This window comes from Canis lupus, chromosome 10 (assembly GCF_003254725.2).
Source record: "Canis lupus dingo isolate Sandy chromosome 10, ASM325472v2, whole genome shotgun sequence".
NCBI lineage: Eukaryota > Metazoa > Chordata > Mammalia > Carnivora > Canidae > Canis > Canis lupus.
The window spans coordinates 13,618,105-13,723,731 of NC_064252.1; the positions used below are offsets into that span (position 1 = coordinate 13,618,105).

General features: G+C 39.0%; 1 protein-coding gene, 1 long non-coding RNA gene and 1 other non-coding gene across 4 annotated transcripts; 2 read left to right on the forward strand and 1 right to left on the reverse strand.

The window, feature by feature from the left end:
- Positions 1 to 9,563: 9,563 nt before the first annotated feature.
- LOC112677845 (uncharacterized) lies at positions 9,564 to 12,918 on the forward strand. Its single transcript, XR_004803410.2, has 3 exons — positions 9,564 to 10,006; positions 11,859 to 11,911; positions 12,634 to 12,918. It is a non-coding gene; the product is annotated as an uncharacterized LOC112677845 (long non-coding RNA).
- Positions 12,919 to 26,995: 14,077 nt separating this feature from the next.
- TBC1D15 (TBC1 domain family member 15) lies at positions 26,996 to 95,444 on the forward strand. 2 transcript variants are annotated; one of them, XM_025476584.3, is made up of 18 exons: positions 26,996 to 27,141; positions 51,716 to 51,814; positions 52,420 to 52,494; positions 58,243 to 58,381; positions 63,324 to 63,534; positions 71,052 to 71,154; positions 72,118 to 72,168; positions 72,463 to 72,660; positions 73,720 to 73,848; positions 74,396 to 74,499; positions 75,601 to 75,695; positions 79,758 to 79,874; positions 84,926 to 85,026; positions 89,310 to 89,409; positions 89,843 to 89,940; positions 92,464 to 92,580; positions 93,110 to 93,196; positions 94,101 to 95,444. In XM_025476584.3, the coding sequence occupies exons 1-18, from the start codon at positions 27,112 to 27,114 to the stop codon at positions 94,320 to 94,322; spliced, it is 2,076 nt and encodes a 691-aa protein (XP_025332369.1). In that variant the 5' UTR covers positions 26,996 to 27,111; the 3' UTR covers positions 94,323 to 95,444. The 2 variants fall into 2 exon arrangements, with proteins under 2 accessions (XP_025332369.1, XP_025332370.1); XM_025476585.3 differs by lacking the exon at positions 72,118 to 72,168 and having other exon boundaries at positions 26,997 to 27,141.
- On the reverse strand, positions 62,460 to 62,565 carry LOC112678068 (U6 spliceosomal RNA). Its single transcript, XR_003147359.1, has one exon. It is a non-coding gene; the product is annotated as a U6 spliceosomal RNA (small nuclear RNA).
- Positions 95,445 to 105,627: the final 10,183 nt, after the last annotated feature.

Genomic DNA, 105,627 nt, shown 5'->3' on the forward strand with positions numbered 1-105,627 from the left:
GGGAGAAGCAGGCTCCCTGCCGAGCAGGAAGCCCCACATAGGACTCAATCCCAGGACCCTGGGATCATGACCTGAGCTGAAGGCAGATGCTTCATCGACTGAGCCACCCCTGTGCCCCTGGTCTGTGCCTTTAATGAAAAAATAAAAAGTCCTTTTTCAGATTTCCCTTGCTCCCACATCCCAGATCCCTATCCCTCTTAAGGGATAACCGTTGTTAACATTCAGTGTGTGTCTATCTCTCATATATAAATGTTTTTATTTATACTTGGCCTTTATGAGTTTTCAGTTCCCTGAAATCAACTTCTACGTCAAATTCCATCCTCAATCAACTGACCAATTTACAAAGAACCAGAATCATTCTTCTTTTAAAAAAAAATTTAAATCAGCGGTTACAGTTCTTGAACTAGAAGTTAACCACTTGATTCTTAATATGTTTTATTTTAGCATAAATTAAGCTTAAAGAGCACCTAGCATTCTGGGAAAGTCCAATTATTGGTTTCTATACCTTGTGGAAATAGGGTTGGGGAAGAGGAGTGTGCTAGTAATTCTGAGTGAGGCTCATTCTCTTGGCTTAGTCTTCCTTGAACATTGTGGTTGCCCCCCACAATTACTTTATAGGTATTTCTCCGTCACCGTTAAGGCTATAGCTTGGCATGTGAGTGCCCCAGAGCAAATCTATTCTTATCTGCTTTTAATGAAAATATTTCGTGGGGGGCACATCTGGGGGGCTCAGCAGTTGAGCATCTGCCTTGGGCTCAGGGCGTGACCCTGGGGTCCTGGAAATGGGCCCTGCATCGGGCTCCCCGCAAGGAGCCTGCTTCTCCCTCTGCCTGCGTCTCTGCCTCTCTGTCTCTGATGAATAAATAAATCTTGAAAAAAAATTCACAGGGGAAATTGATTTTGCTAATTGTTTCTGGATGGTCTTTTAAAAAATTTATTTTTTAAATTTAAAACACATTATGCTCATCATAACTATCATTTCCCCTCCTTTATTGAGTACCTGGTCTGTGCCCAGAGCACATACAGCAGGGGAACCAGCCTGTGTAGTTAGAGCTTAGAGATGGGGAACAGACGACCATTGCCTGCAGCCCAGGATGTAAGTAGTTTGTCTGCATATATGAGGTTGACTAAGTGCACGTATTCACATTCTGTATTTGAACAGATACGTACACGTCAAATTTTTGAGGTAACTAGAATGACAGTTGGAGCTGATTGTGAATTGGAGGTAAAGCGGGACAGAATGATTTTCAGTCTTGCAAATAATACATTCTCAAGCCTAATTAAAATAGAATAAGTTGTTTTCTAGCTTCAAGGGGACAATTAAGTGATCCTTAAACCCAAGTTGGTTTTGTAAGTTTTGTAGTAGCAGTGAAGAAACAGATGCTTTTTGCTTAGACAGCTGCTTTTTTTTTTAACCTAGAAAAAAATGGATTTTAAAAAGCAATGGTATTATTTTCTTGTTTTTGATAGATGTTGTCTTGCCACAGATAATAACCCAGGACACAATCCATTCCTAAATCATAGTAGGCCCATTTGGAGAATGATTCATAGTATAATTTGTGTATTTCTTTTCTTTTCTTTTCTTTTCTTTTCTTTTCTTTTCTTTTCTTTTCTTTTCTTTCTTTCTTTCTTTTTTTTTTTTTTTTTTTTTTTTAATGCAGGCTCCACATGGGACTTGAACTCAATTCTAAGATCGACTAAGCCAGCCAGGGACCCCTAATTTGTATTTTTCTAAATGTGCTTTTCAAATAGGGATTATGGGTCCCCTTTTTCTTTTTTTAAAGATTTTATTTATTCATGAGAGACACACAGAGAGAGGCAGAGACAACAGGCAGAGCAGGCTCCATGCAGGGAGCCCGATGTGGAGCCCGATGTGGAACTCGATCCCGGGACCCTGGGGTCACGCCCTGAGCCAAACAGACTCTCAACCGCTGAGCCACCCAGGCGTCCTTGGTCCCTTTTTTCTTAACTGAAATTGAAGACCTAGACCAAAGAGGTTAAGCCAGAGAGCTTAATGAATATTTGAATTTTCTGATAATCCTTCCAGTGCCTTTTAAGGATATTTTTGATAGTACAGTATATTATTAAAGTTAATTCAAATTATCAGTCCTTTCTTGGCTCTTTTTGGGAGAAAATAGAGTGAAATCATCAGTTTTTAAATAACTATTTCATAAGCCGGTTATCAAGAAGTAACATTTATCTGTGCTAATTCACAAAAGGTGAAAATCTTTTAATCTGGTGACAGTTCTTTAAAATGTAAAGCCCCATGAAAGAAAAACCATATAGCAAGGACAAGATACTTTGAGGACTTTTTGCTGTTTCCTGGGTGACAAAACTACCCATCTTGTCCAAAAGCTATTGAATATAAGCTCCCACACCACAACTGAATCCGATATTCGTATTTTAAAGCCTAAAAATGTTTCAATTGAAGAAGTGGTATAGGTGGTTTCTCCTCTTCAAAGACTAAGGCCCATGGTAGTGGCACAGGGAATTTAGGAAGGGTGTAATTTTGGATGGGCCTTTCTGAAGATGGTCAGATGGCGCCTGTTCGCTGACTGATGGTCTTTGGTGTGTCCCTTTGAGGCTGACCTGGCGGTCCCAAGTCCCCAGCAATTAGTCCACCGCTCTGCTGGAACTAACGCTGTGCTGCTGCCCCTTCCAGTCAGACATTTAAAAGATCACCAACTGGATAAAGAGTGATTTGCAAAATAGTCATCACGTAAAAGAAATTCTTCTCTGCGGAATGTCTGACAAGGATATGATTCTAAAAAATTAGGGATTTCCTTAAATGCAGAATGAAGAGCTAAAGCTTAAGAGGGGTATTGGTTGAGAGGTTCATTCAATATGGGAAGTGGCTTACTTGTCCCTCTTCACTGACGGCGAGTCTTAGGAAATGGGCGGCTTTAGTTAGACGAAACATGGGCAGGGTTTGTGATTCAGATTATTAAAAGTGAAGAATCCAAAAATTGGCTTTTAAAAATATATTGTCAGGGGGCCAGGTGGCTCAGTCGGTCCGACCCTTGAGTTTTGCTCAGGTCATGATCTCCAGAGTATGGTATTGAGGCCCGCTCCGCACTCCCGAGGAGCCTGCTGAGATTTTTTCTCTCCCTTCCCTGTGCACCTCCCCCATCTCGCAAATAAATCTTTTATTTATTTTTGTAAAGACTTCGTTTATTCAGGAGAGACAGAGAAAGGCAGAGACACAGGCAGAGGGAGAAGCAGGCTCCATGCAGGGAGCCCGAGGTCAGACTTGATCCCTGGACCCTGGGACCCCAGGAGGGAGTCAAAGGCAGACACTCAACCACTGTACCACCCAGGCGCTTCACTTTCCTGAATTTTCATCTTATTTCACTATTCCACAATTGTTTCTAGCTTTACTGTATCTTATTGAACTTTAATTTAGGACCTAGAATTTTTACCGCACTTGAAAATGGCCTGGGGAAGAAACATTTGTTTTATCAAGTGGAACTAATGTTCTTTTTTTAAAAAAGATTTTATTTATTCGAGTCAGAGACAATGCAGGGAGGAGCAGAGGGAGACGGACAAGTAGGCTTGGTGCTGAGTGCAGAGCCCAACACGGGGCTCAATGGCAGGACCCCAAGATCGTGACCTGAGCCTAAGTCAGGAGTCTGCTGCTTAACCGACTGGGCCACCCAGGCACCTGAAGACTGATTTTCTTGTATAGCATATAGGATTCAGTCTTCTGTTTCATGCATTTGATTTTAAACTCTAATGGCCATTCTACAACCCACCCCCCATATTTCACCTTCTATATGTAGGTGTGTTGGTTTTTTTTTTTTTTTAAGATTTTATTTGTTTATTTGAGAGAGAGTTGGAGCAGAAGGGAGGGAGAGAAAGATGGAGAGATTTTCACTGAGTGTGGAGTTCGTTGTGGTACTTGATCCCACCACACTGAGATGACAACCTGAGTTGAGACCAAGACTGAGATGCTTAACCAACTGAGCCACCCGAACACCCCTAATATATGTAGTTTTTTTTTTTTAATATGTAGTTTTTAAGTGAAATTATACATGGGTTTAGAAGAACTATAGACAATGTATGAATTTCACCAAGAATGTGTAAGCAAACCTGGGAATAAACATTTTAGGTTTTGCCTGCAATTTCATATGTAAACCCAAGAAAAAAACTTGTAGCTTAAAAGACCTACTTTGTTGCAAAATATATATGTGACACTTCAAAAGATTTTCAGTTTTGGATTCATTTGTGAGTGGGGACCTAACAAAAAAAATGAATAATAAGCAGATTCAGGATTTAGGAGGCGATTTGTGTTTCTGTTTTCCTAAACATTCTATGTGGAGCATTGTACTGGTGCTCTGAAAGATATACAAAATGTACCATATAATTCACTTCTTTGAGGAACTTAAAAACCTAGGGGAGAATTATCTAAGAGATAGAAGAGAATTCAGAGACATTAAAGATGGAGGAGGTAAAATTAGTACTTGTAGAAAGTAGTGCAAAGCTTAAGCGTCAACCAAAAGTATCTCAAAACTAATAAAGCCACGGGGTGTAAAATTAATCTCAGAAATTAAAAGCTTTCATTCATATAAACAACAGCCAATGAGAAGACATACTGGAAGAAAAAGCTTCTTTTAAAGTAAAGACAGAGGGGGGGCCTCTGGATGACTCAGGTGGTTAAGCGTCCCGCTCTTGGTTTTGGCTCAGGTCCTGATCTCAGGGTCATGGGATCAGCACCCCATCAGGCCCTGGGCTCAGCACAGAGTCTACTTAAGATTCTCTCTCCTTCTGCCCCTCCCCCTTCTCTCTCCTCTCAAAGTGAATAAATAAAATCTTTTACAAAAAAATAAGAACAAAGGAGAGAACACCTAGGAATAAATCATAGGCAAGACCCCGAAAAGAAAACTTTCTTTTTCCTGAAAAAGAAAGCACAAACACATGGAGAGGCATGCCATACTTCTGGATAGGAAGACTTAACCAACATAAACATGCCAATTATTTGTAAGTTAATCTATAAATGTAATGCCATCTCAATAAAAATATTAGGATTTTCCAAAACCAGAAAGCTGATTCCAAAGTTCCTATGAAGAAGCTCAGTAAGACTAGCCAGGACAGCTCTGAAAACAGTAGTGAGGACAGACTAGCCTTACAAAATACTGAAAACAGAAAACTGCAGTAATGAAAGCAGTCTGGTACTGACATGTGACCAGACAGATCATTAGGATAAAACAGACGCAGATAGTGGAATTTAGCACAAGATAAAGGTGACATTTCAATTCAGTGAGGAAAGTATGGTTTATCCATTAAGTGTCAGGACACCTGCATAGCTATTTGCAGGAATAAACAAAAGCTGGAATCATACCTCATACCAAAATAAAATCCAATGTTAAATGTGAAAACTGAAATGTTTAAAGTACTTGAAGAAATCATAGAATCTTAAAACATTCAGTGTAGTGAAAGCTTTTCTAAGTTTGGTATAAAATCCAGAAACAATAAAAAAGATATTAACTGTTAAGTTCATAATAATGTATAATATACATATAATAATGGTAATGTCATGATATATATAAAATAAATTACCCCTCTCAGGAGTGCCTGGGTGGCACAGTCCGTTGAGCATCTACCTTTGGCTCAGGTCATGATCCCAGGGTCCTGGGACTGGGCCCCAAATCAGCCTCCCTGCTCCCCGTTGAAGTTGGACCAGGAGGAAGTAGTCCCAAATCTTGTCTCTGATAAAGAACCTGTATCCAAAATGTATAAGGAAATCTCAAAAATAAATTTAAAAATAGATTATTTGAACAGACATGGCACTAAGAAGATAAACAGAAGTCAAGCCCGTGAAAGAGTGTTCGACATCACTTTCTCTCTCTGCCTCTCTCTCCCCCTCTCCCTGCAGCTCTCCCTGCTTCTGCTCTCTCTGTCAAAGGAGTAAATAAAATCTTTAAAAAAAATATTCCTCATCTCAAAAATCACCTTAAGCAAAGAGAAATTACAGATTTGGAAAAAAGAATTGCAAATCATACCATGCATTGCTTAATATATAAAGAACTCCTAGAATTCAATAAGGAAAAAAAATTCAATAGTCCAAAAGGAAAAAAAAAATCCAAAACTGTAAACAGAGTTTTCATAGAAAAGGATATAAATGACACAAACTGAAAATAAAAGCTCAATCTTCCTGTTAAGAGAATTACAAAATAGGAGCACCTGGGTGGCTCAGTCAGTTAGGCGTCTGCCTTCAGCTCAGGTCATGATCCCAGGGTCCTGGGATCGAGCCCCACCTCAAGCTCCCTGCTCAGTGGGGCGTCTGTTTGTCCCTCTGCCCCTCTCCCTGTGTGTGCTCTTTCACTTTCTCAAATAAATAAAATATTAAAAAAAAAAAAGAGGGAGAGAAGTATAAAAAGCTATGCTGAGATACTAGTTTTTCATCTATTCAATAATTTTTTTCTCTAAAACACTGTGTTACATTCCGTATATTATTAAGAATCGGGGAACAAGGGTTTTTGCCAGTAGAGATGTAAATTAGAACAACCACTGAGAATGCTGTGCTGTATATGCCAGATTGACTCTTTCAACTGCCAGTCTTCCTTCCTAGTCAGCGAGGTTGCAAAATACGTGCACTTCCCGTATTTGTGCAGCTCGTATCCGGAAGCTAATTAGACTTTCACAATTATTTGTTCTCTGCACGATCTGAAAAGAGACACGAGGCCGAGGCCATCTTTTTGAGGCTCTTGAGTGTTGTAAGGTTGTGGGACACCTGTTTGCACGCAGCAGTCAGGGGTGGAAAGTCTGTCCTCGCGCTTTCTGGACACGGAGAAGTAGCGCTGGTGGCCGCAGCTCCTTACGATGACCTGTCAATCCCTAGATTGTGGGACGACACCGTGCTTGTCCAGGTTGCCAGGAGGGAGCGCGGTGGCGGTGCTGGCCTCCGGCTTCTGGCGGGGTTCCACCGGGGCAGGAGAGTCCCCGGCCCCTGCCAGCACCTGACATGGGCGTTTGTAAAAGTCATAACCCTTCTAATAGGCGTATATATCATTGTGGCTTGAACTTGTATTTCCTTTTTTTTTTCTTCTAGTAGAATTTTACTTTCATATAGAGTGGGAAAAAAAAAAAAAACCTAAAAGGTTAAAGCAAGTCCAACAACCACCTCTACGCAATAAAGCCTTTGCGAATGTCAACTGAAGTGATCCAGAGCTAAAACTGAATTATGCAGATTTTCAGTGAAGTCACCCAGTCATGTAATGCAAACAAAAGTCAACTATTTACACGTTAGGCGAGCCTCTCAAAAATGCACCCCAAGAAGCATTCATCTTTGTTTTTTGCTTTTTGTTTTTGTTTTGTTTTGTTTTGTTTTCGTATGCCATCCAAAGACTTGCACGTTTTTTCAGATTATTTAATCTTTTCAATAGAACGTGGCCTGTCCCGTGTGGTAATGCTCTGGTACTATTCGTTTAGGATGGCTCCTCCTGCAACCAGACGTGTCCCCAGAGGGGCTTTGGTTCTGCTTTAGAAGTTCCAATAGAGATTAAAATCTTTTTTGAATCAAATATCAGTATGGAGGGAGGGGACGCGGGGTGCAACATAGACCAGCAGGTTACCTCTCTGTATGTTAGAGATCACTCCTTTGAGGTATTTGCGCCACAGCCTGGTCCGTCCTGCTTCATATTAGGTAGTACAGGTTTGAATCATCAGAACCTTGGCAAGACCTGATTTTTTTTTCAAAATTACAATTACCTCTAGGAGCAAGTCCATGTTACTGAGTCATGGGAAATTTAATATCGTGAAGGAAAACAAGTATAGCCAGGCATCTTTAAAAATATGCCCCAACCACTGCTTCTCAATATTGAAAAACTAAAACTACATACGTTTATTGTACAACAAATCCCATCTGGGTCCCCTGAAATTCCCCTAGTTTCATTCATTAGAAAGGGATTAGGAAAAAAAAAAGAGACTTAGCACTTTATTATTATTTTTTTAAAGATTTTATTTATTCATGAGAGACACAGAGAGAGAGGCAGAGACACAGGCAGAGGGAGATGCAGGCTCCATGCAGGGAGCCCGATGCAGAACTCGATCCCAGGACCCTTGGGTCACGTTCTGAGTCCAAGGCAGGTGCTCAACCCCTGAGCCACCCGGGGGTCCCTACAAATCGCTTTCATAGAAACTAACAAGCTGATTCTAAAATTCATGTAGAAGTGAGCCTAAAATGGTCAAAGACAATTTTGGAAGAAAACAAAGGTGAAGGCCCAGGACGACTTGATGTCAAGACCAACCTTGAAACTGCACTAACCGGGGTCGTGTGGTCTGGGCATCAAGAGAGACAAATCAGTGGAATAGAATGGTGTTCGGAAATAGAACCGCCCATCTGTGGACAACTGATTTTCAACAAAGGTGCAATAAAGGACAGTCTTTTCAACAAATGGTGCTGCAGCAGAAATGAAACAAAACATTAACTTCCATGTCTACCTTGTATCATATATATAAAAAACCCAACAATCTCCAAATGAATCCTGGACCTGAAACTATAAAACTTTTCAAATACATAGAAAATCTTTGGGACCGGGAGCTAAGCAGAGAGTTCTTAGAAACAACACCAAAACACAACCCATAAAGGAAAAGTTGTCAGATTTCATCAGAATTAATTAATTAATTTTTATTTATTTTTAGATTTCATCAGAATTTAAAATTTCTCTTTGAAAGGCATTAGAGAATGAAAAGAGAAGTTGGACTGGGAGGAAATAGCTCCAAATCTTATCTCTGATAAAGAACCTGTATCCAAAATGTATAAGGAAATCTCAAAAATAAATGTAAAAATAGATTATTTGAACAGACATGGCACTAAGAAGATAAACAGAAGTCAAGCGCGTGGAAGAGTGTTCGACAGGAACAGAAGCAGGCTCCATGCAGGGAGCCCGATGCGGACTCGATCCCGGGACCCCGGGGTCACGCCCTGGGCCAAAGGCAGATGCGTGCAACCTCCACGTTCCCTTTGTTTCACAATTCTGGCTACATATTTAGGCGCACACTCTCTGAACACCCTTGACCCTTTGTCCATCCTTAGATAGCTCCATTTCTGAAAAAGAGTCAAGTCATAACTCAAACTGCTTGACCCTCGCTCCTCCTTTCTTTTCACACTCATCAGTATAGGAGAGGGATGGAGACTGGACACAGGCCAGACGCCCAGCTCTGAAATTTTACATTGTGTCTCCCAGTGAGACTTGAGCAATTTACTTAACTTTCTTTGCCCAGCTTCTTCATTTATAAAATAGAGATAATAATAGTATTTACCTCATAGGGTGGCTGAGAATATTAAATGAGTCATTAGATATAAAGTGCATAGAATACACCAGGATGGTAAATTCTTAATATTAGCAATTATGACTATTAGCAGAAGATTTTGCTTGTGTCATTTTGCCGGAGGCGAACACCTCCCACCAGCTCTATCCCACCTCCTCCCACCTCGTGGTCTTTTAATAGATGATCTCATTTTTCCCACAGCATGTTGAACAACATTCTTTACTGGTCCTTCTTCTAGAATTATAAACACGATCAAGAACCTCCCACTTAAAAATCTATCCTTAATGGTGAGCATTTCTTCTTCTCTCTTGTTCTATAATCAAATTTATTAAAAGTCCACACTGAGACCTCCACTTTCTTCTGTTTCCCTTCATTCCTCACATTACTGCGATCTACTGGACCCCATCATACCACGAAATTGCTTTGACTGAGGCCAAGTATGACTATTTTCAAGATGCCTCTCCTGTGTTTTTCCACTGTATCCTGAGGCCGGGTTACCTTAAAATTATGACTTTTTCAACACTTCATATACCCTCTGACGTATGATTTTTTTTTAATTTTTATTTATTTATGATAGTCACAGAGAGAGAGAGAGAGAGGCAGAGACACAGGCAGAAGGAGAAGCAGGCTCCATGCACCGGGAGCCCGACGTGGGATTCGATCCTGGGACTCCAGGATCGCGCCCTGGGCCAAAGGCAGGCGCTAAACCGCTGTGCCACCCAGGGATCCCCCTGACGTATGATTTTTACTTACTTATTTTGTTTATATTTGTTTTCCCTGAGTAGAATGTAAAATCAAGGAGAACAGGGATTTTTGTGTCCTCTGTTTATTGCTACATCCCTATCACCTAACATAATGCAAGGAACGTCACAGGCGCTTACTAAATGTGCCTTGAATGAGGGAACACTGAATTGTGATGATCTGTTTTTCTGTCTCCTATGTTAGGAGCTACTCTGAGGACTGGAACTGTCCCTCCGATCTCTTTATTAGCCCTGCTAGCTCAGAGCCTGACCCAAATGGGAGTGTGAACATTGATGGGTTCATGCGGAGTCGCTATGGTTCCAGTATTTTTGGTAAATGCTTCTGGAAGATACTCCAAGGCCTGAGAAAGTGGTTTTTAAATTCTATTCTGAAATCCTAGAGTTCCAATGAGCTGCTATGAAGATTTTGCAAACAGTGGAGATTTAAGTTACGTAAAGAAACTGTATTAGTCAGTGGTCTCCAGAAAATAGGACCAATAGGAGATTATCTACCTATCTGTTGATCTAGCTATCTAGCTATCTAGCTATCATCTATCTATTTAATCTATCATCTATCTGGAGATTTATTAAGAGGAATTGGCTTCTGTGATTATAGAGGCTGAGAAGGCTCACAATCTGGAGGAGACAAACCAAAAACCAGACACAACTACAGAGAACAAACAGATGGTTACCCGAGGAGAGGTGGGTGGGAGGAATGGGTGACATAGGTGAAGGGGATTAAGAGTGCACTCATGATGACAAGAACTGTGTATTATATGGAACTGCTGAATCACTATATGGTACACCTGAGACTAATACAACATTGTGTATTAGCTATACTGGAATTAAAAAATTTTTTTAAAAAAAGATTTTATTTATTTATCCATGAGAGACACAGAGAGAGAGGCAGAGACACAGGCAGAGGGAGAAGCAGGCTCCCTGCGGGGAGCCCGATGTGGGACTCGATCCCAGGACCCAGGGGTCATGCCCTGGCCAAAGGCAGATGCTTAACCGCTGAGCCATCCAGGTGCCCTAAAATAAAAATCTTAATAAAAAAATAGTTCTCCTGCTAAAATAAGTTTGAAAATGATGTTTAAACCAAAGACAGGAAGGAGGGGTGCCTGGGTGGCTCAGTCAGTTGGGCTTCTGACTCAATTTCCACTTGAGTCACGATCTCAGGGTTGTAAGATGGAGCCCCGCGTCGGGCTCCAGGCTGACGGTGGAATCTGCTTAAGATTCTCTCTCTCCCTTTCCCTCTGCCCCTGCCCCCACACTTTCTCTCTCCCTCCCTCTCTAAACAAACAAACAGAAAAATAGAGGAAGAAGAAAATACAAAGAAAGAACAGAGAACATTGAGTGCACGTTTGGATCACGTGGGGAATTTCCACACTGATACCTGGGCCCCATTCCCAGAGATGTTAGTAGGGGTTAAGGATTGAGCATAGACAGTTCTTAAATTCTTCAGGTAATTCTAAGTAACAGCCAGGGCTGAGAGCCACTGCAATAGGCAGTCCTTGAGAAACGGGGCGAGACTAAAAGGGAAAATGAAGGTTAGTGTGTTGAGAGAGGCAAAATGACCCCAATGGTTGCTTAAAGTCCTTGTTAGTAATACTGGGCCACTGGGGACACCTGGGTGGCTCAGTGGTTGAGCGTCTGCCTTTGGCTCAGGTCCTGGGATCGAGTCCCACACATAGGGCTCACCTGTAGGGAGCCTGCTTCTCCCTCTGCCTGTGTCTCTGCCTCTCTCTGCGTGTCTCTCATGAATAAAGTCTTTTTTTTTTTAAACAATACTGGGCCATAAATAGTCCATGTTACTGGTTTTTTTTTTTTTTCTGTTTTTTTTTATAGGCATGACTAGTAATTGGATCCAGACACTCGAAGGGACATAAGAGCAAAAGCAAGTAAGTAGTTAATGGTTACTTTATGGGGCACTAATAAGAACTAAAAAATAAAAAAAACCCATCCTTCTTCCTTGAAGCTTTCTAAAAGGTTAATTATCAACCAGTTCTTTCAACCCTTAAATTACTTTCTGAGAGTGAATTAGAAAGAGGAGCATGAATTCTATTAGGAGATTGTGGTACTACCACAGATTAATTCTTCTTATTAAATGGTGCTGTTGTTCATTTGTCACCATGAAGAGGCTAACTTAATCCTTGTTTTGAGCTTGCATATTGAGCAATTCTGGATAATTGCATGTAGAAGGATAACCTTTATAACAGGCACAATCCAATACAGAGAAGAACTCATTCTTGGAATGCAATTTCAAATTCATAGAGTGGAATCTAGCATCGAGGATGCATGAGTTTAACGGTGCATGAGCATGAGTTTAACGGTGTTATCATTCCTAACGGAAATTTCCAGTAATCTGTGGTTGAGTATAGACTTGGGAACATGGCATCGTGGCCACCACATTGGATTTATCAGCGGATGAGTGTCATTAACCAGAGGTTGCATGATGTTGGTCACAGGTGCCTTGTTTGGGTTATTGTCCTCTTTATGAAAATACATTTCATATAATAGACGGACTCTCCATGTAGAGAAGGAGATATCGTAATCCAACTCTTTGTAAAGAGTATTTCCATAAAAATATATTGGACTTTTTTTTTCCCTTTCAAATGAACAGGTTCTTGCGAGTAAATCTGATGAAGTGGTTTGCCACGAGAATCGCCTGACACTCCAAAGCAAAAGCACTGAACAAAAGTCGACTTTCACAGAAGTGGCTATCGCATGATTTCTCCTGCAAGGACCAGTACTTTCTATTCCGTGATGATCTGCGTCCTCTGCTATGCTTCATCTCATGCTTGACTGATTCCAAGTGTGAAGGGGGTTAACTGTATTCGCTATTGGCAATTTAGCATTAATTGTAATACGCTGTAATCCAAATTACAATCTGTCATTGCCAGTCAAATTGTGAAGCGTTGTAATTGCGTTTTAGAGTTCCGCTGCCGTTGATGATTGCTACCTCATTTGTGTTTTAATATCCCGTGACGAATTTGCAAATGGAAATACAATCCTGTAACAAGCCAGGAAACAAGCATTGTTCGTCCTATTATAACAGCTAGAAAATTATTTCTTAACAAATGAAAAGGGAAAGAGATGGTAAGACAGTGAAGAGAAATCATTTAAGGACGAAAAAGATGCAAAAAGACTTCAGTTTTCTAGCGGCTCATAAAAGTAAGTGAGCCGTAGAGTTTTTTGGGAACACGTTTTTAAACAAGACGTTACAGAATAATCTTTAAAATTATTTGTGAAAGCTACCCGTACTAATACAAATTGCTCTAGTTTATTGATTTGAATTGGTGTAGAGAATTCCCCAGCATACTCAACATTCTTTCCTTGGTGATCCTTCCTGTTGTTTTTACTGTTAAAAATCATGCTACTGTGAGTGTTCTTTTTTTTTTTAAATTAATTAAATAATTTTTTTTTTTTTTTTTTTTTTTTTTTTTTTTTTTTTTACCGTGAGTGTTCCTATGTATGAGTCTTCATCACCTGGGGAAGACAGGTTCACGGGGAGTATCCTTAGCAGGGATCTCTGGTTTACAGAGTATGCCTATCTTCTATTTCACTCGAAAAAAAAAAAAGAATTATATATTTGAGAGAGAGTGAGCATTTTGGGAGCGGCAGAGAGAGAGAGATTGTCCCCCCCCCCTTTTAAAAAATGTTTAATTCAATTTATGCAACATGCAGTGTGTCACATGTTCAGGGGCAGGCTTTCGTGGGTCAGCAGTTGCATGTAACACCTGGAGAGGGAGAGAGAATCTTAGGCACGCTGGGCCTCGATCTCACCACCCTGAGATCACCACCTGAGCCAGAACCAAGAGTCGGGCCCTAACTGCCTGCGCCACCCAGGTGCCCCTTGACACCTTGTTGGGAACACATTGTTGACTGTAAGTGCGACGTTGCGCCGCCAGGTCTCTAGAGCTCATTCACCTTGTTGGGCTGAAACTTTCTGTCGATTAGGCCTCCCCATGCCCCCCACACCCCCCTCATGCTCTCTGGCAACCAGTTTCACTGCAAATCACGCAGTATTTGTTTTTCTGTGACTGGCTTATTCCACTCGGCCTCGCTTCAGTTATCTCACCGTTCTCAAAGGTTCACTCATGTTGTCACCTATTTCGTATTTTGTCTTTTTTAAGGCTGAATAGTATTCTTCTTTTTCTTTTTTTTTTTTTTTAAGATTTATTTATTAGAGAGAGAGCGCGCACAAGCAGGGGGAGCTGCAGCAGAGGGGGGAGCAGCAGACTCCCCCGACCCTGAGCAGGGAGCCCGACGTGGGGCTCGATCCCAGGACCCCGGGGTCATGACCCGAGCCGAGGGCAGACGCCTAGCCGACGGCCCCGGGTGCTCCAACGCTCGGTAGCATGGTTGCATGCACATGGCACTGCTCTTCATTCCTCTATCGGTCACCGTACACGCAGCTGGCTTCCACATCTTGCTGTGTGCGACGGATGCTGCAATGAACCTGCGAGTGCTGGTGTCTACCAAACCTTCTGATGGGGATGTTCTTTGGGTAAATGCCCAGGGGAGGGCGGCTGGATCATAGGATTTTTACAGTTTTAATTTTTTGAGGGATCTCCACACAGTTTGCCACGGCAGCTGCATAGTTGGGCGTTCCCGCCAACACTGTGCCAGAGTTCCAGTCCCTCCACATCCTTGCCAGCAGGTGTTGTGCTTGGTCTTTTCGAGGATGGCCATCCTGACAGGTACGAGGTGATAGTTCGGTGCAGTTTTATTTGCATGTCCTTGATGATTAGTAACAGTGAGCATTTATTTCATATGCCTGTTGGCTTTTTGTATGCTTTCCTTGAAGAAATGTCTATTCAAGTCCTTAGCCCATTTTTTTGGCTTTTTAAAGTTTTTTACTTTTATTCCAATTAACATATAGCGTTCTGCTAATGTCAGGTATACAATATAGTGATCCAACAATTCTATATGTCACCTCGTGTTCTTCATGGTCATGGCAAGTGCACTCTTTAATCCCCATCATCTATTTAACCCATCCCCCATCCTGTGACCATCAATTTGTTCTCTATAAGGGTCTTATTTCTTGATTTCTCTCTTTTCCCTCTGCTCTTTTGTTTCTTAAATTCCACATATTAGTGAAATCATATAGTATTTGTCTTTCTCTGACTGACTTATTTCACTTAGCATTATCTTTCCTCCATCCAGGTTGTTGCAAATGGCAAGGTTTTGTTCTTTTTTTTAGGCCAGTAATATTCCATTACACACACACACACACATACACACCACATCTCCTTTTCCATTCATCAGTCAATGGACACTTGGGCTCCTTCTATATCTTGGCTGTTGTAAATAATGCTGCAATAAACACACGGATGCATGTATCCTTTTGAATTAGTGCTTTTGTATTCTTTGGGTAAATACCCAGTACTGAGATTGCTGGTTCATAGGCTGGTTCTTTTTATTTTAATTTTTTAATTTTTTTTTGAGATTTTATTTATTTATTCATGAGAGACTCAGAGAGAGGCAGAGACACAGGCAGAGGGAGAAGCAAGCTCCCTGCAGGGACCCTGATGTAGGACTCGATCCCAGGGCCCCAGGGTTACACCCTGAGCCGAGGGCAGATGCTCAACCGCTGAGGCCCCCACGTGTCCCTACATAGAATTGTTTAGCCATGAGAAAGAAGGAAATGTTGCCTTTTGTGATAACATGGATGGAACTTGAGAACATTCTGCTAAGTGAAATAAGCCAGACAGAGAAAGACAAATACTGTATGATTTTGCTTATATGTGTAATCTAAAATAGCTGAACTCTTAGAAATAGACACTAGAATGGTGGTTGCGAGGGGCTGGATATTGGGGGAAATGGGGAGATGTTGGTCAAAGGTTAGAAACTTCTAATTATAATGTAATGAATAGGTTCTGTGAATCTAATGTATGACTGGGTACTTGATAATACAATGTTAAATACTTAAAGGTTGCTAAGAGGGTAGATCTTGAATGTTCTTATCACAAATAGATATGGTAATCAGTGAGGTGATGGAGGTGTTATCTAATGCTACTGTGATAACCAGTTTGCAATATATATTGAATCAATATGCTGTATGTCTTACACAATGTTATATGTCAATTATATGTCACTAATGCTAGAAGTAAGTAAAAATAGAAATAAATAAAACCTCCAATAATATAAAACACTTCAAAACACATGTAAAATAATTTATGGGTCAACGAAGAAATCATATTGAAAACTAAAAAATACTTAGAACTGAAAACATGAAAATGCTACATACCCAAACCTGCAGGATGCAGAAGGGAACCTTTTGGCAATTTATAGATTTAAAGTTTGTATTAGAAAAAAAGTAAAACTAAATAGTAAGATAAAGATTTAACTTAAGAAATTAGGAAAGGGGGATGCCTGGTTGAATGTCAGTGGTTGAGCCTCTGCTTTTGGCCCAGGGCGTGACCCCAGGGTCCTGGGATTGAGTCCCACATCAGGTTCCCCGCAGGGAGCCTGCTTCTCCCTCTCCCTGTGTCTCTGTCTCTGTGTGTCTCATGAATAAATAAATAAAATCTTTAAAAAAAATTCAGACAACACAGATAGCCTAGAGAATAGAATTCTTCATATAGTCCTAAGACTTTGGTGTAGAATCTATAGTTTAGATCTTTAGGGCTTTTTGTTTTTTCTCTTGTATTCCTTAATGTCCTTAACAAACAAGGAAATCAAATAGTTCACTTAAAACATTGAGTCCAAAACACCCTTAAATTTTAGTAACAGGATTAGAGGGTATGATTCCTTGATCTATTAGCTAATTGAATTAGGTCCCGTGTATATCATACAGTTTAATATTTAATATTGACTCAAGGTTGGGGGCATGAGGTAGGGGAAAGCACGCTTGCTACGCATGCATATACTGTTATGTAGGAAACGTTCACAGATGATGCTTAAATAGCTGCTATAGAGAAACATACCCTCAATTTTGGATGGAATACTCAGATGGCAACAACTGTTATTTTCAAGTGTTAAACTTGTGCAAATATTTGGATTTGTTAGTTTCATCAGAGTGCCAAAGAGAAATGTTGTGGATTCATGCCAATATAATCTTAAATGATGGTGACATGGATAATCCCTTTTCTTCCCAAGTAGCTTATCAATTTTCTGTCTTCTTTCTTCATTTTATGAGTAGTATATTAAAAAAAGCATGTAACGTAATGCTTCACGGCATATTAAAGGGAAGAAAAATGTGAGTGGGTAAGCAATAAAAGCTGAGAAGGAAATATTTGATATTGGGTAGTATGTGCTTTGAGAAAACAAGAATACCTCCTCAGGCTTGGACAATAACTGTATTTCTCGATAGTTGGCTCTGTTATGATTCAGAGATAAATGGAAACATTCCATGAATGCTCAGCAGTTTGGGATGCTATTTGTTATTATTTGCCTGATAGGACTTTAATTTCCAAAGCATCATAGCCCTGGAGGAGAAACATGGTTATACACAGGCTGTCGCTGAGATACAAACTGACAATTATTCAGAAACTCTGTACATATAACCATGCCTCAGATATGGGGTTTTTGCTGTTGTTCAGTAGCTCTTTGCTTTTCCAGCTCACCCCTACAATTTTATTCATAGAGGCTCTTGACTATCACTACTACGATGAAGAATTGAGGAGAAGTCTCCCAGAAGATCCGATGTCCTGGCTGATTCTTCAAAGGACCAGGAGCTATTTCCTGGTCGAAATGATCAGGTTTGGGAATGGAAAGCAAGGGTAGGCCAGGCTGAAAGGAATTCATAAGCAAAGGAAGAAATAGCATAAAAGTTCAGAGAACCATACACAGGGTGGGGGCCTTAGAGTATAAATTTCCGTGGGGAATGGTGGAAAATAGGCCAAGGCGTTAAGTCAAGGAGGGGGCCTGGCTTTCACCTCATCCATGTTGATGAAAAGTCAGTGAATGATTTTAAGGTGCTAATGACACTGTTATTTGGAAAAGAAAAAGATAGGTTCACGGTGCTTTACTGTGGGGAAAGGATTAGAAGAGAACGAGACTTTAGGCCTGGAGAACCTAGAAGCCGGTGTAGCCTTCACGGGTGAGATGATGGTGGCCTCAGATACAATGACAACCCAAGCTATTTCTTTTCAGTGCATTAAGGATGAAACAAACTTCAATTCAAATTCTACAAGGGTGTTGCAGACATCGAGGATGTCTACCCAATGAGCATCTATCCCTTCTTATTTGCTAACTGCTCTCTGGTATTGAGCAAATATACCCCAGGGCCCTACAACATTCCCAGAGCGATACTAATTTAGGAATGAGAATGAGATGCAATTCTGGCCAATAAGATGTGAGAAACAGAATCCTGAGGCCTTTCCACTAGTTTTACGAAAGGAACCCAGAAAAGGAAATTTCTCTCTCCCGGCCTTTGCATGTTTTGTAGAAGGATGTGATTAACAGGGCTGCAGCAGCCATCCTGAGACCGAGCTAACAATTTTTTTTTTCAAGATTTATTTATTTATTAATGAGAGACACACACAGAGAGGCAGGGACACAGGCAGAGGGAAAAGCAGGTTCCCTGCGGGGAGCCCAGTGTGGGACTCGATCCCCAGAACTCCGGGATCACACCCTGAGCCGAAGGCAGACGCTCAACCACTGAGCCAGCCAGGCGTCCCCTGAGTGAACAAGTTTAAGACAAAAGACAACATTCTGCAAATGAAAGAGCAGAAATATGGCAAGAAGCTTGCTCTTTGATGGGCATGTTGAAGTGGCGAATGAATCAGTCCTGAAACTGCTCTATCTCTTGAATTTTTATGTAAGACAAATATCTACTTATTTAATACAGTTTTACTGGGATGGTCTGCTACTTGCAGCCAAAGGTGTTCTAACTGATATGCATGTAAAAATATGTAACTGAATTTAAAAAGGCCGCATAAACAAACTTTGGAAATTTGCAAAAGAGAAAATATGGGTACGTCCATAAACTTTTTCACTCACTTTTCCCCATTCCTCGGTTAATGTCTAATACCAGGAAACTGATATCGGTACAATCCACAGAATTTACCCAGACCTCATCGGTGCTCTTATCTGTAATTGTATGTGCACGGTGTACATCGTACGCAGTTTTATCACATGTGTACATTCCTGTAGCCATCACTGTGACCAAGATACAAAACTGTTTTGTCACTATCAGTGCCTCCATACTCACCCCTTTCTCCTTCCTCCCCAATCCCAAACTCCTGGAATCACTCCTCTGTTCTCTGTTTCCATAATTTTGCTATCTTGAAAATGTTATGCAAGTGGAATCATACAGCATGTAGCCATGTGAGGTGGTTTTCACTCAGCACCGGTCTCTTGAGATCCATCCAAGGTGTCGCATGTATCAGTAGTTAATTCCTTTTTATCGGTGTGGAATATTCCATGGTACGGATGTACCACGGTTTAATCCTTCATCTGTTAAAGGACACTTGGGTTGTTTCCAGCTTTGACTACTAAAAATAATGCTTCTATGAATATTCACGTCTAAGTTTTTGTGTGTACATAGTTTTCATTGCCCTGGGTAGATACCCACATATGCAATTAATTGTGAGGTCACACGGTGAGTATATGTGTAGTTTGAAGAAATCGCCAAGCTGTTTTCCACAGTGGCTGCACCATTTTATATTCTCACCAGCAATATATTAGTGATTCTGTTTTTTTTTTTAAAGATTTTATTTATATATTCATGAGAGAGAAAGGCAGAGACACAGGCAGAGAGAGGAGAAGCAGGCTCCATTCAGGGAACCTGATGCGGGACTCGATCCCAGGACTCCAGGATCATGCCCTGAGCCAAAGGCAGACGCTCAACCACTGAGCCACCCAGGTGTCCCAGTGATTCTGTTTCTCCACATGCTTACAAAGATTTGGTGTCACCACTATTTTTATTTTAGCCACCCTAATAAGCATCTAGTGATATCTCATTGTAGATTTGATTTGCATTTTCCCAGTGACTCATGAAGTTGAACGTCTTTTATGTGCTTATTTTGCCAACTTTATATCCTCTTCATGAAATGTCTACTTATGTCTGTGATAGGCAAAACGGCAAAACAATGGCCTACCAAGGATATCGGGCCATAATCCTGAGAACCTTAGACTATTTTACCTTACACAGCTAAGGTGCTTCGCTGATGTGATTAAGGGTAGGGGACCTTAAGATGAGGAGACTGTGGTAAATTATCCAGGTGGGACCAAGCTAATCTAACCCTGGGTCCTTAAGAGGAGCGAATCAATAATCAGTGCTGTAGTTGGACTGATCCTTGCGGTTCCTATTATGATTGCAAGATGCCCCTTAGCAATAACCACCAGGAATCTTTGAAAAAATAAAGATTTATTGCTTTCAAGATCTTGGTATTACATAGCACACCTGGTGCCACACGGCATGGAGGTAGGCAGAGAGGGAGGGACAGAGCAAGTGTGTGCACGCATGCTAGCAAGAGAGAGCCCATGAGCCACAGGGTGCACCCCTGGGATCAAGGGGGAGGGTCTAGGGTTTCCCAGGCTCACTCTTTAGTGGTAAATTTAAACTATAACATGGGATCCCCGGGTGGCGCAGCGGTTTGGCGCCTGCCTTTGGCCCAGGGCGCGATCCTGGAGACCCGGGGTCGAGTCCCATGTCGGGCTCCCTGCGTGGAGCCTGCTTCTCCCTCTGCCTGTGTCTCTGCCTCTCTCTCTCTCTGTGACTATCATGAATAAATAATAAAATAAAATCTTTAAAAAAAATAAAAAAAATAAACTATAACAGTAGGAATTTAAAGTGCAGGAAGAAAAACAAAAACAAAAACAAGTGGCCCCAACGGTCAGTTATTAAAATCAAGCAAGATCCCTCAAACAAAGGAAGCCCCGTGCAGGCAGGTCACCTGGATCTTCATCTAGTCCTGTGGCTGGCAATGCGTTTATTTGAAGTAGCCATCGTGGCAGTGGATGCCTCTGCAGCCAAGCTTAAGCCAGCACCTGCGTTACAAAAAGAGAAAAGAATAAACCAACCCAATTGTCAGGGTTTACGCCATAGAAATAGAATCTCCTCTAAAGCCTCTAGAAAGGAACACCGTCCTGCTGACACCTTGCTCTCAGGCCAATGAAACCCGTGCTTGACGTCTGGGAGGTTTTTTTGTAGCAACTAAATTTGTGGTGATTTGTTAACAGCAGCAATGGAAAATTAATGCAATTTCTTTTACCCATTTTCTAATTGGATTTTTTTTTTAATGTTGAGCTTTGAGAGTTCCTTATAAAGGTTAGGTATTTGTTAAGTTTGTCATTTGCAAATGTTTTACTGTAGTCTACAGCTTTTTTTTCTCCATCCTTTTCAGTCTGGAGAGCAAAAGTTCTTAATTTTGATAAAATCCGACTTATTGATTTTTCCTTTATGGATCATGGTTTTCATGGCAAGTCTAAGAATTAATTCTGCTTTACCCTACATTCTGAATATTTTCCTCTCTTTTTCTCAATTATTTAAAAATTGTGATAAAATATACATAAAATTGACCATTTCAGCCACTGATTAAATGTATGATTCAGTGGTATTTATTGTAATGAAAAGGTTTCCTTTTGTTCTCTGCACTGTTTGTATTGAATTGCTTTTTTTTTTGTTGGTTTGTTCATTTTGATCTCTTGTCTTTCAGCTTAAAGATTTTCTTCAAATGGGGAGTGATCCATGGTTGTCTGCCCATAGTTAAGGAACTAAAATCGAAAGCTGATTGGAGGTTCTAAGTACCCAGGTGGGGTTTGTTGATTCTTGGCCTTCACTGTAGGATGATGTGGTTAGTTATTTCTATGAAGATCCCTAACTGTGAATACCTATAGGTCTGATTTCTTCAGCTGCTCAATTTTCCCAGGGAGAAGTCCTACAATCTTTTAGCTGTCAGGTGCTACCTTGTATAGTTAAGCACAAACCCAAAGTTCTCAGCTTGACTGCACTAAGAGTTCAGGAAAGGTAGAGGTCAACGAGTAGTGGCAAAGTTGGGAAGTCTTACTAGATGACATGGGACGTGGGATAAGCCCTCGAAGACAAACAGGGTTGGTCAGGAACGGAGGCGAGAGGGAATCCAACTGATTGGATAATTAGCTGCTGTGGTTTACAGCTGATAGTGTGGCGCTGTGGCCACGGCGTGTATCAGTAAGGAAATCTGGCTCAGCTGTAAAGCGGCTTATGACTCTGGCAAATCATTAATTTCTTTTTTTTTTAAGATTTTATTTATTTATTCATGAGAGACACACACAGAGAGAGGCAGAGACACAGGCAGAGGGAGAAGCAGGTTCCATGCAGGGAGCCTGATGGGAGCGGGGGGGACTCGATCCCGGGTCTCCAGAATCATGCACTGGGCCGAAGGCAGGTACCAAACCGCTGGACCACCCAGGGATCCCCCAAATCATTAATTTCTTAAGAGACTCGATTTCTTCAACTGAAAAACATGGGGAGACTACTGCTAAAGTTCTGCTCAGGTCTAAGGTTGCTTTAAGACACTTATCAAGATTCTTTTACATCAGGTGACTTTTTGAGTGATAAGTTATAATTAGCGAAGATGACGCTATAGTTCACGGGAGTGAATTTAGGAATTATAAAATTACTCCCACGAAAGCAGTAATTATTTTAAGTTATAGGGAGCCCTTAACTTTATTTACAGTAAATTCACATGCATGCTGCTTTTAAAAACCTGTCCATTGGTTTCATGTGAAGCACTGTACTGTGGTTTTTTTTTCTCTTAATGTAGTGAAAAACTCAAACATGAAACAAACTACACTGAAATCCTGACCTGGTTTCTTCCCTTTGCATGTAGAGGATATCACTGCAAAAGGAAAATGGTCTCTTTCCTCTTTTAAGATTTTATTTATTTATTTATTTATGAGAGACACACAATGAGAGAGAGGGGCACAGATGCTGGCAGAGGGAGAAGTCCTCTTTTTTTTTTTTTTTAAAGATTTTATTTATTCATGAGAGACAGAGAGAGAGGCAGAAGCAGGCTCCCTGCAGGGACCCGATGCGGGACTCAATCCCAGGACCCCAGGATCGCTCTCTGGGCTGAGGGCGGGTGCTAAACCGCTGAGCCACCCAGGGATCCCGGTCTCTTTCCTCTTGAACGTAAAGCAGAACTGCACCATTTGGAAGTAGAGAATTCCTTTAATTTGTTAAACAAACGCTTATTTAGTACCCGCTATGGGTCTGGTATCTACGCCAGCCGTCGCAGTCAGCACTGCACAGTATGGTCTCTACCTTCCATTAGTCCGTAGCCCAGCAGGGAGCAGAAGGCAGGTCAGTAAACCGAGTCCTTTGCAGTGTGATAACACATACCGCAAAGGTGGATCCTCTGCAGCTACTGTCTGCGTTGGCCTGCCCAGCAACAACTCTCCTTTTTTCTAGAATGATTCCTGAATTTTTCTCTGGGAATTCCCTTTCCTGTCATTCTCTGTACTTTGCGGGGCTCTTGGCACAGAGGTCACAGCATGATATATTCAGGGTACTGCAGATATTTGGCTATGGTTGGCAACTTGGGTCTGAGGTGTGTAAATTTGGGAGAGAAAGCTAAAATAGTAGGCAGGCGCAGTTTATGAAGGGTCTTGTATGTAATGCTGGAGAATCTGGACTTTTCCATGAAGAGATGGAAGGCCATTAAGGGGTTTTAAGCAGGGAGTTCACATATCACATTTATGCTTTGGGAAGATAAATGTGGTGGTGTTAGGAATTGTTAGGGGAAGCTGAAAGCAAGGGAATGAATCAAGATGTCACAGGATCGTCCAAACCAGGGGTAATCAGAGAGCTCGACCATAAGAGAGGCAGTGGGGACAGGAAGGAAAGACACGGTGGGTGTGTCCGCCATGAGTTCTCCCTCCCAATGACTCATGACATGAGGTACCCAGAACCGGGTGAAGCATGATAGCAACACTTAGCTGGAGAAATTGTCCCCTAGCCGCGTCTCTAACTCAGCAAATGGTAATAAATTTCAGAGAACCAAAGCAAAATCTAAGTTTCGTTCAAGACTGCTTCTCAAAGTTTAACGAGCTCCAAAGTCAGCGGTAGATCTTGTCAAAATGCAGATTTTGATTCAGTACAGGTTCTGGGGTGGGGCCTGAGATTCTGTATTTCTAGCAGGCTTCCGGGTGCTGCTGGTCTCCAGACTACATTTTGAGGAGCAAAGATTTAGGTATTTTGAGGTGTGATGAGTCATTCAATTAAAAGGTCCAGCAGGCAACAGGTGTAGGCCGTAGACTTCAGGCAAGAGAGAGACACGTGGGCTGGAGATATTTCAGAGTCATCAGCACATAGGACGTGGTGATGTCAGAATGTAAAGATCATGGTTGGGATCCCTGCATGGTTCAGCGGTTTGATACCTGCCTTGCGCCCAGGGCGTGATCTTAGAGTCCCGGGATCAAGTCCCGCATTGGGCTCCCAGCATGGAGCCTGCTTCTTCCTCTGCCTGTGTCTCTGCCCCTCTCTCTGTGTCTCTCATGAATAAAAAAATAAAGATCATGGTCTAGGAATAGTGCTTGGAAATAAAGTGAAAGCAGCCCAAGGATAGCCCAGGGGTAGTTAGTGCCAGCATTTAAGGGGCGTATGGGGAATGAGGCTTTGAAACATGGAGAATGAGTGGCAGATGGAACTAGGATGCCAACTTTTCAGTGAGAAAGTGTTAATTCCCAAACTTATTATACAAATAGCTGCCATTTATTTATTTTTAAGATTTTATTTATTTATTCATGAGACACACAGAGAGAAGGCAGAGACACAGAGAGAGATTCCAGGCTACACATCCTCAAGGGGAATGCCCCAGGAGTGGTGTTCTGTCCTTCTCAGTGCCTCACGTCAGGAGGCACACGGCTCGGGGCCTGCTGAAGCAGTCAGGAGAGTTCTCATCTAAACAGAAGCTCCTCTTGTCCTGGCTCTTTCCTGGTGTTTTAGGCTATGAGCCCCAACTCTCTGCTTCACTGGGATCATCTTGGAGCACAGCTTCCTCAATCTTGGGCATCTTGCTGTTACCTGCTGCCAGTCCTTGACCCGCTGCCCCGCTGCATCTCAATAGCTGCCATTTATTGAGTATTCGTTTCCAGGCAGTGTTCTAATGGTTTTAACTTTTCCCCAAAACACAGAGCTTAAGAAATGTCTATTAAAAAGAAAATCCCTCTGACCACACCCAATTACTTTGAGCTGGTGGAAGGTTTACCGTGGGTCCCGGACAAGGATCTACACAGCACGCCTAGGACTGCATGAAGGTTCTAGGGCTCTGACTCAAGCCAGTACTTTTGGGAAAGACCTTAAGTCTTCACCCAGTGCGGGTTACTAATAGGCTCACTTCCCCAGCTCACGGTGCCTTGATGGTGCCCTGCTTTGCTGACCCAATGCCAAGTGTGGCCGTGGGGTGTTGGCCCCGGTGGGAATCGCTGATGCCTAGTGTGCAGCCTCCCTAACGGACACTACACATCCTTGCAAGGTCTTGCCGCTTGCCTTACCTTAGGTTCCCGATGTTCACGGGACTTTCCACCCTCCATTCCTGTTACTCCCCTAGGGTTGCCCCTTGAGCGGCCTCAAAGGTCTCTAACGCGGCTCCCTGGGTTGCCCCTTGAGCAGCCTCAGAGGTCTCTAGCGCTCCCCCGGGTGGCCCTCGAGCGGCCTCAGAGGTCCCTAACGCGGCTCCCCGGGTGGCCCTCGAGCGGCCTCAGAGGTCCCTAACGCGGCTCCCCTGGTGGCCCTCGAGCGGCCTCAGAGGTCCCTAACGCGGCTCCCCGGGTGACCCCTCGAGCGGCCTCAGAGGTCCCTAACGCGGCTCCCCGGGTGGCCCTCGAGCGGCCTCAGAGGTCCCTAACGCGGCTCCCCGGGTGACCCCTCGAGCGGCCTCAGAGGTCCCTAACGCGGCTCCCCGGGTGGCCCTCGAGCGGCCTCAGAGGTCCCTAACGCGGCTCCCCTGGTGGCCCTCGAGCGGCCTCAGAGGTCCCTAACGCGGCTCCCCGGGTGACCCCTCGAGCGGCCTCAGAGGTCCCTAACGCGGCTCCCCGGGTGGCCCTCGAGCGGCCTCAGAGGTCCCTAACGCGGCTCCCCGGGTGACCCCTCGAGCGGCCTCAGAGGTCCCTAACGCGGCTCCCCGGGTGGCCCTCGAGCGGCCTCAGAGGTCCCTAACGCGGCTCCCCGGGTGGCCCTCGAGCGGCCTCAGAGGTCCCTAACGCGGCTCCCCTGGTGGCCCTCGAGCGGCCTCAGAGGTCCCTAACGCGGCTCCCCGGGTGGCCCTCGAGCGGCCTCAGAGGTCCCTAACGCGGCTCCCCTGGTGGCCCTCGAGCGGCCTCAGAGGTCCCTAACGCGGCTCCCGGGGGTGACCCCTCGAGCGGCCTCAGAGGTCCCTAACGCGGCTCCCCGGGTGGCCCTCGAGCGGCCTCAGAGGTCCCTAACGCGGCTCCCCGGGTGGCCCTCGAGCGGCCTCAGAGGTCCCTAACGCGGCTCGCCGGGTGGCCCTCCAGCGGCCTCGGAGGTCTCTAACGTCCGTCAGCGGGGTCAGGTGTTCTGATCCCCGGGGCCGCGTATTCCGCCCGAGGCCGGGCCAGCTGGGAAGCAGCGGGGAGCAGCCTCCACCCGTCGCCGGTGCCCGCGCCCCGCGCCCCCGAGCGCCCTGGGCTCCCCGGCGGCTCCGCGGGTTTAGCGGCCCCGACACGTCACACACACGCAAGGGGAGGCCTGTGCGCGCGGACCCAGCGGGCTCCCCCGCCCCCCGCACGTCGGGGGCCCCGCTGCACCTGCGACCTGCGGGGCCACGAACCCCGCCCTCGCCTGCCGCCTCCCCTTCTTCCCATCACACCAAACACAGGCGGCCTGTGAATGTCCCCAAGTCTCGCCCCGCAGGGAAACATAAACCACAGACTCGCTTCAGGTCAGATTCCCTCTTTGCGGGGGAAATAAAAAAAAAAAGAAAAATAAAAAAAGGGGAAAAAAACAGTTTGCGCATGCGCCGTGTGCACCAGCGCCCCCGCCCCGCCCCCTTCCCAGCGCTCAGCACGCATGCGCCGGGTTCCCCGCCTCGCCCGCGCCGCGCCCCGCGCTTCCCGCCCGGAAGTGGGCCCGGTCCGGCCGGATGTTGTTGTGAATCCCGGAGACACGTGAGGCGCCGCGACGTCATCACAGGCACGCGAAGGAAACATGGCGGCGGCGGGGGTCGGGAGCGGGAGGGTGAGTAACGGCGCCGGCGAGCGGCCCCGGGCTTCTCCCGGACGCGGCCGCTTGCGCTGCCCGGGGGCGGGGGGCCGGGGCGGAGGCCCGGGGAGGCCGAGCTCGGTGGGGGACGGAGGAGGGCGGCCGTGTGGGCCGCTGGGTCGGGCCTGCGGGCTGGGGCCGGGCCTCGGCGCGGGCCGGGAGCCGCGGGGCTTCCTCGGCGTTGCCTGTCCGAAGCCGCGGCAGCTGTGCCTGCCTCCTGGCTCGCTGCGCCTCGCTTCGTGCTGACCCTCGGTTCTGTGCGGACGCCCCTTCTGGCGGCGACGGCTTTCCCTCTCCCTCCCCTCCCCTTCGAGGCTGTCTCTGCCTCCCTGTGCCGAGGGCATCTTGTCCTCCGGGCGACGAGCTGAACACAGCTGTCGTGCGCCTGGCTCGGAACGAAAGAGCGCATTTGGGTTCATTCTCCCCGGACTGCCGGCTGGGCGGCTGCCGGCCCGCGAGCGGCGGGGCGTTTGCGGCCTCGGGGCGCGGGGGTGGTGGTGGGGACGCGTCCGTGCAGGTGTGGACCGCTCCTCGGGGGCCCGGGCTGTACTCGCGGGGGGGGAGGCTGTGCTCACGGGGACCCCCGGGATGTGCTCCTGGAAGTCCCCGGGATGTGTTCGCGGGGGCCCCCGGGAAGTGCTCCTGGGGGCCTCCGGGATGTGCTCGCGGGCCCCTGTAATGTGCTCCTGGGGGCCTCCGGGAAGTGCTCCTGGGGGCCTCCGGGATGTGCTCCTGCGGGCCCCCGGGATGTGCTCCTGCGGGCCCCCAGGATGTGCTCGTGGGGCCCCCGGAATGTGCTCCCGGGGACCCCCGGGAAGTGTTTCTGGGGGCCTCCGGGATGTGCTCCTGGGGACCCCCGGGAAGTGCTCCCGGGGGACTCCGGAATGTGCTCCCGGGGGCCCCCCGGGAAGTGTTCCTGGATGCCCCCGGGATGTACTCGCGGGACCCCCGGGAAGTGCTCCTGGAAGCCCCTGGGATGTGCTCCTGGGGACCCCCGGGAAGTGCTCCTGGAAGCCTCTGGGATGTGCTTGCGGGGCCTCCGGAATGTGCTCCTGGGGGCCCCCGGGCTCTGCTTGCAGGGCCTTCGGAATGTGCTCGCGGGGACCCCTGGGCTGTGCTCCTGGAAGCCCCTGGGCTGTGCTCGCGGGGGCCCCCGGGATGTGCTTGCGGGGCCTCCGGAAGGTGCTCCTGGGAACCCCGGGGATGTGCTCGCGGGGGGCCCCTGGGCTGTGTTCTTGGGGGCCCCCGGGCTGTGCTCCTGGAAGCCCCCGGGATGTGCTCCTGGGAGCCCCTGGGCTGTGCTCGCGGGGGCCCCTGGGCTGCCACTGACCCGCAGGTCATTAGGAACCAGGATCAGCGCGGGCGGGGGGGGGGGGGGCGGTGCCTCGTAGGCAGCCGGGATGGGCTCGGAGTGCACAACTTGATGTACTGAGGACCGTCAGGACCAGCCGTCGGCGGTTGCCGCTGCGGGAGCAGTTTGTCAACAGTTGGGTCTGGCGGTGACTCATCGAACAGCGGTGACCACGTACTCGCTTGTCGTACTCGCTTGTCGCAGGTCACCCCGCGGTTCCTGCGGTCTCCCTCCTCTTCCCTGCGGCTGCTCTCTTTCCCCCATGTTGGGGGATCTGACAACGTTTGTGGTTTGGAGTGTGGACCACTCCACTCGGCGGCGAGAATAACACGCGTGGTCTCGGTTTTGCTGTTGCTTGGAAGTGTGACCTTGGGAAACTGAGCAAGCATGACTTCTCTATCCTTAGTGTTTTTTTTTTTTTAAGATTTTATTTATTTATTCATGAGACAGACAGAGAGAGGCAGAGACACAGGCAGAGGGAGAAGTAGGCTCCCTGCGGGGAGTTCGATGTGGGACCCCAGGATCAGGCCCTGAGCCAAAGGCAGGTGCTCCACCACTGAGGTCCCCCTCATCCCCCACCCCCGCGCCCCATGGTGTGGATTGTTTTTGAGAGAATCCCTGAGATAAGCCCAGTTGTGAAATGTAAGACCTTTTCTTACCCTTTTCTTCCAGTCACTGTCTTTCGTAATCTGACTTTTTTTTTTTTTTTTTTTTTTTTTTTTTTTTAGGATTTTATTTTAGACAGAATGTGAGAGGGGAGAGGGGCAGAGGGAGAGCGAGAATCGTATGCAGACACCCTGTGGAGCATGGAGCGCCGCACAGGGCTTGATTCCCTCACTCAGATAGTACCTGAGCCAGAATCAAGAGTCGGGCGTCAGCCGACTGAGCCACCCAGGGGCCCCCTTAATCTAACTTCTTAAAATTGGTCTTTTGCTTCATAACTCCATGTCATCACCTCATTTATCCTCACTCATTGTAAGTGGACACCCATAGCCATCATACCACCTAAGCTGTTTCTCTATGCCAAAAGCTCCCCCTCTCCCAAGTAATACCATCATGACCAGCAAAACCCACTTACTCTGCCCTGAGTTCAGATCTAGGTTAATGTCATTCAGGGGTTGCATGTCTTACAAACGCGGAGGCATTCATTTCAAAAACAATCAGGAACCAAATCCTACCAGTTTACCTTAAAGAAGTTTGTTAAATTCCTGCATCCTCTTCATTCTCTGTGTTTAGTTCCTTTAGTCTGCCTCTGCTCTTGAGTTCTTGGCTGATTTTTCTCCGTGTTTGCAGTTTCTTTGTCCACAGTCCCTTCTCTGTACCACCACTGGAGGTTTTTGGTTTTTTTGTTTGTAACCTACAAATCTGATTGTCTCTAGCTTTATTATTTTTAAAGATTATATTTATTTGAGACAGTGAGAGCACAAGCAGGGAGGAGGGTCAGAGGGAGAAGAAGAGGGAGAAGCAGACTCAGACCCTTGGCTGAGCAGGGAGCCCAATGGAAGGCTTGATCCCAGGACCTTGAGATCATAACCTGAGCCAAAGGCAGACACTTCACTGACTGAGCCACCCAGGCGCCCCTGTCTCTCGCATTCAAAACAAACAAAATCTGGGGCACCTGGATAGCTTGGTCAGTTAAGCGTCTGCCTCTTGATTTTGGCTCGGGTGGTGATATCATGGTGATGACATCAAGCCCCACGTGGGCCCTCTCAACAGTCTGCTTGAGGTTCTTTCTTGCCATCTGGCCCTCCCCCCACTTGTGCGTGCACAGGCTCTCTCAAAATAAAATCTTAAAAAAAAAAAACCTTTATTTTGTTATTGTCACCATTACAATATTACTAGAGGCTGCTTAACATAGCATAAAAAGTCGTGTTCCCTTCCTGGCTTTATGCTATGCTTCCCTACTTTCCAGTCTTGTTCCTTTGGGAAAGGGGAGTAGGGGATAATCGATAGATGTGAGAGAGTGAGTGTGTTTATGTGTCTATATTTTCTATATTTCTATATGTATTTTCTTTACCCCCCCCGCCCCCCCCGAAAGGTTCAGCAAAGACCTGTCTAGCTTAGAAATCTAGGGCAGTGACTGTTAACCAAGCCTCACAAAGAACCACATGTGGTACTTTTAAAGAAAATACACATGCTGGTGGATAGAATCAGTGTTGAGATCTAGGATGTAGAGTAATTTTTTTGAAATAATTCTGTTTTGCTTGCTTTGAACTTTGAGTGTAGGAAGTCATCAAAGAAGTAACCTTTGTCATATGGGGAAGCAGTGTAAGATAACAGTTAAGAGTTTGGATTCTGGATCCAAAACAGTTTTGAAAATTAACTTCACACTTACTAAAGTGACTTCAGTCAAATTACTTAACCTTTCTGTGCTTCAGTCTCCTCATTTGTAATATGGGGATGTTATAGGACCTACTTTATGGGATAGTAAGGAGGATCAATAAGTAAATATATTAGAACAAAGCCTGGCACATACTGGATGCTGTGTAGATGTTATTCATAATCTCAGTTTCTCTGCAAATCATTGTTTAGGTGTAGCAGAATTTAAATATTTACAGTACGGTTTTTGGTATGGGTATAAATTTCATTTTTGAAATTAACTCTAGTTCTATTTCTCATTGTTATTTTAGGATTTGAAAAATACCTTGTTTTAGAAATTATGTAGTTTTGATGAATGAAAAATCATCACAATCAGGCAGTGGTTAAGGAAATGGAGCTTGATTGTCTGGCTGTATACTTTGGGCAAATTTCTTAACTTCCTTGTGCCCAGTTTTCTCATTTGTAAATGAGGGATAATTATATTTCCACTTATAAAGAGGATTAAATGAGTCATTCTTTGCAAAGCTTTCAGAATAGCGCTTGGTGCCAAGTAAGTGCTCAATAAATGTTAGCTGCTGCTATTGGCAATGAAAAATTTTCAGACTCAAACATTATAAGGCTATTATTGGTTAGTAAATAGTTGAATTTTTTTTTAAAGACTTATATGCTTATTCATGAGAGACACAGAGAGGGGCAGAGACACAGTCAGAGGGAGGAGCAGGCTCCATGCAGGGAGCCCAATGTGGGACTCAATCCAGGACCCTGGGATCACGACCTGAGCCAAAGGCAGATGCTCAACCACTGAGCCACCCAGGCACCCCAATAGTTGAATATTTTTCCTGGATTTTCCACTGAGAGTTAAGCTGCTCACAAATATAAAAGCAATATAGTTAAGTAAAATAAATTAGAAAAAGAAGGTAAAAGGAAAGTAAGGAGAAAAGGTAAATGGTACTGAAAGTACATTTATTAGATAACCTGTATGCTTTAGGGGGTCATAGTTTAGTTCTAAGTTTTTTAGCAGCCAAAGTAAAGAGGGGAACTTGATTGTTACAAAGATGATAGGATCCACAGCAAAATAAAACCAAAAGCAAAACCAGAAAACTAGTTTCTGAATGGTAGATGGGAGAATAAACTCTCCCATAGGTTCTTTGTACTATGTAATATAATGCACGTACTTATATGGAGTATTGCATCTTTTTTTTTTTTTTAAGAGATTATTTGAGAGAGGAAGAAAGTGCAAGAGTGCATAGAGGGAGGGACAGAGGGAGAGAGAAACTCAAGCAGACTCTGCACTGAGCGCAGAGGCTGTTGTGGGGCTCCATCCCACAACCCCGAGATCATGAGCCAAAAAAACCAAGAGTTGGACACTCAACCTACCGTACCACCCAGACACCCCTGTATCTTTTTGGTAAGGAAAAAGGACTCTGTAATGCTTCTAGTAGGCTGATGGTTTTATGCCAGTGGGTAGTTCACTAGTTTAGTAAATACAGGGTACCAATTTGACGTCTTCAGGTCTCTGATTGGCTAAAACAGATAGGTTTTTGTCTTACGTGAATTCAATTTTGCATAAATATCTTTCTTAGCTGGCTTTGGAAAGTAGGTCTGAGTTTGATCATAAACCCTGATTAATTCTTGGAGTTCAGGTTTTTATTTATTTATTTATTTTATTTTTGTATTGTGTGTGGAGCAATGTATTTTAACAGTTAACCAAATAGAGGAGTGACTTTTTTTTTTTTTTTTTTTCTGAATATTGAGAGGAGAAATAGGGACACTGCCTTACAGTGAAGACCACGTTGTGTCTTCTATAGCTGGTGGACAGAATTGAGTTAATGGAATGAGTTGAATTTACCTATCACAGCGAAGGCGGGAGAAAGGAGGTTGAAATAGGTTTTCACTTTAGACCCAGTGCCCTGGTTGTTAGTTTACTTTCGTTCATTTATTCAACAATTATTTATTAAGCATCTGATTTGATCAAGGCACTATATTAGGCATTGGTCCCTTACCTTCTATCTTACAGACTTAAGTTCTTTAGAAGGAAAATACTCGGTAGCACTCATCTCTTTGTCTTTTCTAAATAAGAAATGCAAAGTGAATTTCAAGTCCTTGAAGTAGGTGCTGTTTTTAGTGAATGTTTATGTTTTGAAGACCAGTAAACTGACTGATCATGAGGACAGGGCCTGAAATGTTTGGCTTGCATCCAGCCTAGATTCTGGCACAGAGCAGATATTCAGTGACCAGGAATAAGCAAGAAGATAGAGAAAATGAGTGGGGACTAGAGTGGGAGAGACAGAATCACTAGATTACTCTTGTTTTGGAGTTAAAAAGTCGGGTTTTAGTACACTTGGGTTTTACCCTGTTTTTACTGCGATTGTTTTAGAAATTCTGAAAGAAAAAAAAAAGTGAATGCTTGGGAAATGAGCCGTTATTTTTTTTTAGTTTGTTTTGATGGCATTCTTATAGGAATTTATTTTGTACCTTAAATTTGACCGCTTCTAATTCCCTTTAGACAAGCTTATAGTCCCCTGAAACCCTTGTGCTTTAGAAATGTAAATAATATTCTAATATCTAGATTTTCCTGGAGAACTTTTCTTTTCCTGGACTAGATCTTACAACATGGTAATACCTTACTGGTGTCGAATACAATAGGAGTATGTCTTCTTTTTTTTTTCTGGCATTCTTTAGCAAACGTTTGAGTGCCTTCTGTGTTTTGAGTTCTTTGGATACAGAGTGGTTAAACATAGACTTTATTCTTGACGCAGTACAGTAGTTTGCAAATTTAACAAGTTATTTCATTTTATGAATTAATAAAAACATGGCTTTTTTTGGGAGAAGGATTAAATATTAGGTTTTTGATGGAAAATAGCCGCTGGGACTAAACGAAAAATTGTAACCTTAGTTTTTTATTTTTGGTTTTTGGTGGAAGGAAATCCTCGTGAAATCTGTTTACTGTCTCTTAGCGTGCAATACTATAATGTGTATGTCATCCTTGGCAAAAGACAAGTCATTCATTTAGTCCTCACTGTGCCTCCCCAGTCTGCTAAGTTATTCCTGTCCTCCTGTGTGCCATTGTTCGTTGTTCAGCACACTGTTGCCCTTCAGAAGCAGTAATAGTTCTGCTGCCTACCCCTTGAGAATTGTAACATCCTTAATATCCCAACATCTTTATATCTTCACTCAGAATTTCTGGGACTTGTTCTTCTTAAAACCACTTATATTCTACATTTCTGTAGTTTCCCAGTCATTACTGATTAACTTGTCCCAAATAAAACTATTTACTTTTTTCCTTTTGTATTCCCTGTCTCAGTGAAGAACCTCATCCACTCAGTTTTGTCCTTGATTTCTCTTCTCTTCATCTCCCACATCTAATCAGTCATGAAGTCCTATCATTGTGACCTTCTGAATACTTTTCTGAGCCATCTGCCTTTCTTCGTCCCGTCTGCCACTGCTGTACTTCAAGCCACCATGAATCTCTCCCTCCACCTGTTTATTACTGGAGGTATTACTGCAGCTCTTTATTCTTGGCTCTGCAGCCAGTGTGTTGGCTTAGAAAAGCCAAGTCTGACCATGGCATTCCCCTCCTAGAACTTTTTAATGGCTTTCTAGTAGCAAAGAGTTGTCTTGAGGACAAATTCCGAACTCTCAAATTCTTGAGCATGGTTTATAAAACTCTTTGTAATCTGATACAGTCTCTAGTCTTGTCTCTAAACTCTTTTACATCTACTATCTGATCTGGATTGTGGCCATACACCGAACTACTGCCCTCTCTGTAGAACATACATTCTCTGCCAAGAGCATAAACCCTTTTCTAGTTATAATTGTCATTCTCCAGGTCTCAGTTTATGTGTCCCTCCAGGTAAATCTTTCTGATTTCTCATCCTGCCTAGGTCCTTAAGTCTAGATTAGATATCATTTATAAGGTTCTACTGTGGTAGCCTCTTCATGCATGTATGATACAGGGTAATTATCTGTTTTCTTATCCTAATCCCCTCTTAGGTTGTAAGTGTAAGTCACGGAGGAAGTGACTGGATCTTATGTACTTATACCTAGGAACATGCTCCGTGCCTGACTCATTTTGTGCATTTGTTTTGTATTTATTGAAGAAATAACTGAAAATGACATTCAGGACCCTGTGCATACTTCTGTCACACTTTACCAGGACCGTTTATTTACTGATTTACATGACGGTACTAGTTTAGGCAGACACTTTTTTAGGGTGTGTTTTTTTCCACCAAAACCTTTTATTCCCAACATTTAGTTGAAGCTCAATGAATAAGTCTATGAGTAAAGAAACTTCTAAATCAGATTAGATGGAGTGAGGGTAGTGGGAAGAATTTGGACGGGCTGTTGCTTGCTCTTTTGAAGGATTTAGTAGAAGTTATTTGCAGAATGTGTAATGAAGGGAGAGAGTGCGCACGCAAAAAGGCACAACAAGGCTTTGAGGTGAGTTCAGAGTAGCCCAAGGCAGGAAATTTGTATGTACTGGGGAGTGTCAGGTGTTGATTAGCTGCAGAGGTAAAGTATAGAGAGTGGAGTCAGAAGGCTTTTAAGCTCAGGTATGGCACCATCAGGTATGCATTTTATAAAGATCAATTTTGGCAGTGTTTACACATTAAGCACTCTACACGGATTATTGAACGGTGACTAGATTGGGAGAAGAGGGACCAGAAAATGTTGTTTTAGCAACTCAGGATAGAAATGATGAGGGGTCCATGTCAGAGGTTAAGATTTGAGGGATTTAGGAGATAGGATTGGGGATGATGAAAAAAAGTTAGGATAACTCGAGTCGATGAGACATCTTTGACAGAACTGGGAATGTCAGAAGAGAGCAGATTTGGGGTAGAATATATCGAGTTTAAGATGCCTGTGGGTTACTCAAATGAAAATATCAAATAGTGCTTAGATCCTTGGGTGTGGAGCTCATTAGAATTCCTGGGTTTAACTCTGGTATTTTGTGGGGATACTTTTTCTAACCAAAGCTTAAATTTTCAATGTGCTTAATAGTTTTAAAGAAACTGAATTTTTAAAGCTTTATTATTGTTAAATTTAGCTTATAAAATACACATAGCTTCTACAGTTCAAGAATGTATGTTTATAATGTATAGTAGATGTTGCATTTACATGTTTGAACAGATATTTAGGGTAAGAATTTTATTCCTAAGCTTAAGTAAATCTAAAATATCTGGGTTGAGGGGCGCCTGAGTGGCTCAGTTAAGCGTCTGCCTTTGGCTCCGGTCACTATCCTGGAGTCCTAGGATCAAGCCCCTAGTCTGGCTCCCTGCTCAGTAGGGAGTCTGCTTCTCCTTCCCCCTCTGCTCCTCCCCCCTGCTTGTGCACTCTTTTTCTGTCTCTCAGATAAATAAATAAAATATATTTTTAAAAAATCTGCATTGAATTGGAGAATTTTGAAAATAAAGATTATGATAATCACAATAATACAAATAAAAATCCAGTCCCACTTAAGTGTAAGTAACAATATAAAAAATCACTTACTGATATATTGTGCAACCTTTTTTTTTTTTTTTTTTTTTTTATCTTTTTCAGCTCTTGTCAGAAAGTAGCAAGGTCTTGGGTTGGATTGTCCCAAGTACGTTTCTTTTTATCTAGAAAGTTGAATTTATCTGTCTGTCTGCCTCATTTTTGCCTTTTACTTCTAACTTTTGCTAAATTAGAGGTCAGAAAGTTTATTCTAAAACATTTGCTATAGTCTGGAAGTTACATCTGGCAGAGTTCATTTGCTAAAGGAAAAAAAATTTACAGTTTATGTTTCCATCAACAGGTCATTCATTATCCTTCAGAGTTTTGTAAATATACTTACCTGCTTAGGCATCTTAGCAAATATTTAAAAATAGATAATAGCCTGGAGGGCATGAGGCAGTTTTATTCCAAATGGACTACTTTTCTCCTTTTTAAAGTACTTTTAATACGTTGTTCTTCTATTTTCCCCCCTCCCAGGAGGGTGGGTAGCACTTAGAATATTCTAGTTTGTGTAAAGAGTTTTACCTTTTTTATAACACTGCCAGGTACATATAGGCAAGGAACTTTATCTTGTTTATTTTTCTGTTCTTCATGATGTCTGACATATAAGCACCTACTAAAAGTTTCAGTTTGAATCAATTTTATATAATTAGCTTAATGCCACTAAGTGACAAGTCTTTGTTGATAGTAATTTGCTCCCAATGGACACCTAATCTGCACTGAAAAACAGTGTGTGATGTAAAATTTTCTTTTGAGGCAGGACCAACTTCCTTTTTCTTTCTTTTTTAAGAGAACTATCTCTACTGACATATTTATGTATATAGGTGTTACAGTTTAAAAGAAGAGGCCTTTCATGTAACTTTTTTTTCATATGAGGTACAATTGACAATAAGTTGTACACGTGCAGTGTGTAATTTGGTAAGTTATGTATGTGTACACCAAGCCCATCAATACAAGATGATGATATTTCTACCAAAGTTTCCTTAAGACTCACAGGAATTTGTCACTACCTTTACCCTGTCCACAGACAACGATTGAGCTGCTTTTTGTCACTATAGATTAGTTTACATTTTCTAGAATTTTATATAATTGGAATTATATAGTTTGTACTCTGTTTTTGATCTTCATTTAGCATAATTATTTTGAGATTTGTTAAAGTTGCATGTATCATTAGTTTATTCATTTTTATCGCCAAATAGTATCCCATTGTATGGGTATACCAGGATTTGTTCATCCATTAACTTGTTGATAGACATTTGGATTTTTTCTACTTTTGGCTGTTACAAATAGAGCTGCTACGAAAATTATAGTCTTTGTATGAACAGATGCTTTCTGTTTTCTTGGGCAAATACCAAAGAGTAAAATGGCTGGATCATAATGTTAGCTGCATGCATAGCATTTTAAGAAACTGCCAAGCTATTTTCCCACGTAGATGTACCATTTTATATTTTCACTGTAGTGTATGAAAGTTCCAACTGTTCCACATCTCTGTCAACATTTGGCATGTTAATCTTTTTAATGACAGCCATTCTAATAGATGTGTAATATTTCATTATGGTTTCAGTTTGCATTTCCCTAATGATTAATGATGTTGAGTATCTTTTCATGTGGATATATGTCATCCCTGTATCTTCCTTGGTGAAGTGTCTGTTCAAATCTTTTGCCCGTTTTATTTTAAACTGTGTTATTCATTTTCTTGTTACTGAGTTTTGAGAGTTATGTTCTGAATGTAGGTCCTTTATTAGATATGTGATGTGATTTGCAAATGTATTTTCTCTGCTTGAGCCTTGGCTTTTCATTTGCTTGATACTGTCTTTTAAAGAGCAGAAGTATTCAATTCTGTTGATGTGTTGGTTCTTTTCTTTCATTCATTTCTAAAAAAATTTTTGCCAAACCCAAGGCCATAAGATTTTCTCCTATATTTTCTTCCTGAGTTTTGTAGTTTTAGTTTTTTTTTTAAATTTTTTTAAAGATTTATTTATTTATTTGAAAGAGAGAGGGAGAGCGCCTTCACACAAGCATGGGGGAAGGAGGCGAGGGAGAGGGAGAGAGAGAATCTCAAGCAGACTCCATACTCTTGGATTCTGATTGTGGACTCAATCCCATGACCCTGAGATCAGGACCTGAGCTAAAACCAAGAGTCAGACACTTAACTGACTGTGCCACCCAGGTGCCCTTGTAGTTTTAGTTTTTACATTTAAATTTGTGATCCCTTTCAATTTAATTTTTGTATATGTGGTGCAGTGTATGGATTGAAGTTGATTTTTTTACACAGTGATACCGAGTCATTTAGGACTATATGTTGAAAAGACTATTCTTTATTTGCTGAATTGCTTTTGTACTTTTGTCAGAAGCAAATTTATGTTGACTTTGGAACTCTTTATTCTGTATAGTCTGTTTCTCTTTACATCAATATTACTTTTCCTTGGTTATTAGAGATTTATACTGAATCTTAGAGTGAGATATGTTAGTGCTCCACCATTCTGTTTCAAGGCTGATTGGATTATTCTAGGTCATTTGAATTTCCACCACATTTTAGAATCAGCTTGTTCATATCTTCAGAAGAGCCTGCTCGGATTTTGATTAGCATTGCAATTAATCTATAGGTCAGTTTGGGAGAGAATGGGCATCATAACAATATTGATTCTCCTGAGCCATGAACATGGTGTATTTTGTATTTAATTTAGATTTTCTTTTATTTCTTTGAAATACTTTCATAATCTTCAGTTTAGAAGTCTTGCATATCTTCTATTAGATTTATACCTGAGTATTTGAGACTTTGATGTTATTGTAAATGTTGTATTTAATATGTATATAAATTGATTTTTTGTATATTGATCTTGAATCCTGGGTCCTTGCTAAATAAATTCACTTAGTTTACTAAAACTAACTAGATTTTACGTAGATTCTACTGGATTTTCTACATAGACAATCATGTCACCTGCAAATAAGTTGTTTGACTTCATCCTATCCTATCTAGATGCCTTTTATTTTTTGTTTATTGTAATGTCTAAAACTTAAGTATGGTCCTGAATAGTTAAGATTGGACTTGGTAAATGTTTTGTGTATACTTGAAAAAGAATGTGTATTCTGTTGTTGGGCAGAGTGCCAATTAGGTCAAGTTGTTTGATAGTGTTACTCAAGTCTTACATTGTGACTGATTTTCTGTCAACTGTTGCAGAAGTTATTGAGAGGGGTATTGAAATCTGACTATAATTGTGGATTTGTTTATTCATGCAATTCTATCAGTTGATGTAGCATAGTTTGGTCTTATTTTCTATCCAATCTGACAACCTCTTTTTGGTTGGAGTCTTTAGATGATTTACATTAATGTGATTACTAATGTGGTTCAATTTAAATCTGTCTTTTTGCTATTTGTTTTCTATTTGTCCCATCTTTTCTTTGTTCCATTTTCTATTTCTGCCTTTAACATTTTTTGTAATGTAGGTCTGATGGTGAGGATTTTTTTTTCCTTTTTTTTAGCTTTTATATGTTTGAAAAAGTATTTTACCTTCTTTTTTGAAAGATGTTTTCTCTGGGTATAGAATTATAGGTTAGCAATGTTTCACTTTCAGTATTTTTTTTTTAAGATTTTATTTATTTATTCAAGAGAGAAACAGAGAGAGGCAGAGACACAGGCAGAGGGAGAAGCAGGCATCATACAGAGAGCCTGATGTGGGACTCGATCCAGGGTCTCCAGGATCATGCCCTGGGCTGCAGGCGGCGCTAAACCGCTGCGCCACCGGGGCTGCCCTCACTTTCAGTATTTTAAAGATGTTGCTCCAAAGAGATAGGAAGAAGCATTGAGAAATGATGGATATGTTTATGGGTTGATGATGATGATGATTTCATTTCATACTTATCCCCAGACTTATCTAGTTGTACACATTAAAGGGATGCCTGGGTGGCTCAGTCAGTTTAAATATCTGCCTTTGGCTTGGGTCATGAACTCGGTCCTGGAACTGAGCCCCGAGCCCCGAGTTATGACTCACTGCTCAGCAGGGAGTCTGCTTCTATCTCTACTCCCCCTGACTCCCACCCCCAGCTCATGCTTTCACTCTCTCTCAAATAAATCTTAAAAACAATCGTATACATTAAATACATGTCAATCCTGCCTTAGTAATGTGGTTAAAAAGAAAAAAGGTGTTGCTTCATTATCTTCTAGTCTTGTTTCTAAAAAGAGATCTGCTGTATTCATTACATTTAATGTTTTTTTCATCTGGGTGACTTTAAGATTTTTCTGTGTTATTACTGATTTTGTATGATTTGTACCTATATATAGTTTTCTTTGTGATTCTTGCACTTTGGAGTTCATTTGGGTGTTTAGATCTGTGGGTTTATTGTCTTCATCAGATTTGGAAAAATACCTGCAATTATTTTTTCAAAAGTGATCTTTTTCTGTTTCTCCCCCATCATCATCTCCTTCAGGTACTTCAATTATATGTATATTAGACCACTGGAGGTTTTCCTGCAGCTCATTGATGCTGTTCACCTTTTCTCATTCTTTTTAGCCTTCTGTGTGTGTGTGTGTGTGTGTGTGTGTGTGTGTCTGTTTGTTTGTATGGTTTCTGTAGCTGTAACTTCAGGTTCTTTATTCTTCTGCTGTGTCTAATCTGCCATTATCCCATTTAGTGTATTTTTCAAACTATATTGTAGTTTTCATCGCTAGAAGTTTACAGCGTGTTTTTTGTATTTTTGATGTCTTCTCAATGATTTCTAACTTTTCTCTAGAGTCTTGACTATATGGAGTTCAGTTATAATAATGCTTTAATATCCTTCTCTACTAATTCTATTATTTGTATCATTTTGGTCATATTTAATTGGTTGATTTTCCTCCTCAGTAGGGTCAAATTTTTCTGACAGTGTGCCTGATTTTTTTTTCCAACTAGATATTAGCTGTTGTGGATTTTATCTTGTTGGTTATGGGTATTTGTATATTCCTATAAAATATTTTTGGCTTTACTCTGTGATGCGGAACCAATGTTTTTGGGTCTTGCTTTTAAACTTTCGTAGATAGGTACGGTATAGCATTTAATATGGAACTAATTTGCAGCATTGCTGAGTGTAGGCTGTTCTGAGTACTCTATCCAGTGCCCTGTAAATTATGAGGTTTCCCAGCCTGGTGGGAACAATTCCATGTGAGGCTGCATATTGTTTCTTGTAATAATTTCATGTGGCTTTCCCCCCAGCAGTAGGTAATTTAATGTAAATTACTGATACATGCACTAGAACTCTGCTGACTACTCAGGGGGGGGACCTCTGTGGATCTCTTTGGAGCTCTCTGTGCACTTCTCTCTTCCGTGGTACTCTGTCCTGTGAACTATGTCTTGGCCTCCCCCAGTTCCCAGTTCTGTGTTGCTCAACTCCAGGAGACCACTAGACATCAACTGGGGTTTCTTTTCCTTTGCCAACTAGAAACTCTCTCAAGACGGTAAGCTCCAGCAGTTGTATGGCTCACTTCATTTGTTTCCTTTGAAAGCAGTCACTGTCCTTCATTACCTGATAAAAAACAAAAAAGAAAACATTGTTTAATAGGTTTGGCCGGTTTGCTTGCTTGCTTGCATTTTTGTTTTTAGTTTTGTTTTCTGGTGAGAGGATAAAGCCAGTCTCTTTTACTCCATTGTGGCTACATACATAAGATATTACAGAGATTTTTTCCCCCCTCTGTTTTTGGTGGAAATAATACTTCTGTGTATCTTTTTTCCTCACGCTCAGGCTGAATATTTGACTGTGTTCCAAGTTTGTTTCTTTGGTTGTTAGGAACTCTGAGATGGTCTTTTTCTTCCAGAGGGTGTTTTCTTTTTTTTTTTTTTAAGATTTATTTACTTACTTATTCAAGAGCATGTGCAGGAACACAGGCAGAGAGGCTTACCGGACTGAGCCACCCAGGTGTGCCTCTCCCAGAGTTTTTGTAATAACCATTTCATTCTTGTTAGGATTTTTTTTTTTTTCCTGCTCTGTGTTTTCTGAGAGGTGACGTTGTCAACAAGACATTCAAGAATTTTATCAGATGCTGAAGTATTTAGAAAAAGATATCTGGCTAGGTAAAGGTCCTCATCACCTCTGTAGAGTGAGTTTATGCCAATTTGTAATTTATGTTAATGTATCTGTTTCCCCATTTCATTGTAGTCTGTATAATCTCTGTAACCATAACGTTCTTTCCCCTCCTTCCCTTCCATTTTGCCAATCCGCTTAGTAATAGGTGGTGCTATTCTCTCAAATCTGCTTGATGTATAGTTTTCTCAGTGTATGTCCTTTCATTGTTGGATTCATGTCATGATTTCCATTTGACAATATATCCTCTACTACCTTTGAGATTTGGTTTAAATTGTTTTAAAACTGCATATTTTGCTTTTATTACCAGTAATTTTCAGCATTTGGGTTGTAAAACAAAACTTATATACAGAAAAATGGCACGTCTATAACTTAAGGCGAACATCCTTGTAGCCAGCACTTCAGTCAAGAAATAGATCTTTGAAGTCACTCTAGAAGACCTTCCATGTACCCTTTCCCTCCACGTAACCACTGCCCTAACCTTTGTAGTACTTACTTTCTTACCTTTCTTTATTGGTACTGGCATTTTTAATTTGTTTTTTAAAATTATTATTATTATTTTTATTAAAGAATTTTACTTATTCATTTGACAGAGAGTGCTTGTGCTTGTGCTCAAAAATGGGTTGGGGAGGTAAGGGAGGGAAGCAGACTCCCTGGTGAGCTGGGAGCCTGATGTGGGGCTCCATCCCAGGACCTGGAGATCATGACCTGAGCCCAAGGCAGATAGATGCTTAACCCTGTACTGGCATTTTTAAAACGTGGCTGTCCTGTCTTTTTGTGTGTGTATTTAAATTCTTCTTTTTTGTGTTCTACTGTAGTGTTACTTGGTACTTCTTCCAGTTCTGTTTTTCTCAGTTTTGCATCTTTTGTCTTTTGTAGTATTATTCATTTTTCTTTAGGTAGTTTGTTTATTCTCAAATTTAAATTTAAATTCCTCAGCAAATTGGGATGCCTGGTGGCTCAGTGGTTGAACCTCTGCCTCTGGCTCAGGGCGTGATCCTGTAGTCCTGGGATCGAGTCCCATGTTGGGCTCCCCGCAGGGAGCCTGCTTCTCCCTCTGCCTGTGTCTCTGCCTCTCTCTCTGTGTGTCTCTCATGAATAAATAAATAAAAGCTTAAAAAAGTAAATAAATTCCTCAGCAAGTAACGTATTTCTTGATTTTGAGAGGTTGAACCATACACAGAAATCATGGTCCAAAAACCTAGACCCATCCACCCCAAACCACCCAAATTCTGATTTTGACAACTATATATCTTATTGTGTACAGTTTTCATACTTTGTTTTCCCTCCCAAATAAACTGGAAGATGAAGTGGAAACATGATTCGTATCTTCATTAGAGATGTATCCCAGATGTAATTTTGGTATATAATTTGTTCCATTGTAGAATATCATAAATTAGTAGATTATTAGGCTTTGAGAATCTGACATAGGCTTTGAATAATATCTCAGGTATGTGTGCTAGAGAAATGATTAGGCCCTTATATTTCACATTCAGTGCCTCTGTGTCCCTAGGGTAGCAATCATGGGGATGTCTTTACTGCCTGTACTTTGTGTCTGTTTTTGGGATGCCTGGTGTGGATAACTCAGAGTGATTCCTCTGTGAAAGGAGTCTCAAACATGTGCATCTCTAGTAGTCCAGACTTCTGTCTCAGTCTTTTTCCTCTCCTAACTTTCTGTCTGCCAACTTCCTGACCTTAGTTTTCAATGCCTTTTACCTCATTGGAATATGATTTTTTTCTAACTTTAATTTTTTTCCTTTTATGTGTATGAACTCTTCATCTTCTCTCAAATCCTGGGTAGTAGAGGTGGTATCTTTTCTTTGCTTCCTGTTGCACAGAGGACCTACTCGGGTTCACAGTACTGGTAATTGCTGACTACTTCAGATTGGAATATGATTATATAATATATTGGGACAATTTTGTCGGTGTCTGTATATACTGAGCCTTAAGTTGATTGGCTTTTTCACTGTATACACTTTGGACAAATAAAACTTGTTTGAGCAGATCTCTGCAGCTCAACTCTGGACTAGTGGAAGAACCTTGATCATATTGCTTAACTTCCTTGTGTTTTTTTTCTCAGTTACAAAGTGGGAATGATAACACATATCTAATTGTGTTATGAGGATAAAATGTGATAACATAGAAATGCTGTGTAAAGTAATGCGTAATAGGAATATTATGGGATAAAATCATTTTAACCTTTCTTTTTATTTTGCATTAGAGATTATGAACAAAACCAGAGTAAAAAAAATTGGAAACCTGTTTTATTAGATGTATTGCCTCAGATGAAATTCCTGATATCATAATTATTCCTGGTAGCAAAATAATTTTTTGTGTCAAATAAGTTTGGAGATAACTTTTTAAATTCTAATTATTACCATTGTTGAAGATAGGAAGCAGAATGTTATATGACAGAACAATACTCCTCAGGAATCAGTTCACTTATAGAGCCTAATGAAGAAGAAATACCATTTTTTATGATATTGTGTAAGATCACAATTTTAGTTGGACTTTTGTTTTTTGTGTTTTGAGCTGTTAAAGGTAGTTGATACCTGTAGAGTTGTATTTTATTAGGCACATGTACCCAGAAGCTGGAGTGATAAACAGACATATGCTATAAATAAAAAAAATAAGTAAAATCATTCTCACAAGAGAGTGGGGACGCCTGGGTGGCTCAGTGGTTGAGCGTCTGCCTTTGGCTCATGTCATGGTCCTGGGGTCTCCGGATTGAGTCCCACGTCGGGCTCCCTGCATGGAGCCTGCTTCTCCCTCTGCCTGTGTCTCTGCCTTTCTCTGTGTGTCTCTCATGAGTAAATAAATCTTTAAAGAAAGAAGAGAGTGAAGGGCTATAATATTAAAGTGAATGATTCAAACCAAGATAATATAGAAGGGAATACTAAGTTTTTTGTGTATAATATTTAGAAGTACAAATGGGAGAGAAACCAAAGTTTTTGTTTAAAGGCCAAATTATTAAATAGTTGTTAATGGCTGCATTGATTTATAAATTAAAGACATTTAAAAATTATTTTTTAGTCGTAAGCAGCATGAGTTTCTACATCTCAGCAATTTCAGAAACTCCTTTCCTCTAGGGAAGCCATGTGGAATTTTTCTGGTAGTTTCTTTAGGCAATAACAGTTGAGATTTAATGGATGAAATCCTTAAATTGGGAAATCTGAAATCTCCTTTTTTGGTATGCATGTGGTCTTGGGTAAAGTCACTGAAGAGCTTTGTGTCTATTTATTCTTCTGTGAGATGGAGATGGAAATAAGGTCTATTTCTGACACATTCAGTTTGGCTATGAGAATTAACTGAGATTGGAATGCTTTGAAGACAAGATGAATAGTTAGAACTGTTACCTTAAAGTTGTTTGCTCTTTGAAGTAAATTACGTATTTAAATTACGTATTGATGCAAATAGTATGAGGTTTTTGTTTTTGTTTTTTTGTTCCTGTTAAGTCTCCTCAGGTTTAAGAGCTCAGGAGGGTAAGTTTATTAATTTCATTCTATTTCTGGCAGAATTAGTAATTTGTATTGGTTAACATCATACCCTTCAAATTAGAAAGCTGAACATGACTGCTTTCTAAAAACAATACAAGTCTGGGTTTGGAGTTGTGGATTTTTGGACATGTAATTTGTCCCTCAAAGAATGATGGAGGGTTAAGGAACACAGAACCCAGAATGAGTGCAGCTTGGACATTTTGTAAGATGCCTGGTACTTTAATGCTTTTTAAATATTTCCCAGCTAAATTACTTAGGAAACTCAACTTTTTCTTAAATGAAAAAGAGAAGAGACAACGCTTGGCCAACATAATGTATGGGAAAGAAAGAATTGCTTAATGTGCTTCAGTTGGGTAATGTGTTTTATTTGATTATTTAGGATTCACTTACTTTATTAAGGTTTCAGAATCTATTGTTAATAGTATAACCAAATCTTAGATTGCATTATTAATGAAGCTAAGCTTTTCTGGGCAAATGAGTGTCCCTTTATCTACTATGAAAACTATGAAGCTCTTTTTTTTTTTTTTAAGATTTTATTTATTTATTTGACATAGAGAGAGAGCACAAGCAGGGGTAGCAGCAGAGGGAGAGCAGGGAACCTGACTGGGGGCTTACTCCCAGGACCATGACTGGAGCCGAAGGCAGACACTCAACTGACTGAGCCACCCAGGCTCTTCAAGATATTTTTTTATCTAGCGGGGAGGGGTGGAGGTAGAGAATTTCAAGCAGATTCCCCACTGAGTTGGGGAGCCTGATGCAGGGCTTGATCCCAGGACCCATGAGATCATGAGCTTAGCTATAAAAGGAAGAGAACTGGAGGCTTAACCAACTGAGCCACCCAGGCAACCTGAAAACTATGAAGCTCTTGATTATTGTTTTAGCTGAGGCTTAGGTAAAAGTATGCTAATGTGTAGTTTCCAGATATGTCACTGATCATTTGTCACTAAAGCTTGAAATTTGGGATCCCTGGGTGGCGCAGCGGTTTAGCGCCTGCCTTTGGCCCAGGGCGCGATCCTGGAGACCCGGGATCGAATCCCACGTCAGGCTCCCGGTGCATGGAGCCTGCTTCTCCCTCTGCCTGTGTCTCTGCCTCTCTCTCTCTCTCTCTGTGACTATCATAAATAAATAAAAATTAAAAAAAAAAATAAAGCTTGAAATTTTAACGGAATTTTTTCCCTTACTCTTTCTATATTTCCATATTGTGGCCCCAGATATAATTATCTAGTTTAATCCCTTGCTTTAAAAATTGATAAACTGAAGTCTGGAAAAGTTATAGTTTATACGTTTTTACTTTATTCCTTAAAATTATTTTTTATTACTGAAGCAATGTGTAACTATATTGTAACTTTGAAATATTCAAGGAAGTTAGAGACATTAACATAAAGTTCTCAGCTTTTCCATATCTCATTCTCTTTCACAAGTAATCTCTGTTAAAGAGTGTCCTTCTGGAACTTGTTCTGGGTATTTTACAGAGATTTAGAGAAGCTTTTAAAAAAATATAAATGTTATCGTACTGTATATAATTGGCAGTTTTTTTCATGTCTGTCTGTTCATTTCATCTATCATATCCTTTTTAAACTCCTGAATAGTATTCCTCATAGAATGATTATCCCAGGATATATTTGATCATTTCCCTCTGTGTGGATATGTAGATTCATACCGTCCCTTTCCTTCTTTCCTCCCTCCCTCCCTCACCCCATCTGATATTATAAGTAGTAGTACTGTGAATAGTCTTAAGCATATCTTTATACGCATATGTGAATAAATCAGTGTACTTTAAAAGTTTTTATAGAAACTATATAGAATTGTCTCTCACCGCTCCCCAACTCATATTGTCCCCATTCTGCCTTCTGCTTAATGCTGGTCTGGTGCTTAACTACAATTTCATTGAAGGCTGTCTTGGGTTTTTTGAGATCAGAATTTCTCGGTGATCTTGATTACTTAGAAGGACTCTTTTCTTGACACATAACTTAATACCACAAGTGACTAACATAACACAGGAATAATAGTAAAAATAATGTGGTGCTTCATAACATAGTGGCTAAGAGTATAGTTTTCTGGTATCAGATTGCCTGGATTTTATTTTTTTAATTTATTTTTTTAAAGATTTTTATTTATTCATTCATGAGAGGGAGAGAGGCAGAGACACAGGCAGTGGGAGAAGCAGGCTCCATGCAGGGAGCCCCATGTGGGACTTGATCCCAGGACCACGGGATCACACCCTGAACCAAAGGCAGAAAGACGCCCAACCACTGAGCCACCGATGTCCCAGATTGTCTGGATTTTAATCTGCACTCTGCTTCTTAACCATTCCTTACTGTTTGGGTCAATGATTTTAGGCAAGTTATTTCATCTCTTTCAGTTTTCTCACTAACTCAAATGGGGTTTCCATTCTAATGGTGTAGAACCTTTGGTTCTACATTCCTAGGGTTGTAGGAATTCAGTTATCACATGCGGAGTTCCTGGTGCATAAGTATTCCATAAATGTTAGCTAAAAACAGGAAGATGCATACTCATTGACATTCATAACCAGGGCTTGATGGTGATGAGTTGTGATGGTGCTTGTCTTGCATTGTTGGTCCCCATGCTTTTCTGAATAGTGATGTGTTTGTATTAATAAAAGATCATGTATGTATGAAATATCCAGGGGCACTTGGGTAGCTCTCAATGAAGTATCTGCTTAGGTCATGATCCTGGGGTCCTGGGATTGAGCCCTGCACCAGGCGCCCTGCTCAGTGAGGAGTCTGCTTGTCCCTCTTCGTCTGCCTCATCTCTCTGTTTGCATTCTCTCTCTTTCTCTCTCTCAAAATAAATCTTAAGAAAAAAAAAATCCATACTACCCAAAACAGTCTACAGAACAGTGAAATCCCTATCAAAATACCAACATCATTTTTCACAGAACTAGAATAAATAATCCTAAAATTTTTATGGAACCACAAAAGATCTCAAATAGCCAAAGCAGCCTTAAAAAAGAAAAAAAGATTGGAGATATCACAATTCCAGATTTCAAGATATACTGCAAAGCTGTTGTAATCAAAACAGTATGATACTGGCACAAAATAGACCCACAGATTGGAAGAACAGAACAGAAAGCCCAGAAATAAACCCATGTCAATTAATCTTCAACAGAGGAGGCAAGAGTATGCATTGGGACAAAGACAATCTCTTCAACAAGTGGTGTTGGGAAAACTGGACAGCTGCATGTAAAGGAATGAAATGGGACTATTTTCTTATACCATACCAAAAATAAATTCAAAATGGACGAAAGAAAAAAAAACAAAACAAAAAAAAAACAAAAAAAACCAAAATGGACGAAAGACCTATATATGATATCTAAAACCATAAAAATCTTAGAAGAGAACACAGTAATTTCTTTGACTTTGTAGCAACATTTTTCTAGATATGCCTCCTCAGGCAAACAAAACAAAAGCAAAAATACACTATTGGGACTACATCAAAATAAAAAGCTTATGTACAACGAAGGAAACAATCAACAAAGGCAACCTATAGAGGGGAGAAGATATTTGCAAAAGACATATCTGATAAAGGATTAGTATCTAACATATATAAAGAACTTATACAACTTACCACCAAAAAAATGAGATAAAATGGACAGAAGACATGAACAGACATTTCTCCAAAGAAGACATCCAGATGGCCAACGGACACATGAAAAGATGCTCATCATCACTTAGCATCAGGGGAATGCAAATCAACACTACAATGAGGTATCACCTCACACCTGTCAGAATGGCTAAAATCAGCAACACAGAAACAACAAATGTTGGCTAGGATGTGTAAAAAAAGGAACTCTTGTGTACTGTTGGTGGGAATGCAACCTTGCGCAGTCATCGTGGAAAACAGTGGAGGTTCCTTAAAAAGTTAAAAAGATCTACCCTATGATCCAGCAATTGCAATATTGGGTATTTACCCAAAGAATACAGAAACACTAATTCAAAGGGATACATGCATCCCTGTTTTATAGCAGCATTATTTACAACAGCCAAAATATGGAAGCATCCAAGTACCCACTGATAGATGAATGGATAAAGAAGATGTGATATACACCCCCTCACACACACAATGGAATAGCACTCAACTATAAAAAGATGAAGTCTTGCCATTTGCAGCAACATGGATGGATCTTGAGGGTGTAATGCTAAGTGAAATAAGTCTAAGAAAGATAAATACTATATGATTTCACTCATAAGTGGAATTTAAGAAACTAAACCAAGAAGAGAACTGGTGGCTGCCAGAGAGCAGGTGGGTGGGGGATGGGTGAAATAGGTAAAGGAGATTAAGAGTATACTTATCATCATGAGCACTGAGTAATGTATAGAATTGCTGACTTATGTTTTACACCTAAAACTAATATAACTGTATGTTAATTATACTGGAATTAAAAGAAAAAGGGTCTACATAAATAGAAACTATGCTCTAGGGGCACCTGGGTGGCTCAGTTGGTTAAGCGTCTGCCTTTGGGTCAGGTCATGATCCCAAGATCCTGGGATTGAGCCCCGTATCAAGCTCTCTATTTGGTGGGGAGTCTGCTTTTCCCTGTCTTCTGCAGGTCCCTCTGCTTCTCTTCCTGCTTATGTTCTCTCTCTCTGTCAAATAAGTAAAATCTTAAAAAAAAAAAAAAGTATACTCTCTTCCAAACTTATGTATGTCAAAAGTACTTGGTCTCAAAGTGATTATTTTATTTCTCTTATACTTATTTTTCATAATGAAAAAAATATTTTAATGGTTTGAAATGGGTCCCAGGAATGGAACATTAGTTTATAATATTATGCTTATAGAAAATAAGACTTGATTTTACATGGTTCAGTTTACTCAGGAATTAACTTCAGTCTTCCTTATATTCCTTTAAGACATTGTTCAGGATCATGTCTTAATCATATTTGTATAACTACAGTCTTTTGCATGCTTTTACATATAGAAACACTCAGTAAATATTTGTGTACATGAACAACTTTAATCATTCCCAGAAGTCCTTATATTGGGTCTTTAAAATTCCCATATTATTCCCTGAATTTCTATGCTCCTGTGCTCCAAAAACATACCAAGATGATTTTATAGTAAAACAGATATAGTTCTAAGAATAGTTAGAAAGCATTGATTCCTTATTGTATTTCATCTGTTCTTATTCTTGAATATCTTCAGGTCCTTTTTCAGTTTGAACCCAAAATCTTGCTTTAACATTTGTTAATAATGTATTTTAAGTGGAATTTGCTTGAGACACATAGCAAGCAATTAGTGTGACATCTTTGTTTATGGAGAAGATTAAGATTGTGATCATCACTAAACCAACAAACTTCCATACAGCGAACTTCCTTCAGTTTATCTTAGTTTGAGGTGATCTTAGTCCTGAGTGGTATTTTTAAAAATTTATTTTGAATTTTTATTGATTTTATTCATGAGAGGCATGAGAGGGAGGCGGGACATCATCCCAGGGATCCCAGGGAGATGCTCAACCACTGAGCCACCCAGGTGTGCCCCCTTGAGTGGTATTTTTAAAATAATATGTTTATATATGGAATTATCAGAAATGTGGTTCAGGCATTATACAAAAACATCTAATTTTTTTTAAAGAAATGTTGAAAATAGGGATCCCTGGGTGGCGCAGCGGTTTAGCGCCTGCCTTTGGCCCAGGGCGCGATCCTGGAGACCCGGGATCGAATCCCACGTCGGGCTCCTGGTGCATGGAGCCTGCTTCTCCCTCTGCCTATGTCTTTGCCACTCTCTCTCTCTCTCTCTCTGTGTGTGACTATCATAAATAAATAAAAATTAAAAAAAATGTTGAAAATAGTACTAAATAATAATGGTTTGGTTAATTCTTTTCTTGTTGTTTCAGATTATATATGAACAGGAAGGGGTCTATATTCACTCATCTTGTGGAAAGACCAATGACCAAGACAGCTTGATTTCAGGAATATTACGTGTGTTAGAAAAGGTATGTTTTTAGTGAATAATTTTATTTGATAATTGCTTATGGCAATAGTTTATCTTTGGGGCATCATCAGTAAGTTTGAATTTCATGTGTAAAGTGAAATTATGTAATTGAACAGTGGTTGTAAATTTAATATTAAAATGATGTTAAAAATACTTTATTTGAAATAATTAACTTAATAAATAATAATAAAATAAAATTTTTTATTTTTTTATAAATAATAAAGAAATTTTATTTTTAAGTAATCTTTACACCCAGTTTGATGCTTGAACTCATGACCCCAAGATCAAGAGTCCCATACTCCACCAACTGAGCCAGGCAGGCACCCCAGGGGAAAAAAAAATACTTTAGATGGGCCATAAAATGGCATGGAATATTACAAAACTTACATAAAACTTGTTATAATAAACATTTCTTGTAATGAAAAATAATCAGAATTTAAAAATCTATGTAACGTCAAATAGTGGTTTGCTTCTGATATTGCATGTTTAAAATTCTAGTATTTAAGAGTTTAAAATTTCATTTTGGGGTCAGGGAATTAAAAATAGGTAACTAAAAATGTAAGATATTGCTGAATAGTAAATATAGTCCATATTTTCTTTCTCTAGGATGCTGAAATAATAGTGGACTGGAGACCACTGGATGATGCTTTAGATTCTTCTAGTATTCTTTATGCTGGAAAGGTATTTAAGAAAGAAAGGGTGTGGCTAGAGGGATGCCATTTTTATGTTTATTTTTTTGTTTTTATTGTTCAATCCTGTATTCATTTATTCATTCCAGTATAAGGAATACCATTTTTATTTTTTTATTTTTAAAAAATATTTATTTATTTATTTATGATAGACACACACACACACACACACACACACAGAGAGAGAGAGAGAGAGAGGGAGAGGGACAGAGACACAGGCAGAGGGAGAAGCAGGCTCCATGCCAGGAGCTCGACATGGGACTCGATCCCGGGACTCCAGGATCACGCCCTGGGCCAAAGGTGGGCGCCGCACCACTGAGCCACCCAGGGATCCCCAAGGAATACCATTTTTAAAATAGCTTTTTTGAAGTATATTCATATCATATTTACTCTTTTAAAGTGTACAATTCAGTGGTGTTACTGTATTTACAGAGTTGTGTAACCATCAACAATATCTAACTTTAGAACGTATTCATCCCTCCTCAGAAAGAAACTGTACTAGTGTACACCCCTCATTCCCCCTTAATCCACCCTCTTGCTACCACTAATCTACTTTTTATCTCTGAGAGTTTGTCTATTGTGGACATTTCATCCAAATGGAATCATACAATATGTCGTTTTTTGTGACTGACTTCTTTTTCTTAGCCTAATGTTTTCTAGGTTTATCCATGTTATAGCACCTCTCAGTTCATTCATTTGTTTGTTCATTCGTTCCTCCTTTCCTTGCTTCTTTCTTCCTCTGCTGAACAACATTGCCTTTATGGATATATAGTAGTCTCCCCTTTTCCGTTGGGGATACATTCTAAGACCCCCAGTGGGTGCCTGAAACCACAGATAGTAGTGAACTGTATCCATACTTTGTTTTTTCCTCCTATACATACCTATGATAAAGTTTAATTTATCAGTTAGGCAGGTGAATGACATAGGTATTGTAAAGTAGTGTTAGACTATTAATTGTATGTACATATTGTCAGAAAGTGGATCAGCTCCTGGACCATTGTTGACTGTAGGTAACACACGGTGGAAAAGAGAAACCTCGGTTACAGAGTAGTGGGGACTACTATACCACATTTTATTCTTCAGTTGATGGCTATTTGGGTTGTTTTCATTTTAGGTTAATATAAATAATGCTGATATGAAAGTATCACAAATATCTGTGTGGATATACACTTTTCTCTTAAAAACCTAAGAGTGGAACTATTAGGTTATATGATAGCTATGTGTTTGCCATTTGTTGTGTGTTGACTCACTATGGAAGGTAGAGATTTCTATTTTATTTCTAATTCACCCTGAAACTCAGGCTCAGTTCTCCACATATCTTCTCAAAATATTTAAACATAGAGATGGTCTTCAGATTTCATCCTTTTTTCTCTTAAAGATTTATTTATTTAATAGAGAGTGTGCGGGGGCAAGGAGTGGCCAGAGGGGGAGAGAGAATCCAAAGCTGACTTCCTGCTGAGTTCTGAGCCTGACCAGGGGCCCTGAGATCATGACCTGAGCTGAGTCACCCAGGTGCCTCCAGATTTCTCTCAGAGGCTTCTTACAAGCTCTTTGTGAACTGGTTGTTGCCCTTTTGGTTTGCTGTGTAGCAATGTCTTCATTCTTTTTACCTCTTCCCCGTATTTTTATCTCCCATTTTGTATATTCTGTGCTGTCTTTTTTTTTATTAATAATAAATTTATTTTTTATTGGTGTTCAATTCGCCAGCATACAGAATAACACTCAGTGCTCATCCCGTCAAGTGCCCCCCCTCAGTGCCCGTCACCCATTCACTCCCACCCCCCGCCCTCCTCCCCTTCCACCACCCCTACCCCTAGTTCGTTTCCCAGAGTTAGGAGTCTTTATGTTCTGTCTCCCTTTCTGATATTTCCTACCCATTTCTTCTCCCTTCCCTTCTATTCCCTTTCACTATTATTTATATTCCCCAAATGAATGAGAACATATAATGTTTGTCCTTCTCCGATTGACTCATTTCACTCTCTATGCTGTCTTCTCTTTTGGTTTGCTCCACTGTTTTTGTGCAACTTTCGTGCTTCTGAGAAAAAGGGTGCATGGGAGCAAAAAAATTTCTTTTTTTTTAGACTTTTCTATCCTAATTCTGAATTGATAGCTTGGCTTGCATAGAATTATAGTTGAAAATATCCCACATATTTTTAAACATTATTGTCCTACGTTTGTCTGGTTTCCCATGTTGATGTTAAGTTTAATACATTCTAACTCCTGATCTGTTGTATGGTTTTTTTTTTTTTTTTTCCGCTTTAGAAGCTTGTATGATTGCCTCTTTGTTTCTAGTGTTCTAGATGTCCTTGTAGTAGCCTTTGTGGTTCTTTTTATCCATTGTTTTAGATACTTGGTGGGCTCTTTTAATATGGAAACTTGTATCTTTTAGTTATTAGGAAATGTTGAATTATTTCAGTGATGATTTTTTTTTTTCTGCTCCATTTTCTGTTTTCTTTTTTTCTGGAACTCTTTAGACCTGGACTGGTCCTCTAGGTTTTTAATCTTTTCTTTCCTGTTTTATAATTCTGTATTATTTTCTAGGAAATTTCTTCATTTTAATCTTTCAGTTCTTCTATTGCCTTTTTTCATTTTTGCTATATTTTAATTTCTAAGACATCTTGTTCTAAGTATCTTTCAATCCTTTTAAAAGTAGCATCCTGTTCTTTGTGGATAGATCTTTCCTTATTTCTACGAAGTTTATAGGTAGTTTTTAAGATGTTTTTATCTCTTTATAATATAGTTCCTTTAATTGACTTTTTTCCCCTTGTTTCAATTGGGACTTTGTCTTTTGTATAGACACTTACTTTGATGTTTGGTGGTTTTTGTGGTGGGGTGCTTATATTTAACAGCAGACAGAAAAAAGTAATCGACTACTCTGTAGGTATCCCTGATGTTAAAACTAGATCCTTTCTCTTGGGCTAGTCATTTGAGATTCCTGAGATTCCTGCAGATTCCTGCCTGGAGAGGGTATGCCTGGATTCTAGTGTTCTGGGAACTGAGTGGAGCAAGAGAGCTTGGAATCTCACAAGTTCATTATATAGATGGACTTTTTTTTTTTTTTTTTTAAGATTTTATTTATTTATTCATGAGAGAGGCAGAGACACAGAGGGAGAAGCAGGCTCCCTGCAGGGAGCCTGATGTGGGACTCGATCCTGGAACCCCAGGATCACGCTCTGGGCCCAAGGGAGGCGCTCAACCACTGAGCCACCCAGGCATCCCTCTATAGATGGACTTTTAATCAATTCTTGTTTAAGGTTTTACCCTTTGCTCAGTGTACTTGGTTTCTACTAATCCTGAGATAATCTGTTTTATTTTCTCCAATGAATACATCTCCAGCCTTCTAAACTTTTGTTAGTACTCTTCTTTTTAGCTTGACCTCTATCCTAATTTTCAGAAACACTTGATCTACTAATTCCAAACTTTTGTGCTGGTAGGGCTCTGTAGATGTTTTTGGCTTTCCTCATTGATTTTATTCATTTAATTTTCCTCTCCATTTTTCAGTCTGTTTCTATTTCTTAATTTTTTTGTACCTTTATATTTCTGTTCCTACAAATTTTCCTTTTTCCCTTTTTAAGAAGAACTAAGTAACAAAACATTTTTGTAAAAGTACTCAAGTAATAGAAACAAACAACAGAAATTGAAGTTTTACTTCACTTGAATTCTGTCCCTTATCTGCCTCTGTTTAGTGTATATCTTTCTAGACTTTTATCTGTACACATTACATTGTTGATCTATCTAGACCTAGTTTACTTTCTGTGTTTCTAATTGTATATACTGCATATCGTTATACTACATTGTTTTATAACTTCTCTTTTTAATTTATTATTAAGAGTAAATAAATATTAACATTTTTCAGTTTTTAAACTATAACTGCCTGGGTGGCTCAGTCAGTTAGACTGCCTTTGGCTCAAATCCCAGGATCGAGCCCCACATTGGGTATCCTGCTCAGTGGAGAGCCTGCTTCTCCCTCTGCCCCTCACCCTGCTCATGCTCTCTCTCAAATACAAACCTTAAAAAACAAACAAACAATGGCTTAGTATTTCTTTGGGTACCCCCTAGTTTGTTTATTCATTCCTTTACTGATGGGTATTGAGATATTTTCAGTTTTTCATTTTTACAATGTTCAGTGAAAATTCTGGCATGTAGCTCTTTGTGTACATGTGTATTTCTCTAGAGTGGATGATATAAAAAGAATTATTGTAGTGACACATATGCATAGTTTGAATTTTAATAAGTAATGGCTATATTGCCTTTTTGGAGTCAGTACTAATTAATTAGCACTGTCATCAGCAGTGTGAGATACTATGTCTTTATACTGTCTTTCATATTTTAATTTTTTACCTGAATGGGGCCAAAAATTGAAATTCATTTTAACTTGTATTTCTTTTTTTAAAGATTTAATTAACTTATTTGGGAGAGAGCATGTGCATGTGTAGAGGGAGTGGCAGAGGGGGAAGGAGAGGGAGAAGGAGAGAATCTTAAGCAGACTCCATGTAGAGTGTGAGCCCAATGTGGGGCTTGATCTCACAACCTTGAAATCCTAACCTGAGCTGAAACCAAGAGTCAGACACTTAACCAACTAAGCCTGTCAGGTGCCCCTTAACTTGCTTTTCTCTGATTGTTTCTGAAGTAGAACATCTTCCTGTATGTTTGTTGCTTCGTATTTCTCCTTTGACTTGCTTGTTCACACCATTTGCTTGTTTTTTTTTTTTTTTTTTTTTTCTCTTTTGATAATTTGCCAGTTTCTAAATAGTTTGGTTGGTGCTGTTTTTGTATTCTGGATGTTTTTGTCTGCCATGTGTTTTGGAAACATTTCACCCAGTCTTCTTATCTTTAACTTCTGTGTACTTTTATTGTACAGAAATTAAATATTTTGATTTAGTCAAATTATTAATATTGAATTTTAGACTTTTGGTTTTATTTATTTATTTTTTTTAATTTTAAGTTCTGGGGGCTCCTGGGTGGCTCAGTCGGTTAAATTTGCCTGCGACTCAGGTCATGGTCCCAGGGTCCTGGGATTGGGCCTGTGTCAGGCTTCCTGCTCAGTGGGGAGTCTGCTTCTCCCTCTTCCCCCCTCCCTGCTTGTGCTCTCTCTCTCTCATTCTGTCTCTCAGATAAATAGAATCTTAAAAAAAAAAAAAAGTAAAATGTTAAGTTCTGTGGAACTGTACATGTAGATATGTGTAGCTCTCTTAGCTAATTTTGACTGAGAAATATGCAACCAATGGTGACTATTTTATTTAAGCCACCTTTAGTTATTTTCCTCAGATAACTACAAATCTACAGGTTTGGAGTGATTCTCCTGTTTATTCTCTTACAGTGATAACATGCCTGCCATATATTTAGGCATCATAGCTATATTCAAAGCAGGAGAAGGGGGAAAAGGGATGAGGCTTTTATTGGGAAAGCAAAAGCATTTCCAAAAGCCCTGCAGTTGACTTCTGCTTTTATTTCATTGGCAACCCGAACTGCAAGGAACTTTTTTCTTTCTTTTTTTCTTTTTCTTTTTCTTTTTTTTTTTCCTGCGGGGGTGGGAGTGGGAAAGTGGTGGGGGATGGGGTAAGGGGCAGGTAAAGATAGGCAAGAAAGAAAAGGATAGGACATAGTGGTTGGTTTTCCCATCAGTGATGTCTGTCACAATCTACAAACTTAATTTATGTAGACATTGAGGATATATAGTTAATTGAAATTAAATTCTGGTTGTAGTCCCTAAATATTTTATATGTTGTACATTTTTTAGGACTCTAGTTCAGTTGTAGAGTGGACACAGGCCCCAAAGGAAAGAGGTCATCGAGGATCAGAACATCTGAACAGTTATGAAGCAGAGTGGGACATGGTCAATACAGTTTCATCTAAAAAGAAGCCACATACCAATGGAGGTATGAATTAAATCTTTTGAAATCTTAAAGTGATTTTCTACAATATAATAAAAATAAAACTGCAAAGAAAATTCTTTACGGATGATTTGATTCTTTAATACATATAACTCATATTTTAGTTATATTCCCTCTTCATCTCCTTGTTTTGTTGATTGTGACTTTATAACAAAAAAAAGGCTTTAAAACCATGTGTTCTGTTTTGTAGTTATTCATGACAGAAAATAGAAACACTTCAAAAAATTGCTTTAGAGGTCTCACACATTTTTCTACAATTAAAAACAACATGTTATTTCATCCAAAAGCACCAGGGGGAGATGGAGTATACCAGTTAACCATACTGTTCTAATTTCAGTGATTATTGAGATCTACACAGTTCATTATAGTTTCCCATTTATATATATGTTTAGTGACTATTCTCTTTTATATGTTACATGTATATATTTAAATTTGTGTTGCTACTTGATTATCTGCACGTAAATAACAAAAAAGAGCAAAGCTAACAACCTGATAGATCACATATACTACACTAAATATGACTCAGGTAGGCCATCTGTGATATAGTCCTATGTATTTGTGATTTTATTTATTTATTTATTTATTTATTTATTTATTTATTTATTTATTTATTTTTGATTTTTATTTATTTATGATAGTCACACAGAGAGAGAGAGAGAGAGGCGCAGAGACATAGGCAGAGGGAGAAGCAGGCTCCATGCACCAGGAGCCCGATATGGGATTCAATCCTGGGTCTCCAGGATCGCTCCCTGGGCCAAAGGCAGGCGCTAAACCGCTGCGCCACCCAGGGATCCCTGTGATTTCTTTTAGAAATAGTAAATACTTGTACAGAATTAAAATGCTTTTTTTCCCGTATTGATTAACTTGTGTTTTATAACTAGAAGGACATTTACTCTCTTACTGATTTTGGTCTGAGTTTTTTTTTTTTTTTTAAGATTTTATTTATTTATTCATGAGAGACAGAGAGGCAGAGGGAGAAGCAGGCACCATACAGGGAGCCCAGTGTGGGACTTGATCCCTGGACTCCAGGATCACGCCCTGAGCCAAAGGGAGGCACTCAACTGCTGAGCCACCCAGGCGTCCCTTGGTCTGAGTTTATAATTTATCCACATTGCCCGGATTCAGAAAAGCCTGGCCAAAATTGGTTAGAATATGTAAAGCTACATTTATATAGCTTTGTGACTCAGTAAATCTGATTTTTTTTTCTTCTTCTTCTATTTTTTTTTGGAAATCTGATTTGCATGTATGGTCTGGGAAATCATTCTCTTCTGCAATAGTTATACTTTGTACTGTATCATCTCTTGGAAACAGTGACAATTAAGTTAATAGTAATTCACAAGCTCGTGGTGAATTAAAATCAGCTCATGCTGGTGTGTTGTTGGGTTTTGTTTTGTTTTGTTTTTACTTCTTGGCGTTCTTTTTCGACTGAAAGCGAAAGTTCTTACCAGAACAATGCAAAGTATGAAGACCACAGGGTTTTAGTATATTTGGCATGTGAAGTGATTTTTAACTGCTCTAAATTAAGATCTTTAGGATTAATATATGTAAATTGTTCTTTTTTTGTTTGTTGTAGCCTAATACTGTTGAATCCTTGAAAATGAAAATAACAGGCTATAGGAAAGAGCAAAGGAGTGAGATTTCAGAATTTCATAAAAGAAAGAAGCATTACATGTGTGAGAAGAGCATAATCTGACAATAAATGTCTTTTTTAGATTAGTGGTTTTCAACTCTGGCTGCACATTGAAATCACCTGGGGAAGTTAGGCTTTTGTTAAAAATACTGATTATGTGTGTTTTTTTTTTTAAAAGATTTTATTTATTTACTCATGAGCGACACAGAGAGAGGCAGAGACACAGGCAGAGGCAGAAGCAGGCTCCCTGCAAGGAGCCGGACACGGGACTTGATCCCAGATTCTGGGATCACGCCCTGAGTCGAAGGCAGACGCTTAACCGCTGAGCCACCCTGGCGTCCCGATATGTGTTTCATCCTAGTGAATTAATCAGACTCTGGGGATGGAGACTGGGTATTTGTATTTTTCAGATGCTGTAGTGTTGATTTTAATGTGCAGAATTGAGAACCTGTGTATAGCTTTAGAGGTTATCAAAAACCACAGATATAAATACTGTTTATACGGCTTTGGCCATGCATTGTGACTTATAAAGTGAAGAGCCTTTATTTAGCAATTACTGAAAGTTAAGGATACATTTTCTTTTTTTCCTGGTATTTAAAAAATTTTATAAATGTGTTTAGCAGTAGAAAATAATATTGAACATGGTGTGATGCAGTATACATACACATGCACATACTGGACAGAGCAGGAGTTATAAAGTGCAGAGCCTTCTGTCCTGTCCCTTCTTCTCGTAGACTATCTCATCTGATTATATTTCAACAGAAATTCTTCCTAAAGGAGATTTTTTTTTTAGATTTTATTTATTTATTCATTTTATTTTTTTTTTGAGAGAGCGTGTGCGTGCATGAGCACAAGTGGGGGGAGGGGCAGAGGGAGAAGCAGACTTCCTGCTGAGCGGGGAGCCTGATATGGGGCTTGATCCCACACCCTGAGATCATGACCTGAGCCAAAGGCAGACTCTTAACCACTGAGCTGCCCAGCCACCCTGAAAAAAGGAAATTTTGAGTTAACTCTTGGATTTATTAGTTTTCCTTTGTGTAACCATTTCTATTTCTCGTTAGCTATTGGTGGTGGACTAAATTGCAGATTTCTTTTATGTTTACTTGATACTAAGTTATTCATTTATTCAGTGCATCTTTGAGTACCTACTATGTGCTACCTACTCTTCTAGGCATTGGAGATATAATTATGAAGAAAATAAAATTCTTGTTCTCATGATGTTTAATTATATTCAAGTAAAGGGACTTCTAGAATTGACTTGTTAATGTTTCTTTGTTTATTAGAGCTTCAGGTGAGGAAGTGTGTAAGGCATTTAAAAAATTTCAGATGTGATGTGTTTCTTTCACTAACATGGGAAAAATCTATGTAAAATTTTTACTTTTGAAAATGCACAAACTCCTGATAATTCATATAGCTTGCATGTATTTATATTCTCCATATGATTTTCTTGCATTAATTTAGATTAATTTTTTCTGTGTAATTTAATAATTTAATTTTAAAAGTTGTATCTAGTTTTTCATTGCTTTGAAAATATTTTTGATCTTTGCAAATAATCTAGTGGTCCTAGATACATTCACATGTAAATGGTTCAGGCAGATGTTGGAATTCTACAATCATTTTTACTTTGATATTAGCTTGAACTGGTGTTATGAACTCTATGATATAAATTCCAATGATATATGATATATGGTAGTCAAGTGGGCAAATGGCACTTAATCAAGTATCAGCCTTAGTTAGGTATGAGTTCACCATCTGAACTGGCGTGGAACTTAGGTCACTGTAGAGAGAAGTTACTTATTAGCCTTTCTGGACTTCTTTCAAATGATATTTAAGTGTCCATTAAACAGTGATGGTGCCTGTATTCTTTGTAGGTAGAGGTTCTGTAAACTGTAGATTTCTTTGTCAGTTCAGGAGATCTTGTTGGAACTGATGGAGCTGTAGTGTTCCTGACTACGTAGGAAGGTGACACACACACAAATGAACGCTGATCTATCCTTTGATCAAGTTCTGTAAGCACATATCTTCTGTGCAGTTTGTTTGTGGAGTTGATAGTGGGATGCAATGAAGATCTTGAATAACAGGATAGTGTAACATTTCTTAGGAAATAACATTAGAGAAATGGATTTTTAAAATTTCGGAGACATGACATGCTTATGTCCAACTTAAAACAGGTCAAAATGGCATTTTTGGATAGAAATGATTAGTAGTGGGAAAGTAGCATTTTCCCCTTTGTCCTTTGAATTTTTATGTAAGTATTTTTTAAGCTGCTTGTTATCAGTTATGATATTGTTCACAAACCTAGGATTTTTAAGCTTCTATAAATAGCCACAAACTCAGAAGATACTTTATTTTACATTACTGTAGTTTGGGTTGAACGGAGGTCTTACTTTAGTAGATTGATTTAGTAGAAAGATTGAATGTATTCTCTTTTTTTAAAATACGGAACACTTCATGAGTTTGGGTGTCATTCTTGCACAGGAGTCATGCTAATCTTCTCTGTATCATTCAGTTTTAGTATATGTGCTGCTGAAGCAAGCACCGTATTCATTCTCTTCAAAGCACTCACAACTTAACGTTTTCATCCTCAACTCCCTACCACTCTTTGGGTTTTTGCAAATAAAATGTCTGTTGGTATATTTACTCCAGTATTATTATTTTTTTTATTCCAGTGTATTTACTTTTACTCAGTGTAATCTAGTGAAAATAATTGCAAAGGCAAGTGAGGAAGGAAAGGTTTTTTGTTTTGTTTTTAATGACTCTCCAAGAGCATCACAGCATTCCTCTTTGGCAGGGTGGGGGCAGTGGAAAAGATGAACATTTATCGAGTATTTGTTACATAATTGACACTATACTAGTTAGTTGACAAGCATTATCTCTTTTAATTCTTAGTATAGCATTGGGAGGTAAGTATAATTATCTCCATTTTTACAGATGATAAAACCAAGGCTTAGAGAGATTCAATTATTTGCCCCAGATCATTCAAGTAGTAAGATGGTGTTGCTGTAATTTGAATCCAGCCTGCCTGCTTCCAAAGCCATAGTCAATGGACAAAGACAATTTATTTGAAATAGGGATAACATTTATTCACTCTGAATGCAGTAAGATAATTATTTTCAAAACTATTCTTTTAAGAAAATGTCTGTTGCCATTTCTAATACAGGTGGAAGCCATAGGAATGTGAATGCTGTAGTCATTCCCTAGGCTCAACAAGTTTCTGTTAGGCAGTCATGAAGAGCGCTGTCAGTACCTTTTAAAAAGGTGAACAAAAATATTTTGCCCCACTTTCTTGTTTTTAAGATGCTCCAAGTCATAGAAATGGGAAAAGCAAATGGTCATTCCTGTTCAGTTTGACAGACCTGAAATCAATCAAGCAAAACAAAGAGGGTATGGGCTGGTCGTATTTGGTATTCTGTCTAAAGGATGACGTCGTCCTCCCTGCTCTGCACTTTCATCAAGGAGATAGCAAACTACTGATTGACTCTCTTGAAAAATATGTGGTGTTGTGTGAGTAAGTATCCAATTATTTTCTACTTCTTGAAACTGGATTTTTGCATTGGTCCCCAGGCAAGCAAGTTTGACTTGTCCTTGGGCATCGGAGACCTGTGTGCAGATGAGGGCACAGGCAGCTTTGGCCTTTTTGGGATATTGACTGCTTTGGATGAATGATTGAGTAAGATTTTGCCATTTTTGTACTTTGGGTCAGCAACTTGTCACCTTATTAGTGTTCTAAAGAAGCGTGGTCCCATATTTTTTATACATATTTAAATGATGCCTCAATAACTTATGGATTATATATTTATATAATTAACGTTTTATTACATATTGTCTCTTAAAGATAGAATTTTACTTGTAATATTATATATTTAAATCCAGCAGGTCTAAGGCCTTTATAAAATTATTATAAGTATGGAAGACAGGGCTTTTTTGCTTTCCAGAAGTCTGGTGTCTTATATTTATTCATCTATGTGCATTTGTACACACATACTCTTTTTTGCTTTCACTTCCAACACCTATGTTTTGGGTATCAGAGTTCTGAGAATTGTGTTAGTTGCTTCATGGTTGTAAGCACAATAGGTTGTTCCTGGATTTCTGAGAGTTTATGGTCTTGTGAAGAATGCCAACTAGTAAATGGCAATAAATCTCAAGAACTAAGATGAAGTACAAGGTGCTTTGGGAGCTCCCAGAAGGGAAGAAGGGTCTCTCATTCAGACTGGGGGTTGGGTGGGTTTCAGGGCAGACTTTCTTGAGGAAGTAGCATCTGTGTTAGACCTGACAAATGAGTGAACATTAGCATGTAAGGGAGGGAAATATTTACAGGGAAAGGTGTTTTAGATGGAAGAATTTAAAACCTGTAATCCCAGAACAAAGTAGTTGAATATCACAGGTCTGCATATTGCGGGGAGGAGGGTACCAAATTTAAAGGTGAGGCCAGCGAGTTGAGTAAATGCCAGAGCATGAAGGATCTTGTAAATAATTTTAGCCATTTGTTCCAGTCATGTACATAAGATGATAGTGGGATGAACTTGGACAGGAAAGATAGAAGTACTGGAAAAAGATATTTAGGGTTTACTTTTGTGATTGAGTGGGTATGTGGAGGTAAGAAGAAGGGAGTTGAGATTTTAGCTTGAGGAACTGTAGGGATGGTTGTTAACCTTGTTAGTAATGTTGTCACTTTATAATAGAGTAACATAATGCTTAAACTTAGATTATATAAATCTAGTAGTGATCCAGAATTTGGAAGATTTTGGCTGCATTTTTTGATCTGACGTTCTCTCCCCTACCATGTTGACCATCTCTGGGTGACAGAGATCAGTAGCAGTATCAGTAGCAGTATCCATAAGAAGGTCAAGTCTGGTCGGCAGTATGTGGGTTTTGGATCTTGAAGTGGGAAGCTTTGAATAGGTTACCACCCATGTTGGGGGATTAAGTAGATTCAGGAGGGGCAAATGGTCTGGCTGTTGAACAGATATTAAAGGCTTGGGGGTTTCAGTATCATAGCAAACTCTATGTTGTGATGTAACTGTCAGAAAAGAGTTGATGCAACCTGAGACCATTGATTAAAGTGTAGTATTTAGGATGAAGTGGTAGTTTCTCTCTACCCTTTACTGGTCTTTACTTTGGAGAACTTTGGTTGGTGTTAAACATTGCATTTTAAACGTGTTAGACTATACCACTAGAAGAGACGACTAGTATAAAGAGACAGATCAAAGTGGTATGAAAAACATGAAAAGGACGTGGGGATTTAACTTAAAGAAGAGGTGTTTTGGTGCAGTGTTAAACAAAATCCAAACTTACTATGGTTAGTGTAATCCTGCACTGCCTTTTTAAATTCTGTTTATCTCTTCAGCCTCTCTTCATGCCATTCTCTTTTATATTCTGGCCATATAGTTTTCTTTCAGTTCCTGAAATGCCCCAAACTCTTGCGTTAGAGTCCTATATGTATGCTGTTTTTCTTTTGCCTGGAATATTCTCCTTTTTTCTGATCCTAAGAGTGGCTTTTCTGAATGTCCTCTCTCCCATGTAATGTAGGTTCCTACTCCCTTTCTTTTTCGTTGTCTCATTTCCTTGTTTGCTCCCTTCATAACTCTTTTTTTTTTTTCCTTCATAACTCTTAATAGAATAATGTTATTTATTTACTTTTTAAATATTCTACTCTAGAATGTATGCTCACAAAGGCAGGGATCATATCTGTTTTGTTTACATTTTCACTTAAGTTCCTAGCCACAGTGCCTAGCATAATATTTACATAATAAGTCTCAGTTGAATGAATAAATGGCATGGTACTTAACCAATGCTACCAATAATTTTAAAAAGGATGTTTTAAGAAATAGATTATAATTTGATTTGTATGGCTTTAGAGAGCAATTAGAAGAAAACAGGTTGTAGCTCAGGAATTAGAGAGTTTTCTATCCTGGGTGGGTTCAAGGATAGACTCGGCAATAACTTAGGTGCTTATAAGAGTCTATATATCTTGAATGTGTGTTGGTGATGTTTTAATGAGGGTTGTGAATGAAACTTCTTTACAAATACAGAAAAGGGGGATCCCTGGGTGGCGCAGCGGTTTGGCGCCTGCCTTTGGCCCAGGGCGCGATCCTGGAGACCCGGGATCGAATCCCACATCAGGCTCCCGGTGCATGGAGCCTGCTTCTCCCTCTGCCTGTGTCTCTGCCTCTCTCTCTCTCTGTGACTATCATAAATAAATAAAAATTAAAAAAAAATACAGAAAAGGAAACAAAGTAAGGAGTAAATATAAGAATCAGATAATGGTAAAAATATAGTTATTGATGAGGCTTAGATATGCAGCATCATCATAATTTACCCCAAAGTAGTTTTGAAGTCACTCACCAATTTTTGAACAACTACAGGTCTTCCTATTGAGGACAGACCACTTATGATGTGAATGAAACCAGACCAGAAAGCCTCTTTTATGTTGAAGGCAAATCTGAGAGAGAGAGAGAGAGAGAGAGAGAGAGAGCGCAAGCGCATATGCATGTGTGCGAGTGTGTGTGCATGCAATGTCTGGAAGGGGGAGTGTTGTTTATGCCAAGCATGTACCTTACTCTTTCCTATCTCAGTAATCAGATTTGTCTTATTAGCAAAGGACAGTTTAATAGAAGTGCATATTTCCATTTGAAAACACAAAGCCATGGGAATGATGTCCCCTCCCGCCATATATAGTTTTTTTGAAGACCACTTATGTCCTAGACACTCTGTGCTAACTGCTAGAAAAAGCAGTAATCAAAAAAGATATGGTCCCTGCCTTCATGAAGTTTGTACCCTTGTAGGAGAGACAGACATTACTTATACAAATAAACATAGCATTTGGCTGTAATAGGTACTCCAAATAAGAGATGTGTAGCACTATGAAAGTATATAGTAGGATAATTTGTAAGTTTTTTGTGAGTCAGTAGTAATTGAAGCTCTGAGAAAGAATGAAATTAACGGGAGGATAAAATGGAATATAATGTGAACATCAGTGATTAATTGCAACCTTTAATGGCCTGGTCAAAGAGAAGAACCTGACAAAGGAGACTGACCTCCCTCCCTATATTTGGTTCTTTTCTCTCTCCCTTTTGGGTTTTTATCACTCAATTTATAGTCCTATGGAGATGTAGCCTTTCTAGGGGGGTGAGGAGGGTGGAAGAGATAGTCCTTCAAAAACCACCCCTGATACCAGCTACTTCTCCATGGTGCATTCTTCTGTGACACTGGAAGCTAATTTATTCTTTGCCCTCTGAATGATCTGAAATACGTAAGAATAGTACCCAAGGCCCCTCTGTACCCTAAGCTGAAATAAACACTTCCTGTTCTCTCTCCCGTTATAAATTATACCAAATTATATTGTGCTGTAGAGCTCACCAGAGATTATATGTTGAGTCCAAGTGGTAGACTATGGATACTCCAAATAAACTGTCACTGACATTAAAAAAAATTCCATATTTGTGTAAGCCATCTGTATCAGATTCTCAGGAAGATATTGAAGATCTTTGTTCTTTATTTCACAAGTTATAATCTAAATAAATGGAATTCTCAATTAAGTTGAACTCCAAAGAAATGAAAATATCCATATATTCTCAGTTTTTCACTCTACTAGATGTCAGCCACGGCAGCCTCATTTGCTGTCCCCAGATCAGTTATCTTAAGCAAAGTGATGTTTCCAGAGTTGCATTCCTGTGGTCGGAGATTGTTGTAGAGACCAGAAGGAAGAATAGTTCCAGAAAACTTTGGTTTCCACAGCCTCATTGGGATGCCTGGCAGTCTATGCCATGGTCACCCTTTTTTTCAATGCAAAACCCACAGAATTAGACCATACTCTTTTTTTTCTCTGATTAACCCAGTTTAATGATGTGACATACATTTGTGGCCATCTTCTCTTCCTAATACTGCCCCTAATGAATTAAGGGGCTTACCATACAGATGAACTGAAATCTTGGATGTACTAGGGATGTGCAGCCTTGTAAGAGTGAGAATGAGGCTGGAGAGTTATGTACAGTTCTTCTTTCATTCTCACTGGCTGGATCAATCAGTGCAAAATAGACCAGCTTCTTGAGACTTGTAATTTCTCAAGCGGTTTTCTTATCTCCTAGAAAAACAAATTGTCCTTTTCATTCATGTTTGTTAGTGTTCTTTGATTTATCACCTTTTAAAACATGCTTGGGTAAAGAATGAATCACAAATATATTACTTTCTGGAACCAAGTTGGTGCTAGGATATGAAGGAAGGTTGTAATACAAAGATTCCATTAAACTTATTTTGTATATTGGGGCATTTTTCATTAATATATAAATATCCAGGCAGTAAGATATTTCCTAAAAAGCCAAATTGGTTGTATCATCATATAACACCATTTATAAAATGAAATTATAAACTCTCATTTATTTCCTTTGAGATATATGTGTAAAATAAATAAGAATATGTTATACCTATAGTTTTGTTGTAAATATTCTGTACTTTATTTTTATTGACCTTTTTTGATTGATAACCTTTGCAGTGATATTTTTATTTCTTTAGCTTTCTATATTGGTTATTCTCAGTAGCAATGGAAAATAGCTACTACTACATCTCAGCACTCAAAACATTCTTCAATTGTTATCATTTCTGAATTTATTCTAAGGTCTTTGGGAGAGGCTCACTCCAAAGCTGGGGAGGTAACTTCTGAATTTTCAATAGATCTATTTCTATAGTTGTGATATTAGACTGTAGTTTTCTTTAAGCCCTATAGTAGGCTCTAATAGAATTAGTGATGTTAACATCATTAAAAGTTCTGTCTTGCTGCTACAAAGAATTTGAAAATTTGAATAATGTTTTCATAAGAGATCAACTTCCTAGAATCCATTATATTTCCAGAATATATACATATAAATCCGTCATATTTGATCTTTCCAAATTAAATCAGTGTGATAACCTGGCAGGTGGAAATGTAACGATATTCTGGAATGCCAACCCTCCTTTTGATGAGCTCTGCAATTGCCTAGCAATATACAGCTTGTCCTCTGACTCATGTACTTCTTAAAAATGTTTTTTTTTTTTTAATTTTTTTATTTATTTACTTATGATAGTCACAGAGAGAGAGAGAGAGAGGCAGAGACACAGGCAGAGGGAGAAGCAGGCTCCATGCATCGGGAGCCTGATATGGGATTCGATCCCGGGTCTCCAGGATCGCGCCCTGGGCCAAAGGCAGGCGCCAAACCGCTGCGCCACCCAGGGATCCCAAAAATGTTTTTGTTGATTTTTTTAGCTTAGGGCAGCTAAGTCTTAAATTTCTTATGTCTCTCCTCCTAGAACTTTCCCCAGCCCCTCATCACAGAGCATCGGGTATAAAAAATGAAATCCATTCTTTTTATTTATTTTTTATTTTTTATAAAAGATTTTATTTATTTATTTGAGAGACAGCACAAGCCCGGGGAGGGGCTTGAAGAAAGGGAGAGGGATAAGCAGACTCCCTGCTGAGCGCAGAATCTGATGTGGGGCTCAATCCCAGGACCCCAAGTTCCTGACCTGAGCCCAAGTCGGATACTTCATTGACTGAACTACCCAGGCGCCCCTAAATCCTTTCTTCTTAAAAGAATAGCTGTGGTTGCTTTTTGGTTAGGCAGTCATTTCTTCTTCTCATTGCTCGTTCATTGACTACAGTTTGAAATCTGGAGCCATAATAATGATCTGAGCCCAGATAGCTACATGCTTTTTCTACATGCATAGCCAATGTTTTGACTTCAATTACCAATTTTTGCTTGAATTTTAAAGAAATAATTTGACTTATTGTTAGAAACAGTAACCATAGTACCAGCTGCCCCGTGCTAGGGGAAAACATATATTGTTATATTACTTACTTTTCTGGTGCTACATTTAAAAGACTTATTAAAAAAATGCCTTGTGAGAGTATATATAGGTCTTTGTATTAAGCATAACCCCAGTAAGTTCAGAAAAATGACATTTAAATGAAAATTGAACATTTTAAAAGTTATATTTTTTCTTACCCTCAAATGACTCAACCTCATCTCCTTTTAAAAAGCCAAGGGGCTTATTAAGCTACTGTTGTCTCTGAAGATCAAGCATTTCTGAATGTGTAAGAATGAGATCCTGCTTTGGAGTTCATATCCCCTCTGGCATTGCTGTTGCATCCTGTTGTGTTAGAATTGAGAAGAGATAACTGTTATTAAAGTTCTTATCTCAAACATTTATAATAAACGAGAAGTAGATAGCTGCAACATAACACATTTAAGTTTTATTTTAAACACAGAAAAGTTGTGGATTTATTATAGCTAACTTACTAAGTTTTAAAACTTAATAGACAAAAGACTGGATAATTCATCTGATTACTTCAAATTAAATGCCTATTTGGAAAGCATTCTGTAGTAATTAAGAAATGTGAAGAAAAGAATGCAAAGAACAACTTGCTTCTAAGAGCTTAATAAACAAGAACTAAAAACATACTATTACCTGAACTGTACATTATTATAACCTTATTAAATATGTTCATGTGTGTTTATAATTATGGTTAGCATAATTAATGATCTTTAAAAAATAATCTATTTTATCTTGTGTTCTTAATATCTTATATTGCAATATTACCAAGCTGTGGCATGAAGTTGGAAACCCTTTCAAAATAGGACATTTTCCTGTATTGTAATTTTATATATACTGATGAATCCTAAAGTGTGCTTTCACTTTTCTTTAATTTTTATGATAATAAAAGCAGATACGTTTGTAAGGTTTTTCTGTTATAATTACATGCAAAAACTTGGGTTCGTTACAGTTTAGTTCTCTTGGCTTTACCTAGAATAAAAATATTCAACCCTTTTATGTTAGCTAATTTAGTATTTCATGTTTCATATAGTTTTGGAGCTCATTTAAGATAGTTACTAGGTATTTACTAATATTGTATTGATGGGCAACAGTTCTAGAACTGGACATTTGAGTCTTGGGTTTTCATTGTTGTCAAGGAAAAGTAGGCATTAGTAAGTATTCTGGTAGTAATTGATGCAGTGTGCTAGTATTTTCTACAGATCCCTGCTTTTGTTACAGATCTCCACAGGATAAAAGAACACTTCTTGTGAATTGTCAGAATAAGAGTCTTTCACAGTCTTTTGAAAATCTTCTTGATGAACCTGCATATGGTTTAATACAAGTATGTTTCTTAATCTATTTTGTATTAATCTGTTAATCTTACATCATTGTTTCATATACCTCCTACCTCTCATTTTCTCAGATTATATAGAATGAGACATGTGTCTCTCTCTGTGTAAACTTTATGGAACTATTCTCTGTAATTTTTTTTATTCTCTGTAATTTTTAAAAAAATAGTATGTTTCATCCATTTGTAAAACTCAGAAGCTTCCTTGGTTTAGTTACCCTTAAGGCAATTTTTCCCTTTATTGTAATACTGATATTGGACATTAGTAGATTTTTATTATCCTAGCTTTCACTGACTAGGTGGGAGGTTACTGGGTAAGCTACTTTGAATTCATTAATGTCGTTTGAATTTTTATTTTCCATTTTAAGTAGATTCATTTGGGGTCCTGATAATCTAATTCTCCTTAAGGTATTTGAGTATATTCTTACATTTGGCTAAAAATATGCACTTAACACAGGCAGAAGTAAAGTTACTTATTTTTCACTCAAATTTCTATGTAAACTAATGAAATGGTTGTTTGTTTATTCACTTACTCGTTCAACAAATGTTTGAGGGTTTACTCTGTCCCAGATGGTCTCTTCTTGGTTCTGAAGATAAGATAAAAAGGGCAGTTTTGAGGAAGGAGGACGAGATAGCTAGACAGTGATGAAAGTAAACAGGGAACAGTTTTTATTGTGAAAATAATTGTTAAAAGACCTTTAAAAAATCACTATTGTTGCTAACTATGAATAAGCAGGCAGTTTGGGATTTAGAAGTAACCCTAGCAATAGAAAAACTTTTGTTGTTTTCCAAGGCAGCACTGTCCAGAACAAATTACACTCATTGGCATGATTTATTAATCAGATAATTAGATTAAAATGTCAGCTGATATTTAAATATTGTGAGCTTTTAAAACTTAGCTATTGAATATTTTCCGTTAGACTAGTGCACACTTCAAGAAATATTTTTTTTGTGAAGGCAGGACTGCTAGACAGAAGAATGCTGTTGTGGGCCATTCATCAATGGAAAGTAAGCACTGCATATATTTGTGATGTATGCAGATTGAATAAAGCCTGCAAATCATTTGTTTATCTGCAATTTAATCAGTAGCATTAACTTGCTGTGTAATATTCTCTTTTAACCAAATGAAAAGATTGGCTTAGAAAATAAAAATTTTTCTTCCCAGAAAAAAAAAAAAATCTTAGAACACTCTGTTTTAGTTCTGATTTCCCTTTAAAAACCTTTGCCCTTTTGCTCATGATAGTGGTATTTTTATTATTTATTTGAATTAATAATGATAATATTTCTCTTCTTACTACATAGAAAATTAAAAAGGATCCTTATACAGCAACTATGGTAGGATTTTCCAAAGTCACAAACTACATTTTTGATAGTCTGAGAGGCAGTGATCCCTCTACACATCAACGACCACCTTCAGAAATGGCAGATTTTCTTAGTGATGCTATTCCAGGTTTAAAGATAAATCAACAAGAAGAACCAGGATTCGAAGTCATCACAAGAGTGAGTGGACATTTATATTAACATAGCTCTCACATTTTAACAGGAGAAATGCTTTTTAAACATGTACTGAATATGATAGAAATAGAAACTCAGTTTTGGTTATATCTGCCTCTTTCTCATAATCCTTTCTTAAAACTTTTTTGCTAATATATCTAACAACTAATACTTGTTCTGCCTCCACATTGTTGGATTGTGCTGCTTCATTTACTGCTTATACTTTTTATTAGTTGGATCTCTTTTCCTTGATTACTTTTTGATGATAATGAACAGGTTGTTTGTTTCATTGAGTGCATAGCAGTGAATATGAGCCTTGCATATTGTTCCAAGTTCTCTTCCTAATTTATATGTTTTCTCAGTAGGCACCAGAGGCAGCTAGTCAGGACACTACTCTAGGGCTTTTATGCTTATGTGAATCTTTTCTTTTTTAAGGAAGATGGATCTTGGCCCTGAATTGTGGCCAATCTTTATATATGCCCAACAAGACTTTTGAATTTGCTACAATTCTAGGCTGTACATAGTTGGAACATTATAAATACAAAAATTGTAATACTTGAAGGGCTTATCTTGCAAATGGCATTTTTAAATTACCAACATCTGTTAATTGAATAAAAAACTGTAGAAAATACCAAGTGGAACTAATGGATCACGAATCAATTCTGAGAGCTACAAATTTTAGTTTGGAAGGAAAGCTAATTTTAGAATATGTTTAGTGGAATAATACTGTCTTTTCAAATAATAACAGCACACCATTTAATTTGAAGAGTCCCTTATGGAATTTACATGTCGAATGTTTTGTACTTATGTAATTGAAACTCAAAATAGCAAATATATTCCTGTCTCTGAATTTATTACTCTGTTATTTGTATGGTTAGTAGGAAGGAAAGTGTATGGAATGCTATTAAAGTTCATAAACAAAACATTGAAAAATAAGGGAAGATACTAGAAATGTTAGAAATTAACATTTGTGCCTGAGTGATAGTGTTTTAGTTATCGTTTCCGTGTACCTTGATTTAATATCACCGGTTAAAAGTGTATTCCATATTGCTTATCTTATTTTAGATTGATTTGGGAGAACGACCTGTTGTTCAAAGGAGAGAGCCAGTATCACTGGAAGAATGGACTAAGAACATTGATTCTGAAGGAAGAATTTTAAATGTAGATAATATGAAGCAGATGATATTTAGAGGGGTAAATACCTTAATATGGATGATATTTGAAACTGCTGATATTTAAATTTTCTTTTTTGGAGGGATGAGTAGAGTGTAGAGGGAGTCAGGGAATGAATTCCTTTTTGAATAATGATGCCTTAAAATCCCTGTAGGACAGAGACATCACAATCTTTGTGATGTCCCTTAGGATTGCGCGGTGGGGAGGGCGGGAGACCATTAAGCCTAGGGAAGAATAGTTTTCCTTACTTAAAGTTCTGTGGATTATATGAAGGAGGCGTGTATGTACCCCACTGGTAGTCGCCTTATTTAATAAGGATTGGACTTAGAAAGACTAATCAGTCCCACTGTCTTCTATAGAACAATACTCTGCATTGTTTAAGCTTTCTGAAAGTTTACATCTTCAGAACTAGAGGTCAAAAACAAGTTAGTATTCACTGAATTGAGTGAATATGTATAAAAACTGTCTCTTAAATATTAATCTTCCTGTATATTTATATGCAAGTTTTGTGAACTTAAAGTATTCCATTCTTTTTTACAACTGTGTTTAATATGCATGTTTTCTTTAGGGACTTAGTCATGCATTGAGAAAGCAAGCATGGAAATTTCTTTTGGGTTATTTTCCTTGGGACAGTACCAAGGAGGAAAGAACTCAATTACAAAAACAGAAAACGTAAGTAAGATCTTTTGTATGTTCACCAAAGAAATTAGTAACTCACTCATACAAAATAGTATAGGGCTTCTAGATGATTATTTTAAATAGATGAGGGTATGGGAAAAATAATTTTGTTTTCATCTTTATAGTTGAAAAATTGAGCTCTGTACTTTAAACTAGTCATTTCAAGCACTCCTTATAGTTGTGTTGGTGAATATGTAGAAATATAGTAAAAAAAAAAATTCCACTTCCTTTGTAAAAACATTTTGCATACTTGAAAGATAACTAATTAGATAGGGGTTTTTAAATACATCATCTTGATCCATTTTTGCAATTCATTATGAAATTATAAAAATGGCCACAAGAAGTATATTTACTCTTTAGGTTAATTACCTTTAAATTATTTTCCTGGTGCACTTGTAAATAAACTAGTCTTTCCTTCTTTTGGAAAACTTTCTGTTTTTTTAAGGTATTTCTCAGACTTGAAACTTAGACCAACTTTCCAGTTACCCTTCTCACTCCCAGTTCATCAGGGTAGCCTTTGATTGAAAGCTCACTCTGAATCATTATGTACATATTTAAACCTTCAGACAATCCTTTCTCTTTCAATACATTTGCCAATTATTCTAAGACATTTCACATTAACAGGTTTGTGAATAAACTGGTTAGAAAAATGGAAATCTAAAAAAAAAAAAAAAAAAGAAAAATGGAAATCTTATGTCACATTAAAAAAACAGCAATTTGTAGATTTGTATTTATAATTATTCACAAACTTTAGTGGTTAAAATATTTAATAACTAGAATACTTTTAGATATCATATTAAGGATTGAGGTAAATGTTTTTCTTAAAATCATACCTAAATTATTCTAGTAGTTTAAGCAAAGTTTATGGTATGTATAAGGTTATTTTATTTTTCCTTTGTATTTAATTATGTATCATAAGTAAACATTTCATTATCCTATTTATAACCTCACATCTCACTAGCATCATAAATGCTATGATATATTGTTTTTTTTTTTTTTTTTGCTATGATATATTGTTAATGGAAAAATCCATTTAGAATTTTTAAAAATACCGTGTTCTCATAGCTTTTTCTGGTATGAAATTGTTTTCTGTAGTGATGAATACTTCAGGATGAAACTACAATGGAAATCTGTCAGCGAAGAACAAGAGAAGAGAAATTCGAGATTAAGAGATTATAGAAGTCTTATTGGTAATTTTTTCCTAATTTTGGAAATGCATGAGAGGGGTTGACATTGAAGTCTTGATAAGATTTAAGGAGTGAAGGTATATGCTATGGAGATAGGGCTCAAAAGAGAAATCAGAATTAGAGAGTACATTAGAATGTATATTTGATGATCTTGGTTGTTCTCTTCCAATTAGGAATATGAATTCAGTCGGTATATGTACTGACATACTTCATTTTCAGTTCTGAACTATGAATTTTAAAAGGTTAATTTGCTTATTGAATTAATTTCATTCAAAAACCATTATGTCTCCCTTATTACAAAGAGTTTGTGTTTATTAATAGGAAAATTAGGAACTATAGATAAGCAAAAAAGAAGAAAATAAAGATTAACTTTGTTTCTGTCATCCATAGATAATTATAGTTAATAGACATTGGCTTATGTCCCTCCAGACCATCTCTAAATATACATTTATTTTATTTTTTTAATAAGTGACTTCAGATAGGAAATTTTTGTCAGTGTGTGAGAATTGAGTAACTATTGTGTGGGAATAATTATTTCATAAAAAAGAGATGTTTGACAGAATTTTACATTAAAAGAATTAGACTTATTTCCAAAGACTGAGTACTGGGCTACCTAGCTCTTACGGTAAAGGCCAGGTTGGTGTAAGTTATTGAAAGAATGCATAGTTACTGCTATAAGTGTCTTAAGTTTCAGTTGATAATCTCCATTGTACAAACTGAACCATTGAAAACAAAAATGGCTTGTCCAAGATCACATGGTTAAGGGCAATACCCAGTTTTAATACTCTTAACTATCTGGTTAGCTGGACTCTATATAATTTTAGGATAGCTTTGGATACTAGTGGAACTTATTTTTAAAATTTCCATTTTGCTTATGAATTTATAGCTTCATAAATAAAGATGGATGGAGTTTTGGTGGAGTGTTGGAAGTGATAACCTGATGGGAGTGAGTTTAGGAGGAAACAGGAGTAGTGGAATTGGTCACAATATATACAGCTCCTTTAAGAAGTTGTGCTCTACACAGATGGAGATAAAATGGCTGCTGTTAGAGGGGATAGTGAGATTGAGTAAGGTTTTTATGAAGATGAGAGAAACAGCAGTATGGTTGAAGGCTAGGTGAGAATGGATCCAATAGGAAGAAAAACGAAACTAGAGAGGGACACAAGAATTAACTAGGGCAATATCCTTGGGTGGATTTCATGCACAAGAAGGGGGATTGGATTTAGCCACCAGGATGGAAGCTCATTTAGAGTGATAGGTGAGAAGGGACTCTGCGAATGCAGGTATGTGGCTAAAATAGTGGGATCCTGGGGGAAGTTCTCTTTGGATAACTTCCATTTCTCAGAAATAGGAAGCAAGATCCTCATCTGAGAACCAGAGTTGGGAGGAAGTAACATTTTGGAGGCTTGAGGACAGAGGAGAAGATGTAAAGTGGTTACATGAATGGAGACAAGGAATGGATGAATGAACTAAAACATGTTTACCAGGCAGCGTTAGAGGCCCACTTGAGGTTTAGTTACAGCAAATGTAAAATGGGGTCTGTTGGCGGCATGGTTGTGGTTTCTTCAGTCTTCTTTAGCTATATCAAGTTAGATGGAGAGTTGGATTGAGTGAGGGCTTTTTTTTTGTTTTTTTTAAACCTAAGTACTAATAATCTTCTTTCTTGAAATAATTTCTAGAAATACTTTCCTTATAAAATATTCTTTATATATCATTTTTGATCCCTTTTTGTTTTCTGCCTGGCATGTTGCATCTAAATATACAAGAAGAAGGAATTGCAGATAGTTCATGAGGGTACAAATAATTTTTTACCATGTTTAAAACCCCCTGTTAAGGCAAATAATCTCTGTTGTCATTATGACTATGTAAATTGTGCTTGAGTTAATAAAAACGATAAACTTATGCACACCTTTTTATCAACACTGATTTGAGAATGAAACATTTTGATGTTTTTAGTTTTCTTTATTTTTTGTTTTTTATTTTTTTTTAAAGATTTTATTTATTTATGCATGAGAGACAGAGAGAGAGAGAGAGAGAGAGGCAGAGACACAGGCAGAGGGAGAAGCAGGCTCCATGCAGGGAGCACGATGTGGGCCTCAATCCCGGGACTCCAGGATCACGCCCTGGGCCAAAGGCAGGCGCTAAACCGCTGAGCCACCCAGGGATCCCCCTAGTTTTGTTCTTTAAAGATTTTATTTGTTAGAGCGAGAGAGAAAGCACACAAGCAAGGGGGAAAGGTGGGGCAGAGGGAGAGGCAGATGGTGAAGTAGACTGACCACTGAGCAGGGAACCCAACACAGGGCTCTGTCCCAGGACACCGAGATCGTGACCTGAGCTGAAGGCAGATATGTACTTGTTTTTCTTAAATCTAATATAGTGTATTTAATTTATTTATTTATTAAAAAGATTTATTTATTCATGAGAGAGACAGACTGAGAGAGTGAGAGGTGGAGACATAGATGGAGAAGCAGACTCCTTGCAGGGAGCCTGATGGGGACTCTATCCCAGATCCTGGGATCACGACCTGAGCTGAAGGCAGGCGCCCAACCGCTGAGCCATCCAGGCGTCCCTAAATCTCATATAGTATATTTTAATAGAAAGCTATAATATTGTTCTCATTTATATTTTTAAATGCCCTTACAGAATCTTTTTTTTTTTTTTTTTGCCCTTTCAGAATCTAAACTAATGTCATCCTTTATTGTTAGATTCTACTCTTCTGTAAAATAGCTGTCTCTTCACAAGTACAGGTGTTCCTGTGAGACTTTTCATAAGTCTAAATGGCATAAAGCAAAGAAATAATTACTATATTAACATATATGGAAGCTTTCTAAAGCATTCTCAGGCCCCCAAAATTACCTCTTTTAGGCTTTTTGCTAACAGATACACAAAATCAATCAAGGTACAACACAGAAGCCCACAGGCCCAGTTCAAGGCTATGAGGGCTTGATGCTGAGATGGGGATGTGGATCCCGGGAAGGAGCGTAGTGGGGCCCTCAAGCTGCCCAGGGCACGGACTGTCTCTGTGACCGTTCACTGCAAAACAGACACTGAATACTGTTTTCACTTGTCATCATGTTTTTTTTTTTGTAAAAGTGGATTAACAAAATCCACATCTTCTTTGGATTTCCTTTGGCTAGTGAAAACAGTTACTCATGCAAGTCTTTTGTAAAAGTGCAGACTTTTGAAAAGTAGGAGTACCTGTAGTGAGAGTGTTTTCAATTTATTCAGTTCAATGGGGTAGAGTGAGGGGAGAGATCAGATCACAACTTTTAAACAGAATTTATTATAGAATAGACTAAACTCTTTGAGTTTCTTTTAACTATTTCTTCCTCATTTAGTGAGGGATTTGTTTGGGGAACACCCTTTTAGTTGTAAAGCCTTTCGCTATAAGCTGCATTTAATAGGTATCAGTGTTTGTGGATTGAATTGTCAGTACAACTTGGGATACACTCATGGTGATAATTTCCAGACCTGTTCTTAATGTCATGAAATAATTTCCAGCACAATGTGGGTTTTCATTTTTTCAAAATTAAAATAAATTGCTTATACTAATATGTAAACTGAATAATGTCTATAGGGGAATAAGGAACTAATTTGTCCTGAAGATGATTGTGGAACATGACAAAGAAGTTAATAATGAATAAAGCAAATCTCTTTGATTACACTTGATTGCATAGTAGCTTTTTAAAATTACTGTTTTCAAGTAATATTGCCTATCACATGCATTCATGAGTGGCATTTTTATTTCTAACTAATGTGGATTATTGATGTTGCTTTTAATTAATGACAAGTGTTTTCTACTATTGCAAAATTTCTATGTTTAGATGAGAATTGAAAAATATTTGAAAATATACTCATGAGGAAGTGAACTGATTTTTGAAAAATATTCTAAAATTTTTTTTGTTGCATATCTGAAATGGAATTTGATGAATTTTTTCATTAAGTAAAAGGTCAGAGACAGTGAAATTAATAGCCAGAAAAATAATTTTGTTCTTGTAAGATGTAAGCTTTATAAAAATGTGTTTTTTGAAAGGTTTTCAAATATATAATGATTTTCCTCCTCAGAAAAAGATGTTAACAGAACAGATCGAACAAACAAGTTTTATGAAGGCCAAGATAATCCAGGGTTGATTTTGCTTCATGACATTTTGATGACCTACTGTATGTATGATTTTGATTTAGGTAAGTTCTCCTCTAATACCCTAATTTTAAAAGATTTATATATATTTATTTTGTATTTGAATTTATTAACCTGTTAAGACATATGTAACAGCTCTGTGGGTTAGTTTCTATAGTGATTGTTCTGCTGGACTGGAACTTAGAAGCCTATGATTCCTAGATGATGCGCTGAAGAGCGCTGAGTCTCCACAGCATACTCTCGGGGCATTGTGGAATATTTTAAATTTTTGAGAGAGATAGTGGCATCTGTAAGGATACTGCCCTGAGTCCAAGCTGAAGTAGTTCAGAGTTTCAGCATTAGACCTCCATATTCCTCCTGATAAAGTTAGTTTTTGCAAAGCAGGGCTTTTGGCCTTGCTGTGATAATAAGCAAGTACAGTATGAAAATAGGTGAAGGACAAGAAGTGAGGATGGTGGTATCCAGTTGGATTCCAAGCTTCGAGAAGTAGTGCAGTGTCAAGAGGTGCTAAGTTCACGGGACATAAATAGTTATTAAGTTGTTTGGGTCTGAGTACTTAATAAATGGAAATGTTAGTTATTTCTTTAAGCCCAGGGCTGCCTTAGAAAAAATTACTAAGACGTTAAGAGTCTGTGAACTGAGAAAGTTTGGGAACCTTTGAAATGCTTTCCTGCCTTGTGAAGGAAAATACTGATGTGATATCTTGGACGAGCCATGCAGATAGTTATCTAGGCCATGTGGAGCTTTACTCTCTTTCCTTGGTAAGTGTATTTCCTACCAAAGTGGGTTAGAAAGACAAGCTGGAAGGGGCAGTAGTGGATTGTGTGGAGAAGGTATAATGGGTAGAAAATCTAAGGAACTAATATTTTAAGGGGTAAGAGAATTTACGCTGTTTCTTAAAAGAAAATTCTTTAAATATTAACCTTTAAGTATAAGTAATGGAAAAGTTTCTCAGTTATCTACCATGTGAGTGATTCCCAAGTAGAGAATAACAGAAATAGAGGTTTTCCAGATTATTTTCATAGAGCTAAAGACATCTTTTGGAGAAGATAGTTGGATATTTAGCATATTAAATCTTAATGAACCTTGAATTACGGTATATTTTCCTCACAGCTTGTATCTCTGTGAATTCCTCTTCTTTCATATTTTAGGGGAAGATGTAAACTCTTTTGTGGATCTTGAGGCATCAGCCTCTTTGGTGACACTAAATTGAAAACCACAGATTTCTCTTTAAATTGTAAAATTTAGCCAGCCCTATCTATCACTCCTCAAATTGGATCATTGAAAACATATTGCTAGAGTGTTTTTCAGGTTAGAACGTTATCATACTTGATTTTGACTCATTCCCTTTTGATGAAGTAGGGAAATAATCCCAATTTTATGAGTAAAGTTAAATGTGTCTTAGAGTGTGACTCAAGGTTGCACAAGTAGTCTATGTTGGACTGGGAGAGAGACCCAGGTCTTTATTTCAGGCTGGCGTTTTTATCTCTACACATCTACCATGCTGACCCATTGTCATTTTACTATGGGGACTAGGACCATAGTCTTAGGGAACAAGAGGCATTGCCCTGTACTCTCAGGTAGATAGTTTTGAGATAGGAATTTATGCATATATTTAGGAGTTCTTGAATGCTCAGTTTTTTCAGGGCATAGTCGCAGACCAGCTAATTGGGTAAATTGCTATCTTCATTTGTCAAAGGACAAATGTTCCTTAACAGGAACACAGCAAAGGTTTCTGTTTAGAACTCTAGCCTTGTGAGGACCCAAGGTAATTTTCATAAAGCAGTAGACCAAATTTCTTGTGTTTTGCCATGGCAAAGTAACCTAGGCTGTAAATTTACTCCTGTAGGTAATTTTATCATATTGAATTGTTTGGGGTCATAGCCCATATAGATGAGGTATGGATATATTTACATCGAATTCAGTCTCATTAATGGTGAAGGAAATAGAAATTACCAAAGCAGACAGAAGAACCCAAGGAAGAACAATTTTTAGTTAGTGCAAAGTCACTAAGAATGTTTCTATGGGAGGTATCTTTTTAAATGATACATGTACATAATGATGATCCTAAATAACCAATAAAACATTAAGCTATACTTAAAATACTGTATGTAATAAAGCAGTGTCTAATTTTAAAAAAATGATTTCCAACTCCGAAGATTATTATTTTTTACTTGATTCTCTAAGGGCTAAGCTTCAGTTAACCTGGAAATTGACCTATATGTAGGTGAAATTTTTCTTTTCAGTGTAGAAAGGTATACATTAGGATGATAAGGAGTTCATTTCTCACACCTCCCCCCGAAACAAATTTGCTATGAAAATAATTTTAGGGAACTACTTGAGAAATTGTAGTAGTGCTGATTAAGATGTGCATCAGTCAGCACTATTGCAGGATCTTAGTGTCACTGAATGCTAATTTAAACAGCTTTAATCTTTCTTTAATTAAAAGGAATTTGTACATTAATTCCACCCCCGCAACTCATGACATACCCCAAAGAACATCATGTATAAAATAAAATAGATTAAAAGCAACTAGAGTATGAAGATTAATTTGACTACTTGCTTCAACTAAGGCTGGTATAAGAAATGTGGTAGTGATCCCATATAAAAGCTGAAGACTTAAATGATTAAATTAGCTTCTTAGAAATTTTTATTCATCATAACTTCATAATAAAGCACTTTTTTCCCCAGACGAAAGGTGCTTTGTAAATCTTTTGAATTGCACACTTTGAAATATTTTTTATAGACAATATGCAGTTAGACCCAGTAAACTAGTACTCTTTTGCACTTTGTTGAATTCAGATGAAATTTATTTATTTTTTACATCTTTTAAAAGTTAAATTCAGTTTGCCAACATATAGTATAACACCCAGGGCTCATCCCATCAAGTGCCCTCCTCAGTGCCTGTCACCCAGTAACCCCCTCCCTCCAGCCACCTCCCCTACTGTAACCTTTTGTTTCCCAGAGTTAGGAGTCTCTCATGGTTTGTCTCTGTATTTTCACACTCAGTTTCCCTCCTTTCCCTTATAATTCCTTTGACTATGTCTTCTATTTCACGTATGAGTGAAACCATTGTCCTCCAATTGACTTACTTCACTCAGCATTATACCTTCCAGTTCCATCCGCATCAAAGCAAATAGTAAGTAGTCATCCACTCTGATGGCTGAGTAAAATTCCATTGTATATATAGATCACATCATCTTTATCCATTCATCTGTCGAAGGACATCGTGGCACCTTCCACAGTCTGGCTATTGTGGACACTGCTGCTGTGAACTTTGGAGTGCAGGTGTCCTGGTGTTTCACTACATCAACTTGTAATATACATCTATGAAGGCAAGGGAAACAAAACCAAAAATGAACAATTGGGACTTAGTCAAGATAAAAAGCTTCTGCACAGCTAAAGAAACAGTCAACAAAACTAAAAGACAGCCTACAGAATGGGAGCATATCAAATTTCTTTCATGCTTTAATTGGTTTAGGCTTTATATTTGTCATTGCTTTCTCTGTGTCAGTGCCATGTAGAAAAGTGCTGATAACAGTTTAATCTTCCTTCCAACCTATTTCTTCTTTTTTTCTTTAAGTGTTTTTATTAGGGTTCTCCAGGGGAACAGAACCATTACGATTATGTATATTTATATATTTTTAATTTCTGTTTATATATATATATATATATATATATGTATCTATATATATGTATATTTAGTATAATTTAACATATATATACAGAAAGGGAAAGAAAAAGATTCTTCTAAGGTATTGGCTCACATTATGGAGACTGGGAATTCCCACAATCTGTTGTCTGCAAGTTGGAGACCCAGGAGAACCGGTGGTGTAGATGCCAGTTCAGATCTGCAAGCATGAGAACCATGAGCTCTAAAGGCAGATCAGTGTCCCAGCTCAACAGCCAGGCAGAGAACAAATTCAACCTTTCTTCATCGTTTTATTCTCTTCAGGCCGTCGTCAATGGATTGGGTGGTACCCAATCTTTTAATGGCTCAGCACACATAGATTTTTGTAAATTGTAAGAATGTAAGCTTTGGGCTTGCACAGACTATATGACTTCACACTACATTTTGGGGAAAAAAACCCCTCTATGTACCTTTAACAAATATACAAAAGTTACCAAAGTTGAATGATAATATATATGTAAAAAGGCATAGTATGAACTTTTTGTCCCTTTGTTCAAGAATGTGTCTTAAATCTGAAATCAATTGTAAAACAGGAAAATTGAGAATTTTATTTTTTAATAACTAAAAAATAAGCTTGGCATGTTCAGTTGGAAAGCAAAACCAAGACTTTTTGCTTAAGTGAGGGGCCTGATATCTTTCCAGTTTTTCTTTTTAATCATGGGCTGTAATTGTCATGGCTGAGAAATTAATAACAGCATCAAGATAAAGGTGGTCAGAGTGGTACTTTCAGGTACAGAGTATTCATTGGATTAAAACCAGTTGCTAGCATTAATTGTGCATAGAGTAACAAAAGAAAGGCAAAAAGAACATAATGACTATTTTAATGAAAGTGCATAATTTTGGTATGACTTCTGGTGTAGATTACCAGTGATCTGGTGGCTAAAGCAGTTGAACCCTTTTTCATTATTTGTTTTGGCTTGTTCATGGCAGTTAGGTGCTGTTGGCTGCTTGGCCCCTGAAATATTCTTCCCCTTGAGTTTTACAACACTTTTTTTCCCTTGATTTTTCTTTTTCCTCTTTACTTCTGATTCTACTCCTACTCAGTCCTTTGAGTATATACTCTTACCTTTGATGTTCCTCTGGGTTTTCTCTTCACCCCTCCTCTTTATCATAATAATTTTGCACACTATTTGTTAATGTTACTACCCTCACTTGAAATGATGTCTAAAGTAAGACACATAATAGCAGCTATCTATCTATCTGCTTGACATCTCAGTCTAAAACAGCTCCTCTTTCTTATCTGATTACTGGACTTCCTCCTTGTTTATTTTCTTGGTAAATGTCAGTATCTACCAGTTTCTAAAACCAAAGAAAAGGTGAAATTATAAGTGAAATCGTGGTGATATACACAGAAGGATACATAAAGTTTAGGTTCTCAGTCATGATTTTTTTTTTCTTTCTTAGGGTATGTTCAGGGAATGAGTGACTTACTTTCTCCTCTTTTATATGTGATGGAAAATGAAGTGGATGCCTTTTGGTGCTTTGCCTCCTATATGGACCAAATGGTAAGAATAGGGTCTCCTTCCTTTAATCAAACTAATTTTGAAAATTTAGGTTGGGTAATCTTATAAGGTTGATGTTTGTATTTGGCCAATTATGGTGGAATTAAAAAAAATTGCTCCCATGTTTGTTTCTTTTTTTAAATAGCCTTTTCAAGGGGCTTGAAAATGTGGACATTGTTTTTAATACTAAAAGTAGATAGTAAGTGCCTGTAGCACAGGAATAATCAGAATTTAGTATCAGTGAATTCTTGTGTTCTGCAGAAGAGCTATGAGTCATTATAGAATATTGATGAAATAGATGAATTCAATGCCTGTGAAGTAGTTGAGCTTTCATATCACCTGCTTTGGAGATAAAGCTTAGTCATGCCAAGTAATATCCTTACTTTTTGTGAACATTTTGGGTTTTGTCATTATAGTAACTGATTTTTCTTCTAGATCTGTTTGAACTATTTGTAACAGTGACACTTTCTTAGTAATTCATTTTTATTTTTTCAGAAGCATGTGATATTTAGAGTTGAACTATGTTTATATATACATATTATTACAAAGGACATTTTATCTATTGATAATAGCTTGAATTATCGATCAATTCTGGGACAATAGCACAGAGTATTAACAGGGAAATAAAACAACAGCCTTCTCAAGTAATTTATTAGAAAGAAAAAAAAAAGAACAACAGAGGCCTAAGAGTAGATAAAGGCATATGAAATCCAAAGACCTGACTACATAGGTCACTGTACTGTTTCAGAGAAAAACTAATGTATTTGATGCTGGACCTTGATGGTGGGTATTCAAATGGCTTGGTCGCAAGGGGATAAATATTTTGAATATGTAATCATATAAAGTGTTTCCCTGTAATAAAGGTTATAATTCATTCTCTGGGATACAAATGTGGAATATAGAAGTAACCTCTTTTTTCCTTACTTCTGTTCTTCCCCTCTTGCTGGCCAATTTTTCTTTTCCAATTTTTCCCACTTTTATCTATTTCTTCAAGTCTCTTACCCATGGTTCCAACTTATCCTCACTTCTACTTCTTTTACAAATGCATATTTGATAAGATTTGATAGTTTAAAAATATCTTTACTATAAATAAGTATTCAAAGTACATAGTTGTGACCGTGAGTTAATGTTTTGGATTATTTGGAAAGATTTATTAATTGCAGTAATCTGCTAATATCATAGTTTGTCTTCCTTACCTTTTTGATTGATTGATTTTACCTGCCTTCTTAGTTCCAATTACTCCCAAGTGCTCTAGAAACCTGAGGCATTTGTTATAAAGGTCTGTACAACTGATACTAATTGTATAAAAGTTGTTGTCTGCCTTTCTTGTGTTTTTGTTTATCCTCTTTTCGCTAGAGCTAGTATGTTCCTTGATAAAAGGGTCATGTCTTTGTTTAACTAGTTTTCTGGTATGCTTCCAGAATCTTCCTAATGCCAACATGAGGTTTTTGTGCAACAGATTTTTGTAGAATAAACACATGAATATTTCCCCAGTGCTTAGTTTAGACCTTTCCTTATGGTAGGTATTCCAGAAAAATTAACATGAACATACTGCATTTAGATTTATATAATAATAACCTTCATAAAATTGAGCCAGTATTGGCATGTTCAAAAAAATTGGCTTATGATGCCATATATATATATACACATATATATACATACACACATATACACACACATATACATACACACATGCATGCGTGCATACATACTTGTGCACGTATTTAGGTCTCAAATATAAAGATTTTTAACATCTTTAATATACACTCTACAGTCTTTTTGTCACTTTTGTGTATGATGGTACAAATTAATTCTTCTTTTTTCATATAGTAAATGTTCTCTGTGCTTGCCTTTTCCATTGAGGATGGTCTGGGGATTTTTCTAGTCTTTATTCTAAAAAAAATCTCTTAATATATTGTCTACTAACTTTTTTTTCAATTTGAATAAAAGGGTAATGTTGCAATCAAAATAATCTGCATGATTATTTTTTACTGCATTGCTGTTGGTTTGGTGTCCTTAAATCTCTACTGCTTTTGACTCCTTCTTTTTGTTTTACAGCTTTACTTCATGTAAGTTTTTATTCATTTTGTGATGACTGAACCTAATGTCCATAGATTTACTTTTGTTATATTTACTCCTATCTCATGTAGGCATAGGCATAGACTGTGTGTCTATTATAGAAATATTATGGAAAGATTAGCAAAATGATCTAATAAACTTTCTTATCCTCACCATTCATTTTGCCGTATACATTAGTTCTTTCCTTCCTTCTCACCTCCCTCCCCATTAATAGACACGTGTATATGTATATATATGCATATAGATGTATATGTATGTATACGTGTATATGTGTATATGCACACACACATAGGTATTTGTATGCACACACGTGTTTATTTCACAGATATGGTTGAAGCCGCTTATCCATTTGTATATCCATTGTTGATCTCATTTTCCTTCTCCCGGAGTAGCTACTTTACCAAAGTTGGCTTCTGTCATTTTGGGAGTGCTTCATTTTATAGCTGATTATGCCATGTTGGTTGGTACTCCCAGACAAATTACCTTTGGCCGTCATAGTAAAAATGATGCTGCTAATCAGAGAGCTGATTTTGCCTTTCTTTTACAGGTCTATGTGGTAAATGTGAAGCAATAATATCCCAAAGGCTTGTGTCAGTCTAGTCAACTAGTTCTTTAAGGCATAAGAGAATAATCCAATTTTTTTTTTAAGATTTATTTATTTATCTTAGAGAGAGGGTGTGTGTGTGCAGGGGGAGGAACAGAGAGAGACGAGAGCAAATCTCAAGCCGACTCCCTGCTGTGGGGGGTTGGATCCCATGACCCTGACACCATGACCTGAGCCGAACTCAAGAGTCAGATGCTTAACCTACTAAGCCCCCCAGGTGCCCCTAGAAATCAGTTTTTTTAAGAATCAGTAGCGTTAAATTTTTATTTTAGTTTAGTTTCCTTTCCAAGAATAATGCTTTGTCTCTGAAACTTAAAAAAGAAGTTTGAGGGAAGAGATGTTGTCCTTAGGCTTTTTTTTTTTTTTCTTAGGCTTTTTTTATAAGCATTAGGACAGTAGGTCACAGAGGGTTTGGGGCACATGGGTAAAAGGGATTGGAATGTTTAAGGAGACTTACGATTATTTTGGTCTCCCCATCCAACTTCCAATCCTTGACTAAAGTTTTCGTAAGGGAGTCTACGCAACTTTGCAGAGTTCTCATACTTTGTGATCTCAGGACCCAGTCCTTCATACTCTTAAATACTATTGAAGACTCTGAGAGTTTATGTAGGTTATATCTCTTGATGTTTATCTATATGAAAATGCTGAAAAGTATATAAATATTTATTAATTATTTAAAAATAACAATAAACCTTTTTATACTTTAACATACATTTTTTATTTTTTACTTTTTTAAAAATTTATTTATTCATGAGAGACAGACAGAGAGAGAGAGGCAGAGACACAGGCAGAGAGAGAAGCAGGCTCCATGCAGGGAGCCTGCCGTGGGACTCGATCCCGGGTCCTCAGGATCACACCCTGGACCGAAGGCAGTGCTAAACCGCTGAGCCACCTGGGCTGCCCCATAACATTTTTTTAAACGAAAAATAACTTTTCCAAAACAGAAACAATTTTTTGAGAAGGATTGTTTTCCATTTTCTTTGATGTCTAGTTTAATGGAAGACAGCTGGATTTTCATATCTGCCCCTATATTCAGTCTACTCTGATATCACTCCTCATACAGCATTTAACCTTGTGGGAAAATTTAAAGTGCAAAATGCATATACTATTTTAGAATTGTCATGAAAATGGTTTTGACTTCTCAGATTCCCTAATGTCACCAAATTTAAGAAGTAATTAAAGTAATTAATTCTTCAAAATAAGGTATATGTTACAGCTAAAATTAATTTTATTTTATATGACAATATGAAGAAATATTTAACAATGGAAGTGATCTGATAAAAGTTTGTTCCCAGATGTTTGTTTTGTTTCACCAGGTTTCTTATTTGATGTAAGAAATAAGTGTATCAGTCTATAGTTCTGCATTCTTCTTTATCTAAGTGAAATGAATACAGGAAAAAAAATAATCCTTAGTTTAAAATCAAGGGTTCTCTTTTCCTCTTTAATGTTGCCATAGCTTTTTAATTTGTTGTGATAGTTTAAAAATATAACCAGCGTGGTATAAGTGCAACATTTGTCCTTAGACTCTTCGTTTAGTTATCAGTGCTTTTGTACAATAAAATGTTTGTTTTATTTATGTGGTGACATTTATTTCTCTTTAAAGCATCAAAATTTTGAAGAACAGATGCAAGGCATGAAAACCCAGCTAATTCAACTGAGTACCTTACTTCGGTTGTTGGACAGTGGATTTTGCAGTTACTTAGGTAAGTTTAATGAATCAAATTATGTACCCAGCACATTCTAAGGTGATTTACAGAAAGAAAAATGTAAAGCACTATATTCAAGGTACATATTACCCTATTGCTGTTGCCTAAGTTCCTTTGAGGAACAAAAGTGTGGGACCAAACTGTCTTTGTATAATTGTGCCTTAAAATAGTTTGTTCATAAAATGACTTATTTGTTGTTATTTTATGGTTTTCTTTAAACAATTTTTTTTAAACAAATTTGAATTGTTTCTTGGCATTAGTAGAAGGTAATTAAATTTATAGACTTCTAATAAGCTGCATAGAAAAATTTGAGTTTGAAATAGGTCACTGTATTCTGAGATAATCAGTGTAAGGGTAAGCCATATATGTGTGTGTGTATGTATGTGTGTGTGTATATATATATATATATTTTTTTTTTCTTTCTGTTTAGAATCTCAGGACTCTGGGTACCTTTATTTTTGCTTCAGGTGGCTCCTAATCAGATTTAAAAGGGAATTTAGTTTTCTAGATATTCTTCGATTATGGGAGGTAAGTAAATTCTTAAATTATTATACAAACACTTCATTCTGTAGAATATAAATGGATCCTAATAGCCTAACTGAAATTTCTAAAGTATGTTACAAAGTTGTGATGGTTTTGCGGTCTCTCCTTAATGATCTTGAATTAAATATTTGGTCTTCGGAGCATTTTCCTGTAAATCACAATCCTCATGAGATTTGGGGCCATGAGTCTTCCCAGAACCACTTTTCTAGACCACTCATATTTGTGTTCTTTCCTTGGGAGATTTAACTTTATGTGAGGCTGCCACATTCTGGTATAGATTTGTACAGAGTTCAAGGAAGTTTTGACAGTTGTGATGGCACTTTGTAGTCTGAAGTATTGGGAGGGAGCTGTTTTTCTTTTTTATGATTTTATTTCTTCATGAGACACAGAGAGAGGCAGAGACACAGGCAGAGGGAGAAGCAGGCTCCATGCAGGGAACCCAATGTGGGAGTCGATCTCAGGACCCAGAGATCACGCCCTGGGCCCCCCACTGTTTTGCTTTTTAAAAAAAAATTTAGAGAAAAATGCTGAGAATAATATAGCAAACATCTTATGAATATACAATCATTTACTTAGTTTCTACCTCATAGATATTTTGCTTGTTTGCACCAGCAGTGTTGCAATGAACATCTTATTTAACACTAAGGCAAGTATCTTTTTTTTTTTTTCAAACTAAGGCACGTATCTTAATATTCAAATTTTCATGTATATCTCTGAATATGTCCTTAGAATAAATTTCTAGATACCTCTGAATCAAAGACTAGTCAGCTTTTAAGGCTGCTGATAGATTTGCCAAATTATTCTCAAGAAAAGATGAGGAATGATTATTTTCCAGAATGGGCATACTGAAGGTAGGAAAGGCCACATTTAATCACTCTCAGCTTGGACTCAGACCTGATTACCTTAGCTAATTACTTGGGTTGAGGAGATGGAACATAACTGTGGATTAATGAACAAGCAAACATCCCATCATCCATATTTAACATATGTAAACATTTTGCCATATTTACTTCTATTTTTTCTCTTTTTTCCCCCAAGAAAAGAATTAAAGATATAGCTAACATCTTCTTTAATCTCCACCCCAATCCCATTTCCCTCTCCCCAACTCTAGAGGATATTCATGATCATGTTTTTGATGTATATCCTTTTATTCATGTTGGACTCTTTTATTTGTTAACTTGATAAAAAATTATTATTTTCTTCTAAAATATCTGTTGTTAACAGATCAGTGTGCTTTTAAAATAGAATGTTGAGTGTAATGACTAATTGCTACCTTATCTTTATAAAGGCAAGGGATTACAGAAATTCTTCCAAGGAAGAAATGGGGGAAATAATCCATCTGGATAATAAATAGACACATATAGTGGAACCCTTGTGTCCTCTGAGACTTTTACAGCTGGAAATTGGTCCCTATACTTTTGGTGACCATGCTACCATTAAAAGTGATGTGCTGTTTGAAGGATCTCCTTGCTTTGTGTGTGATGGCTTCCTCTGTTTGAAATTAGAAGTAAAACTCACATATTCCTTAATTTGGAATTGTATTTAATTGAACATAATTCATTTTTGAGGGCCGTTATGAAATTTAATCTCAGAGGTTTGATAATTAAGCAAACTTCTCAACTTCCTTTTTATAGGATGGATTGAAAATATTGTTACTATGTAGCTAGAATAAACCTTGATCTGATTACCAAATCCAACTTTTGAATGAAAATTTTGAGGTTAATTGCATTGTAATTAAAAATTGAATTTAGTCCAAAAATTATTCAGCTTGATTTACTTTTGATGAAAGAAGTAAAAACATTTCATGTATGCATTTAGTAGTATTATTTATGTGGGTCTTTTTCTCTTCCTAGATAAGATATTATTATGTACATTGATAGGAAATGAAGGCTTTAAATTTGAGGTCATTGTATTTAAGAAGTGTGGCTATTGATCAAATATTTTATCCATTTAGGTATAAATTTTGGGTAGTTGATTCAGTTTTTGTCACAATCAGGGACACACTGTGTAATGTAATATAATGTAGAGCTATCTCTGGGTGGTTTTGATTCCATGTACTCTTTAACTGAATTTTTCTTTCATATCCACAATTTGCCCTCCCCTGCCCCCCCCCGCCGAGATTAAAGGTGACTTACAAGTGAGAAATTGAACTGAAGGGTCAGAAAAATACTGAGAATGCCTCTAACCCTTATACCTTAAACTCATGGATGTAGCTTCTTAATTAATACCATTTATTATATAAATTAGGCTCAGTCATATCTTACTGTAGTTACCTAAAGGGCCACATATGGAATTAATCATACTCACATAATGTTAAACTTGATGTTAGTTACCTGTGTAGGTAAAGGTAAGACTTTACCCCCAATTTCCTCACTAGAGAAACAGTGTCTACTCCATCTAGGCCCCTTCTGCGTTTCATAGAAGTCATTCAGAGTTCAGCATTGTTTCTGTGAGGAAAATATTGTAGAATTGATATAGTGTACTAAATAGTTCTATTTTTTTTTATAGGTAATGTGGACTGAACTGCCATGCAAAAATTTCCATCTTCTTCTCTGTTGTGCTATTCTCGAATCCGAAAAGCAGCAAATAATGGAAAAGCATTATGGGTTTAATGAAATACTAAAGGTAGTTATTTCTTTAATTTAAATTTGAGTATTTTGGCTCTTTCGTCTGTTTGATGGTACTGATATACAGAACATTTTCTTGGAGCTTTATTGATTGAATCCCTTGAGTAAAACTTAAATTATATCAATAACACCTAATATTAGGACTGGCTCTCTGAGAATGACAGTTCAATGAATACATACTGGCCAGTTATTTTTACCTGGGTAATTAGGAAGAAAAGGAAATTCAGCAAATTCTCTTCTGTGTAGTTTAGTTTTCTAAAAAAAAAAAAATAATTGTCTTTTGCTTATAACTTTGAGATAGTAGACTTGGGACAGCTGCTAGATTTAATGTCCCATAAGTTTATTAGCTATTCTTTAACTTTAAAACTGAAAGATAGATTGAATTTCCTGCTGATTTGTAGTATGAATACTTTTATTTTAAGGATTTTATCTGCAATGAAATATATCTGGTAATAAATTGTTTATATAGTAGAATATAATAGTGCTTTTAGTTTCAATTATCATTTTATTTTATGGATTCATTTTAGCATATCAATGAATTGTCCATGAAAATTGATGTGGAAGATGTACTATGCAAGGCAGAAGCAATTTCTCTACAGATGGTAAAATGCAAGGTATGGTGCAGTGTTTTAAATAATTGTAAGATTTTTTGTTTGTTTTTGGTGGACTGAGGTCAAGAAAGAATTTTTCTTCATAGAAGTATAATAAATGGCAATTTTAGTAAGCTGAAGCAGACAACAAGCATTAGTTAGCATTTTGTTTACCATTATTGATTTATAGCACTTAATTGAAAATAGTCGATTAATTATGCTAGATAAGAAATAGTATAGCAAAATGGCAAACATAATGAAACCGTTTCAGCAACAACTAAAGAGGCTGTATTATTCAGTCTGACTACAGACTGGAACCTCTAATTAAATGATATCCCCAAATAAAGACAGATGCTAATCAGAAATAATTAAGCAAATGGTATTTAGAGTGTCTTTACAATTGTACTAGCCAAGTTCTTAGTCTTTCTAAAAAAAATTATGACCTAAATTGTTCTCTTTGAGGTATTTTGGCTTTTGCACTTTTATGAGAGTTCTGTTTGGTCTTTGTGTCATTTGTTCATGGTTCCAAATACTTACTTTGGTTCACTTCTGCAAACATTTATTTGGTAGCTGTTCTGTTCAAAATATGCCAGTGAGACACTTCTTTAAGGAACCTTGTACATTGAGGGAGCAAATTGGAGTATAAATAAGCTCTCGTTTAATATCTAAGATTCTATAATAGCAATGAAATAAATACTAACTGTTAAAAAACTTAACATTTGTGAGTGGTAGGGTGGGGTGGAGAGTGACTAATTTGGGTAAGAAGATTAGGGAACTTATGAAAAAAAGTGGTTAGGATTTCATTTGGAGTGGATAAGGAAGGTGTGAAAAGATACATAACTATCACACTGTTAGAATAAATGTTCAGATTCTGGAATCTACATATCTTGAGTAGAAGTGTTATTTTGTGAATACTTTTCCTCTATAGGAATTGCCACAAGCAGTTTGTGAGATCCTGGGACTTCAGGACAGTGAAGTGACAACACCAGATTCAGACACTGGTGAAGATGAAAACATTGGCATGACTCGTTGTCCTACGTCTACATTTCAGAGTGACTCCTTGCCCGTACTTGCCACTAGTGGAGCCAGAGATGACAGCCCAACACAGATAGCAATGTCCCCAAATGTTAGCAGATTAACACCTGCATGATCATTCTTCTTGCTTAATTTTTGAAGAGACACTTTGTTGCAGCCTTTTGCAAGTACTTGAAAGGTGGAAATTTAAAATCTTGGTATTGATCATGCTTTAAGGTTTATGGAAAGAAAGTGTACTGATGTTCTTGCATTAAAGCTTTACAAAGATTTAAACTAATTATTTTTGTAGTTACTTCTACCAAATAGCCTTTCCTTTTCAATAACATTCCTTAGTATTTTTATAGCCAAGTACATTTTATTTTCTTGCTGATGAACTGGAATTGGATAAATATTACAAGTGGATGAGTTGGAAATTATGCACTTTGAAAAACATTCACTTTGTTTACTCTAAGTTTAGTGGGTTTTGGATTTGATTAAATTAAATGTTGGGCCTTTCTATAGCATTCTAAGCTGAGAAGTAGATTGTGTTACCCAAGTGATGAAATAAAAGAATTTGTTTTTCTCTATTGTTTACAACAATACTCAGCTTAAATATTTATGCTGGTTGAATGTGACTTAAATTGGATATTTTCATCAATGCAATTTAATGTGTAGATAAAAAGAGCTATTTCAACCATAATAAGTGGATTGGCAGTATATTTTTTACATTGAAGTTTTCTTCACTTGTATATAAAAACTATATAAGTACTTATTTATGAGTATAAAAAGGATAGGCATATTTTCTTTAACTGAATAAACTTGACTATTGATTTATATGATCTGATTTGACAAAAGTAATACATAGCTTCAGTATGAGATCTTTTTCAAAACTATTTTCTTAACCAAACATTTATTTCATGAGACTACATTCAACCCTGTACCTGGTGTAATTTTAAAATTAATTGCTTGTAACCTCATTTTACTAATAATGTGTTTATTATCTTTCCTAATAATGCATTAACTGATTAATCAGGTCTTTAAATTTTTATAAAATGCTCTTTGCAAAAAGCTTGTGTCAAAAATTTCAATATACTATCACGAGTCTCAAAATAATACTTTTTTGTATATGAATGAAGCTGTTGTTTTTACCATGCAGTGTTGCATGATTTTAAGTTATGTGAAATTAACATAACTGATTCCGTTTTATTTGTAATTTGTTAACTCTTGTACATATCATTAAAATAAACTTGAAGTTGAAGTAGTGTTTTCAGTTAAATTACACTTTAGAAGTAGTCTGCTAGTTCTGCATTGGAAGGAAAAGAATCCAAGTTGGCCCCCAGCACATTTTCTATTTTTTTGTGATTGAAACAATCATTGGAATGAGTTATGGACGTGAGGAAGAAATACGACCCCTTTTATAACCAAAAACAAATTTTCATCAGCATGGACTTGAGCATAGTGTTGTCTTGGAGGATGTAATTGTCTGACCCAGGAAAGCAACTCCTACAATTGATGTTAATAATGTAAAATAAAAGTTAGGCATTTCTGAAGTGGTCCAGGAGATAGATTTTTTTCCCTCCAGAAGACGGAACCAAATGAACTTTTTTCCTACTTGAGTATTAACTGACAATCATGACAGTAGAACCATTAGATTTTAGTTTTTAATATCATATGTGTGTTATCTTTCATCAGTTAATAATGAGTAAGCCTATTTAGACAAAAAAAGTAAACGGATCAGACACTCGGCGTCTCCAGCCTTTCATTTCCTGCTGTTCAGGAAATTGCTTAGAACATCTTGATGTCCTTCTTGTTCTTCCTGGACAGGGACTTCAGGGGAGTTTTTCTCCCCCCCTCCGCTATGTAATGTCATGTCTACTTCGGAGTTAAAAAAAATCTGAACACATTTAGTAACTTGAACTTTTGTCAAGTTTTATTATACAACTACTTGTTAAAGCATTTTTACTAAAGAGTCTTTATTTCCATCTTGCTCATTGTTGATGGAGAAATAATAATATAGCACAATGCTGGATAAAGTCTCAGTGAGAATCTACAAAATTGAGTTAGCAGATGCTATATATAAATTTGAGCTATTGAGATTGCTAAAATAGTCCAGGTAAATTGGTTGGTCTAACTTCTTAAAGATTTATTTCAGTTTTCACGAGGTGTTCTGTTCATACCCTGATAACATATAAATTATTATGTGCTCTATTATATGATATTTAATGTTAAAATTTAATTCCTAATTTAACTGTAAGAAGTATTTTCATTTCTAATATGAGAGTCTATGGGAAGGAAGCCTTTTGCATTTAAGAACGTGCCTATTTTGATTGTCCCATGTGCCTAGGATTCTTCATCTCTTTGTAAGTTAAGAACTTTAGTCTTGGTGATGACTAGAGCTTTTCTGAGTGAGGAAAAGAACATTTTGGGAGCATTATGGTGATTCTTGCTGAACCTGCCATTTCCAAGGATTTTTATGGATGCTAAATCTTAACGGGAAATTCATATAATTATGTCCATTATTAAAGGTAGTTTGTATAAAGTAATACAAAATGTTTATTGAAGAACCTAGAAATTTACCTGACTTGTGTATCACCGTGTAACCGGATGACATCCTTCTAGCTTGGATTTCTTTCCTTGGGGGCTTTCAGAAGATGTATGAACCTCTCACTGTACTTGAAGTTTTGTGTGCATATTTCTGGGGACAGGTCATAGTTTCTCAAAAGTTTCTCTAATTTTCTTCATGCATCCAAGGGTTTCTTGAGCCTCTGTGAAGTTAGATTACCACCATTATATGTTATATATCATAGGTTCACAATTTGACTTAAGGTTAGGTAGACAAGTCCCTGAGGTGGTTATTATTTTTTTTTTAATTAAAGATTTTATTTATTCATGAGAGACACACAGAGAGGCAGAGACACAGGCTCCCTGCAGGGAGTCCACGTGGGACTCGATCCCAGGACTCCGGGATCATGACCTGAGCCCAAGGCAGACCTCAACCACTGAGCCACCCAGACATCCCAGACCCTGAGTTTTTAAAAAAGTAGTTTCTTGATTTTCTAAGGTGGATTTACCCTAGTTTGGACCACCATTTTTAGTAAAAAGTGATGACCATTGTCATGGCCTATTTTATGTAGATTTTCCTCCCCCATTGTACCTTTTGAAGATAAACTTCTGGTGGTATTATTATTTCTAAACATGAAACAGGATTAAATTTAAAGTGAATCTGAAAGGTTTCCATCAGTATCTAATGTCATTCCCTGATCCTAAACATCTGCACCTATCTATATTTTAATGTGAATACACCGCCATTTGAATAATGCAATGCATGTGGCCTGTTCTCTTGGGTTTTTCGAACACGGGGATTTTAACTTGGAGATCTTTGAGTTTTGTTGTGATCACAAATAGTTTTCTCACTGTTTTGTAAAGAGAGTCCCTATTAAGGTTTATCCATCTTGACATAGGGAAAAACATTGTGTTGCTCTTAGAGGCAAAGGTGGGCTGGGGTAGGGCAATCAGACCGGACGTACTTCTCTTTTTGGATTTCCTTTTTTTTTTTTTTTTTTAAAGATTTTACTTATTTATTCATGAGAGAGAGGGAGAGAGAAAGAGGCAGAGACACAGGCAGAGGGAGAAGCAGGCTCCATGAAGGGAGCCCAACGTGGGATTTGATCCTGGGTCTCCAGGACCACGCCCTGGGCTGAAGGCAGGCACTTAACCGCTGAGCCACCCAGGAATCCCACTTTTTGGATTTCCAAAGCACTCTTAGCCATGGGGAATTGCACTGTTTACAATCTCCCTGTAAAGAAAAGCTGATTATAGTCAGTGTCTTTTTCTAACAACTCCTCAGCATTCAGAAATACTGTATTTGCCTAAATTTAGAATTGGAATGTTAGAATAATAGGGGGCCAAGCTATTAGATACGGCTTTCCATCTCAAATACCTCTATGTTATATTGCTTCTCACGTGCGAAAGAAGAATGAAAAGAACATTCCAATAAGCTTAGCTGTGATCAATGAGCAGTCCGTTTGTGGCTCCGCTTTTTTAATTAAGAAGACTTACTAAGCCTAGAGATGGGCTTTTGCTGTGACAGCGAATAGATGTTTCCACCACTGCTCGCGTCTGATGGGGGCACCGGTCTACTACCGACCCCTCGGGTTTAGAGACCCGAAGAGCGCTGGGCGTACACTGCGTTAGCTGCTGTATGGCCCGATGGTACGACGACTGGGACCTCTTCCCTGAGCCTCACGGGCTCACTTTGTAAAGCAAATTGCTCTCCGCGATTACACCGCATGCTGCTGTCGCCGTGGGCACGGCCCGCAGGCTGCCCCGAGGGACGTCGGGGCCACGTGCTCTTCGTTAGCTGGGCCAAGTGCCAAATGGGCCAATGGAGCATTTGCTGACGAGGAGGCCCTTAACAGTGAACAGTGCCTAACCGAGCCCAGATAGACGACGTGAGGACCAAATTGTTGGGTTTTCGGAGTGTGTTTAAGTGCTTGCTGTACTCGTAGTAGACGGGCCCTGTGAACACCCAGGTGCTCCCCCAGCGCCCCCCTGCCCCAGGAGGGACGAAGCTCAAGATACATGCCTTTGTACCTCTCAGGGTGTGAAGGGCTGAGAACGGGATTTTATTAAATTGCTCCATTTCCATTCGACTTCTGACACGTTGGCACAGGCTCCCTCCGTCGGCTCAGGGGGCTGCTGAGGAGCTGACAGGCCCACTGCCCGGAGGGGCGCCCAGGGGACGGGGCCCGCGGCTCCCCCAGCCCCGCTCCCTGGCTCCGCGGCTGTGGGCGTCGTGTGGAGCGGAGCGTGTGCCAGGGTTTTCCGGTGGGTGAGTGTGGAGAAGGGTGACACCCTGAGAAGGGTGATGACTCATGGGCCCCCCCGCCTTGGCCTTGGAGGAGGGACTGCGGCCGGCGGGCTGGTTCAGCGGGGGCACCTTGGGCCGCCACGGCCCCTTGATCTCGTCCCTTGGCCCGACGGGGCCACCGCCACCCCTCCCAGACCTGAAAGCCCCGTCCCCTAAGCTCTCTTTTTAAAGGACTCGTGGAAAGGGGGAGCCTTCTTTTTTTCAAAAAAAAAAAAAAAAAAGTTGGTGACATTGACTTTATCAACCCCTCTGTCCCACCCCGAGGAGCGTCCTCTTGGCCCTGCCGGTGGCCGTCGCGTGCTCTCTGTGGCGGAGAGGCTCTGCTTGGTTCATCTGTTGGGGACCTCGGCATTCCTGTGTCCGGAGTTCCTCGGCCACGTGGGGTCGTCGGGGATTAGTCTCTGGCCGCCGGGTCGGCGGCGGGCTCGGGTCGGGCCGCGGTGCTGCGGGTGGCAAGGCCCCCGCCCCTGCAGCCGAACCTGCTCCATCGTCGGTTTCGACCACATCTTTAAAACCTGCTGCTTTGGCAACAGCCTTTTTGAACTTGGCCACAGCACCTTCTTGCAAGATTCATCCATGAAGGCAAGAGAAACAAAAGCAACAATGAACTATTGGGACTTCATCGAGATAAGAAGCTTCTGCACAGCAAAGGAAACAGTCCACAAAACTAAAAGACAACCTACAGAATGGGAGAAGATATTTGCAAATGACACATCAGATAAAGGGCTAGTTTCCAAGATCTATAAAAGAACTTATCAAACTTAACGGCAAAGAAACAAACCATCCAATCATGAAATGGGCAAAAGACATGAACAGAAATCTCACAGAGGAAGACATAGACATGGCCAACATGCACATGAGAAAATATTCTGCATCACTTGCCATCAGGGAAATACAAATCAAAACCACGATGAGATCCCACCTCACACCAGTGAGAATGGGGAAAATTAACAAGGCAGGAAACCATAAATGGAGAGGATGCGGAGAAAAGGGAACCCTCTTACACTGTTGGTGGGAATGTGAACTGGTGCAGCCACTCTGGAAAACTGTGTGGAGGTTCCTCACATAGTTAAAAATAGACCTGCCCTACGACCCAGCAATTGCACTGCTGGGGATTTACCCCAAAGATTCAGATGCAATGAAACACTGGGACACCTGCACCCCGATGTTTCTAGCAGCAATGGCCACAATAGCCAAACTGTGGAAGGAGCCTCGTTGCCCATCGAAAGATGATGGATAGAGAAGATGTGGTCTCTGTATACAATGGAATATTCCTCAGCCATTAGAAATGACAAATACCCACCATTTGCTTCGACGTGGAGGGACCTGGAGGGTATTATGCTGAGTGAAGTAAGTCAATCGGAGAAGGACAAACATTATGTGGTCTCATTCATTTGGGGAATATAAAAAATAGTGAAAGGGAATAAAGGGGAAAGGAGAAAAAATGAGTGGGAAATATCAGAAAGGGAGACAGACCATGAAGACTCCTAACTCTGGGAAATGAACTAGGGGTGGTGGAAGGGGAGGGGGGTGGGGGGTGGGGGTGACGGGGTGACGGGCACTGAGGGGGACACTTGACAGGATGAGCACTGGCTGTTATTCTATATGTTGGCAAATTGAACACCAATACAAAATAAATTTATATAAAAAAAAAAATAAAACCTGCTGCTTTATTTTCGAGCGCAAGGTGGAGGCGGCCGGCGCGGGGGCTGGAGGCCAGGGGGCCGAGCGCTGGCGTCGGGCCTGGGGTGCCCGTGTCCCCCGTGTCCCACCACATGGGCTGCGGGCCACGAGGCTGCGGCAATGGCGGGGGCACGGACCCCTTGCCGGCCGCCTTCCTGGGTTGTAGGCAAATGCCCAGGCGTGTGATTACCGGGCCGGAGGGGCAGGAGACCCCGCAGAGCTGCCTGGTCCCTCGGGTCCCCGCCCAAGCGTGCTGTTGCGGCGCCTTGCACATGTCCGGCCGTGGGGAGCTGGGCCGTCCCAGTGGCCTCAGCCTTGCAAGCCTGCACGTCCAGGTCCCCAAAGCTCTTGGAGCTGATGTTCGCGGGTGTGTGTGCGAGGCCGTGGTCCAGCTCGCTTTCCGGGTGTGCGGCCTGGCTTGAGGCCCCGGGGTCTGCTCATCTCTCGGGGGTTTCCCCAGGTGCCGGCGGGGCTGCACCTGCCACGCCTCCCCTACCTGTCAGCGCCCCGAGCCCCGGCGGGACGAGCCGGTGCTGTTCTGGCCCGACGGGCCCGCGAGCTCCACGCACCTGCTCGTGGAGTCGGAGGAGGCCGCTCGCAGCACCTCGCGCCTTGGAAGATGTGCGCTTGGCCTGTGCGCCCCGGGAGGCCCACGTCCGGGAGAGGAGTCCGTCTGCCGTATCTCATTTCATACGTTCCCACTTCGTTTCCCACTTTCTGACTCGTGGGCTCTCTAACGGCTTGGTCCAAACCAATTCTTCCGGTTCCTCTTGGGACCATTGTCTTCCAGCCTCCCGTGACCATAGGGACCGCTGCCTCCCGGAAAGCTAGGTGTGCACATGGCTTTGATGTCTGCTGAGGGCTCCGACCCAGTGCCCACGTTCACATCACTCTGCTTCACGATCAGTGAGGGACGGAAAAGAAGTAATAACACTTTGAGCATCTGATCTCTGTCACTGTGTGCGAAACGCTGCACACACCCAATTTAATTGACACCCTAGCCCCGTACGACGTAAATATTAATCACCCTGAATGACAGAAACGAAGGCTGAGACACATGAAGTCAAATGTCCTCAAATACAGCTACAAGCTAAGACTTAAACTCCATTTTCGATGCAGTAGAATTTATTTATTTTTGATGGGGTCTCATTTATTCTTCAATTTTTATTTTTTTTGCCATCAATGTCACACATGCACATGGTTTCCACAAGATGTGTTGTTATGCGAAACTTTTTCCTTCACTCTCCAGCTCCCCTTCCCCAGTGGCAAGAATTTTTAGCTTTCAGCTGGTTCTTTAGTGTATTCATTTCCGTAGCTCCTGATGCTGTGATATGCTTATTAGCCGCTGACTCCTCATCTTAGAAGATGTGGATTTATCCCCCCTTTCCCCTCCCATCAGCCCCCGCTATACACATGCAAACTTTTTTTTTTTTTTTTTTTTTTTTTTTCTTTTTTTTTTTATTTTTAATTTTTTTTTTAATTGGTGTTCAATTTACTAACATACAGAATAACACCCAGTGCCCGTCACCCATTCACTCCCACCCCCCGCCCTCCTCCCCTTCCACCACCCCTGGTTCGTTTCCCAGAGTTAGCAGTCTTTACGTTCTGTCTCCCTTTCTGATATTTCCCACACATTTCTTCCCCCTTCCCTTATATTCCCTTTCACCACCATTTATATTCCCCAAATGAATGAGAACATACAATGTTTGTCCCTCTCCGACTGACTTACTTCACTCAGCATAATACCCTCCAGTTCCATCCACGTTGAAGCAAATGGTGGGTATTTGTCATTTCTAATAGCTGAGTAATATTCCATTGTATACATAAACCACATCTTCTTTATCCATTCATCTTTCGTTGGACACCGAGGCTCCTTCCACAATTTGGCTATCGTGGCCATTGCTGCTATAAACATCGGGGTGCAGGTGTCCCGGCGTTTCATTGCATCTGTATCTTTGGGGTAAATCCCCAGCAGTGCAATTGCTGGGTCGTAGGGCAGGTCTATTTTTAACTGTTTGAGGAACCTCCACACAGTTTTCCAGAGTGGCTGCACCAGTTCACATTCCCACCAACAGTGTATGAGGGTTCCCTTTTCTCCACATCCTCTCCAACATTTGTTGTTTCCTGCCTTGTTAATTTTCCCCATTCTCACTGGTGTGAGGTGGTATCTCATCGTGGTTTTGATTTGTATTTCCCTGATGGCCAGTGATGCAGAGCATTTTCTCATGTGCATGTTGGCCATGTCTATGTCTTCCTCTGTGAGATTTCTGTTCATGTCTTTTGCCCATTTCATGATTGGATTGTTTGTTTCTTTGGTGTTGAGTTTAAGAAGTTCTTTATAGATCTTGGAAACTAGCCCTTTATCTGATATGTCATTTGCAAATATCTTCTCCCATTCTGTAGGTTGTCTTTGAGTTTTGTTGACTGTATCCTTTGCTGTGCAAAAGCTTCTTATCTTGATGAAGTCCCAATAGTTCATTTTTGCTTTTGTTTCTTTTGCCTTCGTGGATGTATCTTGCAAGAAGTTACTATGGCCGAGTTCAAAAAGGGTGTTGCCTGTGTTCTTCTCTAGGATTTTGATGGAATCTTGTCTCACATTTAGATCTTTCATCCATTTTGAGTTTATCTTTGTGTATGGTGCAAGAGAGTGGTCTAGTTTCATTCTTCTGCATGTGGATGTCCAATTTTCCCAGCACCATTTATTGAAGAGACTGTCTTTCTTCCAATGGATAGTCTTTCCTCCTTTATCGAATATTAGTTGCCCATAAAGTTCAGGGTCCACTTCTGGATTCTCTATTCTGTTCCACTGATCTATGTGTCTGTTTTTGTGCCAGTACCACACTGTCTTGATGACCACAGCTTTGTAGTACAACCTGAAATCTGGCATTGTGATGCCCCCAGATATGGTTTTCTTTTTTAAAATTCCCCTGGCTATTCGGGGTCTTTTCTGATTCCACACAAATCTTAAAATAATTTGTTCTAACTCTCTGAAGAAAGTCCATGGTATTTTGATAGGGATTGCATTAAACGTGTATATTGCCCTGGGTAACATTGACATTTTCACAATATTAATTCTGCCAATCCATGAGCATGGAATATTTTTCCATCTCTTTGTGTCTTCCTCAATTTCTTTCAGAAGTGTTCTATAGTTTTGAGGGTATAGATCCTTTGCATCTTTGGTGAGGTTTATTCCTAGGTATCTTATGCTTTTGGGTGCAATTGTAAATGGGATTGACTCCTTAATTTCTCTTTCTTCAGTCTCATTGTTAGTGTATAGAAATGCCACTGACTTCTGGGCATTGATTTTGTATCCTGCCACGCTACCGAATTGCTGTATGAGTTCTAGCAATCTTGGGGTGGAGACTTTTGGGTTTTCTATGTAGAGTATCATGTCATCGGCGAAGAGGGAGAGTTTGACTTCTTCTTTGCCAATTTGGATGCCTTTAATGTCTTTTTGTTGTCTGATTGCTGAGGCTAGGACTTCCAGTACTATGTTGAATAGCAGTGGTGAGAGTGGACATCCCTGTCTTGTTCCTGATCTTAGGGGAAAGGCTCCCAGTGCTTCCCCATTGAGAATGATATTTGCTGTGGGCTTTTCATAGATGGCTTTTAAGATGTCGAGGAATGTTCCCTCTATCCCTACACTCTGAAGAGTTTTGATCAGGAATGGATGCTGTATTTTGTCAAATGCTTTCTCTGCATCCAATGAGAGGATCATATGGTTCTTGGTTTTTCTCTTGCTGATATGATGAATCACATTGATTGTTTTACGGGTGTTGAACCAGCCTTGTGTCCCAGGGATAAATCCTACTTGGTCATGGTGAATAATTTTCTTAATGTACTGTTGGATCCTATTGGCCAGTATCTTGTTGAGAATTTTTGCATCCATGTTCATCAGGGATATTGGTCTGTAATTCTCCTTTTTGGCGGGGTCTTTGTCTGGCTTTGGAATTAAGGTGATGCTGGCTTCATAGAACGAATTTGGAAGTACTCCATCTCTTTCTATCTTTCCAAACAGCTTTAGGAGAATAGGTATGATTTCTTCTTTAAACGTTTGATAAAATTCTCCTGGGAAGCCATCTGGCCCTGGACTCTTGTGTCTTGGGAGGTTTTTGATGACTGCTTCAATTTCTTCCCTGGTTATTGGCCTGTTCAGGTTTTCTATTTCTTCCTGTTCCAGTTTTGGTAGTTTGTGGCTTTCCAGGAATGCGTCCATTTCTTCTAGATTGCCTAATTTATTGGCGTATAGCTGTTCATAATATGTTTTTAAAATCGTTTGTATTTCCTTGGTGTTGGTAGTGATCTCTCCTTTCTCATTCATGATTTTATTAATTTGAGTCTTCTCTCTCTTCTTTTTAATAAGGCTGGCTAATGGTTTATCTATCTTATTAATTCTTTCAAAGAACCAACTCCTGGTTCTGTTGATCTGTTCCACAGTTCTTCTGGTCTCGATTTCGTTGAGTTCTGCTCGAATCTTTATTAACTCCCTTCTTCTCTTGGGTGTAGGATCTATTTGCTGTTTTTTCTCTAGCTCCTTTATGTGTAAGGTTAGCTTTTGTATTTGAGTTCTTTCCAGTTTTTGAATGGATGCTTGTATTGCGATGTATTTCCCCCTTAGGACTGCTTTTGCTGCATCCCAAAGATTTTGAACGGTTGTATCTTCATTCTCATTAGTTTCCATGAATCTTTTTAATTCTTCCTTAATTTCCTGGTTGACCCTTTTATCTTTTAGCAGGATGGTCCTTAACCTCCATGTGTTTGAGGTCCTTCCAAACTTCTTGTTGTGATTTAGTTCTAATTTCAAGGCATTATGGTCCGAGAATATGCAGGGGACAATCCCAATCTTTTGGTATCGGTTCAGACCCGATTTGTGACCCAATATGTGGTC

Coding starts and splice junctions, on each gene's coding strand:
- TBC1D15 (XM_025476584.3), top strand. CDS start 27,112: ATGGCGGCGGCGGGGGTCGGGAGCGGGAGG. Junction 71,155..72,117: donor CTGCATATGGTTTAATACAA/GTATGTTTCTTA, acceptor TTTTTTGTGAAG/GCAGGACTGCTAGACAGAAG. Junction 89,941..92,463: donor ATATTCTTCGATTATGGGAG/GTAAGTAAATTC, acceptor TTTTTTTTATAG/GTAATGTGGACTGAACTGCC.